We start from the raw sequence: 120,831 nt of genomic DNA on the forward strand, positions 1-120,831 counted from the left end.
CAACTCATCCGCTTCATCCTGGATCACAATGTCTTCACCTTCGATAACCAGTTCTTTACCCAAACACACGGAACAGCCATGGGGACCAAATTCGCACCCCAATACGCCAACATTTTCATGCACAAGTTCGAGCAGGACTTCTTCACTGCACAAGACCTCCAACCAACACTATACACCAGATACATCGACGACATTTTCTTTCTATGGACCCACGGCAAGGAATCACTAAAGAGACTACACGATAACATCAACAAGTTCCATCCCACCATCAAGCTCACCATGGACTACTCCTCAGAATCAGTTTCTTTCTTGGACACACGAATCTCGATCAAAGACGGGCACCTCAGCACCTCACTCTACCGCAAGCCCACGGACAACCTCACGATGCTCCACTTTTCCAGCTTCCACCCTAACCACGTCAAAGAGGCCATCCCCTATGGACAGGCCCTGCGAATACACAGGGTCTGCTCAGACGAGGAGGAACGCGATGGACACCTACAGACGCTGAAAGACGCCCTAGTAAGAACGGGATATGACGCTCGACTCATCAATCGACAGTTCCGACGGGCCACAGCAAAAAATCGCATAGACCTCCTCAGGAGACTAACACGGGACGCAACCAACAGAGTACCCTTTGTCGTCCAGTACTTCCCCGGAGCGGAGAAACTACGCCATGTTCTCCGCAGCCTTCAACATGTCATCAATGAGGACAAACACCTCGCTATGGCCATCCCCACACCTCCACTACTCGCCTTTAAACAGCCACCCAACCTCAAACAGACCATCGTTCGCAGCAAATTACCTAGCTTTCAAGAGAACAGCGTCCACGACGCCACACAACCCTGCCACGGTAACCTCTGCAAGACATGCCAGATCATCGACACAGATACCACCATCACACGAGAGGACACCACCCACCAGGTGCATGGTTCATACTCCTGTGACTCGGCCAACGTTGTCTACCTCATACGTTGCAGGAAAGGATGCCCCAGAGCATGGTACATTGGCGAGACCATGCAGACGCTGCGACAACGGATGAACGGACACCGCGCAACAATCGCCAAACAGGAGGGTTCCCTCCCAGTCGGGGAACACTTCAGCAGTCATGGACATTCATCCACCGACCTTCGGGTAAGCGTACTCCAAGGCGGCCTTCGAGACACACGACAACGCAAAATCGTCGAGCAGAAATTGATAGCCAAGTTCCGCACCCATGAGGACGGCCTCAACCGGGATCTTGGGTTCATGTCACGCTACACGTTACCCCACCAGCGAACAAATGTTATCTGTTTTTAATATAATGGGTCATTTGCTGGCTCTCTCTGCCTTCCGGATGTTTCTGCCTCTCTCTGTTTTTTTTTTCTCTGTTTTTTTTCCCTGTTTGTTTTTTTGTTGAATGTGTATTCGGGGGTTCTGCAGGTGACACCTCTCTGTCTGAACACGGTGATTGCCTTGGCAACGGGCAGTTGCAGGGGCAGTCTGTAAACACCATGTATTGTTCTATATGTATAAATGCGTAGGCTTCAAGGAGCTCCTGAAACATTTACCTGAGGAAGGAGGAAGTCTCCGAAAGCTTGTGAATTTAAAATAAAATTGCTGGACTATAACTTGGTGTTGTAAAATTGTTTACAATATTCTAATATTGTGGTTTAATAACTTAATCCCTAGATTAATTTATGGCATCATTACTTACTCCCAGCCATCCTAATCATCTAAAGAATTCAGTTTGCTCTAAGTTGAAATAATTTCATTTTAATCTCGATTTCAAATTTCAAATTCAGTCTTCCAAAAATCTTTAGTGAATAATGTAGCTGAGACGAATGTCCATTTAATCTGTTTCTGTTTCTGTTGCGTGAGGGAGAAATGTTGACCAGGACACCAGGAGAACTCCCTGCTACTCTTTGAATAAAGCCATGGAATCTTTTACAATCCACCTGAACCATCAAGAACAGGCAGATGGGACCTCAGTTGAATGTTTTGTCTGAAAAATGGCATCTCTGACAATGCAGCACCCCCTCAGAGCCACAATGAAGTGCCAGTTGAGAAAAACAACTCGAGATGGTTTGACTTTAAAACTGGGGTTTCTCACATCTGTGGCGCATTTACTGGTTGTTGATTGGTGCACACATACATGTGGCCATCTTATGCAAATATTCAGTCATTAAACCGTAGCGATATTAGCAGAACTGATTGACTTACAGTTGTTGCGTTGTATTCTGGAAAATCTATGGAGGAATGACAATATATTATAAAAGCCGTAACCAGAGCCAAATATTGAATGCACTGCTCAAAAGTGCAGTGGAAGCAGATTCAATAGTAACTTTCAAAAGGGAATTGGATGAATACTTGAAAAGTAAACATTTGCAGTGCTATGGGGAAAGAGCAAGAGAGTGGGACTAATTGAATAGCTCTTTCGGCACAGGCATGGTGGGCTGAATGGCCTCCTTCTGTGCTGTAAGATTCAGAGCCTTTTGTAATGCAGATAACAGAATTCAGACTCTTTTTGATATTACTGTACTAAAGCGCTGGACCATTGGACCTTCTACAGAGTGGACATAAAACATAAAACATGGTGGGGGTTAAATTGGGCCGCGTAGTGCCTATAGACTCGTAAGCCCCGAAAATGGCGTCTGGGACGCGAGCGCACACTTCCGGCATGACGAGCACAGGACGCCATCTTGGTAAAGGTGGTTCACTTAACGAACGCCAGCAGCATGTAGAGTAGGGAGATTATGGCATATATCAGAGTGCAACGCTGATTTAAAGGGACAGATGCAATTTTGGAACTCCACGCTCCAGCCAACACACTGTTTTAACCTCACACAGCTGAACAGGTCTTAAACGGCATGGAGGACCCCGCACCAGCGCTATTTAAAGGGATCATGCAGGAGTTACAGGTTAGTTGCTGGATTATTGCTTCTGGCTGCTGATGATACCTGTTTTTGGAGGTCTCCTATACTTGAATACTAGGACTCGGGGACATAGCCTAAAAATCAGAGCCAGGACTTGCAGGTTTGAAGTTAGGAAACACTTCTACACGCAAAGGGTGGTAGAAGTTTGGAACTCTCTTCTGCAAACTGCAGTTGATGCTAGCTCAATTGTTAATTTTAAATCTGAGATTGATAGATTGTTATTAACTAAAGGTCTTATGGGATATGGGGCTAAGGAGTTAGGTCACAGATCAGCCATGATCTCATTGAATGGCAGAACAGGCTCGAGGGGCTAAATGGCCTCCTCCTGTTCCTATGTTCCTATAATAAAAAGTTTCAATACTCTACAGGGAGTGAGCTGGCTAGCTGACAGACAACTGGCAGAGTGGCAGGGGTGGGACAGGAATGCTGTCATCCTGAGGGAGGACAGCAGGTTCATGTTCCATGGAGCCACTGCCACTCGCTGCCTCCTGTTATGCGCCACTTTTTCCTGAAAGAAAGCGGGACGAGTGTCAGTGAGTGTCCTGCAAGATGTTTGGATAATGTGGCTGTCATAGTTGAATAGCTGCCAATGTGTTTGAGCTGTGAGTTGTGAGTGTGAGGGTGAGAAGAAGCATCTGATTGGAACAGTTGAGTACTGATTGAAAGAGTTTGTTGGTATGTGGGTGATGGGGGGTGTAGTGTGTGGAGCAGTGGATGCGGCTAGTGGTGCAGTTGGTAGGAGATGTCACTTGAAATTTGAACTCACTCACCTTGACCACTCGTGTCAAATCATTGAACTTCTTCCTGCACTGCATCCATGTTCCTAATGCCATGCCCCTGGCATTGACCTCATCCGCTACTGCTTTAGAGAATATGTCTGGAGGGCCTCTTGCCCCCCCTGTGGATATAGGATGCTCCTCCTTCTGTCTATCTCTTGCACCAAGGCCTCTAGTGCATCATCAGAGAACCTTGGTGCATGCTCTCTCACAGGCCCGGTACAAACTGAGATCGGCAGATTGGCGGGGTCTGGCATGCAGATTGGAGGATGTGGGATGTAGTTTTGTGAAACCTTTATTCAATATTTTAAAATAAAACAACAGTTTTAAAACATAAGGATGAGACCTGCATCTGTGTTTTATGTGTACGATTTCTGATCTCCGTTCAGACACCGCTCAGACCCATATCTTATATTTTGAAAATATAAGAGTCCCGCAAACTTTGAGCTGCCAATTTGTTGCTCATTAAAAGTTCCAGAGTTCCCATCATCACCATGCTTCACTATAGTCCGGCACAGATTTACTTCCCAATGGAAGTAATGCACTTCCTGCAGCCACAGTGCACCTCCCCTTTAAGAGGTGCACACTGTCTTTAAATGGTGCTACCCATGCCCGATATTGGGGCCCCTGCTGGTGCATGCAGCCAATCAACAGCACAGGTAGGCCGGGCTGCACGCAGCAATCATAGAAATCATCAGGCAGCACGAATGTTACGTGGTGCCTGCATCACAACCAACGGGCGTGGGTTAACCGCACATTGTGATTCCAGCGCCGTTTTCAGGGGTTATCCAATATAAGCCCCAAAGTCCCCCAGGGAACAGAATGGCACACGACTGATGATGCATTAATGTGATAACTTCACTTCAAGTACTCCCCTATCCTTGGGAGTCCCACACATTACAACACCATGTAAACAACATGCCAAGATACACCTCTTTACAGATATGGAGAGTAAAGTAAAGAAAGCTGGTAATGTGTAGAGTGTGAGAGAGAGAGAGAGAGAGAGATGGTTGGGTGAAAATTGGTTATGGTCTGTTTTCAGGTCCACAACCAGTAGTGCACCAACAGTGCGCACCCCAACCAGGAGGCCCAAGGCTAGCCCGAAATTGTTCCTCAGGCCTCGTTAACATTTTATGCCTGAGTTGCTGGTTCACTAAAAAGAATAGGCTGCTTACCTCACCAACAGCGGCCTGAAGGCAAGTCTCGGGAGGGGGATCGGGCCGGCAATGGAGTGGGGGATGGAGGGCGATCGCAAGGACTGTGGAGTCAGGTGAGCACTCCTGCACCTCTTGGTGCCACAGGAATGTTTTTTAAAATTTTAAAAAATGTACCTTTTGGTGGTGATCACAGCGACTGCTTAAGAATCCCGAGCGGATCAGGTCCGACTCCCACTCCCCTCAATCGAAACCAATTTTTGCCAGGTGGCCTAAAACAGGCATTAGACCACTCATTTATATATGTAAGGGGCCTAACGCCTGTTTTAGGTGGCCGCCTGGGATGCCTGCAAAGCCACCTTTACCAATATGGCGTCACCCATAACGTAGGCACAGATCGAGTGGAGAACATTGAGCCTCAAAATTGGTTCTATTTGGCCGTATTTTCCGACCGGTAAATGGGCACAACAAAGACCAATTTCTACTCCTGGAGTTCCTCTATTGTCAAAGTAACATGATTTTACAACTGGAACATCAAGCACTGAGTGTATGATGCAGAATAAGGGAAAATAGCTGATCCTCTATCAGAATGATTTAAAATGCATGGTGTCTATTGCTGAAATGCATTTACAGGTGAATGAGCTTTATCAGCCTTGGCCACTGTTTCTCTGTGCGTTATTTGGGGGTTTGTTCTCCTTCAACATTTTTGAAGAAAAGGCCCCATTGCTTTTTGGCATTGTTGGCAGTCGATTAATTAATGTTTTTGTCTCCCTGTTCCATATTTTAATGATGTACCTCCTCAGCTCTAGGTGGCCAAGGGTTTTGTAGATGATGTTCTAATTGCAGCTTGAGGCAGCCCAGTGAGCCCTTTTTTAATCCCAGCCTTATGATCTGGACAGTTGGAATCATGCTGGCCACATCTGGTGTTACAATGACGTGGTCAAGCATGTCTTGAGTGTTGAAGCTGCTGCTGTGATAAATGGACTCTGTGGATTTGAGAATGCTGTAGCCCAGATCCTTGGTTATGTCCAGTAATTCCTTGCCTGAAGTGTTAATGGATTGCATGGACTGGATGCATTGAAGTCCCCCAAGATTAGCAAGTTGTTTCCAAATTGAAAAGGTCTCCTGAATAGCTCCAAAGGTGGCAAAGGCCCTGGTGGACAGTAGACTGACTCAATACATAGTGAGGCTCCTCATTCCACATGAACTTTGGTACATACTCCAGTCCAGAGGTAGCACCCAAGACTTCAATTTTATCGAAAGCCAGGCTGCAGTGTATGAGGGGGGGCTGTTCAATCTCCTTTCCTGTCTATATTACGGCTTGAAAGAACATCAAACCTCTGGAAGTTAATGTCACACATAATTGCTCAATTTGAGTGAAAGCGCTCCATAAACTACAGTGGTTTATGAGAACCTTCACTTTCACTTAGGAGAATGGGTAAACTTCACCTCCACTAACATTTTGGAGTTTATGAGTAATTTGAGACATGACATGTGTTGCGTGTAGCATGCTTAGGAGGAACAGGTGACTTTGGACCTATGGTTCCGAAAGCTCTCCATCACTGGAGTTTTCCTCACCTCATGTCTGGGTCTATTGTAGACTAATTGATAGAGATTGATTGCTATCATTAGTCAACAGCCCCATTATCATATCATGTGATTACCAGGATGGTCGTAGGTGAATTAGATAGACCGTGGTCTTTTATTGTCGAGCAATTCCTCTGTTCCTATGAAATGAATCTGTTTAATTCCATTGTAACCCATTAATATTTGCAGCGTATATTTGATATAGGTCTTTCCCAACTATGAAAGTTCTGCCATAATGAACCATTGCCAGTGCAATATGTTGTATGTAATAATGACAGGTTCATTTAGGGAGAGACCGTGCAGAACTGCAAAATTTCCTAGGCATCAGTGAGTAAGTCCCCTCTAGCTACAGTACCACACAATGAACCTTTTGAAATGCACAGTCTATATATTTTTGTTTTATTTAAAAAATACCACGTGCACACCTGACGGTCATCTTGCTTTACACAAATGCCTTCTGGCAATAGACCACTAATACAAAGAGAATTCTTCAAAAAAAAACACTATTACTGTACTGTGACATTAATCAGGATTATTGCACTTAACACTGTGGCTTGTCATTCTCAAGCCTCAATAAACAATACATGATAAATAGGCAACACATTTCTTTGTACAAATACTGTAACATGCATGAATAAAAGGGGGAAAGTGTTTTCAGTTTGTACCAAAAAATGTAAAGGGTTTACAATATCACTTTTCTATCCTTTGTAACAGAAGAAGCTGTCCAATAAACTGCTATAGTTACATTAATATTTAAGGTTCACAGCCCCTGCACACTGACTCTCTTGCAGGTCATTTATCATGCAGATATTTTTGATAAATATGCACAGCGGTTTAGAATGAGCACAAATCCCAGCCCCCAATCTAAGCTTATCTGAACTAATTGAGCAAAGTTGATAATGTGCATCGTTAGGACTGCACTCTGGTCAGTTCCTACTGCCAGTGGGTTTTTATTTCTGCGGTGAAATAGAAATGTGGGCAGCCTGGCAGAACTTTCTGTCTGCAGGAGAGCAGAGCAATTTTGCAGCGTGATTTGGCATCAGTTTTGATGGGAGTCACACTCTTCCGTACCCAGCCAGCAATCCATAGATCCTGGTGGGAGGATCATTGTATCAACTGGAAAATTATTGTTGTTTGATGTGATGTGTTACGTGATTGGAACATTTTTATCTGTTGATAACTGTCATTATACTCTTCTTTGATCAGCCAATGATTATCCTTTTGGGGGAAAGAGGTAAGCAGTGTTTCTCCAAGGTGACATGGCTGAAAATACAAGATCAGAACCGAGTCAATCCTCAATGGCAGACTTGGTAATCCATTACTTGAGCAGGCCCAGGGTACACCAGGTACTGGTGATGATTAACCAGATTAATTTGGCTTGTTGATAGAACCTGAAGAGATCGAACTCTTTGGAATTCTTTTTACTCAGCTGTAAGTAACTCTGCAGGATAATCTTTTGTACTGGTAAGCTGTGTAATTTTAGTTGTTTAAGCTCCATCAGAATCCATTTGAATGCTTGAGGTTCTTTCAGCCTTTCCTCTTATCAACTTGTGTTTAAATTCTCTGGGAGCACGTCTGTTCGGCGAGACAGTGTGCCCTCCATTATCAGCCTACTTAAGTGCATTTCTCAGTAGTTTGGTTTTGAGATTCTTAAGCATGTTTATGGGTTTCCAAGTAGGTTGGACATCTAGCTGACCAAAATAAAAATTATATTCTGTTTCGCAGCATATATACCATCACTAGGGAAATGAGAGAGATTGGAGTTTGGATGGGAATTTTAACTCCTGGGCAAAAAAGCGGACTGTCCAGGAGTGGCAGATGTAGGCCCGGATGATTTTAATCTCATTAACATGCCGGTAGCTGAATTCCCTACCAAAACAGCCGCAAAATCGTCAGGAAGCGGCGGAAAATCGAGCCGCCCAGAGGCTGCCTGCTGAGCCCAAAGTAAGGGGGAGGAAGGGGGTTCCTGGGCGGTCAGCGGTTTGGGAAGGGGTGGGGAGGGGAGTCCTACACTTCCCTTGTGGAGCCTGGAGGAACACTCCTGATCCTCCTGGCCCCACAAAGGAAAGTTTAAAACTTACCTTAAAAGGCCTCTTCGATAGTCTGACTAGGCTTTTGCTGTCGTTGCCACCACTGACTTCCTGATTAAGATGGTGCCGGGGTCCTAATGACATAATAGGTCCCTGATTTGCATAAATGTAGGAGGTTCCTGACTGACTCTTGCCTTCTACACCTGAAAAATCAGGCATTTTAAAATCACAACAGGTCGGGGATGGAACAGGTGATTCAGCCACTCTATTCTAACGGAAACCTGGTGGGGGAAGTTAAAGTCTCCTTTGTATAAAGAACAGGATGGAAGGTTTTCATGTAATTTTGTTCTGTATGGAAGGAAGGTCATTGTTTGAAAAAAGTGCTCTAAAATCTATAAATTTAGCAGAAATTCATAAAAATCTGCAATTAACTTAATAGATTTTAAGTAATAATTCTTCCCCTTTTCTTTGTTTGAAAACATTTTAATTAAAGTAGCAGCATGAATAAGTTGAGACTGTGCAAATCAAACAATAAAATTACAAACCCTATCGGCACCAATTCCTGAACGGCGACTATAAAACAAAACGGCTAGGGAGGGTTCCCACCGTTGATTTCCATCCAGTGAACTCTGCTGGAGAGTGTATGGGCTCAATTTTGCGGGGAAATTGCAGGTGTGTTGAGGGCGGGAGGGCTCCAAAAATCACGGAAATCCCGTTCGGGTTTGGAAGTCGGCTCCAACCCGCTGATTTTTGAGTTCCCCACGGGTGGACCTGGGGCGACCTGAAATTGGAAGTCCCAACGGCAATTAAAGCCGGCAGGATGACAGTTAAAGAGCCAAATGTACCTCATTGAGGTACTGAAGGCAGTTTACTTGTGACAGATTACGTGGTTATAACGATTTTTAACTTACCTGGATCTTTTTAACTTACTCCCGATCTTCCCCTCTTCCCCCCCCCGATCTTCCCCCTCCCCCCCGATCTTCCATTCTCCCTCCCCCCGATCTTCCCCCTCCCCCCGATCTTCCCCCTCACCCCCCGATCTTCCACTCTCCCCCCCGATCTTCCCCTCTTCCCCCCCGATCTTCCATTCTCCCCCCCCGATCTTCCATTCTCCCTCCCCCGATCTTCCCCCTCACCCCCCAATCTTCCTCTCTCCCTCCCCCGATCTTCCACTCTCCCCCCCGGATCTTCCCCCTTCCCCCCCCCGAGCTTCCACTCTCCCCCCCCGATCTTCCATTCTCCCCCCCCCCCCCGATCTTCCATTCTCCCCCCCCCCGATCTTCCATTCTCCCCCCCCCGATCTTCCATTCTCCCCCCCCCCGATCTTCCATTCTCCCCCTGATCTTCCATTCTCCCCCCCCGATCTTCCATTCTCCCCCCCCCCGATCTTCCATTCTCCCCCCCGATCTTCCATTCTCCCCCCCCCGATCTTCCACTCTCCCCCCCCCCCCCGATCTTCCACTCTCCCCCCCCCCGATCTTCCACTCTCCCCCCCCGATCTTCCACTCTCCCCCCCCCCCCCCCGATCTTCCATTCCAGCGCTGGATGACGTCTCGCTCTCTTTCTTTCTCCCCCCCGCCCCGTGTTGCAGCTCCTGACGGCAGCCAGCTTGTCAATCACCTTCACCCCCCGACCCCCGCTGCCAACCTGCCATTTCAAAATTGAGCCCAATGTGTGTGGGTGTTGGGTGAAGACAGAATCAGGTCCACCTCTGATGCCCTCCATGGTTGGAAAAAAAAGAAAGCCTTGCATTAATATAGGTCCCTTCACGATCTCAGGATGCTTTATTACCAATGAAGTATTTTTGAAGTGTAGTCACCGTTGTAATGTGGGATATGCGGCAGCCAATCTGCGAATGAACTATCAATACTCAATGCCTACAGTGACATGTGAAAACGGACACCGGAGATAAGTACTGAAAGGGTTTCTGGTACCCATGGCACTGGATTCCAAGCATGAATCACCACTGTGAGGAGCAGAGGGAGGAAAAGGGAGACATTTCATGTGGGAAAATGCACAGTGGAAGTCCTCTAGAATAAACATGGATGCAAGTGCTAATTCTATATTTAGTGCCTCACAATTCATTCTGAAAGCTACGAGTGGAAGAACCATTCACACAATCAGAGCTCAACCTTTACCAAAGAATATGCATCAAAGGGGGGCACAAATTCAAAAAGGAACCAATTGAATCGGATTTGGTTCTCCATTTGTACTTTGCAAGCATACTGGGGAGCGGGAAAAGAATCTGGTTTTCTTGGCAGACATCAGTGAAAAAAAACAATATCACCTTTCCCCTAAACTTTTCTGCTATTTCCAGGAACCAGTTCTTAGAATCTGTCTGTAGAGTCAAAGAAGACGTCTTTGGTGACTTCCCTTGGAGATTGTCTGGACTGGTCTGGCTTATCAAGGCCAGAATGCATGATAGGAATATAGATATCGTCCATGTTTGGCATCACAAAAACTTTCTGTAATTAAAAACGTAGACTGCATTAGGATTACAGAAAGCATACTTCAATTAATGGTACATGCGTCCTACTACAAAATACCATGGCAACATATCTCAGGCAGGAGAAGACCATTGTTCCTCCTGGCCTACCTTTCAATTATTCCCTTTCTCTTCTGTAACATATCTTTATATATAAGTTTTATAATTTAAAAATCACGAGGCCTTTCAGATGTCATGAAAACTATCAGAAAAACAGCTGTCAGAAGGTTTAAATGAGGTTTGAATGATTTGGACCTGGGGATTTATTGCAGTGTGAATTAAGCTAAAACTTTTCCAAAAACCATGCACTCTTTTTGTAGTGGTGATATTACTGAGGTTCTCAGTGGGCTTGACTCAGTATTGACTTTTGCTCACTGCCCTCAGTTGATACCCCATTTAAACTTAGAATTACTTTCCACAATTTTGACCCAAGACGTGGATTGAATAAATGTAATGCGAGTAGGATCTTATAGGAAGCAAAGCATTGAAAAGGACTGATGTAACATGTGGCACGGTAATGAAAGGAAAATAGAAAAGCTTTCTCCCCACTTGTAGTCAATGAGGAAAGCTTCTGCCCATGTCTAGAAGTTTAGCAAAAACTGTCTAAACTACTTCCTACATTGGCACAATTTAGTTGGAGATATGTTAATCCCTCCAAGATGTAATGAAGTGATGATAAGGGGCACTACTGTGAAAAAGTTCCAATACAATGTATCGCTGAATGGTGGCACATGGGCTCAATCTGTGCCAACAAAATGAGCGCCACTTGTCTGTGCAGATGGTGCATGGAGATTTGCTACAAGATCACAGGAGAAGGAACAAAATCATCTCAAGAATCATTGCAAGCTACATTCATCCGCTTCCCAGTGACTGAGTGACAGCGTGGGCAGATCCATGGGAGCTCGTCACCTCTGCACCCTGTCTGACGTATTTACACAGAGAGTTGTGAAAATCACTTCCAAGGTTAGTGGTTGAGGCTGAAACTAGGTCAACATTCAAGATTAGATTGGATCGGTGGATGAAGGAAAAGGGGATAAAGGAATATGGGAACAGGGTGGTAAGTGTAATTAGGATGATTTGCTCACTTGGACGGTAAACACCGAGATCGACTGTTTGGGCCAAATGGCCTGTTCCTGTGTTGTAACTTCTGTGTAAAGTGTCTAATATGTCTCAGTTTGCACTGTGCACTTTCCCTACAGTCATGATCTTGGATTATACAAAGGGCATAGCTTTAAGATGATCACCAAAAGAAAAAAGTTAAGCAGTTGGGAGAATTTTTTTTCTCAGAGGGTTGTTAGGACATGGGATGCACAACTACAAAACTGTAATGGAAGCAGAATCCATAATACCTTTAAAAGGAAAGTAGATAATTACTTGAAAAGAAAAAGATTCAAAAGTGTTAGGAGAAAGAACAGAGCAATAGAATTAAGTGGATGACTCTTTCAGAGAGCTGGCACTGGTATGATGGGCAGAGTGGCCTCCTTCTCGCTGTAACATTCTAATGATTATATAATTCTAAATGTCACTCAAGTCCTCAGTCTGTTAACATGACAGGTTCCTGTTAACTCCCTCTTTAGTGCCTTGTGATTCCTTCCTACCTGGAACTCATGCTGTAATTTCTTCTCTATCCACTCAGTCACGTGTGTGAAGGTCACCTCCCGTTCGCCCAGCTTGGGCCGCACCTTAAATTCCAGTCGGGGAGGAGTCCGGAAGCTGTACCTAATCACAAGAAATACAGATAATATTCATGTCCTTTTTTCCTCATTCAGTTTCTCAACCCGTTGTGATGATCTTGGGCTTGTCTTCGGGTGCAGTTATATTGTGTATACAAAGACAGTCATGTTCAGCCCCTCTTGTTTTTGTATAATTGTTTCATTACTAATAATTTGTTCTCCGATAGTGAAAAATAGCTCATAACTTGCAAACAAATGAGCAGCTAATTCTCAAATGCTTGCATTTTGCAGTAGCATCTCCCCCTAGTCCAGCTCGTGTCCTTTTCTCAGTAAAAACAACTCATCCTTAAAAGCTGCTGTATTGAGGCTCGCATTTTGTTCTAATGCGACAAAATAAACGACATGAACGGGCTGCCCCTGTCCCCGTAATACTGCTCAATCCCTTGACTAATAGGATTTCACTCATTAAAAAGAAGCAGATTCATTTATAGTAAAAATAACCTCAGAACTTCACATCTAAACTCACCACTGAAATATGCAAAGCTGTTATTACTGGGGAGGATCCTGGCTGAGTTTGAGAATCTTTGTACATCTGACACCTGCCCTTTTGCTCAATTTGACGGAGATATTGTGGTTGCTGTGACAAGCAACGAAGATCCACTCCATGTAGCATTAAGAATAGAGAATGAATCTACAATCCACTGTCCCTAAATGCCAATTGTCCAGTGTCTATTGTTCCATAGTGTCATAGGAACACGAGTAGGCCATTCAGTCCCTCGAGCCTGTTCCGTGTCCATTTCATGGTCTATTTACAATATCACATGCACACACTGTCTACTTCTAGGCTGCCGTGGACCAAGACATAAGGACAAGAAATGATTAGGAAACAGCAGTAAGTAGACACATAGCTCTAACATTGCTAAATCAGACAAATACGATTCATAAATCTTCCCTGTCTTCATGTTTCAATGTAATGGGCATCAAAATCAACCTAAGCCAAGGTTCAAGTTTGCAATAAAGTAACTCATGGAAAATGTGCATATTTGGAAGTTGAATGAGGACAGGTTGAACGTGATGCCCCATGTGATCGAATAGCATGCCTTAGCTTGAGAGCCAGCAGGCAAACCATAATGTACACTTCTGTCTGGGAGCATTGTATATTAATGATAAATTTAAATTGGCCTTGTTAGCTTTATTGATCAAAAGAAATGATTGATTTCTGAGTAATGAGGCAATTACACAAATAACTACCTAGGACCTGAATCTAATTGCATCAAATCTTGTTTGACGAGACTGAATTCTGTTCGAAGGTTGTTAATACTTGTGGGTTCACTTTTGGCTCTAGCCTGCCACTACAGTAATAATTTAAAGAAGGTCTTTTTTTAAAGAGACTTTTAAAAAATCTTTCTTTATCCTAGCTTGGACATTGAAGTAAAGTGTGAAATAACACCAGGCCGATGTCCTCTCTTCTTCAGTTTTCCTATTTTGCGGTGCCATTATATGTGTTAGAAGCTTATAGGGATTCTGTGGAGGTCATTTCTCATGTAAAGCTTGTCGTCATGGATTCATGTTCAAAAGATACTAAAGAGAACTGCTTGGACTCAGAATTTTTATTGTTTTGAAACAAGAAATTTTAAATACTGTGTTTGTTAAGTCTAAGTGCTGATTCATTCTTGCTTCTGTTTAATTTTACTTAATGCAATAAATTTGATTACTAGTTTCCATTTGGTTTGGTTTCCCACTAATTTGGAGAGATCCAGCAGACACAGTTAGTGAGCTGTACTATTTCTGTTGCATACCCCAATGGTTGAAGTGGTCATTATTTGCCCGGTGGCACGCTATCTCATACACTAACATGGGATTAAGTTGTGATTGTGCAGGGTTGCCTGTGGTGCTGACATTTTGCTTTGAACACGAGTAAGAAATATTGGGAAGAGACCTGGATTTTAACAGTGGGTTGGTGCCAATGGAACTGTACAGTAGCTTGAATTAGCACCGCAGGAGAGGAAGAGAGAATATCTTGGAAGAAAAGAACCTAATTTTGCCAGATATTTTTCATTCTGTGTATGACTATATTGTATTTATATAGAAATGGAAATACCAATTTTTGACATTTAATAATGAGGCAAGTTTCACAAATGCAGAATAACTTGAAAATAAGTTGAAACTTATTATATTTTTAAGTGCAATCTCTCCAATCTTAATGACCATGCTTATTATTTGTTTTACTAATTGTTTCCATTTTAGAAGTTGACGACATGAACTTATCTACAGACACAAACCTGCTGGTTGCTTTTTACATAGATTTACATAGAATGTACAAGCACAGAAACAGGCCATTCGGCCCAACTGGTCCATGCCGGTGTTTATGCTCCAGACGAGCCTCCTCCCAAGTCTTTGACTTGATAAATGTGGGCTGTACAGGTTGAAGTCTCGTTTGTGGAGGTCAGTTCATTTCAATTTATTTCACACATTCCATTAGACTGCACGCAGCAGCTGCAGGCACATAGATTGTTAGTAAAAGTGAGCTGTGGCTGGTATCCAGTCACATTCACTTTTTTATTAAAGGTACTTAGTGATTTACTGACCTCCCGCACCCCAGGCCCAAGAAGATTAAGCACTTAAAGTACAACTCAGACGTAAGGATGGTTTTCTCATTCACCTGAGGAGCTGCCATCTTTTCCCAGTAACACTACAGTGACAGCAGTAATCTTTGCTGCTTGTAAGATGATGTGTATATCAAAATGTTTTAAGCAAAAATAACATTTTTAATTATTATATTCATAAATTAGATTTTTCACAACGTACTTGTTTGCATGAAGCACTTAACGTGTACTTTCCTCCAGTCACTAATGTGAGCAATAAAACACACCCAACTCTCTTCACTAAACACTGTTCAGCAAACTTTTTTTTGGTTAAATAGAGTGAGGAGAGCCATGTGTCACTTTCCTCACAATGATAAGTGACACAATGATGCACAACAGCTCACAAACAGGAAACAATAAGAATATATTAGGAAGGACATTGTTGTCTGATGGCCAATTGACAGAAAGGTAAATTTTTTGAGTGTGTTTTTACCCCTCCTCGCTTGAAAGCACTGACTCTTGCGAGGTTACAGATAGCTCAGGTTAACCCTCAGTGGTGCATTTGATAATCCAATACCCATACCATGCAGGTCTGCAGTACACTAGGGGACTGTTGATGAATAACCAGCTAGCTTAGTTTATAAATAGACTCTGGTGGGATAAGCCTGTCACTGGAGCTGGGATTCTTCCTACTTGGCTTCGGATATCCAGATAACCCTACAAGATAATGCTTTAATGGGTATGGTTGTCCTAGCTGGACATTCAATGGGAAGTTTACCAATACTCTGAACTGATCAGCTGGCTGGTTTTGGCTGATAAAACCCCAGCAATACCCCTGTGCACACCTTACAGTCCCTAACCCTTGGCTCTATCAAACTGTGCCTGAGGTCTTCAGATTCAGGTAAGTGCAGCATGTCCCTATGGGATAAGTGGGCGTATTCTATACTGGGCAAATCCTGCATGTGTACACTTTGGCAGGAAAAATCAGAGAGCAAGTTATTATCTTAATGGCGAGAAACTGGAAAGTACTGCTACAAAGGGATCTGGGGGTCCTAGTGCAAGAAAATCAAAAAGTTAGTATGCAGGTGCAGCAGGTGATCAAGAAGGCCAACGGAATGTTGGCTTTTATTGCTAGGAGGATAGAATATAAAAACAGGGAGGTATTGCTGCAGTTATATAAGGTATTGGTGAGACCGCACCTGGAATACTGCATACAGTTTTGGTCTCCATACTTAAGAAAAGACATACTTGCTCTCGAGGCAGTACAAAGACGGTTTCACTTGGTTAATCCCGGGGATGAGGGGGCGGACATATGAGGAGAGGTTGAGTAGATTGGGACTCTACTCATTGGAGTTCAGAAGAATGAGAGGCGATCTTATTGAAACATATAAGATTGTGAAGGGGCTTGATCGGGTGGATGCGGTAAGGATGTTCTCAAGGATGGGTGAAACTAGAACGAGGGGGCATAATCTTAGAATAAGGGGCTGCTCTTTCAAAACTGAGATGAGGAGAAACTTCTTCACTCAGAGGGTAGTAGGTCTGTGGAATTTGCTGCCCCAGGAAGCTGTGGAAGCTACATCATTAAATAAATTTAAAACAGAAATAGACAGATTCCTAGAAGTAAAGGGAATTAGCGGTTACGGGGAGCGGGCAGGAAATTGGACATGAATTTAGATTTGAGGTTAGGATCAGATCAGCCATGATCTTATTGAATGGCGGAGCAGGCTCGAGGGGCCGATTGGCCTACTCCTGCTCCTATTTCTTATGTTCTTATGTTCCCAGTACCTTGGTTTGGATAATCTGAAACATGATGATGGGTTTCTGTGCATGACAGACACCCAGCTAACCAAAAAAAAAACAAGGTGCTGGAATTCACTTGAATAATCACAGGTACGAAACAAATCTGTATGACATGGCTGGCTAGTTACAATATTAATAGAGATGTCAGTGGTAAAGGAAGGGGACTGGAGTGCAAATGGAAATAAATAAGTTCCAATTAGGACAGTTAAGGATGGACTGGATTCTGCTCACAAATCAGTTAATATTAAAGACAGAAATACCATACAGCTGAGCAGCATGAGAAACACAGGTGTCCCTGCCAGAGGGCTGGTGCTCTTTCTTGACACTGGAAACCCTGTAACCCATGAGCTAATTATTTTGTTGTCTGACTGGTTGTCTAGCTTCGCAAGCTCCACATGAAACATTTTGATTGCGGAAACAATGTGGGTAATTTTAACCTCCCCAGGTCGAGCGGGGTGGAGGGGGGGAGCGTTAAAATATCAAAAATGGGAATCCCGACATCATTTAACTGAGGCGGCTTGGGGGTGCGGGCGGGCGGGCCTGGGAAACCCGGCCTGATGGGATTAAATCTGAAACTGTGCTCAAATTTGAGGCAAGCAATCTCGATAAAATATTTAAATTAGGGGCCCACCACGGGGGAGCAGGTTAGTCGCCCCTCCCCTCCTTTTAACTGAGGCGGCTTGGGGGGGCGGGTGACTAACCTGCTCTCCGGAGGTGGGCCCCTAATTTAAATATTTTATCAAGACTGCTTGCCTCAAATTTGAGCACAGTTTCAGATTTAATCCCATCGGGCCGGACTCTGGGAACTGTATTTTTGGATTTGTTGGCCACTACACCTAACCCCATCTCCCCATAAATCTCGGGGCCAATTAGGTGGCCACCCATTAGGTGGTATAGCATCAAAAAATCGCTTCACCTCAAAAATAATTCTTACACCACATTTATTTTATAAGAACGAGAAAATACCGTTCAGCCCAACTAGCTCACCCTGCTGTTTTAGATATTTGTACATGGGGCTGCTCCAGCCATCTCCATCCTGCCTTAATACCAGCCTATGTCTCGCTACTTGCTATTTAACACAAAACAATCTGCAGATACTTTGGTTGCCTTTGTATTGATTCTAGTATGATAAACCAGTTGCCAAGTGAGGCATGATTGACTGTTATTCATGAGCGTGAGTTATTATTTTACTGAGCAAAGACACTGCTCTCCTCTACAGAGCACTGAGCAATGGAACGATTCACTCTCGAGCAACAGTATGGGACGTACCATATTCGGTCAGTGGGAGGAGGAGGAATGTTAACAGCCAGCACTCCCGCTAGCTCCTGAACCTCTACAGCCAGTAGCAGTGGAGTGTTGGACACTTCCTCTATTTTCTTCTTGATGAACTCATTCTCTGTGGCTTTTTGAAAGTATTTTGATTTGGCAATCTTATCCACAAATCGGAGAATCTTTCTGCTGGTGCTGCTTCCTGCAGCATACCTGAAAGAACAAAGAAGTTTAGTTTTAAAAATTACTTGAGTTTTTTGATGTTGTCTCTTTTAGTCTTTTGTAGGCTGTTACCACCCCTCACCATTAATCCTCCTTCAGATCAATTCAAGCAGTGGCCTGCTCGGTGTGATGCCCCTTCCAAGTTATAACAATGCATGTCAAATGAATGAAAACAGGATGTGAGCTTGCTGACTGGTTGCCATTAGCTGTTGAATGAGAAGCCCCATGATAAACTGTCCCCATTATCAAGTTGCTTTTAATCAACTGCAGAAGTCAACGAATGAATCAGATATTCCAGCTAACATGGTGCCTATGAGCTGGAGTGCTCTGTGCTCTCACAGCTATATCTCATACTGGTGAAAATTGAGAATACTAAACGGGTGGGAGAAAGGATCACTAAGCTGCAACTCAATTGAGGGGTTCACAAGGGTGAAACTCAAGCTGCTTACATAGTCATCTTAACCACAAGAGTGTATTATGGTCCTGAATACATTCTCAGTAACAATATACACAGCTAGTAATGTATGCCCTTTATTTGTTATTTTTAAGGCTTTACAGATGAAGTTTCATATCTTCCATTACTGTTGCTGTTAGGTCAGCTGATCTCTTCCCTGTTGCTCCATGACACATAATGGTATAAATGTTGGAGATTATGATGGAATTTGAATATATAAATATACTCCACCATAAAGGGGTTTATGGGTATAATGGACTTTATACAGACCAGAGCCTCTATAAAATAGCTACTTTAGAACTAAACATTCCAGCTTTTTAAAGAGTTATAATTGATGCCTTTTGTTTTGGAAAAAAAGTACAAGAAGTTGAAATACCCTGGATGAAGATCTCCTGCCGATCCATTATGACACATTAACACCAGCCCTGCTCATAAGCGTCTGCCCTATATGGAAGAAATACCCAACTTACCCCTCTGCACCAGGTGGACCTAGTTTGTCTCCAATGGTTCCTTGTGGTTCTGCTGTAGGCACTTCCTCTTCATCTGAAGATCCAGCACTTGAAGATTCTTCATCACTGTCTGCCAGCACAAATGCCCGGGGTTTAGATCTGCAGGAAGGAAGAGGTAAGCATTAGCACATCAGCTAAAATGCAAACTTTCACACCCAAAGTGATTAAAGCCACAAGCACGATATTTATTAGCTTTTGTCGAACCTCATTTTTTTCCGATCCTGCTGGAAGCAGTGTTTTAGTCATCAAAGAAGCTCAATCCTCGACAGGATGACCGCCAGAGATTGGAATAATGAGCTCTGACTGTACGAGTTGTCCTCATTAAGTGACTCCCCAGAGCCTTCAGCTGCCCTAAATATGTCAATCACATCTTACTGTTCTTTCCTGCATTGATGGCTGAGCAGGAGGAGCATGTTGAGATTACAAAGATGTGAAGAACAAAGGTCAGAAGGTCTGAACTTTGAGAATGTGACTGTTTGTGAGAGCTGCTTTGGAGGACCACAGGATGGCAGAACGCAGGTTCAATTTCTCTCCGACTGCTTAATTCCCAACATTTGAATTATCATTGTGAAGGACCTCCCCACTGGATGGGGAAAAGACACTGCTGGGTTTCTGTCACCTGCCCCGACAGGTTGCCTGGCCCCTTTTTGAGCTGCTTAAGTAGTGTGACCCAGAAAGACCCATACAGGGAGAAAGGGGATAAAAATGACATTTAAAAAAAGTGTGGCCAATTGTAAAATAATAAATGTAACAATAAAGGTGATCTTTAAATAGATTTAAAGCTGCTGACTAATCATTCTTTCTCCCCATTTCCCTGAAATATGACGTGAAGCACTGTCAGCCAGTTTATTAGAATATGTGCCTCTGTATGGTTTTTGACTCTAAATGATTTTTCGTTTGGTGTTGTTTTAACCCAGCATTAAAATAAAGCCCAGTTAAACATTTAGGCTTGTGGGTAAAAGAAAAGAACGAAATTAAAGTTTGGGGGTAAAAATCATACAACAAATGACGTGCCCGATCCTAAAATAGTGATCCTTGTTTATCCAGTCTCTTTATTAAGGTCGATTTTCTGGGAGGGAGGGTAGCAGTGATTGGGAGGGAGGGTAGTGAAGATTGGGTGGGTGGGTGGCGGTGATCGGGAGGGAGGGTGGCGGTGAGTGGGAGGGAGGGTGGCGGTGATCGGGAGGGTGGGTGGCGGTGAGCGGGAGGGTGGGTGGCGGTGAGCGGGAGGGTGGGTGGCGGTGATTGGGAGGGAGGTTGGCGGTGATCGGGAGGGTGGGTGGCGGTGAGCGGGAGGGTGGGTGGCGGTGATTGGGAGGGTGGGTGGCGGTGAGCGGGAGGGTGGGTGACGGTGATCGGGAGGGAGGGTGGCGGTGATCGGGAGGGAGGGTGGCGGTGATCGGGAGGGTGGGTGACGGTGATCGGGAGGGAGGGTGGCGGTGATCGGGAGGGAGGGTGACGGTGATCGGGAGGGAGGGTGACGGTGATCGGGAGGGAGGGTGGCGGTGATCGGGAGGGAGGGTGACGGTGATCGGGAGGGAGGGTGACGGTGATCGGGAGGGAGGGTGGCGGTGATCGGGAGGGAGGGTGGCGGTGATCGGGAGGGAGGGTGACGGTGATCGGGAGGGAGGGTGGCGGTGATCGGGAGGGAGGGTGGCGGTGATCGGGAGGGAGGGTGGCGGTGATCGGGAGGGAGGGTGACGGTGATCGGGAGGGAGGGTGACGGTGATCGGGAGGGAGGGTGGCGGTGATCGGGAGGGAGGGTGACGGTGATCGGGAGGGAGGGTGGCGGTGATCGGGAGGGAGGGTGACGGTGATCGGGAGGGAGGGTGACGGTGATCGGGAGGGAGGGTGGCGGTGATCGGGAGGGAGGGTGACGGTGATCGGGAGGGAGGGTGACGGTGATCGGGAGGGAGGGTGACGGTGATCGGGAGGGAGGGTGACGGTGATCGGGAGGGAGGGTGGCGGTGATCGGGAGGGAGGGTGACGGTGATCGGGAGGGAGGGTGACGGTGATCGGGAGGGAGGGTGGCGGTGATTGGGAGGGAGGGTGACGGTGATCGGGAGGGAGGGTGACGGTGATCGGGAGGGAGGGTGGCGGTGATCGGGAGGGAGGGTGACGGTGATTGGGAGGGTGACGGTGATTGGGAGGGTGGGTGACGGTGAGTGGGAGGGAGGGTGGCGGTGAGTGGGAGGGTGGGTGGCGGTGATCGGGAGGGAGGGTGGCGGTGATCGGGAGGGAGGGTGGCGGTGATCGGGAGGGTGGGTGGCGGTGATCGGGAGGGTGGGTGGCGGTGATCGGGAGGGAGGGTGGCGGTGATCGGGAGGGTGGGTGGCGGTGAGTGGGAGGGTGGGTGGCGGTGATCGGGAGGGAGGGTGACGGTGATCGGGAGGGTGGGTGGCGGTGATCGGGAGGGAGGGTGACGGTGAGTGGGAGGGAGGGTGGCGGTGATTGGGAGGGAGGGTGGCGGTGATTGGGAGGGTGGGTGGCGGTGATTGGGAGGGTGGGTGGCGGTGATTGGGAGGGTGGGTGGCGGTGATCGGGAGGGAGGGTGGCGGTGATCGGGAGGGAGGGTGACGGTGAGTGGGAGGGTGGGTGGCGGTGATTGGGAGGGAGGGTGACGGTGATCGGGAGGGTGGGTGGCAGTGATCGGGAGGGAGGGTGACGGTGATCGGGAGGGTGGGTGGCAGTGATCGGGAGGGAGGGTGACGGTGATTGGGAGGGAGGGTGGCAGTGATTGGGAGGGAGGGTGACGGTGATTGGGAGGGAGGGTGACGGTGATTGGGAGGGTGGGTGGCAGTGATCGGGAGGGAGGGTGACGGTGAGTGGGAGGGTGGGTGGCAGTGATCGGGAGGGAGGGTGACGGTGAGTGGGAGGGAGGGTGACGGTGATTGGGAGGGAGGGTGACGGTGAGTGGGAGGGAGGGTGGCGGTGATTGGGAGGGTGGGTGGCGGTGATTGGGAGGGAGGGTGGCGGTGAGTGGGAGGGAGGGTGGCGGTGATTGGGAGGGTGGGTGGCGGTGATTGGGAGGGAGGGTGACGGTGATTGGGAGGGAGGGTGACGGTGAGTGGGAGGGTGGGTGGCGGTGATTGGGAGGGAGGGTGATGGTGATTGGGAGGGAGGGTGACGGTGATTGGGAGGGAGGGTGACGGTGATTGGGAGGGAGGGTGACGGTGATTGGGAGGGAGGGTGACGGTGAGTGGGAGGGTGGGTGGCGGTGATTGGGAGGGAGGGTGACGGTGATTGGGAGGGAGGGTGACGGTGATTGGGAGGGAGGGTGACGGTGATTGGGAGGGAGGGTGGCAGTGATTGGGAGGGAGGGTGACGGTGATTGGGAGGGAGGGTGACGGTGATTGGGAGGGTGGGTGGCGGTGATTGGGAGGGAGGGTGACGGTGATTGGGAGGGAGGGTGGCAGTGATTGGGAGGGAGGGTGACGCTGATTGGGAGGGAGGGTGGCGGTGATTGGGAGGGAGGGTGACGGTGATTGGGAGGGAGGGTGACGGTGATTGGGAGGGTGGGTGGCGGTGATTGGGAGGGAGGGTGACGGTGATTGGGAGGGAGGGTGGCAGTGATTGGGAGGGAGGGTGACGGTGATTGGGAGGGAGGGTGACGGTGATTGGGAGGGAGGGTGACGGTGAGTGGGAGGGAGGGTGGCGGTGAGTGGGAGGGTGGGTGGCGGTGATTGGGAGGGAGGGTGGCGGTGAGTGGGAGGGTGGGTGGCGGTGATTGGGAGGGAGGGTGACGGTGATTGGGAGGGAGGGTGGCAGTGATTGGGAGGGAGGGTGACGGTGATTGGGAGGGAGGGTGGCGGTGATTGGGAGGGAGGGTGGCAGTGATTGGGAGGGAGGGTGACGGTGATTGGGAGGGTGGGTGGCGGTGATTGGGAGGGAGGGTGACGGTGATTGGGAGGGTGGGTGGCGGTGATTGGGAGGGAGGGTGACGGTGATTGGGAGGGAGGGTGACGGTGAGTGGGAGGGAGGGTGGCGGTGAGTGGGAGGGAGGGTGACGGTGATCGGGAGGGAGGGTGGCAGTGATTGGGAGGGTGGGTGGCGGTGAGTGGGAGGGAGGGTAGCAGTGATCGGGAGGGAGGGTGACGGTGATTGGGAGGGTGGGTGGCGGTGATCGGGAGGGAGGGTGACGGTGATTGGGAGGGTGGGTGACGGTGAGTGGGAGGGTGGGTAGTGATGATTGACTCAGTGGCATTCAGCTTAGAGCATGACCTGAATAAAGTAAATGAACACTGGTTCAGAGTGAGGCCTCCTTTCTTAATTAGCAGAGTTTTAATCATCCCACAGTAGTACCACAGCTTGCAATCCAAATGAAACAAATGGTCTGCGTTGGATATATTGGATAAGATTGGAGAGAGAGCTTCTACACTGTGTACCGCAGGTAAACTGGCTGAAACAAAACAATATACGAACATGAAATATTCCCCGACACCCATTCCTTTACATTTAAAGATAGGATGAACTGTGGGGACAGGCAGTGTAAGAAGACAAGGACTTTCCTTTTACATGAGTATTGATTTTATAATATGGCATATTATTTCCTATCTAAATTATTTGCAGTTATTGGCATTGCAGATTGAACAGTTTCTATGCTGCTTTTGTAGGATTTTCTATACTTCTGGGTGTTTACTAGGGACGAGAGCTCAGAAACATTTACAACTTTAAATATGGACTAGAATAGCACATAAATCTTGGCCCTGAAAATCTACCCCACGGTGGATTCCACTGTAAGCATTGAGATGCACTCACTGGGAACCTCCTCCCCAGGCCTTGTTGGACTTTCCAGGGGCCAGAGGACGTGCTCCCATTACCCCAGCAATGGCAACTGCCCGCACCACGAAAGGTGCAACTAGGATGCCCATCATGGCTGGAAATCCTGGCAGAGGCGGCCAGTTCCAGGAGGTTGCCAGGTTCCACCCCCATCAGAAAGAATTGATAAGAGCCCCTCTCCCCCTCTCCCCCTCCCCCCCCCCACCATGGTCCCACATCTCCCATTCGGCAGCATGGTATGTCACTGTTGGTACTATGGTTGATCCCACCAGGAATAGACCAGGAATGCAGGAACCTCCCATGTGGGGAGTGCCTACCCCTGCTTCTTTACACAGTTAGTCATGTTTTGGATAGGTCGAGGCGCTGCCCCCAGAAGGCCAATCGGGAATTCCAACTTAAGGTTGCACCTGCCTTGTGGTTCCTAGATTCCTATTGAAGTTCTATCAGGGGTACACCGAAGAGCTGTGTATTTTTGGCCAGTCTCGGCCAGCTGTACAACTGTGGAGGGCTTCACCCCAAGTCCTCATCCGACGTGCTTACCATTCACTGTTCCCTTGGTTCATTTCTAATAACCCTGAATCCCATTTGTTGAAAAGAACCTGTCTAGTTCCTTCCTGAAACCCGCTAAGATTTCTTGTTCCACCCCCAGTGCTGGTAATCTGTTCCACATACATGACACCCTTTTATTAAAATGCATCTCATATTTTCTTTTGTCATCCTTAATTTGTAAATATGACCCCTCGTGCTTAAACTTTGTACGTGGCAGAAAAGCTTACTTGGATGCAATTTGTCCAAACCTTTCAGAATTTTAAACACTTTGATCATATCCCCTCTCAGTCTTCTCTTTTCAAGAGAGAAAAGACCCAAGTTAGTCAGTCCCTCCTCATAAATCATTCCCTTAACTTCTGGATCAACCATGTAGCCCTTCTCTGTACCCCCTCCAATAGAACAATAGAATCATAGAATAGAATCATAGAAAGATTACAGAACGGAAGGAGGTCATTCGGCCCATCGAGTCCGTGCCGGCTCTATGCAAGAGCAATCCAGCTAGTCCCACTCCCTCGCTCTTTCCCCGTAGCCCTGCAATTTTTTCCTTTCAAGTACTTATCCAGTTCCCTTTTGAAGGCCATGATTGAATCTGCCTCCACCACCCCCTCGGGCAGTGCATTCCAGATCCTAACCACTCGCTGTGTAAAAAAGTTTTTCCTCATGTCACCTTTGGTTCTTTTGCCAATCACCTTAAATCTAGGTCCTCTGGTTCTTGACCCTTCCGCCAATGGGAACAGTTTCTCTCTATCTACTATGTATAGAACCTTCATGATTTTAAATACCTCTATCAAATCTCCTCGCAACCGTCTCTGTTCCAAGGAGAACAACCCCAGATTCTCCAGTCTATCCACGTAACTAAAATCCCTCATCCCTGGAATCATTCCAGTAAATCTCTTCTGCACCCTCTCTAAGGCCTTCACATCTTTCCTAAAGTGTGGTGCCCAGAACTGGACACAATACTCCAGTTGTGGCCGAACCAGTGTTTTATAAAGGTTCATCATGACTTCCATACTTTTGTACTATTTATAAAGCCCAGGATCATGTATGCTTTTTTAACCACTTTCTCAACCTGCCCTGCCACCTTCAACGATTTGTGCACATATACCCCCAAATCTCTCTGTTCCTGTTACCCTTTTAGAGTTGTGCCCGCTAGTTTATATTGCCTCTCCTTGTTCTTCCTACCGAAATGTATCACTTCATATTTTTCTGCATTAAAATTCATCTGCCACGTGTCCGCCCATGTCACCAGCCTGTCTATATCCTCTTGAAGTCTATCACTATCCTCCTCACTGTTCACTACACTTCCAAGTTTTGTGTCATCTGCAAATTTTGAAATTGTGCCCTGTACACCCAAGTCCAAGTCATTAATATATATCAAGAAAAGCAGTGGTCCCAGCACTGACCTCTGGGGAACACCACTGTACACCTCCCTCCAGTCCGAAAAACAACTGTTCACTACTGCCTGTTTCCTGTCACTTAGCCAATTCTGTATCCATGTTGCTACTGCTTCCTTTATGCCATGGGCCGCAATCTTGATGATAAGCCTACCATGTGGCACTTCATCGAACGCCTTTTGAAGGTCCATATACACCACATCAACCGCATTGCCCTCATCTACCCTCTCTGTTACCTCATCAAAAAATTCTATCATGTTAGTCAAACACGATTTGCCTTTAACAAATCCTTTCTAGCTTTCCCTGATCAATCCACCCTCATCCAAGTGACTGTTAATTCTGTCCTGGATTATTGTTTCTAAAAGTTTCCCCACCACTGAGGTTTAAACTGACTGGCCTAGTTGCTGGGTTTATCCTTACACCCTTTTTCGAATAACGAAATATGATTTTTGAAATAAGGAGAAAGAAACTGCACGCACTACTCCAGATGTTTCTTCAACAGTACCAGCTTTCTAAGGTAAGTCTCATCAGGACAGGCTAAGAGTTATGTGAAAATTCAATGGTGACAGCCTGGGGGCAAACTGTCCATCGACCCATGTGTGGGCACGCACATGCATGTACGTGTGATTGGGAAGATCATTTTGTTTGGATGTAAAGCTTACAGAAAAGATTAGTACTAGAATGTTACACATGTGTACAAGGCTAACATTGAGCAGGTAGAGGAACAGGACTAGAAAAGTCTAGCAGTTTTTGGTCAAGGACTCCACACAAATCTGACAGAAAAAACATTTGATTCATCAGAGTTTTCTAATGGTTCATCATGGTACATGTCCATTTTCTGCAGTCTTTGGTCAGTTCCTTAGTAGTATAAGGAGGCCCTTTCTCAACTGGACACCTGCATTTTAAATTATTTTCAGATTTTGATCTTCCCAAAGTGCTACTGGGGAGGGATGGTGAACAAAATTAAATCTGAGTTGAAATGGATATTTCCTACATCATTATCTGTACCGCATCTTTTACGACCAGTCAGACAATGAAAGCAGAACTTTTGTTTCACTCACCATAAGCACCTTCAAATAATTTTTTATAAAATAAAATGAAGTAAAACAAATATTGTGATGCACAGCGAAGGGTATAACATATAAATGCAGAGAGGCCATTTTAAAACTGTACTTGGCCCTGGTGAGACCACATCTGGAGTAGCACGCGCAGTTTTTTCTCCTTATTTCAAAAAGGATATTCCGTTATTGGAGGGGGTACAGAGGAGGGTGACACGGTTGATCTTTGAAGTTAAGGGAATGATGTATGAGGAGGAACTGACTAACTTGGGTCTTTTCTCTCTTGAAAAGAGAAGATTGAGAGGGGATATGATCGAAGTGTTTAAAATTCTGAAAGGTTTGGACAAATTGCATCCAAGTAAGCTTTTCTGCCATGTACAAAATTTAAGCACGAGGGGTCACATTTACAAATTAAGGACTACAAAAGAAAATAAGTAATGTCTCTTACTAAAAGGGTGTCAAGTATCTGGAACAGATGACTAGCACGGGGATGGAACAAGAAATTTTAATGGGTCTCAAGAAGGAACTAGGCAATTTCTTGTCAACAAATTAGATTCAGGGTTATTAGAAATGCACCATGGGAATAGTGTGGATAGGTGGGCTAGATGGACCGAAGGTCTTCTACTGCCTGAAACTATTACTGTGTAACTTTAAAAACGGCTTGGTGACAAAGAAATGCTTCCTGCTGGAAGAATGAAGCACATAAAAATACTCATGCTGTCTGGAATATTTTTCTATCATTAAGGACTGCTAGATGGCATATGCATGAAAGGGGAACTGCTTCATGTAGCATAGGGGGAAATTATATGAAAAGCACACAATCTATCTGACTTGAATTAGCAAGCTATGCTGACCGGATACAGAGTGGCACTGGCAGTGGCTGACAGACGAGGGCGTTACAAAATGGGGCTGGAGAAAATGGGGGAAAGATATGAAAAGATCATTCAAATTATAGCTATGTTTTATTTATCAGATAAGAGTTGGCATATTTTTCAGTCATCAGTACAATAATTTTCAAGTTCATGGGTTTTCCAGTCAGGAAAACATCAGCAATAAAATATAGATAAACAGTCTGCTTACCCCTCTGTTCTTGTGTCAGCCAATCTCAGTCCCTCTGGCACGCACTCTTTCCCCAATTTGCACAGGTTCATTTTGGTTTCCAGCGTCATTTGCAATGCCCCATTGTACGCAATTTCCAAATCCACCCACAGCCCTGGGAAAGGACAGAGGCAGTGACACACACACACAGTCATTCCTTTCAAAGACAACCTTTACTCCCAAGCTTTTCCTGTTATAGAGGAACTTCCATTATGCGTTCTCCAAATGTTTGCCAGAATTAGGGTTGCCAACTCTGGTTGGATGTATTCCTGGGAGTTTCATCACATGACCTCCTGCCTCCAACAGCCTTGTCCCCACCATTGGTCGCCCAGCAAGTCCACCCTCACAGGACACCACTTTCCCACATTAATTGGAAACTGAACGGACTCTTCATTACCCGATTGGATGATTCTTGACTATCAGGCAAACAGCCTCTTTTCCCATCTCCAATATTTTTATAACTAGTAAACAAAAATGTTCGAACACAATGAAAAAGAACCCTGTATTTTTTAATGCCCCTATGACTTTTCTCCTGGGTTTGCTCACAGCAGTGTCCTGGAGATTAATTCCTGGAGAGTCCAGGACAATCCTGGAAGGTTGGCAGCCTTAGCCAGAATTGTCATGTGAGATGTCATCTCATTGCACTGCCTGCTAATGCTTCCTTTGATGCTATTATTCCATCTCCTTTCCTTGGTGAATAAGTCAACACATTGAGGTAAATTCTTGTCTTCACCATAAGGCTAATCTTTCTCACTACTCAGCGGGCGGGTGGCTCAGCCTGTTTGCCAAGATTTTCGACTGCCTGCTTTACAACCCGCTCGATTTGCAATCCTTTGATTTCGACGGAATGAAAAACGGACGGGTTCTATAAAGGGCAGGCGATCCGCGCCACCAGATTACCGCCCATGGTGGTGAAGACAAAAATTTATCTTAATGTGATGTTTCTCTAATTTGTTTTACACGGTCCTGTCCCTATGGAGTTGCTGTATTACATGGGTAAGACCAGAATGTGGGGACTCTCACTTATCTGCCAACTTCTAATGGTGCTTGGTATCATCGCCTTCAAATATGATAGCACTAATGTTACTGTAACAGTGGTTTATGTGAAAGAGAATGGCCTTGAATATCTGTCTGTTGAGCTCGGACTCAGTGACGGGGGGTTTCCGCTTGTGCACTCCCCAGTCTGCGATTCCCTCTCGCATTCTGCTGCAGTAACTCAGCACAGTTACAGGTGAATGAAGTGGGTTGTTTGGGTCTAATTTTTACAGCTGCTCACCTGATGAAAATAAGATTTTAACTCAGTAAATTGAAAGAGATATTTAAGGATGGAAAAAATCTCAGAATTTTAATGGTAAAGCATAAATAAATATACCAAATGGGAGAACAATTAGGGCATGAGTAGGAGGAATGTGGGACCCTGAAAACCTCTGTATAGCATCTAAACAACTCTCACAATTAAAGTTCTTTTTCTTTCTCTCCTCCTCTCCAAATATTTCTGTGGTACATGAAGCTGCTCTTTGGTATTTTGCCCAGGTGGCCATGTGGGGGCCTAAAGAGTGACTTTCAACAGGCCGTTCCATCATGGAAGCTATCAGCTAAGTCTGATCCTGCACTCGCCCAATATCACACAGGTACACTTTCCAGCGGGGGTCACTGCTTTCAATCTGGAATTGGGAATTCTAGCCGATTTCCTCCACCACCAGTCCGGCCTGGCCCTTCCCTATTCCAGTAGTTCAGAGGCCAAATTAAGTGCCCCTATCAGTGTCTTGTCTAAGATCAGCTAAGTAGGAGCAGTGCATGGGTCAAACGTGTGAACTTCCTGGTATGGCTTAGTATAATCTACTAAATGAGCATCAGCTGGAGTTTCACATGGTTCATTTAGCAGGGGTGTGTGTGTGTGAAAATTTCCTGTTTAACAATACTCAAATATCCAGCACTCTAATTATTCAATGTTACCTTCAATGACCCAGCAGTTCCCTGATGATAATAAGCAGCTTTGTTGTGTGCCAGGAATTTCTGAATAGCTTGAACCTACTCACCTTTTTGATTGACAGATGGGCTGGAAGTTCGGATGACCACAGGTAGCAACGTCCCCATATCCAACTCAGTGAGAGTCAGCTCATTCATAAAGTATGGCAGCTAGTATAAGACATAAAGTCAAATAAAACTGCTTAATAACTCATGTGGCTTCTTATATAACATTAGACATAATTGGTATAATGGTCAGTCATCGTCTAAATATTGAATTTATCGTTAACAACAACTTGCATTTATATAGCGCCTTTAATGTAGTAAACCGTCCCAAGGTGCTTCACAGGAGCATTATCAGACAAAACTTGACACCGGGCCACATAAGGCGATATTAGGACAGGTTAAAGAGATAGGTTTTAAGGAGGAGAGAGAGATGGAAAGGCAGAGAGGTTTAGGGAAGTAATTTCAGAGCTTGGGGCCTAGACAGCTGAAGGCATGGCCGCCAATGGTGGGGTGAAGGAAGTGGGAAATACACAAGAGGACAGAATTGGAGGAGTGCAGAGATCTCGGAGGGATGTAGGGCTGGAGGAGGTTACATAGATAGGGAGGGACGAGGCCATGGAGGGAATTGAACACAAGGCTGAGAATTTTAAACTCGAGATGTTGCTGGATCGGGAGCCAATGTAGGTCAGCGAGCACAGGAATAGGAATTACAATTACAGCCCTATACACCACTATCAAAACATGGCTCATTGACAGTGGACACCGGCAGCAGGAATGTCAGCCTTCCTCTGTGTCAGAACTAAAGGGGATTTCTCTGGGGCAGCAGGGCCTATGAGCATGTTCAATAGAGTGGGCACATTCCCACTGGAAGTTAATTTGCAGCAGCTTGTCTTCATGGCCAGGCTGGAGGGAAGGGCTGGATTGTATGCAGAACAATGAATACCCAGAAATGATTATAAAGGTAGCAGCCTGACCAAAGGGTTCGGACGATGCTATAAGCTGCAGAGTGAGACTTGAGCAGTTTTTAGCTTTAATCTGAACCTCAAACAAGATGAGACCCTTGAAATCAGTCCTATGCATCTGTTATTTACATTGAGTTACACTGAGTATACAGCACAGAAACAGGCCATTCAGCCCAACTGGTGTATGCTGGCGTTTATGCTCCACATCAGTCTCCTCCCCCCACCATCCCTCTAACCCTATCAGCATACCCTTCTATTCCTTTCTCCCATGTGTGCTTATCTAGCTTCCCCTTAAATGCATCTACGCTGTTTGCCTCAACTACTCCTTGTGGTAGCATGTTCCACATTCTTACCACTCTTTGGGTAAAAAGTTTCTCCTGAATTCCCTATTGGATTTATTAGTGACTATCTTATATTTTTGATCTCAAGTTTTGGACTCTCCCATTAGTGGAAACATTTTCTCTACATCTACGCTATCAAACCCTTTAATTATCGTAAAGACCTCTATCAGGTCACCCCTCATCCTTCTCTTTTCTGGGGAAATGAGCCCCAGCCTGTTCAGTCTTTCCTGTTCAGAATATCCTCCCATTTCTGGTATCATCCTTGTGAATCTTCTTCGCACCTACTCCAATGCCTCTTTATTTATAAACAATGCAACTGTGGGTGGTTTTAGTCTGTTTTTCAGACAGTGACAGGTGTCATGACAGACAGAAACCATTGCCCTTCAGACGGATGAAACAGGCCAATAATGGATTAATGATTGTGAGAGAATCAGTGCAGGTTTATTGAGTGATACTTTGGGAAATAATGTGCAGTATATTGAATATGACATCCTGTAAATTTTGGAATGTCTTACAAAGCAGTATTGCATTCACAGGTTCTGATCACATATCAAATCACAAACTGAAGTGTTTCAGTCTATATTCATGTTTTCCTCAACCATTTCCTGCCAATTTTTCCTGTTTTTTTCCTGAAGATGTTTAATCCTTGCTGAGGTAATTTTCCATGGGTGTTATATGCTGTCAGGGAAGGTTGGGCCACTGGCTATTGTTCACGTGTGAACCTTGACAGTGAGCGCTGGTAAACTATTTGACCATGGGTAGCATCACTTCTGAGCCCGCTACTGCCCTTACCCATTATGCATACAAGTATACTTCCAGCAGGGGTTGCTGAATAACAATCAGGGCAGGGAGGTGCATAACATTAATCAGGGCCTGAGTGGTCTCCTCAACGAGTTTAGATCGCCAAAGGTGGGTCAGAGAGGAATTTTTCTCCCTAATTGTCCTGGGTTTTTAATCTGGTTTATCACCTCTCCCAGGAGATTACATGGCTTTTGGGTGGGGTAGGGAGTGTATATATTGTGAAGCACAAGATATCGCAGTTGTGTGGGTTAAGCTGGATGGACCAGTGGGTCTTTTCCTGCCCGTCATTGTCCGTACGTTCGCAGCTCTGGCCAATTTCTCCCCCCTCCCCCCCGTGATCCGGAGGCACTGAGGCCAATTGTGACAGTCCACAGATTGGGAATTTTTCTGGACTGAGCCACTCACTGGATGAACTCGCTGAGACAGTCTGTATTTGTTCAGGATATAGTTGGAGTTTATAGGGTTGAACTTATTCCAATTTTTCTCAGGACATTTTAGGAAATTAGGACAGGGGTGATTCTCATGGTCCTATAGTAACAGGCAGCAGATTCCCACAACCAATCACACGTTTGGGACTGAAGGGCTATTGAACCACATGATTTGAACTACAGTGATGTTGAGTTAATTTTACCGCATGTTACAGGGGAATAGCAGACTCTGTACTAGTAGACACTGCCTGTCCAACATCCAGCGCTGGATGAGGAAAAATTTCCTTCAACTAATCACCGACTCCATCCCTCTCCCTGGCCACTATCTGAGGCTGAACCAGACCGTTCACAACCTTGGCGTCCTATTTGACCCTGAAATGAGCTTCCGACCACATATCCGCTCCATCATCAAGACCGCCTACTTCCACCTCCATTACATTGCCAGTCTCCGGCCCTGCCTCAGCTCACCTGCTGCTGAAACCCTCATTTATGCCTCTAGACTTGACTATTCCGATGCTCTCCTGGCCGGCCTCCCACCTTCCACCCTCCATAAACTTGAGCTCATCCAAAGCTCTGCTGCCCCTATCCTAACTCGCACCAAGTCCCGTTCACCCATCACCCCTGTGCTCACTGACCCACATTGGCTCCCGGTCCGAGAACGCCACAATTTTAAAATTTTCATCCTTGTTTTCAAATCCCTCCCTGGCCTCGCTCCTCCCTATTTCTGTAACCTCCTCCAGCCCTACAACAATGGTTCCAAGAACTCCAGGGAACCTTGGATGTCAGGGGATATACGAGAATGGATTAGGAAAAAAAGGAGGGCTTTTGGCAGATACAAAAGGCTAAAGACGGAGGAAGCCCTAGAGGAGTACAAAAAGTGCAGGGGGATACTTAAAAAAGAAATTAGGAGATCAAGGAGGGGCCATGAAATAACACTGACGAGAAAAATAAAGGAAAATCCTAAGATGTTTTATAAGTATATTAAGGGTAAGAGGATAACTAGGGAAAAAATAGGGCCCATTAGGGACAAAAATGGCAATCTGTGTGTGGAGCCGGCAGATGTAGGAGGGGTTCTAAATGAATTTTTTGCATCTGTTTTCACTATGGAGAAGGACGATGTAGACATAGAAATACGGCAGGGGGACTGTGATATACTCGAACATATTAACATCGAGCGGGAGGAGGTATTGGCGGTTTTAGCAGGCCTAAAAATGGATAAATCCCCAGGCCCGGACGAAATGTATCCCAGGCTACTGTGTGAGGCAAAGGAGGAGATTGCGGGGGCTCTAACACATATATTGAGAACCTCTCTGGCCACAGGGGATGTGCCAGAGGACTGGAGAACCGCTAATGTAGTACCATTATTCAAGAAGGGGAGTAGGGAAAAACCGGGGAACTACAGGCCAGTGAGCCTAACATCAGTGGTAGGAAAATTATTGGAAAAAATTCTGAAGGACAAAATTAGTCTCCACTTGGAGAAGCAAGGATTAATCAGGGATAGTCAACATGGCTTTGTCAAGGGAAGATCATGTCTGACTAATTTGATTGAATTTTTTGAGGGGGTGACTAGGCGTGTGGATGAGGGTAACGCAGTGGATGTGGTATACATGGATTTCAGTAAGGCCTTCGATAAAGTCCCGCACAGGAGACTGGTCAAGAAGGTACGAGCCCATGGAATCCAGGGTGCCTTGGCACTTTGGATACAAAACTGGCTTAGTGGCAGAAGGCAGAGGGTGATGGTCGAAGGTTGTTTTTGTGACTGGAAGCCTGTGGCCAGTGGGGTTCCACAGTGGCCAGTGCTGGGTCCCTTGCTGTTTGTGGTCTACATTAATGACTTGGATATGAATGTAAAAGGTATGATCAGTAAGTTCGCTGATGATACAAAAATTGGTAGGGTGGTAAATAGCGAGGAGGATAGCCTCAGTCTGCAGGACGATATAGATGGGTTGGTCAGATGGGCGGAACAGTGGCAAATGGAATTTAACCCGGAAAAGTGCGAGGTGATGCACTTTGGAGGGACTAACAAGGCAAGGGAATACACAATGAATGGGAGGACCCTAGGCAAGACAGAGGGTCAGAGGGATCTTGGTGTACAAGTTCACAGATCCCTGAAGGCGGCGGAACAGGTAGATAAGGTGGTAAAGAAGGCATATGGGATACTTGCCTTTATTAGCCGAGGCATAGAATATAAGAGCAAGGAGGTTATGATGGAGCTGTATAAAACACTGGTTAGGCCACAGCTGGAGTACTGTGTGCAGTTCTGGTCGCCGCACTACAGGAAGGATATGATCGCTTTGGAGAGGGTGCAGAGGAGATTCACCAGGATGTGACCAGGGCTGGAGCGCTTCAGCTATGAAGAGAGACTGGGAAGATTGGGTTTGTTTTCCTTGGAGCAGAGGAGGCTGAGGGGGGACATGATTGAGGTGTACAAAATTATGAGGGGCACAGATAGGATGGATACTAAGGAGCTTTTTCCCTTCGTTGAGGGTTCTATAACAAGGGGGCATAGATTCAAGGTAAAAGGCGGGAGGTTTAGAGGGGATTTGAGAAAGAACTTTTTCACCCAGAGGGTGGTTGGAGTCTGGAACTCACTGCCTGAAAGGGTTGTGGAGGCAGGAACCCTCACAACATTCAAGAAGCATTTGGATGAGCACTTGAAATGCCATAGCATGCAAGGCTACGGACCAAATGCTGGAATATGGGATTAGATTAGACAGGGCTTGATGGCTGGCGCGGACACGATGGGCCAAAGGGCCTCTATCCGTGCTGTATAACTCGATGACTCTATGACTCTAACCCTCCGAGATCTCTGCGCTCCCCCAATTCTGGCCTCTTGCGCATCCCTGATTTTAATCACTCCACCATTGGCAGCCATGCCTTCAGCTGCCTAGGCCCTAAGCTCTGGAATTCCCTCCCTAAACCTCTCCACCTCTCTCTCCTCCTTTAAGACGCTCTTTAAAACCTACCTCTTTGACCAAGCTTTTGGTCACCTGACCTAATATCTCCTTATGTGGCTCGGTGTCAACTTTTGTTTGATAATCGCTCCTGTGAAACGTTTGGGACGTTTTACTACGTTAAAAGCACTACATAAATGCGAGTAGTAGTAGTAGTTGTTGTTGTTGTTGTTGTTGTTGTGCCAGCTAGTATGTCTGTTGCCCAGAGTTGAGTTGATGACTGCTGGTCTTATCAGTGCTCTCAATGGTGTCTAAGGTAGTGTGTTACTCTAGGTAACAGCTCGGGCTGCTCCGTGTTACTTCTCAGACTGCACAAACTCCCCAAATGGTGAGTAGAATGAGATAGCTCTCTTCAGATCTCATGTTTTTATAATGTATGTCATGTTTTTCATCTTTTTTGTTACTAGAAGAATAATTCCACTTGAAGTGTTAGCACAGACACGATGGGCCAAATGGCTTCCACCTGAGCTGTAATGTTGATGATTCCACTGCTGTATGAAAGCAGCATGAGTTTGCAGACCGAACCTACCGCTGTGCTTGATCTGAGAGAGCTGGTTGATGCCTGTCTCCCTCATCCTGAGAGGCTGTGCAGCCATTCCCATTATACACATCAGTGAGTTACATCCATTCTGCTCACCCTGATTTTGCTTAGTTTCTTCTGAACTTTGTAAGCAACTTGATCTGCCCAGTACTTTTCCCGTAAAAAGTCCCAGAAGATCCGTCCAATTACTGCGTTTATCCAGGACACTTGGGGTTCCCCACCTACTGGGACATCACCGGCCTTCTGAGGGAGCGAGAAAAAAGCACTGAAGTTAAACAGAAGCTTGTCAGAGAGGATTTCTTACAGGTTACAAAAGAAGAAGTTTATTCAGTACAGTGCAAGCTGCTTATAACGGACTGGTTTGTTCGTGAATCATTTGTCCATTTTGCGCGACTGTCCAATTTATCCCTCAAGGAACAGTTATCTCAGAGTAACTTGAAACTGAGGAATTTTAACTCACCTGCCCCGGAGGGAATTCAGACAGGGGGGACGGTTAAAATGGAGTGGGACACCTACCCGCTGGCTTCCCATTCTGGTCCTGCCGACTGCCATTTTAAATTGCGGGCGCGAAGGACACCCACCCGAAGCCAGCAGGGCCCTTGTTTAAATCTGCAGATCGGGGCCCGACTGCAATATTAACCCCAGGCCTGTGCAGGGAAGCCAAACCTGCCAGGAACAGGAGCTGGAGAAAGTAGAGGCCCAGCAAGGTAGGTTTGTTTACATTTTTTGAACTTTCCTTGTGGGACAGGAGAAGCAGGATTGCTCCTCTAGGCCCCACAAGGAAAGCTCGGGCCAGCACTTCCCAGGCCTCCCTCCCCTTCCCCATACTGGAATCACGTCCGTCCCACCCGCCTCCCCTCCCCCGCCGCCCTCCACTACTCGCGGGGACCGTTCCTTTGGGTTTCTACCGCCCGAAATCCCGCTCCCGGCCGCCAGCCTCCTTATTATTTGTCCCAGCTTTGGGTGCGAGTCCATCCTGTGGAATGATAATAAGGCCCGGCCATTAAAATCGGCTAGGCCTCCCCGCTGTCGCTCACAGACCGGCCGACCGCTCGCTAGCCCACATTCCTAGCAGGGAGTTAAAATTGACCCCTGAATGCCAGTATCAGCTGTAGCATCAGCTGTAATGCACTGGCAGTACCAGCTGCACCTGTAATGCTTTTCTCTTGAATCACTGTTATAACATTGATAGCTATGATGCCACATTTGTCACTGCACTTAAATATTTTTTTTTATTCGTTCATGGGATGTGGGCGTTGCTGGCGAGGCCGGCATTTATTGCCCATCCCTAATTGCCCTTGAGAAGGTGGTGGTGAGCCGCCTTCTTGAACCGCTGCAGTTCGTGTGATGAAGGTTCTCCCACAGTGCTGTTAGGAAGGGAGTTCCAGGATTTTGAACCAGCGACGATGAAGGAACGGTGATATATTTCCAAGTCAGGATGGTGTGTGACTTGGAGGGGAACGTGCAGGTGGTGTTGTTCCCATGTACCTGCTGCTCTTGTCCTTCTGGGTGGTAGAGGTCGTGGGTTTGGGAGGTGCTGTCGAAGAAGCCTTGGCGAGTTGCTGCAGTGCATCCTGTGGATGGTACACACTGCAGTCACTGTGCGCCGGTGGTGAAGGGAGTGAATGTTTAGGGTGGTAGATGGGGTGCCAATCAAGCGGGCTGCTTTGTCCTGGATGGTGTCGAGCTTCTTGAGTGTTGTTGGAGCTGCACTCATCCAGGCAAGTGGAGAGTATTCCATCACACTCCTGACTTGTGCCTTGTAGATGGTGGAAAGGCTTTGGGGAGTCAGGAGGTGAGTCACTCGCCGCAGAATACCCAGCCTCTGACCTGCTCTTGTAGCCACAGTATTTATATGGCTGGTCCAGTTAAGTTTCTGGTCAATGGTGACCCCCCAGGATGTTGATGGTGGGGGATTCGGCGATGGTAATGCCGTTGAATGTCAAGGGGAGATGGTTAGACTCTCTCTTGTTGGAGATGGTTATTGCCTGTTACTTGTCTGGTGCGAATGTTACTTGCCACTTATCAGCCCAAGCCTGGGTGTTGTCCAGGTCTTGCTGCATGCGGGCACGGACTGCTTCATTATCTGAGGGGTTGCGAATGGAACTGAACCCTATGCAATCATCTGCGAACATCCCCATTTCTGACCTTATGATGGAGGGAAGGTCATTGATGAAGCAGCTGAAGATGGTTGAGCCTAGGACACTGCCTTGAGGAACTCCTGCAGCAATGTCCTGGGACTGAAATGATTGGCCTCCAACAACCACTACCATCTTCCTTTGTGCTAGGTATGACTCCAGCCATTGGAGAGTTTTTCCCCTGATTCCCATTGACTTCAATTTTACTCGGGCTCCTTGGTGCCACACTCAGTCAAATGCTGCCTTGATGTCAAGGGCAGTCACTCTCACCTCACTTCTGGAATTCAGCTCTTTTGTCCCTGTTTGGACTAAGGCTGTAATGAGGTCTGGAGCCGAGTGGTCCTGGCGGAACCCAAACTGAGCATCGGCGAGCAGGTTATTGGTGAGTAAGTGCTGCTTGATAGCACTGTCGATGACACCTTCCATCACTTTGCTGATGATTGAGAGTAGACTAATGGGGCGGTAATTGGCTGGATTGGATTTATCCTGCTTTTTGTGGACAGGACATACCTGGGCAATTTTTCACATTGTCGGGTAGATGCAAGTGTTGTAACTGTACTGGAACAGCTTGGCTAGAGGCGCAGCTAGTTCTGGAGCACAAGTCGTCAGCACTGCAGCCGGGATGTTGTCGGGGCCCATAGCCTTTGCTGTATCCAGTGCACTCAGCCGTTTCTTGATATCACGTGGAGTGAATCGAATTGGCTGAAGACTGGCTTCTGTGATGGTGGGGATATCGGGAGGAGGCCGAGATGGATCATCCACTCGGCACTTCTGGCTGAAGATGGTTGCAAACGCTTCAGCCTTGTCTTTTGCACTCACATGCTGGACTCTGCCATCATTGAGGATGGGGATGTTTGCAGAGCCTCCTCCTCCCGTTAGTTGTTTAATTGTCGACAGCATGCAGTGCCCATGGTGTCTGTAGTTGCAGGGTCCATTTCCTACCGCAGCATGAGGAGGTACTGGACGATCTCCATCCCGGGAGCAGACACTGACATGTTGCAGTCTTCCTCCTTATTTCTTCCTCTCACTGGGGAAGCATCTAGGTGGAGCACATGTATAGGAAGTAGAAGACATGCACATACATTATGATAAAAGGGAAACAAGGCGGGGTCAAAAAAGACTGCGCACACCTGCCCCACACACTGTAAAGGTTCATAACTTTTGCTCAACTCGAAGTGTAAGGTGTCATGAGAGTTCATTTGAGAAAAATGGATATTCGTGCCATTGAGAAGCACAGCAGTGCCAATTGTAGATGTTCAAATAAGTTGAAGGCAACGGTGGGGAAATATTTGCAAGGGTTTTGGGCACATATGCAGTTGACTGTTCTGTATCAGATATTAAAGGGACTTAAGTGAAGGTATCTTCAATGAGAGCTTGCCTTCTGACACTTACAGGTTCTGTGGATGGCTCTGCAAGATGCACCAATGAATTGTAGATTGAGAGATTTGACACATATTTCCCACTCGTTTGGAAGGACTCCATGGCAAAAAACTTCAAAGCAGCTGTCATCTTGACAGACACTTATAGTGGCGTCATGCCCTGGAAGTGGGTTCCAAGCCTGGCTGCAGGAGACGGCACAGTCTTGGCCTCCCTTGGGAATCACAGGGGGTGATCATAGGCAATTGGTAAATTGGACAGGCGGTGGGCAGGCCTCCGCTGGCCTGGCTGCTCAACACCCAATGGAAGACTAAAATTGCAACAGAGTCCTAAACGTATCTTAGGACCCCAATTTTAATATTTTAATGAGGCCCCACCTGTTTCGGGCAAAAGCACTAGCCACCTAAATTGAGGCCTGCTCAAAAATCGCATCAGACGGGCCATGGACACAAAATCGGCACACATTTTTTTTTAAAGATTTTGACTATCTGTCATCCTAATCACACTGAAAAATAGGGAAGAAAATCGCCTCCAAAGTTTCTAAAGGCACATCTCCTCAGATATATCCAAATAACTCATCTTTGGACAGTATAAATGGGTTGCCTCATAAGGGCAGGTCCTTACTGATCATCTATGGGGTAAATTCTTCTGCATCTTGGTTCCTTTTCTGCAATCTGTTCAGCCTGGCTTTCTTACTCAACCTGCTCCATGGAAATGCCCCTTTGCCCGGCAACATTTTGTAAGGTGCAGCAGAGCGCAGTAATCTTGGAGATCTTGGCCAGTCTGTACACAGGACTCTGCCGGATTGTCAGTAAACCAGAATCTTTGCTTCAGCATCCAGACAGTATCCTTTATCGAGATTCAAGCATTCAACGGCATTACCATCGCCAAATCCCCCACCATCAACATCCTGGGGGTCACCATTGACCAGAAACTTAACTGGACCAGCCATATAAATATTGTGGCTACAAGAGCAGGTCAGAGGCTGGGTATTCTGTGGCGAGTGACTCACCTCCTGACTCCCTAAAGCCTTTCCACCATCTACAAGGCACAAGTCAGGAGTGTGATGGAATACTCTCCACTAGCCTGGATGAGTGCAGCTCCAACAGCACTCAACAAGCTCGACACCATCCAGGACAAAGCAGCCCGCTTGATTGGCACCCCATCCACCACCCTAAACATTCACTCCCTTCACTACTGGCGCACTGTGGCTGCAGAGTGTACCATTGCACTGCAGCAACTCACCAAGGCTTCTTCGACTGCACCTCCCAAACCCACGACCTCTACCATCTAGAAGGACAAGGGCAGCAAGCACATGGGAAGAACACCACCTGCACGTTCCCCTCCAAGTCACACACCATCCCGACTTGGAAATATATCGCCGTTCCTTCATTGATGATTCATTGCAGGGTCAAAATCCTGGAACTCCCTACCTAACAGCACTGTGGGAGAACCTTCACCACACGGACTGCAGCGGTTCAAGAAGGCGGCTCACCACCACCTTCTCCAGGGCAATTAGGGATGGGCAATAAATGCTGGCCTCGCCAGCGATGCCCACATCCCATGAATGAATAAAAGAGAAAAAGCTATGTACCTTTCTTCATGTTTGACCCATGTGTTTCACACTTGCATCCATCCACTTTTCCTGGCACCTCAATAGTGGCACCATCGATTCCTGCAAAATGAATGAACCATGGCAGCTACTGGGGTGGCAAGCATTAATGTGCATGGTTTGCTTCCTGTGGTCACATTCCAACTGTACACTGATCGTATGGAGCCCTTTCCGTTCATAACGAAGCATCCCTGGGGTTAGGTGCTCATATGGCCATATGAGTGCCATCAATAATGCCCTGCACTTTGGTATTCCAGCCAGGCGGTACAAGTGCAGGGCTCTTTCATGCTGCTGCCTGTTTTCCATTGGGAAACTAATGAAGTCATTCACCCAAAACAAAAGACATCTGTTACCTGCAGGATGCACAGCAGGCCTCGTCACCTGATAATGTTGCTGCATAAAATTAATTGTAGAATGAGAGACAATGTCCACGAGCTTTATTTGTGCTTACCTTTTCCGTCCACAACTACAAGCTTTAGCAGAGTTTAACAAACATTGACAATTTATCATGTTATTCATTTAAAAAACCTTTATGGGATGCCTATTAAATATAAAGCTTATTTTGTACTTAATAGGCATTTGAAAAATATCTTCCATTTGGAATGATCCCACAGTGAAAAACTTCAAGGCAGCCGTCATCTTGACTGCTACTCAGTGCTGTCACGTACTGGAAATGGATTCTAGGGCTGGCTGCAGGAGATAGCAAAGTTCTGTTATGGCTGTGCTTGGTTTCCAAAGTCATGCCTCCTTAGACATATCTAAATACTCATCCTTGGCCAGGATAAATGGGTGGCCTCATAAAGGCAGGTCCTCATCGATTGCCTTTGGTGTAAACAAACCTCCATTTCATGTCTCCCCTGATCCTCCTGTTCATCCTCCTGTGCAGGTATGGAGAGATGCCCAATGAGACAGCCAATAGCAGTGCTGCATTGCGTCACACTTGGAAATGGGAGATGCAACACAACTTCAAGAACCTGGGAATCCGTGCAGTACAGCAAACGAGGCAAAACAACTATTAGGCAGTGAAGTCACTGAATCAAACTATGGCTCTTTCCTGCAACTACCAAATTACATTCCTTAAAGAAAATACACCCAACGTGACTCAAGAAACTTGCCAAGCTGTGCCCATTTGAAATGGGTGCTTCGCGATCCGAGTGCTTATTAGGTACTGAGAACTCATTACAGGGCCAAGACCTAATTAATATTTTTTGATGTGGCTTTAATGAGGCTGTGTAGATCTGATGCACAGCCCCTCCGTGTCACAGGTACTTCCCTACAATATTATTATGTGCTGTGCATAAAGGATGCACAGCAGGCCTCGACACCTGATAATGTTTCCGCATAAAATTAATGCTCTGCAGAGCTACAAGCACCAAACAGCACATTATCAGCCCCAGTATATAATGAAGCTTTGTGTTCTGCAGTTCAGTTTATAAAAGGGGAGGCTTAATATTCAATCTGGTATTCAGCCACAGTGACCCAACTATGATTTGTACTCAATCATTTTATTTTGAAAGGCAAATACAGGAGCAGATCATTGGCCCATTACTTAATTCAGCTGCAATCAAAAGTAAATCATTGTCCTCCTACACAATGTGTGCTCATCATTTTGTTTTACTGCAAATGTGTATCGTATATCACTTATGAAAAGTCTTGTAAGTTCATGTTGACATACAGAATAGCAATGGACAATTAAAGCGAAGGACTGGGTTTCTGATTTAAAGGTATAATTACAGGTAAAAATATCCGCACTGATTTCTACACATTTAATGCAATCTTTTTGTTATAAATTTAATTTGGAGTAAAATTGTAAGCCTTCACAGAATTTTAATATATTTGATAAATTTAATCTTTCTACCTAGGCCTCTTGCTTTTATTATCACCTCCTGTTAGCTGGAGTCCCTCTTGTCCTGCATTTCTCTATTTGAAGGTCAGTCCTCATATCTTTGCTCTGCACCTTATCTGTTCTGTTCCAGGGGAGGTTTTTCTCCTGGACTATTACAGCAGTAACAATGTCCCAGAGAGGGAGGCAAAATAGAAGCACAGTTGAATCCTTGTTAATAACTTGCCAAGAAAATGGATGTTGGGATCAGGATTTCTATCCACACCAGTTGGAAATGGGTAATTACAAAATCTTTGTACCAGTGCCTCATTAATCATTCATTCAGCATTTTAGCATAAATAAAAAAACACCTCACAAACTGTGTATTTGGCACAAAATTAACTAGACTCCTAAAATGTGCTAATGTCCCTAGGTAGAGTTTGGCAACAGTTTGACTAAATTTAATGTGCTGAATATAATAGATGCATTTAAGGGGAAGCTAGATAGGTACACGAGGGAGAAAGGAATCAGAAGGATAGGCTGATAGGGTGAGATGAATTAGGCTCACGTGCAGCATAAACACTGGCATAGATCATTTGGGCGAAATGGCCTTTTTCTGTGCTGTAAATTCCATGTGATTCTATGTAATTTCAATGTGAATGGGGACAATTTACATTTCATTATAAATGTTATCAGGAATTCCGTAGAATGGGAGTGAATGGGACCTAGTCTGGCATATTGGAAATGTGCAATTAAATTGTGTGGCAAATAAACTTAATTAACAGCAAAATTATTCTTCATTCTCAGATAAATGCAGCACTGTTCTTCAGTTCTATATCTTGGCTACAGTCTCTCATCTTTGCCTGATGTCTCCGAATTCTGAGGGGAGTTATAGATAAAGTTATAATTTGGGCACAGGATTTTAAAATTAAAATGATGGTGCAGTCAAAATAAATTATGTCGAAATTCTCACTGGCATTGCTTTCGAGTTAGGGAGTAGCAAAGATGCTGAAGTGCTGTGAGATGCAAATTTGTGAAATGGTAAGCTGCTTCGTATGTGACTAGCCAGCTATTGGCCTACAGCCTGACCTGCAGTATCTGTCCTAGACAGAATATAGTCCTATTGATTGATATTACAGAAAATGGGGAAAGAGAGGCTGGACATTATTTGCTGTTAATTGCCGAAGAGTGTGTGTATATATATACATAAATAAAAAGATAAGAACTTGCATTTATATAGCGCCTTTCATGACCTCAGGATGTCCCAAAGTGCTTTACAGCCAATGAAGTACTTTTGAAGTATAGTCACTGTTGTAATGTAGGAAGCAGGGCAACTAATTTGTGCACAGCAAGATCCCACAAACAGCAATATGATAATGACCTGATAATCTGCTTTTAGTGATGTTGGTTGAGGGTATAAATATTGGCCCAGATCGCTGTGGGCACCCCCCAGATCTCCTTCAACGTAGTGCAGTGGGATTTTTTTATGTCCATCTGAGGCCTTGATTTAACATCTCTTTCTGAAAGACAATGCAGTGCTCCCTCAGTACTGCACTGGAGCGTCAGCATAGATTATGTGCTCAAGTCTCTAGAGTGGGACTTGAACCTACAACCTTCTAACTCAGAGGCTACCACTGAGGCACGGCTGACACCAAGAAGATAGGGAAGGAAGGGGTGGGGACACTATGAGCTGATCATATGGCCCCCATGGATTGCCGAGTTGCTGCCGTTGTTCAGGTTCTGCGTGCGCCTGCTCATGCAACAGCTAACCTCACCTGATAATGCAAGGTCAAATTAATGGATGGAAAGTTGGAGTGCACACAATCCCAGCTTGTAAGAAATGAAAAAGGGGCAAGTTAAAATTAACCTCAGGGTATACCACACCTTTGCCCACCTGCACAGGTGGAACCCTGGAACCATGACAGTTTGTTGGAGAGGCTGCTTGGGGAGGGCACAATTCTCCATATTTTCTGGTCGTTCCCAAAGATCCGGCCTTGCTGACAGAAGTGCTGTTTGACATCCATAAAATCTCCAAACGCCTCATTTGACCAGACCAGTGCACTGCCTCCTGGGCTTTCCCATTCTGATCACCCTAGATCTTAACACAGGCAAGCTCTTGGGCTTCCACTTAACTGCAGTACATTAGTTGCACCTTGCTAAGGGGGCAGCATTAGGACCTCCAACTGAGGCACATCGGAGAATAGCCCAATCTGAGAAGGTAATTTACTGCCTGAGTAAACCAGGAGAAATTATTCAAAATCTAGACTCTGTTCCTGGCTTATTACCAGCAGCTGGACTGCACATCAACAGCAGCCCCCCCTCCCCCCCCCCCCCATGACACACCAGGCATCTGGATGCAGTCCACCCTGCCCAAATAGGATAACTGTCCAAGAATTTGTGGCACAACCAAAACCTACCAAACACCGGCACAGTAGGTGAGTGCAGCAGGACACACGAGCACTACAGTCACTACCTGGAATCAGTCCCAGGGTAGTTCACAACTCCAGCTGCTCCGTAAGGCTCACTCATTACCACAATGTACGTACTGTATGCACTGTACACTTTGGCCCTGAAATTCCGGGGACCAGAGAGAGCAGAGAGCAGGGATTCTGCCCCATGTAACCTGCCCAAGTAATTCTAAATGGGGAAGAGGTGAGCCTTCCATACGCCCCCCTGCTTCAGGGTGGTGCATCTGGAGGAGGTCTCAGGCTGCTGCCAACTCTGCACTTTAAGCCTAAAGTAACTTTAGGCCGAAAGAAACTCTCACCAACCGAGAGCTGGCATAAGTTCTACTGAGGCCCGTGGAAAGGCTCCAGAACCAGCCAGCACTAAGGTAATCGAGCCCAGAGAGATAAAAATGCATTTTGACCCCCTTAGGAGCTGAAGATTTTTCTTTGACACGCAATAGGCCTTTGTCAGTGTGGCTGAATGTCCATCTAACGTTCCACTGGCAGAACAGGGTGGGAACTTGTGAAACACTCTTACCAGTGAAGGCCACCCACCCCTAATATGATAATGACCCCATTCCCACAACTTGGAATGGGGTTGTCGTCTTCCTCCATGTGAGGACATGAGTTCCAATTCTGTCAGCCCCTATGAATGCGGCAAAAGTCATCGTCTTGTAAACATAAAAAATAATTTTAAATTGATATCCCGCAGTTTTTACTGAATATCATTTGACTTTTGGGAGAAACTTCAGCTTTTTCAACTCTGTGTGGGTCAAAAAGACAAGTGCTGATGAGGGATGCCATTCGGCCCATCTAGGGCATCCTTCTATAGAAAGAGTCGCTACCCTTCACAGCGTGTAACTGCCCCTTGAACGATTCAAGAGATTTTGCCTCATTACCCTACCCAGGGAGGCATTCCAGGTATTAATCGTTCTTTCAGTGATGATGAGCTTCCTGATATTAGTTACGCACTTGCCCCTTACTACTCTGTACCTATGTCCTTTTGTTCTATAGTTGTGGTTTAACCTGTAGTAAAACCAATTCCGCAATCCTGAATGAAGTGGTCCTGGGATTGCTGTGCTCGTGAGCGTGCTCATACTAGTGGAAGTGGGCAGCAGGCCCCGCTGGGTCAGCTTACTAAAGTCATTTATGTGTGCTCCCTGCTGGGAGCGCTGTGACTGGACATGTAGGCGCGGAATGAGGAGAGCAGTACCTTAAAGGTTGGAACACTTTTCCATTAATGCTGCGTGCTTTGCTTGACTGTTGGAACCGTGGAATCTCACCAAGGGGCAGGTGCCAGAAATACCCCTTTTAATTAGGAGGCATCTGGAATTCCCATGGAGGTTTCCCGTCAAAGAGCAGTGTAACCCCTGGAGAAACGACCAATTACACCTCTCCTCCGATTTCTGCCGATCGTCTGTCAAAGTTACAGTGGGAAGTTGGGAGAAGTTCTGTACGAGTTCAGTCAGAGGGGTGGGGTGACAGTCTGGCCTCATTGGCTCTCCACCCCGAGGAGGAGAATCCAGCCCTATGTGTTTTCTCTGTATTTAATAGAGCAGGCTATCCATAACCACAGGGAAAGAACTCTGACTGCCTGTGAACCAGCGCCACCTCATCCGCCATGAGCAAAACACTGGTCAGGCCACAGTTGCAGTATTGAGTGCAGTTTTGGGTGCCCCATTATAGAGAGGAAATTAAAGCCACGGAGACCGTACAGCACGGATTCACCTGGGATGCAAAATAATTTATGAGGAGATCCTTGAGATACTGCAGAGTGATTGATTGATGTTTGGAAAGCAGGAACTTAAATTTGTACATTTTAAAAATAATTTTGAAGGTTTTTTGGCCAAAGGGGCAGTCCTGAAATGTCGTGGAAAGGTGGCACTGATAAATTCTAAGCTCGTGCCAGGGTGGGCACCACAGTAATGCTGGAAATGGTACAGGCGCTCACCCTTCTCTGCAAACGATACCAACCCCGGTGTTTGGGATAGGGTCTGGGCCACAGGAGATTGACAGCTGGAAGTCCCACCTTGCCACACTTCCAGTCATAGAGGGGGACCCAGAAATGTTTCTTAACCATAGTTCAGTTTCTCTGATAGGAATCAGCCTCGTGGTCCCTCCATGGCCTCGACCCTCCCTATCTCTGTAACCTCTTCCAGCCCCACAACCCTCTGAGAACTCTGCGCTCCACCAATTCTAGCCTCTTGTGCATCCCTGATTTCCTTCACCCCTCCATTGACAGCCATGCCCTCAGCTGCCTAGGCCCTAAGCTCTGGAATTCCCGCCCTAAATCTCTCCATTTTTCTCTCCCCCTTTAAGACGCTCCTTAAAATCGACCTCTTACCTGTCCTAATATCTCCTTATGTGGCTCAGTGTCAAATTTTATTTGATGACACTCCTGTGATGTGCCTTGGGACGTTTTACTATGTTAAAGGCACGATATAAATGCAAGTTGTTGTTGTTGATGACTAGAACTGAACACAGTACTTAAGGTGGGTCCTGATCAGAAGACTTTCAAGGTGGGGCCTGACCAGAGCATCGTACAGATTCAGCACAACAGCCTCAGTTTTATACTCTACAGTTCAGCATTCTGTTTGCTATCACTCCCAGATCTCTTTCAGCCTCTCCTTTAGCCAGTTCAACATCATTGAGGAAGTATGTCCCCATTTCCTCTTCCGCCTTGTACTTGTACGTATCTGTATTGAATCTCATCTGCCATATTTCTACTTAGCTCCCGCTGTAGTTCTTTGGCTGCTTCATCAGATTGGACCGCTCCCCTTCCCTTATCTCCCAAATTGACCAACTCACATTGCATTTCTGAAGCTAAGTTGTTTATATAGATTAGAAACAACAGGGCCCCGCACCAATCCCTGGGGCAATCCACTCAGTACATCTCCCGGCCTGACATCATTTGCTTTCCTGTCTTTCAGCAAATTGATTATCCCCCTCCAAGTTTTACTTAGGATACCTGCTGTCTCCGACCAGAGATTAAATAAACTGCAGGAAGTCAAAGATCATGCAAATTGGTCCAGTCCATTGAGTGGCTCAAAGTATGAATGACCCTTGCTTGGTCCAAGCTTTTTTGCTGCTTTATATTATTTTTACTGTCGTATGTACTCTAACTGATCTTTTGCATTATTTACTGTTTCACAGATGGCACCATACCAGTGTCAATGCTGGCCTGGTATAGTGCCAGAGTGTGGCTCCCTTTGTTGTCCTCATCCATCTCTAGACGACCAAAGATCCCAGCATGGTGATCTCACTCGCTGCCCTTTGGCATCTCCCCATCGCATCTGTGCTGCTGGATTTCAAAAATGAAGTATTACATGAGCCAAACTGGAAACATCCCAGTTACAAAGTAAATACAGCACCAGGATTAAAAGAGCAGTCCCAGAGAGTATCTTATAGATGTGAACAATATTAAAAGGCCTGTCTCAACAGAAGGCTATGTTTGGTGCATAGTAGAGTCTTAACCCATTATTTGCCTCAAGCTAAATGTACTTCTCATCACTGGTTGGCTACAATTACCTGACTTGATCTTACTTCAGAGTACTTTATTATCATATTCTTGTGGTTGCTAGGCAATAACCCAATAACCTAGCAACCTACAGAAAGAAAGGGACTAATAATATCGTTATTAGCTTTCATGGCCTGATGCCTCTAACATTAGAGTGTCAGACTCCTGCACAGGGGGTCCAAAGTCAGACAGCAGTAATTGTTGATATTTGAACTCAGGTATTCTTTCTTGGTGAGAAGAAGGTTCAGGATTTGAACCCCGCTCCAGACAGTCCCGGCGAATGGAGACTGGAGCTCCAGCTCTGAATTATGGGTTGACATCCAGCAGGATACCCACGTCCGGTGGGTATAACTGGCCTCCCCTCATCGTATGGGTTGTGGGAACCTATAAACCCATCATCCCGTATAGGACTAACCACCCTATCGGCTGATATAAAGATGGTCATGGTTATGGAAGCAGCGTTCATGTCGTTAATCAGCCTGCGAATCCTTCTGAAACAACAATAACAACTTTCATTTATATAGTGCCTTTAACATAGTAAGGCATCCCAAGGTGCTTCATAGGAGCGTAATCAGAGAAAAAAAACTGACAACAAGCCAAAGAAGGACAGGTGACCAAAAGTTTAGTCAAAGAGGTCGTTTTTAAGGAGAGCCTTAAAGGAGGAGAGGGAGGAGAGAGAGGTGGAGAGGCGGAAAGGTTTAGGGAGGGAATTCCAGAGCTTAGGAACTAGACAGCTGAAGGCACAGCCATCAATGGTGGTGGGGTGAAGGAGGTCGGGATGTACTAGAGGCCAGAATTGGAAGAACGCAGAGTTCTCGGAGAGTTGTAGCGCAGGTGGAGATTATGGAGATAGGGAGGGGCGAGGCCATGGAGGGATTGGAACATAACGATGACAAATTTAAATTTGAGGCATTGGTGGCCCGGGAACCAATATAAATCAGCAAGCACTGGAGTGATGGGTGAGTGGGACTTGGTGCCTCTCTGCTGAGCTGTCACTCTCAGTCACATTGTTTTGGGTGGGTCTACATGGAGACAGGGAATTTTCCCACAGGGGAAAGGAAAAGAGTGAGCTACCTCCAAGGCATTCTCGTGCATCTTCTAGTGACTGGCTGAAGAGGAGGATCAGTGGAGACCCAAAAGCAGGTTTCCCCTCACTGCCTTCTCTCTTGCAGTTGTTAAATGACCTGGGGAGATCCATATAAAGGGAGGGGGGAAATAACATGAAAGCATAAACAGGTACATACCCTCACTAAAAAGTGCGACTGCATGTGTATGTATATGTTACAAATATTTTAAACAAGTCAGTCAAACTTTGTTTGGAGTAAATAATTCATTAAAATAAATGTATAAGCTCAGCCTTTGAGTCAGTGCTCCAGCTGTGTTAAACAGGAGAATTAGTCATTACTCTCAAAATTTTCAAATCCAGCGACAGGAAGAAATACAACTTTTTTCTTATTTATTTACAATATATTCAGCTGTTTTGTTCTTGGCTGAGCAGCAATCTAAAAAAATTCCCTCTGCTTGTGGACAATACAACGTAGAGATGAGTGGGGGAAGAGGTATATGCTTTAAAAGTGATTAAACTGACAAACGTAAATGCTTGTTTTAATGTTGTGGAGGTGAGTGACATTTATAATTAACTTGCTGATTTATTTTGTACAGCATGTATTTGACAATAATTTGGCAAACTTTCTAACAAAGGTCATTGCAACAGAGAATCTGAAATGTCACAATGGCACAGCGGTGGGGTTAAATGGTGCTTTGTATTGTTTCTTGCCTATACTCCTGGCCCCACAGTGCTTAATGGGCCAGCTGTGTGCATGTTATTAACACCGTGATCACTTATCTTCACAGTAGCTCAATTTCTCTTTGTCTTACCTGGTTCTTGGTGGGGCTGCTGGTGGTGCTATGGTCAGGGCTCAGCAAAGGGCTGGAGCTGTCGGAGACAGTCAACTTCGACATGTATGTGCTGTAGTCCAGCAGAATCTTTTGCTTGATGTTTCCAGCCAAGTCCTTAGTTTTGAAAAGGGAGGGGAGGTCTTCTGTGCTGCCTCTGCTGCTGCCGTTGCTGTGAGCCAATCTCCCTGATGGGCTGGAGCTGCGATTCTGTGTAAGACCTGTAAGGTGTATTAAATGGTCTTAGTGGGCAAAGAAACACAAGTCTCAGGTTTCGCAGTTTCCTGTTGCACTCTTGGGGGGTAATTTTGACTTTGGGCGATAGTGTAAAACAGGCAATATCGGCGTGACCACCCATTAAACACCTCTCCTGATAATCGTTCCTATTGAAGTCAATGAAAAATCGGGAGAGGTGTTTTAACGGGTGTTCGAGCCAATATTGCGCGTTATACACTATCGCCCAAAGTTAAAATCACTTCCCTGGTGTGCATCAGGAGTGCTAAAATGGAAGATCTCCCTTATATGTACTGACTGCTTATAACTTATGCTAAATCTTTATAAAATACTGGTTAGGCTGCAGCTGGAGTATTGTGATCAATTCTGGGCACCACACTTTAGGAAAGAAGTCAAGGCCTTAGAGAGGGTGCAGAAGAGATTTACTAGAATGGTCCCAGGCATGAAGGACTTCAGTTATGTGGAGAGACTGGAGAAGCTGGGGTTGTTTGCCTTAGAACAGAGAAGGTTAAGGGGAGATTTGATAGAGGTGTTAAAAATCATGAACGGTTTTGACAGAATAAATAAGGAGAAACTGTTTCCAGTGGCAGAAGGTTCGGTAACCAGAGGACACAGAGTTAAGGTGATTGGTAAAAGAGCCAGAGGCAACATGAGGAAACATTTTTTTACGCAGCGAGTTGTTATGATCTGGAATGCACTGCCTGAAAGGGTGATGGAAGCAGATTCAATAATAACTTTCAAAAGGGAATTGGAGAAATACTCGAAGGGAAAAATTTACAGGGTTATGGGGAAAGAGCAGGGGAATGGGACTAATTGGATAGCTCTTTCAAAGAGCCAGCACAGGCACGATGGGCCAAATAGCCTTCTCTTGTGCTGTACCTACTCTGATATTATGATACTATGAACTTCATATTTTCCTTATGGTAGATAAAATATTTAGAGCTACATTAACAACCAAGCAATAAATATAATTGTGCAAGATATTAGAAACATCGTTCTCCAGTAATCATGAATAACAACTGCCCTCACAAAATGTACATTTTTACGTATTTAGGGATTTATATAATGTTTTCTTGTTCCCTTCTCTCCCTCGGTTTAACTAGTTTTCACCTTGCAGCTTCAACTAGGAGCTTTTTTCACTAGGCCACAAGCTGTTCCCATGGCTCCAAACACCAGCCTTTCTGTAGGGGTTGTCCAACACATGATTGCCACTGTACAGAACCTTAATGAAGCTTTTACCTCGGAGTATTTCACACAATGTCAGATAATCAAAATGCACCAGGCATTTAATTTTAAAGCAGTTTTAAGTACCATAAAAACTGGCATATAAGCCACAGCTCTGTGCATGTTTGTATATCTGCTAAACATAGAGGTGTGATAGAGTTTTATGGATGGGTGGACATCAAATTTTTGGTGTGACATTTGAAATGGTGCAACCTATACATTGGATTTTATCATAATTATAACACTGATTTAATTAAAATTAAGTCTCCAAATACCTGGAGCAACAGCAATATAACTCAGATAGAACTCTGTAAAATAAAATGGATGATACGCTTGTTGAGAATATGAAATAAAATTTTTTGAGAAAGTTTGGACAGCGGGAAGAGTACAGCACTTCCAAAACTCAACCAATATTTTGCTAAACAGGTGGGATTATTAGACTCTGGAAGTCTAGACGATAACGAGAGATCAGTCACGCGTGTGCCTTCACTCCCAAGGAAGGTCCATTGCACATTGTGAGGACACTGTAAACGTTGAGAAGAATAGGAGAAAAGATAAGATAAATGATGGGTTAATGTTTGGGTGATGCTAAACTTGGGTTTTAAAAGCCTGTATATTGTAGAAATGGAAGAATGAGGTAAGCATGAAGTTCCCATTGTTTTGAGGTCCTGAGTAAAAACAAGTTAGAGAATAAGACTTGACTACCATATAATTCTGTATCTATACATCAAAATTCCCATTACTGCCAAAATCCATCATCAATGCAAGTTTTATTACCAGGTTTTCCACCACCTCTGCTGATGTTCTGCTTGTCCTCTGATTGCATTCTAGAAGCCAGCAGGAAGTATCTGAACCATTCCTCTTTTTCCCTTCCTGTTCTTCCAAAGAGGAACAATGCACTTTCCCTGCCTTCCCCAGGAGGTCTCAGCAGGACCTCTGGTGTTGGTGTTTGTCTTGTGATTTCTGGCTTCTCCCTTTGGTCCTCAGTGTCCATGTCAATTTTCAACTCTCTGTCTCCAGAACATTTGAATTTGTAGGCCTCAGGCTCACTGAGGAAAATACAGATGGGATACTTCTTATTCCACATTCTTTTCTTTGCAAGGCCGGGTGGGACGAGAAAAACCTGCAGAAAAAAGTAAGAGCTTTAAAAGAAATGCATGGAAGGACAAAAGGCCATTTAGTCCATCAAGCCCATTCCTTCTGCAACCCGTGTACAATCTGTTCTATCATGGACTCTGCCCAAATCATTTCATCTCCTGAGGAAAAATTCTGCCAAATTTCTCCCTATCCTTCAAGGTAAATCAAACAAAACTTCAGATTCCTATCTAACCGCATATCCTACATTGTTCATATTAGGCCAGTCGACTCCCTTGAAGTGACATTGTCTCAGTGCCAGAAGTTCAAGAACCATCATATTCTACTTAGCATTTGTTCTCTATCTCTATCTGCACACCATATTCTTATGGCTCTCCATGCTCTTCCTAAACACGTATGTAGGTTCTATGTTCCTTCTCCCAAGATGTGCAGAAAATGGTTGGGACAGTGGTGGACTCTCCGCTGTGCACCAACATCCAAGATGTTTCAACTCATTACAGGGCAGCCTAGAGAAAGTGGCAGCTGAGGAGCATCTGGAAACCTCCCCCTGCCTCATGAGAGATCCAGGCAAGTCAGTCACTCAATGTAGAGGCATAGAATTAAGCACATGGGTCTGGAGAGGTTTTTTTCACCTTTGAAGCCAGTAAGCACATCGGTCCTGGGTCAAGTATACCACGGCATAAGTACAATGCCCACTCCATTGGTCTGGCAAATTATCTGAATCCCACCCTCAGAAATGTACCTTCTGAACCATTGTAACACTCCCATCTCTAGCTTTTATAAATTCAAGTTATAAGATTTTTTGCGTTTTTCAGCAAGTGAAATACAGGCTACAAGTGCTAAGAAAAATGCTGATATACATCAGGTTTTCAGGAATATTGAGGCTCTTAATCTGATGGCATGATAAAGGAAAACTCAGAGCTTTTTCAAAGAAAATTCTCACTTACCTTGCTGTCAGCTAGGTCACAGGATCGATGACTGATGAATACCACATCATGTTTGCCTTCATCAAAGGTTGCACGCCGAGAGATATTGCTTCTTGGGTATGAGAGCTTCAGTGCAGTACCCTCTAGTGTCACATAGACAGAAGAGGTCAGTGATGGATGGTAGGTCTCAGGATCATAATTATAGATTTCATTCATCCAACCCTGTAATACAGAAGAGACAGATAATAAAATGCAACTCTTGACTCTGAAATCTGCAAGCGGTTGTTCATTGTTGTACTGCACAAAATTCGCTCTCTGAGGCAGATGAAGCAAGGCAACTGTTTATTGGTACATGTGTCCCATAAACATAATTGAATCAATTCCTGTGCCAAAAGTCATGCTTAGGAGTTTTGTTTGTAGGATATATGTTATGCTGTTGATGAGCTAAAGGTTCTTGTAGTGCAGTTTTTTAAACCCATTTGGGTGAAATCGATATTGTAGCATCAATTTATCCTGATTAAAGGCTAATGGATTGAAATTACTTAGATTTGTGTCACAGCCATGCGGTAGTACATGGATCAGAGTGCTGCTTTATTACAACTCATTTCATCACAAATATAGTCAAAAATAGTTAAATGTTGTAATATTTATGTTTGCTGAAATTTGAAATGTGAAATTATCCACTTTGGCAGGAAGAATAGGAAAGCAGAAAGTTAACACGCAAGTATAAGAGTATCAGAGTAAGGAGTTCTTGCTGCAATTATATAGGGCTCTGGTGAGATCACACCTGGAGTACTGTGTACAGTTTTGATCTCCTTACTTAAGGAAGGATATAGGTGCCTTAAAGGGGTGCAACAAAGGTTCACTAGATTGATTCCTGAAATGAGAGGGTTGTCCTATGAAGAGAGGTTGAGTAGAATGGGACTATACTCTCTGGACTTTAGGAGAATGAGAGGTGATCTCATTGAAATGTATATAATTCTTAGCAGGCTTGACAAGGTAGATGCTGAGAGGCTGTTTCCCCTGGCAGGAGAGTCTAGAACTAGGGGTCATGGTCTCGTGATAAGGGGTCGGACATTTAGAACTGAGATGAGGAAAAATTTCTTCACTCAGAGGGTTGTGAATCTTTGGAATTCTCTACCCCAGAGGGCTGTGGATGCTGAGTCGTTGAATATATTCAAGACTGAGGTTGATAGATTTTTGGACTCTAAAGAATCAAGGGATATGGGGATAGGGCGGGAAAATGGAGTTGAGGTAGAAGATCAGCCATGATCTGATTGAATGAAGGGACTGTATGGCCTACTCCTGCTCCTATTTCTTATGTTCTTATGAGATGTTAATAGGTAAACTACACCAAGGGTGGGAGATGCATCTTTTAGTTGCTGCTTCTCTGAACTCATGATATAAATTTGCTTGTATTTAAACAAAACATGAGGATTAGCAATTAAAGATACAGTCACGATGTAATGACCAGAACATTGTTGCACCAATATTACCAACATACTGAACATTGAAAATGTGAGTTAACACTCCTCCCAGTGTCAGCCCTGGCTCAGTTGGTAGCACTTTTGCCTCAGAGTCAGAAGGTTCTGGGATCATGTCCCACTCCAGAGGCTTCAGCACAACAATCTAGGCTGACATCCAGTACAGTACTGAGGGAGCACTGCACCGTCGGAGGTGCTGTCTTGCTAGTGGGACGTTAAACCGAGGCCCCGTCTGCCTGCTCAGGTGGATGTAAAAGGCCCCACAGCACTATTTCGAAGAAGAGCAGGGGAGTTCGCGCCAGGGCCCTGGACAATATTTATCCCTCAACTAACATCAGTACAACAGATTATCTGATCATTATCTCATTGCTGTTTGTGGGATCTTGCTGTGCACAAATTGGCTGCCAACTTTCCTACATTACAACAGTGACTATACTTCAAAAGTACTTCATTGGCTGAAAGGCATTTTGGGACATCATGAGGTTGTGAAAGACGTTATATAAATGCATGTATTTCTTTCTTCTTTCTTTGACCGCTCTGCTGCTGCTTGATTTTGGGCAATAGTGGAGCACAAAATTCATCCCTGAGTGTCAACAGGCTATTGGACCAAGGGGACATGACAGCTGGATCTACTTCTTTCCTCACTTGACATTCACACATAAGAACTTTCCACCAGGAATGCCTTGATCGTGATCATGATTGGCAACCACGGCTGATTTTCTCCCCCTCCCTAATTCAGGAATGCTGAAGCCATTCAGCACTCCTATTGCTGCCCCAGTTGAGATCAATTTACTTGGAGTGTCTTGTGAATGAGCTTGGGTCCTACCTCTTCTGTACGGCTCAATTTCACACTGGGCATTGCATTTACCAACTATATCACTAGGGAGAACTCAGCCCTGAAAATGCGTGGGTCAACGGTCCCTGCAGTTACGCCAGGATTGTGCCCATCGGCAATCTCTGCTGCTGACCCTGCCAGAGTATGTGGGATCAAGAGGAGGTGCCCCAATTTAAATACCAGTGGTAGGTGCCTGTGACTCTGAGGGTGCATCTCAGGCACCAGACCTGGCATAAGAGACTGGAAACTGCAACCCTGGTGCCCAGGCCGAGAGGTGTGCCAGGCCCAGCTCCGAGAAGGAACTGAGATGTGCCGCTAGTGATCTGTTTTGTACGGGGACTGCATGTGATAATTTTTTTTTTAAAAATGACCAGTTCTCTTTGGGAGTCCAGGCCATGATCGAAGACTGGGCGCTCATGGTGGGCCCCACAACAACTACAACACACCGTACTCCTCTTTCTTCTCAAAGTACCAGCCTCTGAAAGTGCAGGTGGAGGTTCCACCCCAAACAAAGGCCAGAAGAATCTTAATCTTAAGACTGGAACCCAGCACATCCGGGTCCTAGTCTATTTCCTGGCATTTCTGCCATACTCCCATTGGAGCTATGGCAGGACTGTGCAGTAAAGGCCAAAGGCTTTCGGCCCCCTCCTCTTTTTTGTACCAATGGACCAGTCATTACAGTGTCATACTGCCCCTTCCCCCAAGCAGGGCTTCAAGCTGCAATGTCACAAATGAAACATCTTCCCAGTGGAATGGCTGATAGTGACTGGGGGATGGTTGGGGTTTGTGCTCGTGAATAAATACTTTCCTTTCTACAAAGTTCTCTTTGAAGGAAAACACAATGATACATTGGAAGTTGGAACCTTTGACTCATTAAAGTTATCTATGGTTTATCATTCTTAAATGTCCTTTCAAATAATTGCATTCTGCTTTCACATTGCCTGCCAAGGCAGTCATTTCTCTCGAAATCTGCTGACACCAGTGTCTTGAGGGAGAGACTGGGGTAAGACCACGCTGCAGAACTGATTGCTGTGAAGAACCTTCCTTCAGATTTATCAGCAGGTCAACTTGCACCATTATCAGAAGACAGCAGATACTGAAGTGAGTTATAACAGTGAAGTGAACCCTATGATTGTATAGAAACTCTCACAGTCTTTATAGTCAAACTTTTGTTTACTATCATGGAACGTTTTGGCATCAAACATAAAAATATTATTATCGAATTGTTCAGAACAAACTGGATCTGATCCTGGCTGTGTTCCTATTTATGAAGTATACATGCACACAGATTGATTCACTTCTCATTCAGCAATTAAGAGATAGGAATGGCGGCTTCTCAACAGCACAAATTGTGTCAGCTTGGCTCGGTTGGTAGCACTCTCACCTCTGAGCCAGAAAGTTGTGGGTTCAAGCTCCGCTGCAGGACTTGAAATCTAGGCTGAAACTTCAGTGCAGTGCTACTAAACTGAGGCCTTGTCTGCCTCTTCCGATGGATGTGAAAGGTTGTATGGTACTATTTGAAGAACACCAGGGAGTTCTCCCAGTGTCTTGGCCAAAATTCTTCTCAACCGATACTACCAAAAACAGATTAGCTGGGCATTTGCTGCCATGTTTGCTACACATGTGGCTTCCCATCAAAAGTGATTCATTGTTTTAAAGTACTTTGAGGATGTGATAAGGTGCTTTATAAATATTAGTTCTTTTTCCCTTTCACAGTGTCCTCATGTTTTAGGTCTAAGGCCTGATTGTTGTGTACTGGCATCATTTTGTAATTCATATAATCAAAATTCTGGCATCTAGCACATGTCCATAGTGTGAAAGGTGTCATATCTCAAAAACGCCACACCTCAGTGAGGCAAAAAACTTGATTGACTCAGGTAACACTCTCTGTTGAGACCACACTGGTAGGCTCACATAGCCCATTGACTGAATGTACAGCAATCAATTCACGAGGCAGATGAAGCCGCTTCCAATGGGCAACAAGCAAGCAATACAAAACCACCCAATCAAATTACTCATTTTATTTAAACCCAGTAATCTGGCACCAGCAATGACAATAAAACAAGTCAATCAAATAGTTCAAATAACGTCTTCACACTTTTTTGGTTGCCATTTTCCTCTTCACTCAGGTTAGTGTGTACAGCTAAGAATAACATTTATGGCATTAAAAAATGACATGATTCTGAAAAAAAATCACTAAACTTACACATGCAATCAATCATTTAATATTAAAAATTGCCTGCAACAAGTTTCCCCTGCATAGGCCTGCCCTTCTATCTGGGGCCTACGGCTTGATTTGGAAATTCTACCTGGGCCTTAAGTGCTGCAGATTCCCAGCTACTGTAACAGATTCTGTGTGTGTGAGAGATGCATTAAGGGAGTTGTAGCTTTCAGCCACTTCCTGTGGAACTACAGCACCCATGTGTCATGACAACCTGTGTCATATGATGGCCAGATGGAAGATTTACAAATAACGACTGTGAGATTCAGGCAGATGGAGGAAAATAATCGCGGTTTTATACAGTGTAAATAAATTAAATAAAAATTCTGAGTTTGGGTTGGGTATTTTTTGTGTCACTGAAGGGGCAGGGAAGGGGGAGGTGTAAACATTTGCTTTAGGGCCAGAAGGATGTGATGGTGATGAACTTTGCTGCTGACTGCAGACATTACTGCTGGAGTTAGCCAGTCAACTAGAGTTAGCCAGATCATGGTGAAAGACCATCTGTTGAAGGTATTTGTCATTGGAGACTCGGCAGTGGGAAGGTCCCGAGTGCAGTGCTACATTAATGAAAGCTTCAGCAAGAACTAATGAAAATAAGGGGGAGGAAAAATATACTTTATAATCAAGTAAATGAGAAAAAAAGGGAATGGTTCAAGGGAGGGACGAAAAAGCAAATAGATGATGTACTTGCATCTTAAGCAGATATTGTAAATACACTATTGGAGGTAGAACAAAAAAAGTGTTGTAATGTAATTAACTGTGAATAAGAGGATTTTAGAGAGAAAAAGCAAGGTTTTGTACAGTGATGGGTAAATGGAATTATAAATGTTACAGCTTTGAAATTCCTCGGGATGCGATCCCAGTGGTTAGAATGTATGTATATATACATATATATATATAGCATCCAAGTTTGCTGACGTTACAAAGCTAAGTGGCAAAGCAAGCTGTGAGGAGGACACAAAGAGTCTGCGAAGGGATATAGATAGATTAAATGAGTGAGCAAGAAGGTGGCAGATGGAATATAATGTGGGGAAATGTGAGGTTATTCACTTTGGTAGAAAGAATAGAAAAACAGAATATTGTTTAAATAGTGAGAAACTATTAAATGTTGGTGTTCATAGGGATTTGGGTGAAAGACAAAAAGTTAGCATGCAGGAACAGCAGGCAATTAGGAAAGCAAATGGTATGTTGGCCTTTACTGCAAGGGGGTTGGAGTACAAGAGTAAGAAAGTCTTACTACAGTTGTACAGAGTTTTAGTGAGATCTCACCTGGAGTACTGAATAAGTTTTGGTCTCCTTATCGAAGGAAGGATATACTTGCCTTGGAGGCGGTGCAACGAAGGTTCACTGGATTAATTTCTGGGATGAGAGGGTTGTCCTATGAAGAGAGGTTGAATAGAATGGGCCTATACTCTCTGGAGTTTAGAAGAATGAGAGGTGATCTCATTGAAACATATAAGATTATGAGAGGGCTTGACAGGGTAGATGCTGAGAGATTGTTTCCCCTGGCTGGAGAGTCTAGAACTAGGGGGCATAGTTGCAGGATAAGGGGCGGCCATTCAAGACTGAGATGAGGAGGAATTTCTTCACGCAGAGGGTTGTGGACCTTTGGAATTCTCTACCCCAGAGGGCTGTGGATGCTGAGTCATTGAATATATTCAACACTGAGATGGATAGATTTTTGGACTCTAGGGGAATCAAAGGAAATGGGGATCGGGCAGGAAAGTGGTGTAGAGGTCGAAGATCAGCCATGATCTGATTGAATGGTGGAGCAGGCTCGAGGGGCCGTATGGCCTACTCCTGCTCCTATTTCTTATGTTCTTATGTTCTTAATGTCCTGAGGAATTTGCAGGATAACTGGGAGGGCACCTCATTAGCATTGGGCAGGAGGTTGCAAGCATCACCGTGGATGCATTTATGGTGCTTGTCTACTCCATGCTCACAGTATCTTTGGTGTTTGCCTACTTGTGAGAGGTGGTGGCGAGGGGAGTTGCCAGATCCCCCCTCCCCTCGCCGGCCCCTGGATACGTTCCCTAATCAAGGAGGACAATCTAGAATTTTTTCTTTAAATCTCCTCTCTTATGGAGTCCAGGTTGATTTCCTGGCCTGGTCCCCACTGGTTCGGGGCCACGTAGGCCCTTGTGGAGGTTGGTATGTCTCCAATCACTCGGCTTACCGCCCTCCACTGATAACCAGGTCCCCATCCCAGAATAGGAAGTTCCCGCCCCTGTTATCACCCCGTGACCGTCATTTGCTTTGTATGGAGCAGGTGGAGGTTCTGCCCTTTATAATGCAACCCGGGCCATTCAGCCCCTCGAACCCATTCCGCCATTCAATTAGATCATGGCTGATCTGTATCTTAACTCCATCTACCCACCTTGGTTCTGTAATCCTTAAGACCCTTGTCTATAACAAAAATCTATCAAGCTCAGTTTTGAATTTTTCAATTGACCCCCAGTCTCAACAGCTTTTGGGGGAGAGAGTTCCAGATTTTCACTACCCTTTGTGTGAAGAAGTACTTCCTGACATCACCCCTGAATGACCCCTTTTTTCTGGACTTCCCAATCAGAGGAAATACTTTCTCTCTCTATCTACCCGATCAAATCCTTTAATCATCTTAAACATCTCATTTAGATCACCCCTTAATCTTCTATACTCAAGGGAATACAAGCCAAGTCCATGCAATCCGTCCTCATAATTTAACCCTTTTAGCTCTGGAATCATTCTAGTGAATCTGAGCTGCACCCCTTCCAAGGCCAATATATCCTTCCTGAGGTAAGGTGCCCAGAACTGAACACAGTATGGTGTCTAACCAGAGCTTTATATAACGGTAACATAACTTCCTCCCCTTTGTATTCTAGCACCCTTGAGGTAAAGGCCAACGTTCCATTAGCCTTTTTAATTATATTTTTTGAACCAATCCACTGGCTTTTAGTGATTTCTGTACTTGGACCCCTAAATCCTTCTGCTCCTCTGTTATTTTGCGTTTTAGAACCATAGAAAGGTTACAGCACGGAAGGAGGCCATTCGGCCCATTGAGTCCATGCTGGCTCTATGCAAGAGCAATCCAGCTAGTCCCACTCCCCCGCCCTATCCCCGTGGCCCTGCAATTTTTTTTCCTTTCAAGTACTTATCCAGTTCCCTTTTGAAGGCCATGATTGAATCTGCCTCCACCACCCCCTCGGGCAGTGCATTCCAGATTCTAACCACTCGCTGTGTAAAAAAAAGATTTTCCTCATGTCAACTTTGGTTCTTTTGCCAATCACCTTAAATCTAGGTCCTCTGGTTTTTGACCCTTCCGCCAATGGGAACAGTTTCTCTCTATCTACTCTGTCTAGACCCTTCATGATTTTAAATACCTCTATCAAATCTCCTCACAACCATCTCTGTTCCAAGGAGAACAACCCCAGCTTCTCCAGTCTATCCACGTAACTAAAGTCCCTCATCCCTGGAATCAGTCTAATAAATCTCTTCTGCACCCTCTCTAAGGCCTTCATATCTTTCCTAAAGTGCAGTGCCCATATCTAGACACAATACTCCAGTTGTGGCTGAACCAGTATTTTATAAAGGTTTATCATGACTTCCATCATGACTTTTGTACTCTATGCCTCTATTTATTATAGCCCAGGATCCCATATGCTTTTTTAACCGCTTTCTCAACCTGCCTTGCCAGCTTCAACGATTTGTGCACATATACCCCCAGATCTCTCTGTTCCTGTACCCCTTTTAGAGTTGTGCCCTCTAGTTTATATTGCCTCTCCTCATTCTTCCTACCGAAATGTATCACTTCGCATTTTTCTGCATTAAATTTCTCCTGCCACGTGTCCGCCCATTCCACCAGCCTGTCTATATCCTCTTGTAGTCTATCACTATCCTCCTCACTGTTTCCTACCCTTCCAAGTTTTGTGCCATCTGCAAATTTTGAAATTGTGCCCTTGTACACCCAAGTCCAAGTCATTAATATATATCAAGAAAAACAATGGTCCCAGCACCAACCCCTGAGGAACACCATTGTACACCTCCCTCCAGTCCGAAAAACAACCGTTCACCACTACTCTCCGTTTCCTGTCACTTAGCCAATTCTGTATCCATGTTGCTACTGCCCCCTTTATTCCATGGGCTGCAATCTTGATGACAAGCCTACCGTGCGGCATTTTATCAAACGCTTTTTGAAAGTCCATATACACCACATCAGCTGCACTGCCCTCATCTACCCTCTCTGTTACCTCATCAAAAAACTCTATCATGTTAGTTAAACATGATTTGCCTTTAACAAATCCTTTCTGGCTTTCCCTAATCAATCCACCCTCGTCCAAGTGACTGTTAACTCTGTCCTGGATTATTGTTTCTAAAAGTTTCCCCACCACTGAGGTTAAACGGACTGGCCTATAGTTGCTGGATTTATCCTTACATCCTTTTTTGAACAAGAGTGTAAGATTTTCAATTCTCCAGTCCTCTGGCACCATCCCCGTATCTAAGGACGATTGGAAGATTATGGCCAGTACCTCCGCAATTTCCACCCTTACTTCCCTCAGCAACCTAGGATGCATCCCATCTAGACCAGGTGACTTATCTACTTTAAGTACAGCTAGCCTTTCTAGTACCTCTTCTTTATCAATTTTTAGCTCATCCAGATGCGAAGTATTCATTTAGTACCTCGGCCATCCCCACTGCCTCCATGAGTAGATCTCCTTTAATGGTCCCTAATCAGCCCCACCCCTCCTCTTACTACCTGTTTACTGTTTACATCCTGTAGAAGACTTTTGGATTCCCTTTTATGTTGGCCGCCAGTCTATTCTCATACTCTCTCTTTGCCCCTCTTATTTCTTTTTCACTTCCCCTCTGAATTTTCTATATTCTGCCTGGTTCTCACTTGTGTTATCAACCTGACATCTGCCCCATTTCTCCGTTTCATCTTACTCACTATCTCTTTTGTCATCCAGGGAGCTCTGGCTTTAGTTGCCCTACCTTTCTCCCTCGTGGGAATGTGCCTAGACTGTACCCGAACCGTCTCCTCTTTAAAGGCTACCCAATGTTCAATTATAGTTTTGCCTGCCAATCTTTGATTCCAATTTATCTGGACCAGATCTGTTCTCATCCCATTGAAATTGGCCCTCCTCCAATTGAGTATTTTTATTTTACAGTGGTCCGTGTCCTTTTCCATAGCTATTCTAAACCTTATGATACTATGATCGCTGCTCCCTATATGTTCCCCCACTGACATTTGCTCCACTTGGCCCACCTCATTCCCTAGAACCAAGTCCAGCAATGCCTCCTTCCTTGTTGGGCTGGAAACGGACTGGTCAAGAAAGTTATCCTGAACACATTTCAAAAATTTCTCCCCCTCTTTGCCCCTTATATTATTATTGTTATTCCAGTCTATATTAGGGTAGTTGAAGTCCCAGTTATCACTACTCTATGGCTTTTGCACCTCTTTGTAATTTCCCAGCAAATTTGTTCCTCTATATTCTTCCCACTAGTTGGTGACCTATAGAATACACCCAGTAGTGTAATGGCACCTCTATTGTTTCTTAACTCTAACAAAATAGATTCTGTCCTTGACCCCTCCAGGACATCCTCTCTCTCCAATACTGCAATATTCTCTTTAATCAATTCTGCCACCACCCCCGCCCCTCCTTTCTTTCCTTCCCTATCTCTCCTGAACACCTTGTGTTAATATATATTTAGTACCCAATCCTGCCCTTTTTTGAACCAGGTCACAACATCGTATTCCATGTGGCTATTTGTTCCTGCAGCTCACCAACCTTGTTTACCACACTTTGTGCGTTTACACACATGCACTGCAAACAAGTCCTAGACTTTCTTGTACTCTCTCTTAGTCAGATCCCAACTAATACTGCACTATTACTTGCTCAAGTGCTATCTTTCTCCCCCGATCCTTTGTGCCCCTTGTTTCTCCTTTCCAACGCTACACCTTGGTACCCATCCCAAAACTAAATTTATTTAACACCCCCCCCCCCCCCACAGCACCTCCCCATGAGGACATTGGTTCCAGCTCCCCCAGAACTGATCCCAATGCCCCAGGAATCTAAAGCCCTCCCTCCTGCACCATCTCACCAGCCATGTATTCATCTGCTTTATCCTCCTATTTCTATACTCGTTAGCGTGTGGCACCGGGAGTAATCCGGAGATTACTACCTTTGAGGTCCTGCTTCTTAATCTCTTTCCTAACTCCTTAAAATCTGCCTGCAGGACCTCATCCCTCTTTCTACCTATGTCGTTGGTACCAATATGGACCACGACCTCTGGTTTTCCACCCTCCCCCTTCAGAATGTTCTGCAGCGGTTCAGTGACATCCTTGACCCTGGCACCAGGGAGGTAACATACCATCCTGCAATCATATCTGCGGCCGCAGAAATGCCTATCTGCTCCCCTAACTCTAGAATCCCCTATCACTATTGGTCTCCTGACCTTTCTCCTCCACCTCCACCCCCCTCCCCCCCACTGTACAGCTGAGCCACCCATGGTGCTATGGTCTTGGATCCGGCTGCACACCGCAGAGGAACCCTCTTCCTCACCAATATTCAGAACTGAATACTGGTTAGAGAGCGAGATGCACTCAGAGGACTCCTGCACTACCTGCCTGGTCCTCCTTGTCTGTCTGGCGGTCACCCATTTCCTCTCTGCCCGCACACTCCTAAGCTACAGGATGACCACCTCCTGAAACGTGCTATCCATGTAGCTCCCAGCCTTGCGGATACACTGCAGTGTTGCCAGCTGCTGCCTCAAGCTCCGAAACCAGGAGCTCGAGCTCCTCCAGCTGACGACACTTCCTGCACCTGTGGTTGTCCAGGACACGGGAAGCGTCCTGGAGTTCCCACATGGTACAGGCCATGCATTCGATGGGTGTGAGCTGCCCTGCCATGCCTTAATTTATTAGATTGTTTACTAAACTTAATAAAAATAAATTAAGCCTTAAAAAAAAGGTTTTTATATATTCTTATTCTAATTTTCATAATAGTTTAGCTCCCAGACCATTCCATTTCTTCTGAGGGTAAGCAAGCCAGATTCTTATAAAATTTCAGCACCAATACTCCTCCGTTGATAGGGGAATAGAATTCACTGCTGCTTGGGGCCAACAGGGTCAGTTGTCCTTACAACGAGGCAATCTGTTCAGTGGTAGAAAGCAAAAACAGAACAAGCTCAAAATACAGAACAGACCAATTCACATCTGTGGAGAGAACAGGCAACATACACATTTTGTGTATGTGCCGAAAACATAGACTGTCTGGGGCTGGGGGGGGGGGGGGAATTGGCCTCTCCACAGATGCTGATTGCCAGCTTGTTCTGAATCCTTTTACTGGATTTAGCTAAGGAACGATGAATCTCATCACAGATATGATCAATGCAGCGGTCATTTGTTGACAGGCCACAACAACAAAACATTATCATTCTAGGTTTTCTATGTTTCTATGCTTCATTCCTCTAGATCAGCTCCAATATCATAGAGCACGGCATTTCAGGGACAATTTTGTCTCCAGTTGAAATTTTCATTCACTTCAAAAGCCAAACAGAGAATGCTTAATTAATCATAAATCAATTCAAATTTGATAACTGGTTCCAACCACTCAGTGAGTTCATGTTAGTTAAAATGAAGATAGGAACAGGAGTAGGCCATTCAGCCCCTCGAGCCTGCTCTGCCATTCAATCAGATCATGGCTGATCTGCACCTCAATTCCATTTAGCCGCCTAGCTCTACATCCCTTGATATTGGCCTTGGAGGGAGTGCAGCGTTGGTTTACTAGAATGATACCCGGACTTCAAGGGTTAAGTTACGAGGAAAGATTACACGCATTGGAGTTGTATTCTCTAGAGTTTTGAAGTTTAAGGGGTGATCTGATCGAAGTTTATAAGATATTAAGGGGAACGGATAGGGTGGATAGAGAGAAACTATTTCTGCTGGTTGGGGATTCTAGGAGTAGGGGGCACAGTCTAAAAATTAGAGCCAGACCTTTCAGGAGTGAGATTAGAAAACATTTCTACACACAAAGGGTGGTAGAAGTTTGGAACTCTCTTCTGCAAACGGCAATTGATACCAGCTCAATAGCTAAATTTAAATCTGAGATAGATAGCTTTTTGGCAACCAAAGGTATTAAGGGATATGGGCCAAAGGCAGGTATATGGAGTTAGATCACGGATCAGCCATGATCTTATCAAATGGCGGAGCAGGCACGAGGGGCTGAATGGCCTACTCCTGTTCCTATGTTCCTATACCCTTACCTAACAAAAATCTAATGATCTCAGTCTCAAAAAGCTGCAATTGTCCCACCATCCATAGCCTTTTGGCGGAGAGAATTCCAGATTTCTATTACCTTTTGTGTGAAAAAATGATTCCCGATTTCCCTCCTAAATGGCCTGGCTCTAATTTTAAGATTATGTACCCTCGTTCTTGATTCCCCCACCAGAGGAAATAATTTCTCTGTACCTACTAACATTTTAAATACCTCGATCAGATCACCACTCAACTGTCTATCTTCAAGGGAATGACACGTCTCCCCTTCAAGTAAGTGGTCACAGGAGCATCTTTAATCAATAATATGAATAACTGGGCACACCGAGGCATCAATCAAATTCACAACTCCAATCACTGCAGCAAAAGAGCATCCATCCATGGGAAAGTTTAACCACAAAATAGTCTCTGCACTTCAAAAATAATTCATTGTGTGAAATGCTTTGCAACATTTTGATGTAGTAAGGCATTATAAAAATACAAGTATTATTATTCTCTTATGAAGTAAATATTATTAGCTCCAGAATACTTGCGTATTTAGTTCTGGATCTAGCCATGACTATGCTTATTTATCTTACTTCTTGGAATATTGTTATATACGGACTCGACGGGCCTAATGGCCTCCTTCCGTGCTGTAACCTTTCTATGATTCTATGATCCTATACCAGATATATGGAAATCATTCTTGAAGTATAGAGTTTTTTTTCATTTGTCCTTATGATGGAAGCAAGGCAGCAAGGCAGCATTTATTGCCCATCCTGAGCTGCCCTGAGAAGGTGGTGGTAGGATAGTGATTGTGTTTACAACAAGCTTGCTCGGCCACTTCAGAGTGGCTTTAGAGACAATGGGGGTCATTTTCAACTTTGCCTGAGCGGTAACCTGGCAGAGCTGATTTCCAGTCCCCCCTCCCCCATTGTAGGCCTGCCAATTTCAATGGAACAAAAATCAGGTGGGTTTTAGAATGGGCGGGCGATTCGCTCCACCAGGTTATGGGGTTAAAAATTACCCCCAATCGCATAGCATAGGACTGGAGTCAAATGCAATTCAGACCAAGTAGAGCTGGCCGATTTCCTTCCCTGAAGGATGTTAGTGAGCACTTTTTATTAAAATAAATGTCGCAGGATTCAATATTAGCCCTGTAGAACTTTAAGTATTGATAAAAGGTAAGTTTTGTGCAATGGCAGTTTTACATTTAGTCCAAACTGTGTAAATATTTGCATGTAACATTACCATTATGAAAAAGACTCCTGGCTTTTTCGGTCTTGTCAATTCACAAGCGAAAGAAAAAACTCGAAGTTTTGAAAACATTAACTTCACTCAAGTCAAACGTAACATGTCCTGACACTGGTAGTTAATATAATTAGGTTTTGCTTTCTGAAAATAACCTTAAAACCTACACTAGGCTAGTCGGAAGTTCCAAGCCTATTCCTTTCACATTTTTATTATTAGTACCTGTCCTCTGTAGCAAGCAGTTTACTTTGTGCGTTGTATGAAGTGATAAGTCTTCTTTCCTGAAGCAATAATCTTTAGTCTTGATTACGGGTTTGTACAATATGGAGACAAGACAGTCAAAACCTTCAGCTGCTTTTGAACGTGGAAAGATAATAAGAATATTTTTCATCGTAAAATTTTTTTTTGCAATTCATTTTAAAAATATGATGCCTTGGGAATATACAGGATACCAGAGGGAAGACTGAGTGCCTTTGAATTGCTTATTCATTCTGCTGTATCTGTTTTTCTTTTGACAAGCTAATGGTATCTGCGGGCACAACCGAAAAGAGTCTAAAATTACTTTGAAAGCCAATATCTGAATTTTCATGGGCTACCTCCAACCGGTATGTGATCACCAGTTCTTCAGCCTCTCCCCTGAGGGTTCTATTTTTTGTGAATCTAATTGCACTCTCCAGATTTGCTGCTCATACATCTGAGCTCTGACGATTACAATGTTGCATTATTATTAATATTATTATAATACCCCAGGGATCCAGTCTATTCCAATCAGTAAATAACAGATAACAAAGGGCTTGGGTCTGCAAACATATTGATACATTTATGGAAACTGTCCTGGAAAATGCAATTTACTAGAAAAGAAAGATCATATTTTCTTCGTGTATATTTCTCATATAATTTTCCCCACCCCCCACTTACACACTCCAGTTACCCTGGATTTTTTACCCCCAATTTTAACCCACCCCGTGCCTGACGAGAAAGGGGCGCACGGGGGTTTAAAATAGTTGCAGCAACCTACTCACTCATTCCTCGCGCCACCCGCCATTTTAGCAGGCACGTTCTGGCCAGCCAGCGAGGCCCTCGCACCAGGTGGACAAAGCCACCATGATATTGAGCACCGACCTCATTAACATCAGGTGGATGAGCTACAGAGTGTCAAACTGGCTCGCTGGATTGAGGCTTCCCAATATTGATCCTCCCCGGCCGCCAGTAAGAGAGGTTGTGATCACAGAGGGTGAGAGTCCCGGTGTGGCAGTGGGCCAGATTGTTTTTGTGGGACCCAGAGGAACACTCCTGGCTCCTCCGGGTCCCACACAAATAACTTCAAACTTACCTTGACCGGGTCTCTTCGGCTCCAGCTGGTACTGGTCGGAGTGTGCACAACTCATGCACCAACCAATTCCGACGTAAAATAGCAATCGGGGGCCTAGGACTGCAATTTGCACAGTAAAAGGGGCCTACCACCTGAGGCATGTGAGTACCCAGCTGCAGGCCCCTTTCAAAAAGACGCCGCTCTCTTCCTCGGTGTTAACAGGGCAGTAAGGCCGCCCGCCCCATTTTGTGGCTGTTACCACCCCGTTAACACCAGGCAATAGAAGTGAAAGTTGACCCTAGAGAGAGATGCACTGAAGGATCAGAGATGGCAGACTTAAAGGACAGATAGATTTCTGTTGAATTTCTAGGGCGTTGCTTTCTGGAATGCAGAGGATTGGTGGTTAATGAAAATTATAAACCTGCAAAAGTGATAATTGGGTAATTAGATGCTGTAATATTTAAGATAGGGAGTGTACCAATTTTTGATACATCATGTGAAGAAAAGCACCAGTACAGATATGATGGGCCAAATGGCCTGTTTCTGTACTGGAACATTCTACGATTCCATGTTGTGAGCTTGAATGGATGAACATTCTCATGTCCTATATGTAGTGGTATTATGCTTTTTTCATATAGATCAGTTGTACAATTTCTGAAATCATGGAAGAGTGCCAAAAAAAATCCGGTTTCTTGTTTAAGTATATAAATCTTCCCTGTGAGCTAGTCATTATTCACCAGATGATTGAAAGTGAAGAGTATTAATATTTTTTAAAGTTTCAACTGTTTGGTTTCATTTATAGACACACATACACACATTAAATAAGGCTGAGAATAAGGAAGCCTACAGCTGTTACTGAGTCAGATAATTAACACATCACAATGTAGTTACAATTGGGAAAATTCATGGTAATTGCATCATTTATTTTTCTTATTGTGAACTGGTTTGTGCTGCGACACAGAGATCCATATATTTGCTTTCAGTCCTCCTCTCCTTCTGATCTTTGCCATGTGGCCAGCTCCAGATACTGATCCAATTAACTGGAATCAGAAAATGAATCTCACGGTGATGTTACAAGCTTTGCAATTAATCTCACATTACTATAATTTATAGCAGCTTCCTTCCTGACATTTAGTTGGTGATCCAGCTGACATTGTGTGACATACAATTTTTACAAAGTATGAATAACTTAACTTGCTTAGAAAACAGCCTCAAATTCTTTAATGGATGTTTTTAATTCCTTATACACAGCACATTTTCTTTTTTCTTTTCAAATGTATTTTTTATATCCCTCACTTTGGTTACTTTCCTTCCTCTTTAAATCTCCTGTTCCCCATATTATTCTTCCAGTTGATCATGCCTTTGAATCCTTGGACTGCCTGCCACAGTTGGGATGAGTTTTATCAGCTCCAGTCTGGACTCCTAAGTGAACTGTTTTTTAGCTGCGTTGCCTCCATTTTCACCTCGTAGCCCCATCATGCACAGGTGGCTTGCCCCAGGCTTCCGACATTGCAGCTAAATAAGAACGGCCTAGGCTTCCACTGCTTCCAATTATCCCACTCTCACTGTCGGAAAAAGCTCAACCGCCACTCGCCAGCTCCCACTGAGAGCTTAGCTGAGGTCAGAACTTCCCGTGTGGGGAATTTCAGTTACAAAGCTACATCCTAGGATCCCATTACTGTGCAAAGACACAGTTCTGGGCCACCTGTTACCACTGGGATTTTCTAAAGCTATATCCTGCAAACACTAGGGTCAATTACTACTCTTTCTTCATCAACCCAATAATTAAAACTAATGTGGTTGCTGATTGACTTGCCAATCTCAGTCATTAGAAAAGACTCTCATTTTGGCCTAATTTATTTTGATGTAAGCCGCTCTTAATAATTACCCCAGCTACATTTCTTTAAAGTGGGTTTGCACTTCTAATCATAAATCTCGCTCCTCATATTTCTTCATTGTTGACAGCCTTGCTACTGACAAGAGGGACGCTTGCTATAGGCTATATGGCACTCCTGGCTGAATAACAACGTGGAGGCATCACATTTACAAGATGGTTCACTTAGTCACCCGGATAGGAGCTGATAAAACTCATCCCAACCGTGGCAGGCAGCCCAGGGATACAATGACATGATGGACTGGTGGGAATCCAATCCTGCAATTACTATGTAACCAGATCCCTTTACATGACATTTGCAACTACACAAATAGTAAGCTCAGTACCTTTGGCTGAAATACAGCACTCATAGCAGATATTTTAGTCACAGGGTTTCCTCCATTTCTCTGTGTATGGGCTTTCCTATCATCATTGCTGAGAGCTGAACTTGACACTCACCCACAGTGGCATGTAAAGCAAGTACAACTGGAGTTATACTGCCACTTATACTGTGATTAGTGTGCTTGTGTGGATTGGGTGGACTCACTGGGTTAAATCCACTAAACAACATTAGACAGTACTTATCAGCGCCTTGCATAAATATGTACACCTTCGACCTTTGAGCAATGTATGACTATAGTGAATCAACTAAAGTTACCTGACTGAGGAACCGTTAGCAATCTAGTTCGTTTCAAAAGCTTTTAATGTATCTGGCAAGATGTTAGTATATAAGGTAAAGGTAGGGTCACAAATAGAGCTCAAAGTAAACCATCTTAAACTAGACTTGGTTTGTCATGTTCTACAAATAGCATATAAATGAGAGTAAATTTACTGATCACATGCTCCCATAACCCTATAATTGCATAACTGACTTATTGTTAGTGATTGGATTGAAAAGTTAATATGGCCTGCCTAGCAGGACAAGATCTAAGTTTAAAGTATTAATAGCTGAAATGTAGAATTAAAACCCCAAGAGATCACAACATGGCATTTTAGATTTGAAAGTAAGACTAAGATTTTCAACATTTGATGGTTTGAAATTGTGCCTGGACGATTTTAGTGAAGGGTGGGGGTGGGGGGGGTGATTTTAACCCTACCTGCTCGGTGCAAACTGGGTGGGTGGGCAGTTAAAATGCTTCAGGTTACTTACCCTTCGGAAGGCCGCCTGAATACTGCCATTTCCAATTTTAAGCGAGGCTTTTAGACAGGCATCTAAGCTACCTGCCCAAAGCTGGCAGGGTCCTAATTCACATATGCTAATCAGGGTTTGATGATGTCGCTTGGCCCCGACTGGTTTTAACTTCGGCCTGTGCAGGTAAACTGATGTATCTTTCCCACCAGGTGAAGAGACCCTCCGGTTAAGTTTTATTTTAATGTTCCTTTGTGGGGCCAGGAGGAGCAGGAGTGTTCCTTTGAGCCCCACAAGGAAAATTTAGGCCTCCTCTGCCCCAGACTCCCACTCCCACTCACCCACCCCCACCCCCACCTCCACCTCCCAACTGTGAGAACCCCTGGAACCCACTTTCCTACACGAACCTGAGAGTTGGAGGCCAGAAACTGCTTCCTGTCCACCTAGAGCTGAAAATTCAATGGACCCTAGTTTCAGTGACATGCTCTGCTAACATGGAATGTTTTTCCACAGGCACTAATTGAGGTAGAGACCATTGCATCTTTTAAGGAAAAATTTAATAAATATTTAAAGCAGAGGAAAATACAAGGCTATGGGGAGAGACCGAGGAATAATGGGATTGGTTTTGAATTGCTCTACCGAAGACCCGATACAGGTATGGTGGGTCGAATGGCCTCCTTATCTGCTGTAAACCTCTACTGGCTCTTGGAGCATGGTAACACTTTCTACACTCTAACTATTTTACTTCCAGATTATATTGTGAGAGGACTATCCAGGGTATATTGAACAGTTATTTGCTTGTATCTTTGCTAATGCAAAGAAGCCCATCCTTTGCTCACAAGTAAGATAACTAGATTGAACTAATAAATTATTTTAGTCGCTGTGCTGTTTTTATCTCCTTTGAACTCTCATCTGCCTTTCTCGTTAGTTGTGAATATACACCGTCCGTTCAGATTAAGAGAATAACAAAGGAATCACTTTTGGTGGTGTTTGCTTGATTAAAAGGAACATCTGCTGTTGCATTAGACGGAAAATCAGTTCTTCACTGACTGAGAAAAGAACTAGTCAAACTCACCCCACCCACTGTAAATTGATCTTGAGAACCCTTATTTAAAATAATGACAATGATGGCATAGCTCTAGCATAGTACTATTGTACCAGAGTAATCCACTTGGCTTCAGGTCTACAATTGCAAGAATAAGGCAAACACTGTCTGAATTTACTATAAAGCCTGGCACTGAAACAGTTAAAATCCCATCAAGGCACTTGATTGCTACCTTCTTCACAGCTTGGAAATTTTAGGCCCCACTGAAAGTTAAGTAATTTTGGACATCTAGGAAAAAAAATGAAATTGTGAGAATCTAGGTTATTTATAATGTAAAATTATACAATAATAAAATGTTAATAGCAGAAAATTTCTTTCCTTTGACATTACCCTGACCATCTGTTTATTTTATCTTCTATTTTATTAATTGACAGTGACAAAAAAGTAAGAATACTTTTGAATCCCCTCCCTGCCATTTAATGAAAGAAATATTGAGATTGAATCGTCCTACATAATCGCAGAGTGTTTTCCCCAAAGAAGAAAATCAGTTAAGAAGAATCCGACCATAAGACTTTAGAGAAGAGTATGTAAAATATTAAGCCTGTAATATAAAAGCAATTACAACACTTTACCTTCATAACTTCAGGATCCTTGGATTCCCTAACTATGTTATCCGATTGAAGATTTTCATTACCCAGATGGATTACGTGGATAGGTTGTGAGAACCTAGGTGTGAGCAATGCGATAATTAGCAGGCCCATCATAAATCCGCAGGCAAGACCTAGGCAGAGGCCAGAAAAGAACGATGGCAACGGTAATACAAAATAGCTGTAGGCGAGAGTGGCAAAACACATTAGAGTTTTACTTGGCACTTTTGGAGAAGGCTGTAGTGGAGTCAGGGATCTACTGGAGTAGGAGAATGTTGGTTCTTGTCTGCACAATGTGCTGTCTTCGCTAGGCTCTGCTTCTACAATCTGTAGCACATCTCCATACGAGCAGATCTTATACTTTGTGCTGTTGCTGTCCCCACATCTCTGCGTAGAGGACAGACATTGTTTCTTCTGTTTTCTTTTTGCATGTTTTCCAGGAGATGTCTCCGTATTAGATGATCTATCACTCTCCCTCCTTTCTGCTTTAAGTATCTCCATTCTGAACTTCTCAAACCCAGACCGTATGTTCTTACTACCTGTATCGTTGCTGCAGTCATCGGACCCCAGGAGAAAGAAGGAATCGGTGCCGAAGGTATTTGATTGCGATGCTCTGGATTTGGGGCTTCCACTACTTTCATCTCCAATTATCTTGCTAAGCATATTCAAAGGTTCTTGCATAGCCTCTGAGAACTTCCTTTTCGTATCTTCCAGTTTGGCTTCTACTTCAGGAACTTTGAAAAAACTAATTTTGCTCTCTGAGGGTGAAAGAAGAGGTGATGGTGGAGCCGTTTTTGAATCTCCATTTCTTCCCTTGGGCTGAGTTAACTGCCGCCAAAGGTATAGGTTTAGCTTTGAGTCTGATTTTGACTGCGTAACTTCTGGCTCGTGGCGTGAAATTTCAGTGGAAATAGACTTAACCAGGTTTAGTAAAGGCTTTGTTCTCAGGGAAGATGTATCTCTAGATTCAATTTCTGTGGACAGAGATTTAACTAGGCTAATCAAAGGTGTTGATTCTGAAGAACTGCAAGAGTTTGTTGACGATGGTATTGGAGAAGATATAGTTGGAAAAAAGAATTCACCTAAAAATCCAGAAACAGAAGGGGAGGAAGGCAAGGATGTAGCTGGCAAGGGTAAGTTTAAGTATTCCTCGGACTGGGGAAGATTCTGCTCTGCTATCCCTTCCTTATCCACTGTCATAGTTACTCCCTCATCCTCTCTAGACATCGAAAAGGTCAGTTCATTTTCTTCTAAATTCTCCCAGTCCTTACTGTTTGCCGGAGACGTTAAATGGATGACTATACCTTTGCCCTGAGAAATAATAGGCTGCTCATGCTGTTCGTGCAGCTTTTCTTGTACTTTGGGAGCTGATGGAGAGCAGGAAGGGTTTGACAGCTCCTGTTCCTCATTTCTGAAATCTGCCATCATTTACGGCCTGTAGATTGAACAATCTTTCTGCAAAAGAAAATGCAAAGCCCATTATAATCACTCACTTTAATCTGCAGAAACTTCAGAAGTAAGACTTTTGTGTCACATGCCTACATATTAATTACTATCCCACGGTGGCATGTGGTTAATTCTCAAAATACAGTTGTTAATTGGGCATTTTTTGATTTACAGGCTTCAATATCAAAACTGTACATTTGAATTTATGAAAAACAATATTATTGTAAAGATTGTCGTGGGCTTGCATTCAATTATCAATCAAAATTGATTCATTTGAAATTTCTGCTGTGAACGATTTATTCCTTTAACAGTCTGGATAATTAAAGTTTCATTTCTTTGTCACTCTACTAATTTCACCCTCAGTCTCTACACTCAGTCCCAGAAACATCGAAAAAGTGAGGTGAATGTTCACATCCCCTGAAAATCGAGGGTATCTTAACTCCAGGGCTTCATTTAAATGCGGCAGGTCCACTGTCCGCCTGGAACAGTTAAGAAGAGGGTGCAGAGCAGCTGCCAGCAGGGAAAGATCAAGAATCCGTTAGCCACCCGCCAGCTTGCAGGTAAGTGGTGGTTAGGGGGTTTCGGGAGGGTCTTGTGGGAGGTAAGGGGGGGAGTCCCGGACAGGGGAGGCTGCAATTTTCCTTGTGGGGCCTGGAGGAACACTCCTGCTCTTTCTGGCTGGATAAAGGTAAGTTTTACACAAACGCGGAGGGCCTCTTTGTCCTTCATGTCGGATGCTGACCTGCTTCAGCCTGGTGAGAGAGCCGCAGCGGCTTCCCCGCTCAAGCCCCAGTTAAAATCTCATCAGGATCCTATTGGCGTCATAAGACCCAGATTAGCATTTATGCATGATGATCTCGCCCGAGTCCAATGGGCACCTCATCCGCCACCAAAACCAACTGCGCCAAAATCGGAGATTGATGGGAACAGAGCGGGGAAATGGAGCCCCTCCATTTTAACTGCTCACCTGTTCTGTTTTCGTCGTGTGGAGACAGTTAAAACTCCCCCTATGATTTTTCATAAACAACTCAAGCTTATGTAACTGAGTGTATTTTACAAAACCACCTGATAATTCTCTACAAGAGACTTGGTATCAAAAAGCTTGTTGGGGTAGTTTTATGTCCCCTTACCACATAATGGAAATCTGCAGTTGAAGATAGCTCAATGAACTTTTATCCTTAGGTTCTTACAAAACAGCTTGTTGAGAACTGTGGTAACTAAAAATATCTTTATAGGACCAAGCTATGGCAATTAGGGATGGGCAATAAATGCTGGCCATGCCAGCGACGCCACATCCCACGAACAAATTTTAAAAATCTTTTTTAACTGGAGGTGGTGTAGGGAGGATGATTCACAAGTCAAATTTGGCATCAAAAATTAAAACCATAGAAACAAACCAAATAAAGAAAGAAAGCACTTGCATTAATATAACACCGTTCATGACCTCAGGACATCCCAAGTACTTTACAGCTAATGAAGTACTTTTGAAGTGTAGTCACTGATGTGATGTAGGAAACATGGCAGCCGATTTGGTCCCACAAACAGCAGTGTGATATTGACCAGATAATCTGCTTTAGTGATGTTGGTTAAGGGATACATATTGGCCAGGACACCGGGGAGAACGCCCTTGCTTTTCATGTAAATAGTGCCATTGGATATATCCACCTGAAAGGGCGGATGGGGCCTGGGTTTAACGTCTCATCCGAAAGATGGCACCACCGACAGTGCTGCACTCCCTCGGTACTGCACTGGTGTGCCAGCCTAGATTTTCTGCTCAAGCCTCTGGAGCGGGAATTGTACCCACAACCTTCTGACTCAGAGAGCTACCACTGAGCCACAGCTGTTGCTTGGTCAATTACCCAATAAAAGTCCCAATCAATTATTCCCACAGGCAAATTTGGATAATTGAAATGTTCCACTTGCCACTTTTGAAAGTGTAAAGGAAGTATATTGAAACAAATCACCAGTTGAGGGGCTACCTTACAGAACCGAGGAGACAGTTGTTTGAGTAAAGAGATGGAAAGTACTTTATTGTGATTACATTAGACAGAAACCTTTGTGAAGTGCTGGTGTTGAGTTTTGTACCTCACACACCAATCAGGAGTGGCTGTTTTATTCCAGTATCTGTCCCTGCTGTGCGTTGCTGTTGGTTTGTGGAGAAAGCAGCAGAATTTAGCGGGGACAGGTTAACAATTAATATGCCTCCCAATCAGCATGCACGTAGAGAAAGCAAATGGCACTCTGCAGTTATTGGACACATACTGTGAGCATCCACTGCCTGCCATCAGTGAAGTGCGGCAGCTTCACATCTGCTCTTGTAAATAGTATTTCTGATAACTTGTTGAAGCCCCATTTAATAATAATGATGGGAAAAAAATCAAAATGTGTTACTTCAGAGGATGAAACACCATGTGCTTGACCAATTAAAAATGAAATTAGCATAATGACAATGATAAGAATTCATAGAATTGTAGAAATTACAGCACAGAAGGAGCTTGTTGGGCACATTTTGCCTTTCATCTGGTGCTATCTACTCTAATTCCATTTCCCTGATTTTTCTTTATATCCTTTTATATTCTTCCTTATCAACTACTTATCCAATTCTCTTTTAAATGATGTTAGTCTCTCGGTCTCAATGGGCACTAGTAATAAAACATTCCACATTCTAATAGGCTTTTATGTGGAAAATAACAGTAACATCCCCCTTTGTGCTTCGAGAGATAATCCTGAGTTTATGTCCCCTTGTTCCAATTCGTCAACCAGTGGAAACAATCATTCACTATTTACCCACTCAAAACTCGTCATTATTTTGAAAACCTCCATCTCATGGAGCTGAGGTACAGATCAGCCATGATCTAATTGAATGGCCTCCTCCTGTTCCTATGTTCATATTTTCCCCCTTAACCTTCTCTGTTTCAATGAAAAAGCCCTGGTTTTTTGAGCTTATCTTTACAACTATAAACTCTCATTCCTGGCATCATCCCAGTGAATCTTCATCCTAACCCTTTCCATGGGGAGCCCAGAATTGCATGCTATACTGTGGTCTAACCAATGTCTAGTACAAATTCAACATCACCAACTTGCTTTTCTATTTGCTGTCCCTTGTACAAATCCAAAATCCCATTTTCCCTTTTTATGTCCTTTCCTACCAGCATTCCCGCACTTATAAAGCTATGTACCTACACCCTTAGATCTCTCATTCCTCCACTCTACTATGTGTAATAGAAAACAAATATTAAGCTTGTTTTAAAAAAAAATTCAAAAGGAGCAAGAAATGTTCAGACTAATTATTAGGCAGTGACTCCCTGTTTGAAACTGTGGATTTTGAGAATTAGTACTAAGATGCCAAAGGGCAGGTCACAGATTGCCCATAGTCTATCAAGTCCTCCAGCAACCCTTGTTCACTAAGTGATGGCTAACTGTATCTAGGTTTCTGGGAAAGAGTTTCACAGGCAGGAGAATCTGTGTGAAACTTTGCTATTGGTTTTCTGTGCCGATTTTGGGGATTGGTACAGAACGTTGATGCGCACTGTAATCGTTTTTGTGTTCCCGCCTTTAGTATAAAGGTTTGGCTTAGATGCCAACAAGTGCTTCTCTGATCATAATTGTGTAGAAAGTCTGGCCACATCTCTCCGTTGTTGTGCTGCTCAGCGCCTGGTTATTTTCAATTCTGCATAGCACTTTGGGGCATTTTATGAAGCTAAAGGCTCTATATAAGTGTAAGTTGTTGTTGTTGCAAAACATGGGTTCAGTTAGAGAGTAAATCACCCCCAGACATCAAGTTCACTGGTTCAGAAGACTTTGGACTATACTGAATTCAGGGGCAAGATATGGAGGGTTGGAACTTTACAAGACCCTGTGCTACTGGCAAGGGCCTTGTATGAATTCAGAAAACTGCAGGTGTGGAATCTCAAAATTCCTCTCAGGTTATCTCTCCGTCCTGTCACATGGGTGACGATATATTCCATTACTGGATTGGCCATGATCCAGCAGTTTTCTGAGAGACGAAAACAAACTTTTTTTCCCAGTGACTTATGTGACTGGAACAGTTAGAGCCATTATAAAGTGGGGAGAAAAGCAGACCTGAAAATCTATTATTTTTATTTAAAGCATCTAAACCAGACCATCATATTTATGGCAGGCACATTTCAACATCCTGTACCAATCGATTTTTCAACTAGCCAAGTTCCTGGGAAGAATTCTAAGTAACATCCACACCTGAGGGAAACATTCCGATCACGGCAGCCATCCTACTGAGCTATCTATTTGGCCGCTGACCAAACAGGTCACATACCAAAACAAACTGTTGGGTTTTGAGTTTCTCGAAAAATCCAGGTGTTATTTTTTGGGTTTGATGCTAGGTATTCTACTTGGGATCAGCATCTCCAACCATTCCCATAAGTAGACCTTGCATCCCCTACAAACTGGAGTGTGACTTTACAACAACAATTTTCATTTATATAGTGCCTTTAACTTATGAAAATATCCACAGGTGCTTCACAGAAATGTAATTGGACAAAAATCCCTGCCGAGCCAAAGAAGGCGATATTAGGGTGACTAAAAGCTTGGTCAAAGAGGTTTTTAAGGAGGGTCCCAAAGGAATAGAATGAGGTGGAGAGGTTAAGGGAGGGATTCCAGAGCCTAAGCCCTAGATGGCCGAAGGAACAACCTTCAATGGTGGGATGAAGAGAGTGGGGGATGCACAATAGGCAAGAGTTGGAGAAACATAGAGTTCTTAGAGGGCTGTAGGGCTGGAGAAGGATACAGAAATAGAGAGGATACAGGCCATGGAGGGATTTAAGCATGGGGATGACAATTTTAAATTTGAGTCATTGAAGGACTGGGAGTCAATGTAGGTCACCGAGGACAGGGGTGATGGGTGAGCGGGATTTGGTGCAGGATAGGATGTGGGCAGAAGAGTTTTGGATGAGCTAAAGTCTATGAAGGGTGGAAGATGGGAGACTGTCCACAAGAGCATTGGAATAGTCGAGTCTGGAGGTGACAAAGGCTTGGATGAGACAGTGGCTGGGGACGGAGCTGGAAACAATGGCGAGTGTACAGAGTTTGTGGTGGGGGCCGATGACGATGGCTTAGGTCTTCCCAATATTTAACTGGAGGATATTGAGGCTCATCCAGGACTGGATGTCTGACAAGCAGTCTGACAACACAGAGGCAGTGGAGGGGTCGAGACAGATGGTGTAAAGGTAGAGCTGGGTGTTGTCAGCGTACATGACCCCATGTCTTCGCAAGAGGCAGCATACAGATCAGAAAGAGGGGGAGGGACCCCAGAGGTAAAGGTATGGGTGAGAAGAGAAGCCATTGCTGGAAATGCTCTGGGTATGATTGGATAGGTAAGAGTGAAACCAAGCAAGAGCAGTTCCACTCAGCTGGACAACGGAGGAGAGGTGTTGGAGGAGGATGGTGTGGTGAACCATGTCAAAGACTGCAGTGTGGTCAAGAAGGACAAGGAGGGATAGTGCATGATGGTCACAGTCTCAGAGGATGTTATCTGTGACTTTGATTAGGGCCCTTTCAGTGCTGTGGCAGGGGTGGAAAGCTGATTTACCTACCCAGTACCTAGGTAAACAATAATAATATCCAGGGATTGAACACAGAACCCTTGCCCCGGGCTGACAGGACTATAATACATGTTGCCAAATGATTTTCCTCTCTTTGGTAGGTGATTGGATATACACTCTACCAGAGTGAGGCTCAGACTATAAACCAACAGACAATTTATTTAACATACAGAACAGATAATAACAGAAATCAGCACAAATCAGTTTATTTACTGTAACTTCCCAACTTCTTCATAATATATAAAAATAGTAAAGACACTTCCCTTGAGCTATCTTTCATATTACAATTGAATCTTGAAAATGGGTGCTCACTTCCTACATGGTGAACCACTGCCATGAATCAATAGCCCAGTTCCTCCACTGGCTAAAGACAGTAAACTGACTTCTGAGGTAAACTCACTCTCAGAAATATCATTGTAAATCCTTTTGAAGGTTTACTGAAACAAAGCTCATTCACAAAAAATGTATTTCTCTTAACTAAATTAACTGGTTACCCATTCTTTCTCATTACATAGATTGTTTTCCCCACAGTTTGAAATATCTGTGATAGTTGGAACATAACAATTTGTCCATCAAACCATCAGAGGTATCATAAAACAGGTACAACCAATGCGTCTGCATTCAAACAACATCAGCTTATTAAAACCATCTTTGTTTGACATAAACCACAGCCCAGAGGCAAATTAATTGGCCTCTGCCTGTCCGAATGTGTATCTTCTGTACTTGGAGAAATAGCCCCCAGAAAACATAAATGATCCTGGGGCCTAAATTCCATAACTCCCCAAACTAGGCCCGGTTCCGACAGTGACAGCGTGCCGGAATGGAGAGGCCCGAGGATTGATCGAAATTCGTCCTTGGGCCTATCAGAATAAATCAGGTGAGCTGTGGGTGCCGATCAGGTGACCCAACACAGCTCCCCTAATGAGGCCTTAAGAATATCGACCCACGCCAAGGCCCAGAGGTAAGTTCGGAAGTGGGGGGAGGCCAATAGCAGCTCGTAGTCGTTGTATGGAGCCAGAAGGAGCACTCCTGCTCCTTTTGATGTCCAAACGCAAACTTTGGAAGATCTGCACCTTTTAGGACTGCTGGTTAGACTGCTCGAGGCCCAGACTAGGCAAGCTCTGACTAGGGCAATCAAATTTAGCAGTCCGGGTCTGAAATGAGTGCAGGAACCTCATTTCAGGCGGCCGCCTCTGGCCATTACTTACAAGTGAGCCTAGACTGTTGGGAGACAATTCAACTTCCTATATATGGATAGAAAGAAAGAAAGAACCTGGATATAATGTCTTCCATGTCCTCAGGATGTTCCAAAATGCTTTTCAGCCAATAAACTATTTTTAAAGTGTGATCAATGTTGTCTGATGGTGTGTATGGTTTCGATGTACACTGTGTTGACCAACTGAGTCACTGGAGAGCCTGTTCAACCATTCATTTGAAAATCCAATTTGATCAAAAACAGAAAACACTTCACAGAAAGAAATTTTATGTTAAAGTGATGACACTTCTAAAATGTCTCAAAGACTAAGTCACATTCTGCAGTGGTTCGGTATGTATAACATTAACAATTGGATAATGACGGAATATTTTATGCTTCAGTCAAACATTGCTCTCCTCAGAGGCCCATTCGCAATGAACCATTTAGTATTAAATTCACGGCAGGTTATGTCAGACCCTTTTGCTTTTAGTGAACACTGCATTTGGTTTAAATTCTGATTGCACTGTTCATTTTGAGGGAGCACCAAACTCTGGGACATGACTGGAAAATGATCATTAACTGATCATATTATTCTATAAGAAGGTGACAATTAGCAATAAAGAATGATATTATTGTGAGATTGGATAGGGATCTTATTGTAATAATTGTAAACAATTTTACAACACCAAGTTATAGTCCAGCAATTTTATTTTAAATTCACAAGCTTTCGGAGGCTTCCTCCTTCCTCAGGTGAACGAAATGAAATCCTCGAAATGAAATCGATTTCATTTCGAGGATTTCATTTCGTTCACCTGAGGAAGGAGGAAGCCTCCGAAAGCTTGTGAATTTAAAATAAAATTGCTGGACTATAACTTGGTGTTGTAAAATTGTTTACAATTGTCAACCCCAGTCCATCACCGGCATCTCCACATTATTGTAATAACTGAGACTATGGAAAAATGGCAACATCATTATTTACACGAGGTAATGATAAAATGTGTTGTTTTTGATGAATTAGTTGTCTCATTATGTTACAATCTAGTTCGCACCTTCGTGACAATTTTGACGAAAGCTGTGACTGAATAATAATTTGGCAGGATCTTGAAATAAATGTGATATTAAGTGATCTAGATTAGCAGTTAGATGAAAATCATTTAAACGTAGAAATGATAGTTATGAATAATCTTGGCACTCACCTATAGTCAATAAGCGATTTTCTATATTTTTTTACGCAGTTCCAACATCTGTACACGCACCCAAAGATGAATATTTTTCAATATTACCTGATTATTCTAATTAAGTCAACTTAATTCAATAATGGTCTGCTGAATGAAAATTCCATATATGGAGAGGCATGGAGATTTTAGTGATTTAATACAATGAGGATTAATTAGATGTGAACTGTCAGAATAGGCAGCTTTCCTACATTTGTATGAATAGAGCTAATAAAATAATTCATTACATTACGATTCAAAAATTGCATATGGTTGTTGTGTTGAAATTAATTTCCAGATGGAACTTGATCAGTGAAGAACATAGCAAAGTGGTTCATAGAGTGTTACCACTTTGTCAGCTCAGTAAGTACGTGTGTCAGCTTGTCTTGGTTGGTCGTGCTCTCACTCCTGGGGCAGAAAGTTGTGGATTCAATCCCACACGAGGTTTTGAGTTCATTATCTAGGCTGAGATTCCAGGAGTGCTGCATTATCAGAACTGATGCCCTATAGACAGGATGTTTAACATCTGAACCATCTGTTAGTTTAAGATCCCATAACACTATTTGAAGAACAGGGAATTCTTCTGATTTCCAGGACAACATTCTTCCCTCAGGCACTACTCTAATAAGAAAACAACAAATAAACTAATCATTCATCTCATTGCTGTTCGTGGAACGCTGCTGGTGCAGATTGGCTGCCGTGTTTGTCTACATAACAGTCACTGCACTTCAAAGTAATTTATGGGGTGAAATTCACTCACTGAGGATAAGTAGGTCTATCTGAAGGATGAGAGCACATGCTGAGTCCTTAATTCTTCTTTGCATCCTTAATTTTACAACATGATAAGGATGTTGTCTATCATTAATATTCAGTCAACACTTAGTATTGCAGAATTTCTACTTGTGTTCAAATTGTAGTGGAAACTGTCCATTACCACTGGAGGATGATCATTTGACTCAAATCATTCCATTGAAAAGCCCCCAATGTGTCACATTCAGCCAATCGGAATGCAGCATTTTCAAACTGTCACTAAATTATATTTTATATCATAGTCCTATACATTTACTTAACACTTACAGTTGTACATTTATTGATATTGTACACCTAATTAGTGTTGTTTCATCAATTTATTTGCAACAAATTGCAGAGTTAAGAAAACTTTCCAATAGAGCAATTTTTAAACTCTTAAATTCAGTGCCATAATAAAACATTTTCAAACAAACTCACCATCAATTTATAATCAAACCAGTTAAGCTTGATACCATTAACTATTTCTGCAAGGTTGAAAACATTGGCAAGGTTGGCTATTTTATGTGGTTAATAATTACTTACAGTGCATGATGTACTGACTTTACTTAAGGTGGACGCAACTTTACTACCTGTCAAATAGTTTGAAAAGGCCTTGTTCTGAATCATCCCTTTATCAGAAGCGAACACAGGCTTCCCAAATCTCTTATTAATTGTTGCATTAATCCAGTTAGCATGCACAGTCTGTAGCACATTGAAGTATTTACTTTCACAGCAGAGATTGCTTTACATTTCCACGGGCAAGATAAAGTCTCACTATGAAAAGTTAGCAGAGTATTTACATGCAGCAAAGATATGTCAACATATCTTAGGCTTGTAAAAACAAGATAGATCAAAATTAGGCATTGTGTGGTACTATGGAAATTGTGGGAGCTCAATCAAAGTCTTACATTGCAGAACTTGAAGATAAAATGGGAGCCTCTCAGTCTGTTGCATTGATGACATCAGAATGAAGTATAAACATTTGCAAGTAAATGACAGATTTGAAATATAACTTCAGTATTTGTAAAACTATCAAAGTCTGGGCTTTCTATTTATCTTAAGTTAACAGTTCTCCCAACTGTCAGTCTCAATTAGAACAGAGAAATATTGGAAATTTCTACTGATGGAAAACAGCCACTAAAATTAGAATTTTTTAAGAAGCTTTAGACAGATTTCTTGATTTGGAATATATTTGAAATAAAATCAATATTTTGCAGTGCAGTCAAAGGATTAGAACCAGATGGTCTAGCCAATTTATCATACCACATAACAGATAATGTGCAAGGCTTGCCTTTCTGATATTGAATTCTAATTTTTCCATTTAAAGTTGAACCTTATTTGTACTTGAAAATCTGATACGTAACATTCAACAAAAGGACCTTGATCCATTACTTGGTGTTGGGTATAGCATGGGAACTTATAGTGCCTCAGTCAATATTTTATCAATATCTATAGGAAATGTCTTTTAGATTAAAACTGAGCTAATGCACTAAGTTTAAGGACTCATTCTCAATGGCATTATTGACATTTTATGGATGGCTTGTAATGAGCTCAATCAAAGTCTTACATTGCAGAACTTGAAGATAAAATTTTCAAAAGCACCTCCCAAATCCATGACCTCTACCATCTAGTAGAACAAGGACAGCAGCTGCATGGGAACAACATCACCTCCAAATCATAAACCATTCTGACTTGGACATATGTCGCTGTTCCTTCATCGTCGCTGGGTCAAAATCCTGGAACTCCCTACTTAACAGTACTGTGAGAGTACCTTCACCACATGGACAGCAGTAGTTCAAGAAGAAGGCTCACCACCACCTTCTCTAGGGTAATTAGGGATGGGCAATAAATGTTGGCCTTGCCAGCGACGCCCACATCCCAAGAATGATTTTTTTTTAAATTGATTCCGTTTGCTAGATAGATAAAATTATAGACCTTCACACATGGTGATCGTCACCGACTGCAACCCTTTAGCTGATGTGTATAAAACCAGTGTACAATTATCAAATGTGGGTTTTAATAGCTTTCTTTTTGTCTTTTTTGTGTAAATGGGACACTCAAATGTACCTGATATGTGTTGTCAGTTTCTAGTTGAACTATTAGCTGGGATATCTCATGGATCTTGCCTTTATGAAAACTGACATTTTGTTTCCTTCACCCTTTGACCTACTGGATTCCTATAAACTCTATGGAATAACAACCTCTTACATTTCTATAGCATGCCTCCTGCAGGGAGAGGAGTCTCCGGACACTTTAAAGGGCAGTGGGCAAAAGTTGAGAAGTAGAGAGAAAGGCAAAAGAAGGTTTAGGTCTTTGCCCAGCTGCAGGAAGATGCACAGGTATGAGCAGCCATGATGGGAAGGGACACAAAATGGAGACAATTAAGCAAAAGTCCATTTAGTAGATTTAATTTCAATTTAAGTAGAATGATAAAGATTACAAGTGGGAAATTTCTACTCCCAGACAATCAATTGAGTTCAGTACTTTGGTCAATTTAATTTGTACTGTTCTTGGTTTAATGCTGTTATTTCCAAACTGAGACAAATATTTAGAAAGTACCCCTGAGACTCTATATATTGTACCAAAAGGTAGAAACCATTAGCGGTATTAACATTCAGTTAATGAATTTAATTTACAACATCGGTCCCAATCTAAATGACTAATTCATAAAGTTAATGGTATTTTTCATGCCCTTTTGATTGATTTTTCCATTTATTTTGTGACAAAGCATTAAAAGAGATATTTCTCAAATGTTGCTGCTTGCCAACGTCCTACACAGCAATTTAAGTCAGTGGGGTTTCATTTATTAACTGAAAATGTGCTGTTGTACAATCCATGTTATTACTGCCAGTCATTCAGTCAGTGATATATTGAAGAATATTTTGTGAACTTTTCCTTCGCTATTTTCCAGTTTGATTTCAATTTTCTCAGTTCTGTTGGAGGGGCAGGAGACTAGTAGCAATTTTATCCATAAATTTACATAAGTTTGAACACTTTGAATCTAAATGTCACTTTATTCCATTTATAAAATTCTAACATTTGTTTCATTTTAAAACTAAACTCAAAAAAAGCAAATGATTTTATTTTATGTAAGCTTTCATGATCTAAAATTATATGGAGTGCATAAATGTCTGATTAACTATACAATTAACTTGATGCAATCTGATAATTATCACTCCCCATCTGAAAGATGAATTCAATAATGTAGGTTAAACCCAAAAACGCAAACATTGCTTTCAAGCCAAATGAATGAATACTCTGTCCCTGCTCTCACCATAAGTGAGTAGGATGACTCACCTCACACAGTACACAGCATGCAAGAGGTAGATTGCCACTTGTTGATCTAGTTCATTGCTTAATCTCACATTGAATGCACTGATTTGCTGTGATTTCCTGATTAAACCTGACGAACATTCTGTTTATTTTTGATCTGAGAAATCATGGATTTCTTTACCCAATTTTTTGCCACTGTCTTAAATTTGGGAGAAAAATAAACCCCAAAAATCAAACAGTTTCATTACATACAACAAATAGCTTGTGGTTGACTCTGTTCGGTCCAGATGTCAGCTGTGATTCAATTGGTAATAGTCTCGCTTCTGAGTCAGAAGGTCGTGAGTTCAAGTTCCACTCCAGACTTAAACACAAAATCTAGGCTGACACTCCAGTGCAGTACTGAGAGAGTGCTGCATTGTCAGAGGTGCCATTTTTTGGGTGTGACGTTACACCGAAGAGGAGCAGGGGAGTTCTCCCTGGTGTCCTGGCCAATATTTATCCCTCAACCAAAATCACTAAAACAGATTATCTGGTCATTATCACATTGCTGATTGTGGAATCTTGCTGTGCAGAAATTGGCTGCCACGTTTCCTACATTAACAGTGACTACACTTCAAAAGAACTTCATTGGCTGTAAAGTGCTTTGGGATGTCTTGAGGCCGTGAAAAGTGCTGTATAAATGTAAGTCTTCCTTTTTCAAAAGGTCAGTCTGCAGGCTGCACCAATAATTTATCACATCATAAAAACCTCTCAATTGAATTTTAGTCTTGTAACTCACTCCCAGCTATTATTTTATATATCATCTATATATCAAGTCATTTATCCTATTGCATTTTCAAAAAAATTAATGGGCCAAACCTGACATGACCTGTGTAGGTGGGGGAGGGAAGTTGGGCAGGGAGTCATTCTACCAACTCCCCAGCATCCAATGCCACTTATGTGATTTTCTGCCAGAAGTGACATTGGGCATATAATTCAGTCTACCCAAACATAGATGGGTGTATTATAATGGGAAGCAAATAACAGGAGGATGTCATACAACGTATTCCCTATCATTTGCACCCTAGCAACAATGGGTGCAAGGGATGTCTGTGAGTCCCTGATATCCAGTGTTTCTATTGGCTGGGGGGGGCGCGGAGAGGCATTAAATGTCTAGTTCCCTTGTGACTTTGTTTAATTTCAAAACTTACCATAATATATGGACGATTGGACCTTTTCCTGTAGTCAGATTAGGAAATAATACTGCTCTTGCTAAGTACCAGTTACATGCTGTGAATGTTCAGCCTTTTACCCTACTATCATTTGTATCAGTCTGTTTGACCACAGAGCGGTCAGTTGTATTACACAAAGTGACAATTAAAAAAAACTTTTAAAAGTGTTTTTTCAATCTGCTGCCAGCACGGTCAGCCAGCCTACACCGCAGCAAGGCACCAGAGCAATTCCCTTCCCCTCCTCCTGAGACGGGTGCGTCAGCAGCACCATAAAGAGGGCCCGGTTCTCACCCTCAATATGCAAATGATCGTGATCCCAGCAAATGGGCTGGAGTCAGAACTTCAGAAAGGGCCGGGTGGAAGTCTTGATCCGGCAAGGATCCATTGTAGCCTTCAAGAAATATATCTCCAAACTACACATTTGATTGTTAAAATGCATAGTTTATATTTCTGTAATTGTATATCTCCATCAGATACCCATTGTACACTTGCTCTCGCTACATCATAAACCCAATTGTTCTGTATTACAAACAGCCTCCATTCTAGTGCAGTTGCCTTGTGCCTGAATGCTGCTAACTATTGTGCATTCACGGATTTGAGAGGAAATGTATCTTGTATGTCTAAATAAGTCAGAGATAAATTAGAAATAATTTAAAAAAAGATGAGTCTCTCTTGGTCATTTTTCAGCTTCCATGTGTATAAGTGGCAAAGGCCTCAAGCAACATTTGCAACACTCCCTCCGCTGACCATTTATTATTGTCTATGCAAGGATAGTAAACAAAGCACACTCAGATGGATGTGCTTTCCTCCACAGACATGAGTATGGGGCGTGAGAACACTGAAGAGTTTTGATAGAGTAGATAGGGAGAACCTGTTTCGACTGCAGGAGGATCAGTAACCAGAGGACACCGATTTAAGATTTTTGGCAAAAGAACCAGGGAGGAGTTGAGGAGACATTTTCTTTCGCAGCGAGTTGTTATGATCTTAAATGTACTTTTTATTGTTGCTTCTCAGCCATCGTATTGCATCTATTTTTATTGAGTATTCCTGTTCTTTCTGCATGTCTTGTGACAGCTTGCTTAAATAGATCTGGGGCAATCTCCTTGGCTTTATTTCTGGGATTTCTATTCAGCTCTTTGACAACTCCTTTGGCTGTTACTGGGCTGATTATTAAGCCTAAGTGCTCAGTTGTGTCCCTTTCTTCTCCTTTGTATTTTGTCACAATGTACTGAACTGTACTGGTGGCTAAATTCAGCCAGACACATTTTTTTTCCAAAGGACAATTTCTGCTTGTCACATTGAATCACCATCTCCTTTCCTCACCACTGTGCCTCTTGATTTTCATTCTGCCCTTGCTTTGATAGTCAATGCCACTGCTTGTAAAGAATAAATCATTCTCAGGGACTCTTTCCTTTGAGTAATGGAGATGGTGAGTGGTGTGTTCTTCCGATCAAGTTTCTACACAATAATGTTCCTGAACAGTAAGAATCCTTATTTTGCCCTCAACATGTCCACATTGCTTGATTTGCTTCTTTTATAAAGTAAACCTCTGATGACTTCCTCCAGCCCTACAACCCTCCAAGATCTCTGCGCTCTCCAATTCTTGCCTATTGCACATCCCCTATTTTCATCAATCCATCATTGGCAGCCGTGCCTTCAGCTGCCTAGGCCCTAAGCTCTGGAATTACCTTCCTAAACCTCTCTGCTTCTCTCTCCTCCTTTAAGTTGCTCCTTAAAACCCACCTCTTTGACCAAACGTTTGGTCACCTGTCCTAATATCTCTTTATGTGGCTCGGTGTCAGATTTTGTCTGATAATATTCCTGTGAAGTGCCTTGGGGTGTTTTTACTACATTAAAGGCATTATATAAATGCAGGTTGTTGTTGGAATGCTAATTTTATAAATAGCCGCATGAAAATTTTTACAGCCACTGTGCATAAACTGTAACACCTACACCAGGATCAATATCCAAATGCCAGTAGCTACCTCGAGTGCTGTATTCAATTCTGGTCACTGCAATACAAAAGAGGTATTCAGGCCCTGATGACAGTGCAGAGAAGAGCCATGAGACTGAATCCTAGCTTCAATGGAATGACTGAAGAAACAAGTGGCAAGTGAGTGGTGACCTTACAGAGGTATATAAGATGGTAAACAATATAGTAAAGGCAAATCCAGAAACTACTTCAAAATAAACCATAACAGAACTGAATGTAATTGTCATCGTACAATAATATTATATGACGATATTAACTATTGTTACATGACCATCACTGTTTCATTGGTGAAATCTAGTCAGTGATTTTTCAACTCCTCCTTTTCTGAACTCTTCTCTGGAGAAGTGTTGGAATATAATGATTGTAAATGAGAAGAAATAGATAATAGTGTAAAACAAAAAGCAAAATACTGCAGATGCTGGAAATCTGAATAGATAATAGTGTAACTTTATTACAAGCTCAATTGCTAAATTTAAATCTGAGATAGATAGCTTTTTGGCAACCAAAAGTATTAAGGAATATGGGCCAAAGGCAGGTATATGGAGCAGGCACGAGGGGCTGAATGGCCTACTCCTGTTCCTATGTTCCTAAGTGATAGTATGTCCTTTTAGGTTTTTTAAATGGGAATGTAACACAACTTAATTTATCTGGAGAGAATGGTTTTAAAGAAATTATTTAGAAAAAATGGCCTGCAACCCAGGCAGTCATGTGTCTTTCAGCATCAGCCACAGACATATTAGTGACCTTAACACAGTACCACTTGTCTGGGAAATGTCTGCAGGTAGCCAGGAACCTATATATACAAATAAAAACAGAAAATGTTGTATGCACTCAGCGGGTCAGACAGCATCTGTGGAGAGAGGAAGGGAGTTAACCTTTTAGGTCCACCTGAAATGTTAACTCTGTTTCTCTCTCCACAGGCGCTGTCTGACCTGCTAAATGTTTCCAGCATTTTCTGTTTTTATTTCAGATTTCCAACATCCGCTGTATTTTGCTTTTGATTCATTAATCTATCGCTCCAGTCTGCACAACAACCCAGATTCAAAATGCTGAACCTTGCTGGGTAATGCTTCTTTGTTTAGAATTAGATTTTTAAAATTATATGTTAATTGTCAAATTATTACTATTAGAATTAGAATATTACTGATTTTATAGCCAAAGATATTAACTATAGTTCACTCCTTTGTTAATCTGGGGTGTGCCTTACCTGTGTGATTTGAGATTTTACCGGGTGGCTGGAATTAAAATTACACAGGTGCCTTTCACAGTGTTGCATCAAATTAACGCAGATGTTATTCTAATTACAATGTTTTGTGAATCAGACAAAAAGCTTGTGTTTTAACAGCAGTTGTGTTCTTTGTCACACATCTGAAGTGGTTTTCACAGTCCTGTCCCAAAGGCCTGTAAATCGACACATGTCTAGGGCATTCACCCTCACAGTAATTACTTCATACTGGCTCGGTGCATTCAAAATTCCCCACGTCACATGTCTTCCAGTCAGTGTATCCTTAGTAGACTTAATTAAGTTTTTTTCAGTTTCAGTCACAAAACAAAGTTATGTTTTAGATTATTATGGCGAAATGGCACCAAATACAATAGAAGGTAATGGAAGCGAAAATCCCCTTAATCAGTGTGATGGCAATGTGGGCTGGGGTAAGATGTAAGGTACCATGGAGTGGTGTGACACAGGCCCAATTGCTTACTGCTCTGAGCTCTTGATCTCAACTGTGCTGTGCAGCAAGCCACTGAATGGAAACCACCTCCCAAGGGAAAATTAAACAAGTTTCTCTACTGGATCAATCCCAGGAGGCCGGCCAGTGCACATGTCCACCGCTCACCCACAGGATGGATGTGGCTCAGGAAGAGCCGACAAAGACAAATAATGGGGGAGGGCAGAAGAAGGTAAAAGATGGGAAGGGAGGAAGGGGGTAAAAGATGGGGAGGGAGGAAGGGGGTAAAAGATGGGGGAGGGAGGAAGAGGGTAAAAGATGGGGGAGGGAGGAAGAGGGTAAAAGATGGGGAGGGAGGAAGGGGGTAAAAGATGGGGGAGGAAGGAAGGGGGTAAAAGATGGGGGAGGGAGGAAGGGGGTAAAAGATGGGGGAGGGAGGAAGAGGGTAAAAGATGGGGGAGGGGGGAAGGGGGTAAAAGATGGGGGAGGGAGGAAGGGGGTAAAATATGGGGGAGAGAGGAAGGGGGTAAAAGATGGGGGAGGGAGGAAGGGGGTAAAAGATGGGGGAGAGAGGAAGAGGGTAAAAGATGGGGGAGGGAGGAAGGGGGTAAAAGATGGGGAGGGAGGAAGGGGGTAAAATATGGGGGAGAGAGGAAAGGGGTAAAAGATGGGGGAGAGAGGAAGAGAGTAAAAGATGGGGGAGAGAGGAAGGGGGTAAAAGATGGGGGAGGGAGGAAGGGGGTAAAATATGGGGGAGGGAGGAAGGCGGTAAAAATATGGGGGAGGGAGGAAGAGTGTAAAAAATGGGGGAGGGAGGAAGGGGGTAAAAGATGGGGGAGGGAGGAAGGGGGTAAAAGATGGGGGAGGGAGGAAGAGGGTAAAAGATGGGAGAGAGAGGAAGAGGGTAAAAGATGGGGGAGGGAGGAAGGGGGTTAAAGATGGGGGAGAGAGGAAAGGGTAAAAGATGGGGGAGAGAGGAAGGGGGTAAAAGATGGGGAGAGAGGAAGAAGGTAAAAGATGGGGGAGGGAGGAAGAGGGTAAAAGATGGGGGAGAGAGGAAGAGGGTAAAAGATGGGGGAGGGAGGAAGGGGGTAAAAGATGGGGAGAGAGGAAGGGGGTAAAAGATGGGGAGAGAGGAAGGGGGTTAAAGATGGGGGAGAGAGGAAAGGGTAAAAGATGGGGGAGAGAGGAAGGGGGTAAAAGATGGGGAGAGAGGAAGAAGGTAAAAGATGGGGGCGAGAGGAAGAAGGTAAAAGATGGGGGCGAGAGGAAGGGGGTAAAAGATGGGGAGAGAGGAAGGGGGTTAAAGATGGGGGAGAGAGGAAAGTGTAAAAGATGGGGGAGAGAGGGAGGGGGTAAAAGATGGGGGAGAGAGGAAGGGGGTAAAAGATGGGGGAGGGAGGAAGGGGGCAAAAGATGGGGGAGAGAAGAAGGGCGTAAAAGATGGGGGGGAGAGGAAGGGGGTAAAATATGGGGGAGTGGGGAAGGGGGTAAAAGATGGGGGAGGAGGAAGAGGGTAAAAGATGGGGGAGGGAGGAAGGGGGTAAAAGATGGGGGAGGGAGGTAGAGTGTAAAAGATGGGGGAGGAAGAGGGTAAAAGATGTGGGAGAGAGGAAGGGGGTAAAAGATGGGGAGGGAGGAAGGGGGTAAAAGATGGGGGAGGGAGGAAGTGGGTAAAAGTTGGGGGAGGAAGAGGGTAAAAGATGGGGCAGAGAGGAAGGGGGTAAAAGATGGGGGAGGGAGGAAGGGGTAAAAGGTGGGAAGGTTGGAAGAGAGTAAAAGATGGGGGAGGGAGGAAGGGGGTAAAAGATGGGGGAGGGAGGAAGGGGGTAAAAGATGGGGAGGGAGGAAGGGGGTAAAAGATGGGGAGGGAGGAAGGGGCTAAAAGATGGGGGAGGGAGGAAGGGGGTAAAAGATGGGAAGGTTGGAAGAGAGTAAAAGATGGGGAGGGAGGAAGGGGGTCAAAGATGGGGGAGAGAGGAAGGGGGTCAAAGATGGGGGAGAGAGGAAGGGGGTAAAAGATGGGGGAGGGAGGAAGGGGGTAAAAGATGGGGGAGAGAGGAAGGGAATAAAAGATGGGGGAGGGAGGAAGAGGGTAAAAGTTGGGGGAGGGAGGAAGGGGGTAAAAGATGGGGGGGGAGGAAGAGGGTAAAAGATGGGGGAGGGAGGAAGAGGGTAAAAGATGGGGAGGGAGGAAGAGGGTAAAAGATGGGGAGGGAGGAAGAGGGTAAAAGATGGGGGAGGGAGGAAGGGGGTAAAAGATGGGGGAGGGAGGTCGAGGGTAAAAGATGGGGGAGGAAGAGGGTAAAAGATGTGGGAGAGAGGAAGGGGGTAAAAGATGGGGAGGGAGGAAGGGGGTAAAAGATGGGGGAGGGAGGAAGTGGGTAAAAGTTGGGGGAGGAAGAGGGTAAAAGATGGGGCAGAGAGGAAGGGGGTAAAAGATGGGGGAGGGAGGAAGGGGTAAAAGGTGGGAAGGTTGGAAGAGAGTAAAAGATGGGGGAGGGAGGAAGGGGGTAAAAGATGGGGGAGGGAGGAAGGGGGTAAAGATGGGGAGGGAGGAAGGGGGTAAAAGATGGGGAGGGAGGAAGGGGGTAAAAGATGGGGGAGGGAGGAAGGGGGTAAAAGATGGGAAGGTTGGAAGAGAGTAAAAGATGGGGAGGAAGGAAGGGGGTCAAAGATGGGGGAGAGAGGAAGGGGGTCAAAGATGGGGGAGAGAGGAAGGGGGTAAAAGATGGGGGAGGGAGGAAGGGGGTCAAAGATGGGGGAGGGAGGAAGAGGGTAAAAGTTGGGGGAGGGAGGAAGGGGGTAAAAGATGGGGGGGGAGGAAGAGGGTAAAAGATGGGGGAGGGAGGAAGAGGGTAAAAGATGGGGAGGGAGGAAGAGGGTAAAAGATGGGGGAGGGAGGAAGGGGGTAAAAGATGGGGGAGGGAGGAAGTGGGTAAAAGTTGGGGGAGGAAGAGGGTAAAAGATGGGGCAGGGAGGAAGGGGGTAAAAGATGGGGGAGGGAGGAAGGGGGTAAAAGATGGGGAGGGAGGAAGGGGGTAAAAGATGGGGAGGGAGGAAGGGGGTAAAAGATGGGGGAGGGAGGAAGGGGGTAAAAGATGGGAAGGTTGGAAGAGAGTAAAAGATGGGGAGGGAGGAAGGGGGTCAAAGATGGGGGAGAGAGGAAGGGGGTCAAAGATGGGGGAGAGAGGAAGGGGGTAAAAGATGGGGGAGGGCGGAAGGGGGTCAAAGATGGGGGAGGGAGGAAGGGGGTAAAAGATGGGGAGGGAGGAAGGGGGTCAAAGATGGGGGAGAGAGGAAGGGGGTAAAAGATGGGGGAGGGAGGAAGGGGGTCAAAGATGGGGGAGGGAGGAAGGGGGTAAAAGATGGGGAGGGAGGAAGGGGGTAAAAGATGGGGGAGGGAGGAAGGGGTTCAAAGATGGGAAGGTTGGAAGAGGATATGCCTGTAGAAAAAAGAGAGTCCTTAAACAGGCAGGGGAAATAGGGGAAGGAAATTAGTATTGCTTAAAGTAAATGATCAGCTGGGAAAGAGGGGAAATTCTGGGATGGGATAATTGGAAGCAGTCTCCGGATAGAGTGGGCTTGATGGACTGAATGACCTTTCATCGCTTCAGTCTTTCTTATGATCTTAACTGCATTTGATAAAAATTGAGACTAGAATGACTATATGAATTTTATCGAACACTTAAATTTTCTACGTTTGTGGTGCAGGAGCCACCACGAGGTGGAGAATCAGCATGTATTCTGTGAGTGAAGTGTTATCTTCAAGGGGGATCTGTATCCTTTTGAAATTTTTACTTACATCATTTTTGCATTATTTTTGTGCTCTTCAATATCGAATGAAATTAGGGCATTCTATTTTGACTCGTTTTAAAGGGTAGTGGGGGTAATTTTGACATTGGGTGATAGTGTAAAACAGGTGATATTGATTCAGTCTTCTGTTATACATCTTCAAATGAAAATTAGGAGAGATGAATATAACACGCAGCGAATCGAAAGCACCTGTTTTACACGATCACCCAAAGTCAAAATTACCCCCAGTGTGTTTATAAAAAAATGTTTGTAAAAAAACAACCTGCATTTACATTACACCTTATTGTGTCTCTCAGAAGCACCTCAAAGCACTTCACAAGCAATGAATTAACCTAACGTTCTGTGATCTGTAATACAATGATTTCACACCGAAAACCTTGCAGAATTTCAAACCAATCGCGCTTGGGCTAATTTATGTTATTGTGTATTTGGCAAAACTTTTTTCAATTTTTTATGAATGCTATATTCATTAAGGCAGTTTACCTTTAAGCATTAGAAATGATGAAAGAAAGAAAGAACTTGCCCCTTTCATGATCCCAGGACATCTCAAAGTGCTTTACAGCCAATTAAGTATTTTTTCAAATGTAGTCACTATTGTAATGTAGGAAACGCAGCAGCCAATTTATGCATAGCAAGGTCCCACAGACAGCAATGTGATAATGACAAGATAATTTTCAATGATCTTGGTTAAGGGGTAAACATTGGCCAGAACATCAGGAGAACTCTGCTGCTCTTCTTCGAATCGTGCCATGGGATCTTTTACATCCACCTGAGAGGGCAGATGGGGCCTCGGTTTAACGTCTTATCCGAAAGACAGCACCTCTGACAGTGCAGCACTCCCTCAGAACTGCACTGGAGTGTCAGCCTAGATTATGTGCACAAGTCTCTGGTGTGGGACTTGAACCCATGACCTTCTGATTATTACAGGATTAGCAGACATGTTAATCTTAATGCATGTTATGTCCATTATCCCTATGAATGGAATGTATATTTAATCTGTGATTCAAAACGTTAGCTATTTTGCAAAGACTGTCCTATGTAGCACTACAAATTAGAGAAATTATTTCCAAAGATTTTTTTTAAATTGTGGTCATATTTTGATTCTAGTTGTGAGTCTACCAACTGTTATTTCCTTTTTTAAAATTATGTAATCACATTTTGACATATGCAAAACAATTACTAGCAACCTCTTACAATGCACTGCACTGGATTCAATCTTATCAACTATAAAGCCCACTTAGTCACAGAGATTTAAAGCTCACAATCTTCCTTTTTGGCTTAATGTAAAGAGCATTAGTTTTCAAATATGATAGAGTTTATATGACATTGAAAAGCTGAAGAGCTTAACAAGAAGCTATTTTTAGTGGCGTTTTAATGTGAACAATGGAGCCAGCTGGCACCAAAGGAAGGTTTGCCAGAAAGAAGGTAGTCTTGGAGGGGGTGGTTTCTGAAGAAACATGGGGAAGGGAAGGGTGGGGGAGCCAAGGGCAGAGGAGGCCTAAACTTTTCTCGTAGGGCCTGGAGGAGCCAGGTTAAAATTGCAGTCAGGGCCATCGTGCACCATCGTACCCCGACCTGCATATTTAGAGAAGGACCCTGCTGGCTTCAGGCGGGTGCCTTTGCAACTTGCTCTGAACAGCAGGTTAAAATTGAAGGTGGCGGGATCTAGGCGGGACGTCGGCGGGTAAGTCACCCGGCCAATTTTAACTGCCCACCCGCCCAGTTTCTACTGGGCGAGAAGGGTTAAAATCGACCCCCATGGGTGCTTGAAATGGGAAAGCGTTCTAAACTTCCTCCATCTGCTTGGGATTAAGCCACTGTTTAAATTTAAAGAAAGGAAAACTGGATTCAAAACAATTTGCCTCAATTGATAGTTAATTAGGAAGGAGTTGAATTGCTTCTCCACTAACAAGTGTTTTTAATGATCGCTTTAAAACATTAAGTGGCTGCTAACAGGTTAGTGGCAAACACTCCGTTTGAAATTTTTACCTTTATTGGTAAAACGATAACTATATGAATCAGTGTTGGAAAATGATGGGTGTTTAGTGTATCAAACTGCTTCACACTCAGAGGGGTAGATCTTAACTTTATGCGACAGTGTAAAACAGGTGATAGCAAGTCAGCAACTCTTTTACATCTCTCGCGATTTTTATTTCCAATGACTTGCTGTGGTGCAGAGTGAGAAGCCAAATGCTGAATTAACAGCGGTTGTTATAATTTCCTGTGTAATTATTCACTAAGAATGAAGAGACAGTTTCCTATACACAAACCAAACCTGGGTCAAAGCCATCCAACCATCTCGACAAAGATTAGCCCTGCAGCACAGTGACATAATCTGAGCGTCATTCCACCAGCACAAAAAAGCTAAATGTATACATAAACTGAACCTGAATCTAAAACGGCCTGTCTTTTGTGCCAAACTCTGGTTCAGATAAGGTCAGAATTTACATTCTAATATTGCACTCATCTGTAACTGTGATGTGGAGATGCCGGTGATGGACTGGGGTTGACAATTGTAAACAATTTTACAACACCAAGTTATAGTCCAGCAATTTTATTTTAAATTCACAAGCTTTCGGAGATTTTCTCCTTCCTCAGGCAAATGTTTCAAGAGCTCCTTGAAGCCTACGCATTTATACATATTGAACAATACATGGTGTTTACAGACTGCCCCTGCAACTGCCCGTTGCCAAGGCAATCACCGTGTTCAGACAGAGAGGTGTCACCTGCAGAACCCCCGAATACACATTCAACAAAAAAACAAACAGGGAAAAAAAACAGAGAAAAAAAAACACAGAGAGAGGCAGAAACATCCGGAAGGCAGAGAGAGCCAGCAAATGACCCATTATATTAAAAACAGATAACATTTGTTCGCTGGTGGGGTAACGTGTAGCGTGACATGAACCCAAGATCCCGGTTGAGGCCGTCCTCATGGGTGCGGAACTTGGCTATCAATTTCTGCTCGACGATTTTGCGTTGTCGTGTGTCTCGAAGGCCGCCTTGGAGTACGCTTACCCGAAGGTCGGTGGATGAATGTCCATGACTGCTGAAGTGTTCCCCGACTGGGAGGGAACCCTCCTGTTTGGCGATTGTTGCGCGGTGTCCGTTCATCCGTTGTCGCAGCGTCTGCATGGTCTCGCCAATGTACCATGCTCTGGGGCATCCTTTCCTGCAACGTATGAGGTAGACAACGTTGGCCGAGTCACAGGAGTATGAACCATGCACAACCCTGCCACGGTAACCTCTGCAAGACATGCCAGATCATCGACACAGATACCACCATCACACGAGATGACACCACCCACCAGGTGCATGGTTCATACTCCTGTGACTCGGCCAACGTTGTCTACCTCATACGTTGCAGGAAAGGATGCCCCAGAGCATGGTACATTGGCGAGACCATGCAGACGCTGCGACAACGGATGAACGGACACCGCGCAACAATCGCCAAACAGGAGGGTTCCCTCCCAGTCGGGGAACACTTCAGCAGTCATGGACATTCATCCACCGACCTTCGGGTAAGCGTACTCCAAGGCGGCCTTCGAGACACACGACAACGCAAAATCGTCGAGCAGAAATTGATAGCCAAGTTCCGCACCCATGAGGACGGCCTCAACCGGGATCTTGGGTTCATGTCACGCTACACGTTACCCCACCAGCGAACAAATGTTATCTGTTTTTAATATAATGGGTCATTTGCTGGCTCTCTCTGCCTTCCGGATGTTTCTGCCTCTCTCTGTGTTTTTTTTTCTCTGTTTTTTTTCCCTGTTTGTTTTTTTGTTGAATGTGTATTCGGGGGTTCTGCAGGTGACACCTCTCTGTCTGAACACGGTGATTGCCTTGGCAACGGGCAGTTGCAGGGGCAGTCTGTAAACACCATGTATTGTTCAATATGTATAAATGCGTAGGCTTCAAGGAGCTCTTGAAACATTTGCCTGAGGAAGGAGAAAATCTCCGAAAGCTTGTGAATTTAAAATAAAATTGCTGGACTATAACTTGGTGTTGTAAAATTGTTTACAATCTGTAACTGTGACAGTGAAGGTCACAGGTAGGGTCAACAGCTCTGTTGACCTGGGCTGTTGCCAGGATGCATGTGATCCAGACCAATGATTAATGGAGGGGGAGGAGAGGAGAATGATGAGTTTCAAGATGAAGTGGAAAGAAGTTTGTTTTCATACTCAGCTCTTCAATAAAGTGTCATTTAAGATAAAACCTAAAAACATTCTTCAGCGGAAAGGATACAGCAATGTTTTAGGACTTTGACAGCATTTGCTGTCTTTTCCTGACAAAGTAAACAGTCAACTAATTACTATGTGTGCTTGCCAGCTTTTCATCATTATCAGAAGGACTTAGTTCTGCAGGACTTTAATCAACCATAAATAATTGAAAGCTTCAAGTTTTTCAACAGACTGGAAGGGATAATGATATAATGTTGGGAGTGTAATGAATCTGACCATCACTATTGATTAGAAGCTTAGACTGAGTTGAAATTTCGGCTGCGTTACACATAGGAGCTTGATATGATGCACCGTAATGCAGCTAGCACTGGAGTGCTTCCTTTCTGCTCTATCAACATTGCTTGTATCATACACGAGACAGGAGAAGATAGAAGGCTTCCCATTTCCCAGTCAAAAGCAGAAGATGGAAGAAAAAGCTATGGGGAAAAGAAATGGCATAAAATTATGCAAAATTTTGGCTGCTTAAAATTAAAGACATGGAGAAAACTGTCAGCTGCATACGACCCTGATTTTATTGTTTGCGGTGCTGGTATGAGCTGTATTTTCTGCTTTAACACAGGCAGAGTCTCACTCCCCAAATTGTAGCAATGTTAGTTGTGCAGGTGGTAACTGGTACCCCCCCCATTGCTTTTACTGGCAAGATTCAAAGCAAGGCCACACTACAAGCATTGAACCCTGATGATATTTAGTTCATAATATAGACAGTGGATTAGGGATTGTGTGTTGCATTCTATTTTAATTGTATGTTGGTGAAAATGAGAAATGAATGAAACTTTATTTGGCTGTAACAGGGTTCTGGTGAAAGGTCATCGACCTGAAACATTGGCCTCGTTATTAACCCCCCACGTCGGGTGGGACGAGGTCGGGGGTTAAGTGCTTAAAAATGCGAAATATGACCCCAACCCGCCACGTACGTGCCTGTTGCCATTTTTATGGCGGCAGGTAGAGAGACGTGCGAGCGTCCTGTCTTGGAGAGGCGGGGCACTTCATTAACATATTTAAATCAGGCTCCCATAGTGCAATTGGGAGCCTGATTTAAATTTAACAGCTGCTGACTGGGTTTCCCAAGGTTCAGAGAACCCCACAGTGAAGTGGAGGCGGGAGCTGCGGGTATGACAAGGTAAGTGCTTTTTACAGCACTCCATGTGGGCCAGGAGGAGCAGGAGTGCTCCCACCAGCCCCTCAAGGAAGCCTTCTGCCTCCCTTCTCCTTTCTCTCTCCTCCCCGCCATGATCGGCGACCCCCACCCCCCTCCCCAAGCCCCGATCTGCAGCTTTCCCCGGGATCACCGCTCCCGCCACCTAAACCCAATCTGCGGCCTGCAATCCCATCCCGACTGCCGGGGACAATACCCAAGGGTCCCTGGCTGTGGCCTCCTGCCACTGGCTTTCTCGCCCGGCATCTGGCCAGGCTGTCAATTTGGCCAGTTGTCAGGAGGGAAACTGAAGAAAGAAATTATAATGAGGTCCTGCTGTTAAATTCGGGCTATCGCCCTCCCCCTCACCTTCCCTGCCTCCCCATAAATATCGGGGTCATTAACTCTTGTTTCTCTCTCCACAGATGCTATCTGAGTGTTTCCAGCATTTTATGTTTTTATTTCAGATTTCCAGCATCTGCAGTATTTTGCTTTTGTTATTGTGTATAAATTATTACATCTGTACTGGTTAGACTAGCAATTAGATATTTAGTGAACTGGATGCATATTATTGTCAGTAAATCACCTCTGCGAAGTGATTAGGAATATGGCATATTTCTCCCAAATTTGATTTTTTTCAGTGTGTTCTGATTCTGAACATGAATCTATATAAAAGTTTTGAGAGCATCTGTCACACTTCAGATACCTCAGATATCAAAGCTTCAAAAGAGAAAGAAAGAGAATATTTTCATGTCATTTCTTTTCTGACCTGTAGCTGGAAATTCACAAGCATTTTCCAATCTGTAAACTTCCCTCAATAAAAAGCAATTAATCTCTGACTGACCTCAAGCTGTGTTTACTTACATCAATACAACCTTGTAGCCGTAAACACGGTTCCACTTTAACAGCAGAATAATTCATTATCTATTATGTGATATAATGCCAAAAATTGCTCTTAAAATAACGGCGAGGCTAATAGTGCCCACTGTTATTTCAGAGCAAATGGAAGAGCAGCTTCTGGTGAGCACATGCGCGCAGTCAAAGGTGGAAAGTTGGAAGTTGCTCTCCGAGATGCCCTGCTCCTCCGAAAGCTGCACGAGATTGACAGCTCGCCAGCTGACTCACTATTGGAATGAGTGGACCAGTGCGGAGTTGCTCTCCTGCCCAGCTGGAACAAACTAATATACACAGAAAAAGGTATGCTCAGTTTTTCAGTCAGAGATTAATTGCTTTTTATTGAGGGAAGTTTACAGATTAGAAAATGCTTGTGAATTTCCAGCTACAGGTCAGAAAAGAAGTGACATGAAAATATTCTCTTTTTGCTATCCTTTTGAAGCTTTGATACTTTTAATGGCATGGTGAGTCTTAATGATTGCCAAACAACCTCTCTGGCACTGAAAATTAACTTTTAAAACGCGGATTCTCATTCCTTCAGATTTTAATTGTGGTTGGGCATTTAATAAAATTTAATTTAAAATATTTTACTTTTTCTTTCTGTCTCTTTTATCTCTGTCTTTTAATTCAATATTTCTTACCCTCTCTTTATTTCGCTTTCTCTAACTGATTTTACATTGAATTTACTGTTCTCGCTGATGCTTCCTGGTTCTCACTGCGCGGCTTGCTAAGAATGCTTCAATCTGATTGGTTGCAGGGATACCCAGTTCCTTGCACCGCTCACACAGCTCACAGATGCCCAGAAGAGGACGCTGCATTTTTTTTCAGCTCCCCATTGCAGGAAGCTGGTGCCCAAAAGCCCGTTGATAGTTTGTGGGTAAGTTTAAATCTAACGCGTGGCGGGTGCCTTTCGTTTGCAAAATCTGAGCCCATGTTCCTGTCATTATCAAACAGCATATCATCTGACTTACTGTGAGTAAGACCACAGGAGATCTCATTGTTCGATACAAGAACATTATTGCCATAGAAAGGTCCAGTAACATACAGCATTCAGATGTAAATAAGATATCGGAGGTCTTATTTATCCTTGTGCTGCATATAGAAGCTTGGTAGTTAGTGTATGTCTTGACCAGGTGGTTGAGAGTAGAGTCCCAAGGAGCCTGCTGCTTGAAGCCATTAGGCACAATAAATTGATTTTGCAGCTGGACTCACAAAAACTGAGCAGTACATTATACACAATAAACCATGAAGATAACAAACATATAGGCTGTGAGGATCCTAGGCTACACTTTGGTAATCTATTAGTGTTATCTTTTTATTAAAAAGAAAGACTTACATTAATATAGAACCTTTCAAGACCTTAGGATGTCCCACAGCACTTTGCAGCCAATTTAGTACTTTTGATGGGCAGTCACTGTTGTGATGTAGGAAACATGGCAAGTTGTGCACAGCAAGGTCCCACAAACAGCAATGTGATAATGACCAGAGAATCTGTTTTTAGGTGTTGGTTGAGGGATAAATATTGGCCCAGGACACCGGGGAGAACTCCCCTGCTCTTCTTCAAATATTGCCGCGGAATCTTTTACATCCACCTGAGAGGGCAGACAGGGCTTCGGTTTAACTCTCATCCGAAAGACGGCACCTCAGACAGTGCAGCATACCCTTCGTACTGCACTGAAGTGTCAGCCTTGATTTTGTGCTCAAGTCTCTGGAGTAGGACTTGAACCCACAACCTTCTGACTCAGAGACAAGAGTACGACCACTGAGCCACAGCTAACACTTACTGCACCACACAGGTTTTATTTGTAAATATAATTGATAAAAATATGGCAATTTTACCAAGGTGAGTCTGTAGGCCATCCTAAACACAGAGCCAGACCATATCGGACAACTACTGAAATGTTACTGTAGCTGATTCTTCAGTTTTTTCATTGTGAAAGGAAAAGCAGAGGTGATTCATCGTTACTTTGTACAAGTTTAGTTTGGCCAAACACAAAGCAGCACTGATTACATAGAATTACATAGAATGTACAACATGGAAACAGGCCATTCGGCCCAACTGGTCCATGCCGGTGTTTATGCTCCACACATGCCTCCTCCCTCCCTACTTCATCTAACCCTAGCAGTGTTTGCTAGAAAGATGTTTCTGTCTTTACAGCCCCATTCTCCAGCTAAGTAGATTCTATTATGGCAAGAGGTTATGGACAACATCTGGAATATATCCGTGTGACAGAGTTAGCAAAATTAACAGAAAATAGGAATGAAAGTGGTGTGTTGTTCAAAATCCTTTGTTTAAGGGGTAGAATTTTCTTTATATTTTAAAATATTTTACAAAAAATGATAAGTATGCACCAAAAGTTGGCAACTGTTACAGTTTTTAAAAAGGATGTCCTTTCTTCAATTTTTTTTCTCTGAGATATTAACCTTGGTTCAGTGGTAGCAGTCTTGCCTCTGAGTCAGAAGATTTTGGGTTTACTTCTCTCCTCTAAGACTTGAGCACATCATCAGGCAGTACTGAGGGAGCTGGTGCTGTCTTTTAGATGAGATGTGCAACTTCTCAGGTGGACGTAAAAGATCCCATGGCAATATATGAAGGAGAACAGGGGAGTTCTCTTGGTGTCCTGGCTAATATTTATCCCTCAACCAACACCACTAAAACAGATTATCTAGTCATTTATCTCATTGCTATTTGTGAATTGTAAGGAATCTTACAACACCAGGTTATAGTCCAACTGTTTTATTTGAAAATCACAAGCTTTCGGAGGCTTTCTCGTTCATCAGGTGAGCGAGTGTGGCTCACCTGACTCGCTCACCTGACGAAGGAGAAAGCCTCCGAAAGCTTGTGATTTTCAAATAAAACAGTTGGACTATAACCTGGTGTTGTAAGATTCCTTACATTTTTCAACCCCAGTCCATCACCGGCATCTCCACATCATTGCTATTTGTGAGACCTTGTTATATAAAACAGTGATTACAATTCAAAAATACTTGTGAAGAGCTTTGGGATGTCATGAGGTCGTGAAAGGCACTGTATAAATGCAGGTTCTTTCGTTCTTAGAGTGTAAACCGTATCGTATAAAATATTGTACATGGAGCATTCACTCACACCCAATTTGATGGATGGAAATGGTGGATACTTGAAGAAATAATCATCAAAAATTCCCTTTTTGTCCCAGTTATGCTGCACTCGCCCTCCCTTGATGTTTCTCCTTTCCACACCTAACTAACTTTAGTTGGCTAAGTGGGATGAGTGCAGGGCATGGAGGACTGTTCACTACGAATGTAGGAAATAATCGGCAGGCAACAGTAGAAAGAATAGTTCTGTCAGCGGTTTAGATCTAAGTTTTATTGCTGTCAATAGCAATTGCTAGCTGTGTTGTGATGCAGCATTTTATCTGTATGGCTGTTTGATGTAGCATCCTGTCACTGACACTGCAGTTTTTATCCAGTAACTGGAATCTAATTTTACAATCAATCCCAGCATTTCAGAAACCATTTTTAAATGAATGAGTTCATCAAGAAGAATATCAATTGTCATAAATTTTTGTTGTTGGGGGAGAAACTGGGAGAGGAAGGATCACAAAACCCATTCCCTTTACAAGCAGATGGTGTATCTTTTAAAAGCTCAAAGCCAGTCTTTACAGCATTGGTTTGATTCTTGATTTTCTACAATGACGTCTCTGCTTTTACCACAAAATATAAGCTAGTAGTACACCAGATTGACTGCTGACAACAACTAACTGCTACAATAATAATAGCATATTAAGATTATTACATTAAAAATTCATCTAAAGATATTCAGTGACTCACTTTTGATCTTTTAATACTAATTTATTTAACATGAAATATTTGCTATCACAAGGTTATTAACGGTGCTTCATATATGTGCTGTATGAAGGATGAGGTGTGTGTTTGCCATGCTCTTTGTATATCAAAAGGTTTACACATATTTTCTGACCTAGTGCCAAGTGGAGAGTCGAAGAGAGTCTTGAAAATCCCAACTGCATTGGGAAATTTAAGAATTTTATTTCAAATGGATGTGAATCCTCAATGTTACATAGAATAGTATGAATAGTATCGTACGCGTGGTGCCGGAGGATTGGAGGACTGCTAACGTTGTACCGTTGTTTAAAAAGGGAGAAAGAGATAGACCGAATAATTATAGGCTAGTGAGTCTCATCTCGGTGGTGGGCAAATTATTGGAATCAATTCTGAGGGACAGCATAAATCGTCATTTAGAAAGGCACGGGTTAATCAAGGACAGTCAGCATGGATTTGTTAAGGGAAGGTCGTGTCTGACTAACTTGACTGAATTTTTTGAGGAGGTAACAAGGAGGGTCAATGAGGGTAGTGCGTTTGATGTAGTCTACATGGATTTCAGCAAGGCTTTCAACAAGGTCCCACATGGCAGGCTGGTCAAAAAAGTAAAAGCCCATGGGATCCAAGGAAAAGTGGCAAGTTGGATCCAAAATTGGCTTAGTGGCAGGAATCAAAGGGTAATGGTTGATGGGTGTTTTTGTGACTGGAAGGCTGTTTCCAGTGGGGTTCCGCAGGGCTCAATACTAGGTCCTTGCTTTTTGTGATATATATTAATGATTCAGACCTAAATGTAAGGGGCATGATTAAGAAGTTTGCAGATGATACAAAAATTAGCCATGTGGTTCATAGTGAGGAGGGAAGCTGTAGACTGCAGGAAGATATCAATGGACTGGTCAGGTGGGCAGAAAAGTGGTAAATGGAATTCAATCCAGAGAAGTGTGAGGTAATGCATTTGGGGAGGGCAAACAAATCAAGTGAGTACACAATAAACGGGAGGATACTGAGAGGTGTAGAGGAACAAAGGGACCTTGGAGTGCATATCCACAGATCCCTGAAGGTAGCAGGAAGGGTAGATAAGGTGGTTAAAAAGGCATATGGGATACTTTCCTTTATTAGCCGAGGCATAGAAAATAAGAGCAGGGAGGTTATGCTAGAATTGTATAAAACATTGGTTAGGCCACAGCTTGAGTACTGTGTACAGTTCAGGTCACCACATTACAGGAAAGATGTGATTGCAATAGAGAGGGTGCAGAGGAGATTTATGAGGATGATGCTAGGGCTGGAGAATTTTAGCTATGAGAAAAGATTGGATAGGCTGGGGTTGTTTTCTTTGGACAAAGGAGCCTGAGAGGAGATTTAATTGAGGTGTATAAAATTATGATAGGACTAGATAGAGTGGATAGGGAGGACCTATTTCTCTGAGCAGAGGGGTCAGTGACCAGGGAGCATAGATTCAAAGTAATTGATAGAAGGATTAGAGGGGAGCTGAGGAGAAATGTTTTCACCCAGAGGGTGGTGGGGGTCCACAACTCACTTCCTGAAAGGGTGGTAGAGGCAGAAACCCTCAACTCATTTAAAAAGAACTTGGATGCGCTCTTGAAGTGCCGTAACCTACAGGGCTACGGACCAAGTGCTGGAAAGTGGGATTAAGCTCTTTGGCTCTTTTTCGGCCAGCACATACACGATGGGCCGAATGGCCTCCTTCATTGCAGTAAATTTCTATAATTCTATAATAAGCATAGAATTTACAGCACAGAAACAGGCCACTCGGCCCAACTTGTCTATACCGGTGTTTATGCTCCACACGAGCCTCCTCCCACCCTATTTCATCATATCCTATCATCATAACCTTTTATTCCTTTCTCCCACAAGTACTTATCTCGCTTTCCTTTAAATGTTGACAAATCTACAAAGTACATTTAGTGCATAACAACTCACTGAGATAGGTATATCCCCAGCCAACATATACAAAATAAATGTGATGGTCAGAGGCCGTCAGGCATTATTCAGGGTAACATCTTTCTCAAAGCTGCTTTTAGTTCGGCATTGTAGCAGCATTATCTCTGACTCAAATTATTTAACATTACACGCTGTAAGATCACACAATTACAATTTCAAAAGAAATTAAAGTAGCTTTCAGATGAAGAAAGCATTCCTCTATCAATGCTGCTGGAAAACCAGTAACCAAGGCATGCCGTTATTTCTGTTAGATTCTAGTCAAATAACAGGTTGAAGATATGTAATTATAAATGTCACTTTGACTTGTGCATGGGGAATACACACTAAGAGCAAAGTACAAGTCGTGCTGGCTACATAACCCACAAGCAGCATTGGTAGACCAAGCTTTGTAGCCCACACCATACAATATGTGGTTTATTCTTAGGACAAGAGATTTGGAATGGGGCGATGTCCTGTGAATTATAGTTACTGTACCATGACTTACTGCCTGAGTACTGCAAATTTGCATTAAAATCCCAGAGGCTCAGTGAAGTTGCCTGCTCCAGTGCAGCTTTGATCAGTTAAAAAAAATTCACTTGCCACAACAAATCAATTGTCATATTTATTCTCCATAAACCGTTGTAGGAAGAAAATTGTTGAGAGTGCTAGGGGAGAGGATGAAGGACTACTGCCATATGTTGTAGTGTCGGATAAATAAAGAGTAATAATTACCCTTACTGCTCTAGTGAGGTAATTAAAGCATTTCCTGCACTCTATCCAGGTCCTGGGGCAGACACTCCTGGAGCTGACAACCTGTGTAGTCTCTCTTCATGCCTGGTGGACAGAGTGTTCCCTCTTCCACAAGTACCTCCAGAGAGGCTTCTGAGAACTTGGGGACTTGCCTGCAACTAATTTCAGAGAAGATTCTTCTTCCGGCACCTTGGAAACAAAAGAAGCCAGAATGAAATGCAGCCTCCCTTTAAGAGGTGCAGTCCCGCTTTAAATAGCCTCTGGCTCGCCCGCCAGAAATTGCGCCCCGGAAGTGGCAGGTTTCCAGTCGGTTCAATCAATTCAGTGGGAAACTCACTGGTGAGATTATAATGAGGGAGTTTTTGGCTCAAGGGGGAGTTTTCAAGTGAAACGAAAATTCATCTGCCCAAAACTGACCTGGAGTTAAAGCTGGGATCTGCATTTTCAATATTAGTTGCTGGGAATTTTTTTAATGGGCGTATCGCCCACTGCCCCTTAAAAGGACATCTCAGATTTGAGTATTTTTTGCTTCTACTTAATTATCATCCAGTATATGTTCCCAGGAATTGATTTCATTGGGAGCACTGCAGCTGGTAGTGATGGTCTTGGGAATGGGATGGTGATAAACGAATATGACTATATGTGAGAGTCTGTTGTAAAATGCTACATCATGGTCTCATTTAGATCAGATGCTTTTGATCCCTAGTCAATACTGCAAATGTCTCCTGTCAAACTAAGCAGTTCACCAGTCGGCTTCCCTGACCCAGGGTTAGGGTACAAACAGTAATGTTATGCTTATAATTCCATGGTTGTTCAGTTCTTTTTGAGTTTTGCTGTTTGTAATGCAGGTGAGTAAAATTAAGTATTGATCCATTTTTAAATTATTGACATTTGCATTTGGGAAAGAGCTAAGTTTAATTTAAACAGAACTGGTATAAACTGTTGATAATGAAAGGCGTTGCTAAATTATACATAGATCCTGCACTTTCAAAAGAATTACTGTAATAGAATGAATTAACAGAAGATCATCATTGCCTGAAGCTTTTTCTATACCATATCCAAGGCATTATTCTCAAAATATACCCTGTTGCCTTATATTGGCGAACAGGGAGGAAGGAGCCTATGACCTGGTTATCAGTAATACATATACTGATTTAGTCACAGGAAGAGAAGGTCTGAGTGTAAAATCACCTGAAGGGGCAGGAAAATAAGAAGCAACAAACAAAAATAAAGGGAAAGGAACCCTCATGTGCAGGCTTGAGAGCACAGCTGACTGGTTCTGTCACTAGCTGTACCAGACCTATAAGAAGAAAGAACTTGTATATATACATAGTACCTTTCACGACATCCCAAAGGTTTCACAGCCAATGAAGTACTTTCTGAAGTGTAGACATTGTTGTAGTGTAGGGAAATGCCAATTTGCACACAGCAAGGTCGTGCAAACAGTAATGGGATTAATGACTAGATAATGTGTTTTAGTGATGTTGGTTGAAGGATATATGTTGGCCAGAACACCAGGAGAACTACCCTGCTCTTCTTTGAATTATTCCATAGGATCTTTTACATCTACCTGACAGGTCCTTGGTTTAATGCCACTTCCAAAGAACAGCACCTCCAACAGCACAGCACTCCTTCAGTACTACACTGAACTGACAGCCTAGATTATGCCTCTGGAGTGGCGTTTGAACACACAACTTTGTGACTAAGAGGAAAAAGTGCTACCATTGAGCCAGAGGTGACCTTAGGATGGATTTTAGCACCAGGTACCCATAGCTCTGGCTCTCTGCTGACCCAAACCCAGTGAGACATTCCCCAGAGAAAGAAACAGAGTTAACGTTTCAGGTCAATGACCTTTCATCAGAACATTTCCCCACAGGTAGATGCGGTATGGGTGGTGGCATCTCAACAGGTGAAGCCAATCAGACTTTATGGCTGATGATCAGCATGACATGCCTTTTTTGTAGTGCCATGTAAAGCAAGGCATGCTGTGATTAGAATGCTTCTGAAGAACCATCCAGCATAACGGTTAGTCAGGCCTTTGCACAAACCTGTGCCAGCTGTGCCTCTGTATGCATTAATCATCTACCAAGCAAGGTCTGGTCACCTCTGTCTGCAGGTGCACATATGTGGGTATTGGCGTGTGGGCACAGAGCACCTCTCATGCATCCTGATCTGTCTAGCATCCCTCAGTAGACCTCCTCTTCTTTCCAGCATCTCATACAGAGGGATTCCTATTGGGATGGGCAGTAATTCTGCTGAGGGCAAAAAAATAAAACAAATGTTACAAAGGCTCACAGCAACCTAGGAGCCGGGGAAAATAAAAACAAAAAGAAATTATGAAAAATGGGTCAGTTGTTGTAAGAATCTTCTTTTTTGCTCTTTAAAATGACTTATCTGTGCTGCCCAGTCCTTAGCGGTCCTGGACCCCATTTGCAATGGGCATTAATTTCAGTTACTTTACAACTGCCACCAAGGGCAGAAAAAGAGGCATGATGCATCAGAATGGCATTCACAGCACATAGCTACCTCGTGCCCTTCATGCTAAATTGGCAGGGATTGTGTGCATACTAGCACCCTTCCCCCCTCAACTACACCACCAGGAATTGGATATGTACATAACAATTTTACAGAACAGGCAGGGCTTGTGCAAAAAATACTCCTCATGAAAAACTGATGCAAACCACAAACATAGGCAGAAAATGGATGAACATTACTGAGCCACCATCACTTTTATTTCAGGAGCTCCAGTAACCTATGACAGCCATAATAAACAGAAATGTTTCACAGAACAGTGTTTGCCCTTTCTAATTAGATTGATCCAAATTCAAAATGGCACATTCAGATTCAGATTTTGTGTTTTGTACATATTTCTAATAATCAGTTTCTGTTATACAGTCACTCACGAGCGTTGTGGCTTTACAGTGAATTCAGAGATATCATCAATGATTACCAATGTGTTCCTTCAATTGGAACTTCCTTTAAATTTTTAAGATTGCCTGGTCATTAATCTCATTTATTCTTGAATTCCTCATCAGTTTAACAGTATGATCTCTGATGCATAGCATTGGGTGGCAGTAAGAATAAGACTTGACAATACCTCATAAAGCATTACTGACATAAGGATGTTTATGGCTTATTGATTTCTGAAATTTATCAGTAAGACTTGAGAAGGATAATGTCCAGGATGCCAATCTGCAACAAACAGCAGAACATGTAATGGTTCGAAAGATACTGGTGAACAACAGAAACACACAAATCCATAAGCCTGATATAAGCAAAGAGAAATCTATCAGTATTTTGCATGTTCTTATCATCCCATCATATCTGACATATCACAAACTGCATAAGAAGATACACAATCTGGTATAACCTTTCTAGCCCTCTTGTGCTCAAAATAATTAATGCTCATGGAATAAGCCACCATTTCCAGATTAACCGTGTGTTGTTTCACCAGCATGATTTACTGGTGAACAAATCTCCTATTTGTCTGGAAACAGTAAGTCTTCCTTAATAAATATTGGATGACAAACTCTTCAATGAATGAAGTTGCATTTCAAGTCCCTTGTCGGTTTAACTATGAAAACTGCAATATAATTTCTTCACCAAAATTAAATGGATTACACAGTTATAATCCTTTGATCTTATTCTATGAATGAAGACATATTTCTCTGCAGTTCTCTACTTTGATTCAGTGTTCGAAACTCACACAAAACCACTCTTGTGTGAAAGAAAAGCTGTTTCTATTTTATAAACTGAAAGTCTTTTAGTACTCGTGGGGTTAACAGTCTTCCACCATTGCAAGACAAAATGTACAGCAAATGGAGGATTTAAATCACAGTAGAAATAATCGTCCAAACAATTAACCATCAAATGGAAAATAATTGACCTGTGAGGCAGATAATGCAGGCTTTTCAAAAATTTGTGTGCCACCAGCAATGTACAAGAAGTCATCAGATGTTTGGTTGCAACAATATTGTCCACTGGTCTTCGTGCAATGGTACAAGAGAATAACTGAACTGAACATACTGCTAACCAGAGGTTTAAAAGCATCCTGTTATACAGATTCATCTCAGGTTTTAAAAAAATTCATTGTGTTAAAACAGTCAGCTTTTTTGTCACGCAGCACACAAACTCAACTAGTTTCCTGTAGCTAATTCTTGATTATACTGTATTGACTACCCTGTATAAATATTGATAACTAAAGTTAGCTTTAAAAAAAGGGAGCTTACCAGTTTATTAAGAGAACAGCAGCACTGGGATCCATTCTCATTACATATATGAAAAATATCTCAGAGCTGCAAAATTCTTCTGCTTCATTGTTTGACTTTTAACAAATGTTCCCACTGTAAATTTCTTGCTAAGAAGTCAGCTGTGGCATTTTATTCCTCCGTGAGAACAGATTCTTATCTTGTCACCGACGGTTGGTGGCATTTTCTTTGCTTCCTTTTTATCTTGCTCAAGTCTTCTGGAATGTGAAATAGCACAATGTGTGTGGACTGGACCTAACTCATAACATGCCATAAATGAAATCCCCCAATGTTGTCTTCTCTGTCGTGGGTTAGACAGCAGCAGCTGCAGCTGGAGACTGCACACATGTGATTATCCTCTGCTCGAGCCCTGCTTAGCCAGCATGTATTCTATATCTGAGCTGCTTTACAGATTTGAAGTGTTCACGTCGTTAAGCCTGCCCCATTTGGCAAGCCCTCCACTTAGAGCGTGCCCTGCTGCGTGATGTCAGGAGATGATGTCACCCAGCCAACTGGTGACTTTGCAAACAGTTTACAAACTTGAGAGAATGAAACAAAATGAGGATATGCTTGCAATTTATTTTTTAAGCATTCTTTAAAATCTGCAGTTGTTTCCGAAAAAATTCTGCTAGTGGAATATCCCCACCCTGAGGCTGGTGTAAATTGCCCAGCGTACAATTCATCCGTAGCCAAATGAATGTGGAAAGTTGGAGGTAGTTAGCAGCAAAGATAATTTACTTGCATTTACACAAAAAAGAAACAGATGTTGCCTGCCCCAGATTGAAATTTATCAAAGTTATGGTCATAGTTTTCGTTTGTTGCTGGTATTTCCCATCCTTAAATGGTAGAAGATGCGGTCCCAGTAACTCAGGAAAAACAACCACAACCCTCAATGCTGGAACCAGAAATTCTCCCCACCCCCGCCCGCCCCCCACCCCCCCCCCCCCCCCCGCCCACCCCCCCCCCCCCTCCCTCCCTCCCTCCCTCCCCACCTGATGAGGTGACATTAGAGCTCTGGGTCCTGGAAACAACTCCAAATAGATAAGAACCAATTCCATTCATTTTTATGTTACCTATCAGACTAATTAAGTAACACAGGCAACTGTGCAGTTGGCAAAAACCTTGTTCTCCCAACCTGTGAGTCCTGAGGATGACCATCATTTGGGGAGACTTGTCATTCATTGGAGCAATTTTGCCAGCTCTGGCCAGGAGTACCAGACCTCAGTGCATCACTGTGGCCGTATGGTCAGTCTTGTGGAGGAACGATACACTCACTGTACCTTGTTGTAACCATCTCTCCTGAATGTCAATCATAATGTGGTTTTCATGACAGATGATGAAATATCAACCGACTGAGATGCTGTATTGCTTTGTAATAAATCCAATACTGTTTCATTCTGTTTTATGCATACAGAATGTTGACAGATTCCCATGGTAGAAAAATGGCTGTTAGCACTCATATTTGAGAAACAGCTAAGAGGTTGCAGTAGGTGTATTGTATTGATTTGACCAGCAGTGATATAATACAATGTTCTTGTAGTGGTCACTGCTTATAGTGATTATTGAATGTAACAATCAATTTTTAAATTCCAGAATTGCATTACATTCAAAGATATACTTTTCCAACCGAGTGTAGTGATCTGAAGATAACTGAGGCAACCGTCAAACCCAAACCCAGCGCTCTCAACTGAGCATTGCTTAGTTGATTAAAGTGCTAGTCAGCAACATTACAGAACGGCAGAGGAGTGCTGACAAGCAGTTTAAACACTTGATTGGTAAAGTATTCAAATGCAAAATCCCTTAGGCCAGCAAAGTATGGTAAGAAAAGAAATCAAAATTGGCAGTGTGAGCAGAGTGCTGCTCAAACACTGACAGGACATGGAGGGGTAAATTCTCCAAGTATGAACTGGCAGTAAGGTACCTCGCTTGTTGGCGGTGTGTATCAGAATGTGGCAGAAGTGTCTCCCGCAATTTTCCAGTATGTGCTGGCAGCGGGCAAGGTGTCTTTCTGCTGACATCAACTCAGAACATTTACCCCTAGATGTCAACTTCATCCTGGGGAATAAATAAACAGTCAACAGGACTGTAAATTGGGGATTTTAGAGTTTTATGTTTTACTGATCAGCTGTTTAAACAGTACTGCTCAGCTATTGAATAACGCTGCTCACCAGCTTTTTAACCAGCTGAGGAATGTTTTGTTCAGAGTGCCAGTCTGGGACTAAATCAAGGTAATATAAATAAACAGCAACATTTGGTGCACTTGATATTAATAGCTGATATTTAAAGTGCTGATGGACAACGGTGAGCAACTGCTTAAAATGCTACTTAGTGCTGCAGTACATATAGGAAACTGGGTATAATGGTCGCCATTTATAGTGATCAATTGGGCTAAATGAATCACTACAACAGGATTCTACTGTATTCGGATTTTTTCGCTGTATGGTGCAAGAAAACAACATATACATGTATTACTAGGGAATCTCCCGTGACGCTTCTCACAGTGAATTCGAGTTTCCCGTCTTTCAAATGAGATTTTAAACTGAGTCTGCCTACTAGGGTAGATGTAAAAGATCCCATTGTACTATTTCAAAGAAGGGCAGGAGAGTTCTCCCTGGTGTCCTGGCCAATATTTATCCCTCAACCAACATCACTAAAAAACAGATTATCTGGTCATTATCACATTGCTCTTTGCAGGACCTTGCTGCACACAAATTGGCTGCTACGTTTCCTACATTACAACAGTGACTACACTTCAAAAATACTTCATTGGCTGTAAAGTGCTTTAGGATGTCCTGAGGACATGAAAAGCACTATATAAATGCAAGCTCTTTCTTCCTTTACATGCACTGTAGGCAAACCTGCTTGTGGGGGGAGCATGGAAAGCTGGACCTAGGAGATGCTGCTGGGAGGAAGGAAGGGATGGAACAAAGAGCACATAGCTCATCAGTTGAGGCCTGATGACAAGGCTGGGAACAGAGATGGAACACTGGAAGTGGGGCGGTGAAGCACATAGAACTGGGTCAGGCCAGACTGGAAAGTGGTCAGGTTGGACAGGCCAGACTGGAAAGTAGTCAGGTTGGACAGGCCAGACTGGAAAGTAGTCAGGTTGGACAGGCCAGACTGGAAAGTAGTCAGGTTGGACAGGCCAGACTGGAAAGTAGTCAGGTTGGACAGGCCAGACTGGAAAGTAGTCAGGTTGGACAGGCCAGACTGGAAAGTAGTCAGGTTGGACAGGCCAGACTGGAAAGTAGTCAGGTTGGACAGGCCAGGCTGGAAAGTAGTCAGGTTGGACAGGCCAGACTGGAAAGTAGTCAGGTTGGACAGGCCAGGCTGGAACCGCATGGGGTTGGAAATCACGGAAGAGCAGGAAATTATATATTTACAAAATTATCTGTGAAGGAGCTAGCACGGCCCATGTAAGAGCCTCCACTGATATCTCTGGGCTCTGAGGGAGGGCATGAGTAGAAAAATGTTTGGGAGGGTAGGATCATCAGAAGAAAGAAAGCTTCAAGAAAGGAGAAAAATGCAAGCCCCAGGCCCCTGAGATATAGGCAAAACTAAGGGACAAAACAGGTCATGGACAATTGCTTGCGTTAGTTTAAGGACCTCTTGTGAATTATGTTTGTTACATAATATGGCTGCTCAAAGAAATCGGAAAAAATAGTTTGTAATTCAATTGTTTGATTTGGTGGTAGTTGATGGTTCCAGGTTGGCTGCTTTAAAGAAAAAATTATTGATTCGATAGCTTGGTTTTATGTGGATTCCTCGTTCCCGCCATATAGGAAGCTTAGGCGATGTTTAGCGACCAAAAAAGGGACGTGTCTCCATCGAATTTCTGGGTGTTTTCTCCATGGGAGATGCTACTTCTATCTGCATGAATACAAAGAGTTGATTGATCAATTGCCCCTGAGGAATCAGCAATTAAACAGACAAAACAACAAGGATAGTAATGCAATGTAAGCTATTAAATTATTAATGATTTGCAGCTGCATTTTTTTCCTGAAGCAAATAATCAGCAATTCATGGTTCAAATTTCTTCTGAGTTGTTCTCATCCTATATCCTCACCACTCACCTTTTAGTTAATTGGCAGAATGCTTTTCATGTGCATTTATGTGTGTACGTGAATTAAGTTTTATAAATAATATATTATAAATTAACAATGGAAATAATGCGAGGAGTAATGGCAAAAAATAGGATGTTTCTCTCCCTAAACCTCTTCACATTTAAGATTTACCTTAAAACCTACCTCTTTGACCAAGCTTTTGGTCACCTGTCCTAATGTCTTCTTCTTTAGCTCATTGTCAATTTTTGCCTGATTACGCTCCTGTGAAGTGCCTTGGGACGTTTTCCTACGTTAAAGTTGTGGTTGTTGTTCAGTATAACGATACTTAGCACGGTGGACTGAAAAGAATATAAAACAAGGTTAAGAAACTGGCAGGAGAGCTAAAAGATAAAATCAGATTTGGATAACAGAGAATATTAAAAAAATGTCAAGTGTTTCTATAAATATATTTGGAGCATGCATGTAAAAATGAAATGGTGGGGCCATTGAACAATCCCAAAGGTGACCGAGGAATAGAGAATATACAAAAATAATTCTTCTTTTCTGTGTTCACAGAGGAGACCATGAGCAGTCCACCCACTGTGGAAGTAGAATTTCTATGTGAGAGATGGGGAAGAGAAACAGAGGAAGTACTAAAAGGTAAGATACTGAATGGTTGGGTGAGGGTGTTAAAGGAAGACAAGGCACCAGGCTTGATGAATTTCATTAGAGACATAAATAGTGCCTGAGAATTGGAATGTAGCTACTGTAACATCAATTTTTACAATAGGGCATAAAAATTACCCAGGGAACTCCAGGCCAGTGACACCTAACATCTATAGTGGGTAAAGTATTGGAAGGCACCCTGAAAGGGGGGATAATGAAAAACCTAGATAGATTTGCTTTGGTAAGAGGGAGTCAGCATGGATTTATGGGAGAAAAATATTGCCTAACAAATTTACTGGAGTTCTTTTACTTTGTTGATAATGAAAATTCTGTAATTCTGGTACATTTAGATTTCAGCAAGGCTTTTGATACTGATCCACACAAATGATTAGTCCATAATGTAGGTATGCATGGAATAGGAGACAAGATTCTGAAATGAATTGTGAATTAGTTAAACCAGAGAAACCAAAGGGTGGTTGAGACTGGAGCTGTTCAACATAGAAAGCAGTCATTACAGAGTGTCACATGGATAAGTGTTGGGGCCATTATAAACAAACAATTTGGAGCTTGGGACAAAAAAAACCAAAGCTGCCTAAATTGGCAGATGAAATAAAATTAGGCAAGTTCAAACAATAGGGAAGAGGCATACTAATTATAAAAGGATCTGGATGGTTGGGAAGGTGGGTTAATGAAAGGCAAATGACACATAATGTGAAAAAATGCATGATAATAAGACTAGGGAAAGAAAATATATTGTGTGATTATAATGAAATGGCTCTAGGCTACAGGACACACCATAGGAAAGATCTGGAGGCATTGGTGGATAGTTTACTTGAAACCATCAGTATAGAACGCTCCATCAATAAGGAAAACTAACTGGATCTTGGGATGTATAACCACAAATCTCAGGAGGTGATAATGAGTTTGTGAAAGGCATTGGTATGGCCACACCTGTAACTGTGTACAATTCTTTACTACAGCAAAAATATCCAGGCAGTGCAGAAAGGACAACTAAACTGATGCCAAGCTTAAATCATTTGACCTATGGAGAGAAGTTGAAGAACCCCTGGAATTGTCTATTCTTGAGAATAGAAGACTCAAGTATTCAAGATTCTTAAGGGAATAGATTGAACCTTGGTAATATGTTTGAGATGACCACAAACACTAGAATTAGGGGACAAGGGCTCAAGTTTAAAACAAGGAAGGTTATGAGAGAGCTTAGATTTAATGGGGTAGAAGTCAGCCTGGACCCGGATGCCTAAACAGAGCAGCCTGAGGCCAACCCAAAATTGGGCCTCAGGCCTCATCTACATCTTCGGGGCGAGCTGTCGGCACCAGTCGGGCATCCACAGGGCAGTCTGCTTCACGAGAAAAATTAATTTCTGGCCTCCGGTAGCAGCTCTCAAGTGAGTTCTGGGAGGTGGGGAGGGGAGGGGGTTGGATCGGGCATCACCAGGACTGTAGAGTCGGGGGGAGCACTCCTCCTCCTCCTGGCTCCACAGAAAATTTAATTATTTTACAAAACCTAATAACTTTTGTTGGCAGATGCGGGGGCTGCTGAAGAATCTTGAGTCCGCTTGCCCTGCTCATCGATAACTAATTTTATAAAAGGGTCCTTAAGCAGGCGTTTGGCCCCCATATTAAAATATTTAAGGAGCCTAACACCTGTTTTAGGCATCCACTCAAGACGCCTAAAATATGGTCCCCATGAATTTAACAGTGGGATCACAGCAGGCAACGGGTGCAAAACATAACCAAGTTCTATCCCAATCACTCTACCCAAAGAAGGAAGGAACTTGCATTTATAAAGTGTCGTTCATGACCTCAGGATGTCCCGAAGCACTTTAGAGCCAATTAAGTACTTTTAAAGTGCAGCTACTGTTGAAATGTCGGAAAATGCGGCAACCAATTTGCGCACAGCGAAGTCCCACAAGCAGTAATGAGATAATGACTAGATAATCTGTTTAGTTATGTTGGTTGAGGGATAAATATGGGCCAGGGCACTGGGATCAAATAGTGCCATGGGATATTTTACATTTAGCTGAGAGAGCAGATGGGGCTGTGGGTTTAACATCTTTTCCAAAAGACAACACCTCCGACAAGTGCAGCACTCCCTCAGTACTGCACCAAAGTGTTGGCCTACACTATGTGCTCAAGTCCCTGGAGCAGGACTTGAACCCATGAACCTTCTGATGCAGCAGTGAGAGTGCTTCCACTGAGCCAAGAGTGTGGTGAACATGTAGAACGGACTGCCCAGAGAGGCAA

At 43.8% G+C, this 120,831-nt stretch overlaps 1 protein-coding gene across 3 annotated transcripts; it reads right to left on the minus strand.

Moving 5' to 3' along the window:
• Positions 1-10,048: 10,048 nt before the first annotated feature.
• tex2l (testis expressed 2, like) lies at positions 10,049-114,225 on the minus strand. 3 transcript variants are annotated; one of them, XM_068002844.1, is made up of 13 exons: positions 113,840-114,225; positions 109,593-109,799; positions 74,636-76,105; positions 54,645-54,845; positions 53,380-53,725; positions 51,127-51,365; positions 36,432-36,578; positions 30,374-30,473; positions 28,317-28,449; positions 19,418-19,555; positions 18,272-18,484; positions 12,543-12,663; positions 10,049-10,924 (listed from the first exon to the last, which is right to left on the minus strand). In XM_068002844.1, the coding sequence occupies exons 3-13, from the start codon at positions 76,076-76,078 to the stop codon at positions 10,787-10,789; spliced, it is 3,219 nt and encodes a 1,072-aa protein (XP_067858945.1). In that variant the 5' UTR covers positions 76,079-76,105; positions 109,593-109,799; positions 113,840-114,225; the 3' UTR covers positions 10,049-10,786. The 3 variants fall into 3 exon arrangements, with proteins under 3 accessions (XP_067858945.1, XP_067858946.1, XP_067858944.1); XM_068002845.1 differs by lacking the exon at positions 109,593-109,799 and adding an exon at positions 111,715-111,865; XM_068002843.1 differs by lacking the exon at positions 109,593-109,799.
• Positions 114,226-120,831: the final 6,606 nt, after the last annotated feature.

This window comes from Heptranchias perlo, chromosome 22 (assembly GCF_035084215.1).
Source record: "Heptranchias perlo isolate sHepPer1 chromosome 22, sHepPer1.hap1, whole genome shotgun sequence".
NCBI classification, from domain to species: Eukaryota; Metazoa; Chordata; class Chondrichthyes; order Hexanchiformes; family Hexanchidae; genus Heptranchias; species Heptranchias perlo.

Coding starts and splice junctions, on each gene's coding strand:
- tex2l (XM_068002843.1), bottom strand. CDS start 76,078: ATGATGGCAGATTTCAGAAATGAGGAACAGGAGCTGTCAAACCCTTCC. Junction 12,664..18,271: donor CCTCCCACTGACCGAATATG/GTACGTCCCATA, acceptor TCTTGTGATTAG/GTACAGCTTCCGGACTCCTC. Junction 10,925..12,542: donor AATTACAGCATGAGTTCCAG/GTAGGAAGGAAT, acceptor TTTTAATTACAG/AAAGTTTTTGTGATGCCAAA.